This window comes from Agelaius tricolor, unplaced genomic scaffold, assembly GCF_023055355.1.
Source record: "Agelaius tricolor isolate 1412-34295 unplaced genomic scaffold, bAgeTri1.0.p SCAF_15, whole genome shotgun sequence".
In the NCBI taxonomy this organism is placed as follows: domain Eukaryota; kingdom Metazoa; phylum Chordata; class Aves; order Passeriformes; family Icteridae; genus Agelaius; species Agelaius tricolor.
Window position 1 is genome coordinate 7,478,261 of NW_027269275.1, and position 122,575 is coordinate 7,600,835.

Sequence of the window (122,575 nt, forward strand, 5' to 3'; positions counted from 1 at the left end):
CTACAGAGCTCTGTCAGCATTGCAGGGAAATGTGGCTGGAGGTCAGGGCTGGGCTGGGCACAGAGGGATCACGACCAGAGCAGGGCAGGCAGCAGGGGCTGAGCCCAGGAACTGAGCCAGAGCCTCTCCAAGGAGGCTGCTCCTCTTGCCTCATGAAATCCTCCCCCAGGCCTCTGCCAAGGGCTTGTCTACACTGGGAACTCATCAGCAGCTAGAAACAAATTTTACCCCAAAGTTTTTTGTACAGGCTTGGTTGCACTTCAGAATTTTCACAAGTTTTCCAGACTTCAGCACCTTCCCCCAGGACAGCCTCTCCTTCCTGCGTTTTGATTCAAGCCAAGAAGTGTCCACAGTTAATGGGAATCCCAAGCCACAGGATTGAGACTGAACCCTCATTTTAAGGCCATTTGGCAGATTTGAACCCAGGCTGGTGCATTTCCACCCAGGGCCTGGAGCTTTGGTGCACTGCAGGGCAGCGTCTTGCCTTGCTGCAGAGCTGGGGACACCCAGCTTTGGGGCCCAGGAGGAGATGCTGCAGCACCTGGGGACACTGCAGAGGAGCCTCCCAACCCAGATAGAGCAGCTTCTACTCTGTTTCCCTCAATATCTCATTTGCACACTGTACTTGTTGCTCTTTTTAACAAAGAAAGACTTCAGATCTTCAGCCATGGACTTGGAGCTCTTCAAAAAGAAACAATTCAAAGGCTAAAAACCTAATATTAATGAAGAAAAACAGAGCTATGCAAGCCTGAGACAACTAATAACCTATGCAGAGCTATAAACTGATAAAGATTTGCTGGTCTTTAGCAAGAAGCAAAGCACCAAGAGTTTTCAGATAATAGGAAGACTCCTGCATTCAGTCTATGTGAACAAGATGCTTTAGGCTTAGTTTCCTCAAGACTTTTGTGCCATTTATGGACCATTTCTGCATGTAAAACAGGAAATTAGTGCACTAAAAATGACTTACGCACCAAATTAGTCTGTTTTCATACCCACAAAATCCCAAAGCAGCTCTATTTAACTCTGACCCAAGTATTCACCTCAGGGGTGAATTACCTAGAGAAGCTGAAGTCAGATGGAAAAGCACTTGCAGCTTTAGGAAGCTTATTTTACATATTCACCAGTAACTTCATTTTGTGGAAACAAGTGCAGATTTGGTGCATGATGTGCCATGACCCAGCACAGCAGGATCCCTTCCCACAGCACCAGATCCCCACACTGCTGCCCCTTCTGACCATGTCTGCTCTTCTCATGTCTTTCCATTTTAGATGAGCCCTAAAAATACATTCCAAAATAAAAATGAATCCAAGGTACCCAACCCCAATAACATGCACACGTTGCAGTGCCACAATTTCAGCACCCTGCCGGGCTGTGAATCTCACATGGGGAGGGGGACACAGGTCTTTTATTCCCACACAGAATATTCTTTCCATGTCACCCCCTGCCTGACACAGGAGCTGAAGGCACTTGGGAAGGAAAGCTGAACATGTACAACAGCCTCCCAGACTGTGGAACTTGTTCCCACCCGTTTTGGGAGCATTTTCCAGAAATATGGAACTCCTCCCAGGGCAGGAGGCACTGCTCAAAACTTCCCTGTAACTGTTTCTCAGCCTCTGGGTGTGGGTTAGCCTTCAGGAGGTCACAAGCAAGAACTGGAATAGAAATTTGTATCTTTTGCTCCCTTTAACTCCATGCAATCTCCTCTGTTTACATCTGCAAGCTACATCAGCAAAAACATCCTGCACAGATGAACTCTACAAGTACATAATAAATAAATAATAACAATAACAGTTTGTATTAATATAGCACCTCTAATCCAATTATCTGAAAGCTCTTTGCAAATACTAATTAATTAAGTCTTGCAACACCCCTGTGACATAGGTTATTATTATCCCCACTTTATATATGACAAACGGGAGCCACCGGAACTCCGCTTCCCTCGAGCACGTGTTCAGAGCAGCACGGCCAGAGCCTCGGGCTGTGCTCCAGCACCACACAGCACTCTTGCTTTTGGTAAAGACCATCACACTGCAGCAGCAGAAAGGTGGGAAGCTCCCCAGGCATTCCAGGACACAACCAGAGCCAGCCCTCACACACAGCAGAGCACCAGGCTCCTGTCGCTGCCCTCCTGCCCAGAGCCGCACCAAGGGAACATGAGCTCACACCTTACCTCTCCAGCCATCAGCACAGCATGAAGCAATAGTTATTTGCCTTGGGTCTACTCCAAGGCCAGGCTTGCAAAATAAAGAGGTGCTGAGAAAGAGCCCAAAAGGGCTCACAGGACTCTTTCCTGCCTTTAGTCTCCTTCAGGCGCTCTGAATTCCAGCATCCCCTGAAAACTCTGTAATTTATGCCAGGTGGAGCCAATTGTGTTTCATCAGGAAATGGTCCATCCCAAAGCACAGGTGGGTGGAGGTTGGAGGGAGTGGTGCTGCCCAAGGGCTCCTCACCCTCTTGTCTGTGGCAGCCAGGGAGGCTTGGGCTCAGCCCCAGCTACACAGATAATCCACCCTGTTGCCTTTTACATGTCTCAGCAGTTTCAGTGCTCACCTTTTGCATAAACTTTTAGAAGATAGCCTAACATGGAAGCAAATAATTTTTTAGCTTGCATTTTATGAAAAATTAATTGTTTTAAAGAAAGAGTTGCTGCTTGCTCTCTGTGGAAAGCAGGCTGGGTTACTTTATGTATTGGGAACATTGAGACAAAATATCTCTGAAAATTATTCTTTTTTGCTCTCTTCTGACAAGGAAACACATAGGAAGGCCTTCTGATTTGTTAGAACTCTTTTATGCCCACACTCTTTCAATCATCTGCTGTAGTCTGGAAGAGCTTCTGGAGCTCCCTGGACCAACCATCCAAGTCCTCTTTGGTACACCTTTGGCAGCATGTGGTTGGAACCATCCACCACCTCATTTCAGCTTACCCCAGCACAAATGAAATGGTGTGAAAATTGAAATATTTTATATTACAGTTGTACCTTTTCAGGAACATGCTGACCTTTGCCCCAGAAGTGTGTTTCTATCAAACTCATGCCTGCAGTGCACTGAGTCTGCTTGGTAGTAACGGGGGGAACCACCCTTTCATCTGCAGTGAAATCCATCCTCCCCATTTTTAACATCCAAGTAATAAAATTCACAGAGCTAAATGAAAGATGTTGTTAATTATTTTATGGACTCGCTGCCAATTCATTCTCTGCCGTGTTCTGGTGAGGTCAGGTGGTGAGGTGTACAGTGAGGTGCTGCTGGGGGAGCACAAAGCTGCAGCTCCACACGTGCCACGTGGAGAAAAATGGGCAAGAAGGTGTCCTGCTTTAAGTCAAACGAGATAAGGCGTGTTTGCCAGTTGATTACTAAACCTAGGAAAGATCAAACAGCTCCACTGGAGGAGAACTGGGTACAGCAGCTCGTAGCAAGTGCTGTGGCTAATTCCAGACCAAAGGGGAAGCAGGATAAGAGGAAATTTATGAGTAAGCTCTTGAAGTAATGAAACGAAAGTAATGCTGATTGGCCTCATTTGCAGCAGTTCAAAAGCTGATCAGCATCGCTGAAGGAGTGAGGGATCAACTGACAATCATTGCCGTGGTGAGGAGCGGGGCTGACCCGCTGAACGCGGCACGGGGGTCCGGGCGTGGGGGCCACAGCTGCTCCCAGATTCCCTCCCTGCATCACCCGCACATCCCGCTGGTATCCAGGGCAGCTTCCTTGGCAAACGGGGGATGCAGCGCTGTGTGGTGACCAGAGCAGCTCACAGGGCACTGTAAAATGGGACAGAGCTGGAGAGTGCCCGGAGACACCGCCCGGGAGCTGAGCACCGTGCATAGAAAGCACTGCCCCAGAGCAAAGAGGAACCTGTCACCAGGTGGGCTTCACAAGGACAGGACATGGGCTGAGATCCCAGCAAGAGCTCCTGTCCTTGGAGCTGGAGGGGCTGTGGCAGCCCGGGGGGACCATGGCCCCTGCAGCACGTCAACTTCCCTGTTTAGGGTAACAACGGTTTCTGGTGTGCTCACTCAGAAACGGGGCAGGGAGGAAAAGTGGCACATTCGTTACTAATATACCCCTGCTTCAAGACTGAGTCTGACCCGTGTCCAGGTCAGAGCTGTATGGGAATACATTATTTGTGAACATGGAGCCATCTGGAACACATGTGATTCCACTGAATTTGGAAAAAACCATCTGCCTATTGGTTGCAATGAAATGCTGATGGAACATGCAGTTTATGGAAATGTTTGTCTCTTCCTGGCTGATGTGCTGTATTATGACTAATTTTTGAGGGCCACATTGCATTAAGTCAGGATGTGCAGTGGAAACAACATGCCTGATAAAATCTTATGTGATACAATGAATTGTAATATGTACATTTTAAGACTGTAGAGGAAAAAAGGGCCTTTTCCATCTACATATTGATTCAAGTCCCTACGTAAGCACAAAATCACTGACCATAAACAAATACAGCCAAAACCATTGTGTTTCCAGTAGTGTTTCACATACCTGGGAGGGAAAAAAAAATATTAACCCCAAATTAGTAGAGTACTTTTGAGCTTTGTATTTTGACAAGTGAGCTGGTTTAGTTCAGTCACTCTAATGGGGACAATACTAATCCACTCCTGCACCAGCCGTATCACAGGACACAGTGGCTGTGCCTCAGTGAATTTCTTCCCCACCAAACTTTATTCACATGGAAAACAAAATCCTCTAAGGGCCCAAGAGCTCCCGTGTGTCTGTGTGGTGGCCCTGCGTGAGGCTCCCAGGGCCGGGCTGCTCTGACAGAAATTCCCAGCAGGAGAATCTTGTTCTTGTGGGGTGGGAGGGATGGAGCGGCGGGAGGATGGACGGCATTCTGTAGGTGCCGTGGGGGGATGCGGGATGCGGTACCACGGGGAGGATGCGGTATCGAGGGGAGGATGTGGTATCGAGAGGACAATGCGGTAGCGTGGAAGGATGCGGTACCCCGGGAGGGGTATGGTACCGCGGGGAGGATACGGTACCGCGAGAGAGATGCGGTACCACGGGGAGGATGCGGTACCGCGGGAGGGATGCGGTACCGTGGAAGGATGCGGTACCGCGGGGGGATGCGCGGCGGGCGGCTCTGCGGGGCCGTGCGGGGCTCGGCGCGGCGGGGCCGGGCGCGGCGCGGCCCACGAGGTGGCAGCAGACCCTTTGGAATGCGGCGGCGGCGGCGGGCGGGGGCTCCGCCGGGACTGCCCGGCCCCGCCGCGCCGCGGGACCGGCCGCCTCCAGCGGGGTCGGTGTGACGGAGCAGCGGCACCGGCCCGCCCCGGCGGGGCTCTGGCAGCGCTGGGCGGTGCGGGAGCATCCCCAGGCGGTACCTGGGAAGGAGGGACAGCATCCCCAGCCCGAACTGGAACATCCCCAGGCCGTGCCGTGCTGCAGCCCGAGGGGCAGAGGGCTCAGCCCCAAGAAGCGCTGCCCGGGCTCCAGCCCCCTCTGCCCTTCCCGCTGCCGGCACAGCTGCTGCGGGGCTGCCGAGCCCTTTCAAACGTCACGACAGGAGGAAATTGTTCCTGGAATACCTGTGGTTCCCTCGGGGCAGTGGGGCTGCTGAGGACTCGGCAGTGCTGGGGCTCACACGGCCTCTCGCCCACCCCGTGTGTCACAGGCGGAACCAAGTTCCTCTTTTCCTCTTTTTCTGCTTCATCTGCCTGCCGGGGCAAAATTGAGACCAAGCATCCCTGCACTGTCACCCTGCTCCGGAGCCGTGTCCTCAGCACGGCCGCCGTGGGGACGCGGGCTCTGGGGCTTGGACCGGGCTGGGACCGGGCTGGGTTTAACCACAGCTCCACGGCAAACCCAGACACGACACCGTCAAAATCCAGCGGCTGCCAACCGTGTCTGGGGACCTGCGGGGTGATGGCAGATGGCGGGAGGAGTTTCTTTATAAACTGAGAATGCAGACGTGGAATTGCTGTCCGCGCTGATTCCCCCCCCCCAAAAGAGCTCACTCGCTGTTAGAGGCTGCTACACATCTCCGCAATTAAGCAGTCAAGACGTGCTGAATAATAAATGAGCACAGGAAGGCCTGGGCTGCAGCTGGGGCCGGGTCCCCGTTGATGTGACAAGTGCAGCAGGCACACACCGAGCGGAGCCCTCCCAGCACGGCTGGGCCGGGCAAGCTCCCTGTGAGGGGAGCGGCGTTCTCAGCAGCACAGGGCCTTCTCCATGCCCTGTCAGCATGGCTGAGCCGAGGGAGCTCCCTGTGAGGAGAGTGGCGTTCTCAGCAGCACAGGGCCTTCTCCATCCCCTGTCAGCATGGCTGAGCGGGGAAAGCTCCCTGTGAGGAGAGCGGCGTTCTCAGCAGCACAGGGCCTTCTCCATCCCCTGTCAGCACGGCTGGGCCGGGCAAGCTCCCTGTGAGGGGAGCGGCGTTCTCAGCAGCACAGGGCCTTCTCCATCCCCTGTCAGCATGGCTGAGCGGGGAAAGCTCCCTGTGAGGAGAGCGGCGTTCTCAGCAGCACAGGGCCTCCTCCATCCCCTGTCAGCACGGCTGAGCCGGGCAAGCTCCCTGTGAGGAGAGCGGCGTTCTCAGCAGCACAGGGCCTCCTCCATCCCCTGTGCCTCCCCACCCAGCACGGGTCCCACCCCAACCCCGCTGTCGCTGTCCCCACCCGTCCCCTCTGTGCTCACAGGAGGTTCCTGCCTCCTTCGCACCTCTGACACACAGCCCGCTGTAAATGAGCTGCGGAGGCAGTCTGTGTACGCCTGAGATTAAAGGGAAAGGTAATTAAAATACATGACCTACATCAAGCAAGACCATCAAGCGCCTGTTACATTCAATGAGGTGGATGCGTCCTCCATCCTGCCCAGTTTTAGCATTTATTTTTGGGCAAAGCATTAGCACAATGGCATTTTACCTCCCCCTCCATACTTTGGGTGGCAATATACCTTTATTTAAAAGACTGTAAGGAGCAGAGAAGTGAAAGGAATGAATGTAGTTTGAGGTTATTGCTTGAGTGGGCAGAAGAACATGAAAATTCAAAACATCCCAGCAGCCTATAGATGTAGGCAAACTCCTGGCTGTTCAGGCAACTGATTGTTCAATAAATGCAAATGGACAAAGCAAAGCATCACTGAACTTGAGAGATAAAGGTCCCTTAACAATAGAGGCTTTTTACAGCATTGAGGCCAATTTTTTTTTCCTGTTTGTATAAGTAAAACCCAATTTGAGCAACTGAAGCATCAGCTCTTTACAGTGAAAGATAATTTGTCTGGAGCAGCCAATAAGATAGTGTAAGATCCTCTAAAGAAAGCCCAAAATATGTATCCTCATTTCATTAATAAATGGCTTGAATCCAAGCATAAAAATGATGTGACTTTAATGGTTTTTCCAACTGGTAGCCACATTCCTTGTTAGCGAGAGATCCCATGTGGGAACATTAAAGTGAGACAACCCCACACAGGGTGGGAGTGATGAAACATGACCCAGCAGCTTCAGCATGCATCAGAGGATGGAGCTTGGAGATAAAATATTCAGATAAGCAATTCAACCCCAAATGATGCTCACTGTCCAGATTTTGAAACTGGGATTTAAAGAGCTTTATATTTTGAAGTGCCAAGTTGCCATAAGTAAATATGAAACTGAAAGTCAAAAGCTGGTAATTACAACCTGGTTGTGCCTGTATATCTGTCTGGTTAATTCAAACATGTGTTTTGGGTTAGTCCAAGAAAACTATTGAAATCTAGCATCTCTTTGTGAATAAATCTTTGTGAAGTTGGCATGCCACAGGTAGCAGAGGGTTCATGTGATATGGTATGTTCTCATTTTTTGCTTCAGTAGACTCATTTTTTATTGAATAGCAGAGTAAATATTTAAGCAAAACTAGTGTAAACTGCTGGCAGGTATGCCATGCTAAGTAGCAATCATTTACTTTTAAATAATTAAAAGTCAATATACAAGCATAGCATTCTTGTTGCAGTGCAGCACACGGTGCCACTGCTCTGCCTACATGTCACTTCAGAGCCTGGTTTACTAACAAAGCATTTAGTTCAGCTCATTTGGAGGGGAAAAAGAAAAAAAGGAGGTTTTTAATAACCCACCTTCTCTGTTGTGTGTGTTTGCAGGTATTTTGGCTGTGCAGACCCCAAGTATTTCTGAGTAAGGCTGAGTCTGCATTACTTGTGGGGCTGGTAAGGAAAGCCCTGATTTCCTTTGCATTATGCATAGTGGAAGTGTCAGGATGGCTCTGATGGTGTTTAATTAAATATTTGGCAGTGTTTAATTAATAAAATATTTAAACATTAAATACTAAATAGGATGTGATGTCTGCTCAGTGGACATTATGTCTCAATAGCCATTAGTCATTAAATAGGACTCAAATTGGCCCTAGAAGACTCCCCTTAGCTAAGCAAGGTCTTAAGTACATGCACTTTTGGATCTTCATTAATAAGTAATAGAGGCCAATTCAGACTTTGTAGCAACACAGAGATCCCTATTAATGGAAACATTAATGTCTCTGTTTGAGACCAGGCTCTCAGTCTAGACAGCAGAGGAGCTGCTGGGGGCAGAGGGCTGGGATGGGGCAGTGACAGCACACAGACCCCACCGTGGCTGTGGGGTGCCTGCAGCACAGCACCTTCCCTGGCAAGGACAGGGTGCAGCCTGCCCGTGCCTGTGGTCTACCAGCACCACAGTGCCTCTGTGGGACTGGTTTGGGTTAACTTTGGGGGATTTTAAATTCCTTACATGGTTTAGTGTTCGCACACACTTAGGCTCGCTGCAGGAGTGTGAAGCCCTGTGCAGCCACCTCGGGGGAAATGAGAATCAGGCTCCTCACAGCCACCCTTGGCCACATTCCCACGAGTTTGGCCACAGGCTGATCCAGCCAAACATTCCCACGTGCCAGCTCCCCCAGCCTGCACTCCTCCCACAGGAACAGCAGCTCACAGCTGAAAACTGAGCACAGGCAGAAGGGCCTGCTGAAGTGGGGTCTGTAAAAGTAAAGGGGACTGATGTTTTAAAGATTTTTCTGTAATATAATTTCAGCAGGGAAACAACATTTTACAGGCCCATGTGGTTTTCAATTTGCTAATTTATTATTCTCTATTTCCCAGACAACCACTAGTGGCAAACACTTCATACTTTTCACCTCGGTGATATTTTTGGTAAGATTTATTGGTTTTACCATCAGATCCAGGGCTGCACTCTAACACACACTGACACTGCCTTCCAGCACCACACTGCTCAGCAGGGGCTGTGTAGCCCACACCAAGGACTCAGACTCCCTGGGGACAAAAAGCAACCCTGGCACCCACCCTGCCAGTGATCTGGGGCTTTTCAGGGTGTGATAAACTGATTGCAACTTGAAGCAAGTCTGAGATTGTTTTAATTGATGCTAAAGTCAAATTATTATTATCCAGCAGGGGGATCCCTAATTTCCTCAAGGTTTTACTTTAGGGAACTGTGGTAACAAGGCACATGCCATCAGTGGGACCAGGGTAGGCAGCCTCTGCAAGGGGCCCGGTGTGCTCCTAGCCTGGTGCTCCTCTGTGGATTCAGCATCCATAGATCTCCCGTGCCTCCCAGGCTGCAAACACACTGCTAATCAGATTGTGCTTCTGCCTAGTAGTTCTTACTTGAAATATCATTGAGTTAGCTCTTGAGGGATTTGTGTCTGGTGACATATATATTGGTAGTGAAGTCAGAGGTCGCCTATTGCACAGATCATCTTGATAGGATGATTATGAAAAAAGCCATGCTGGTTAGAAGACCCTCTAACTAGATTTGGCCATCTTCTTTCAGCATCACATTAGTGGATCCTGGTTTCTCTCTCAGTTTTAGTGATCCAATCTTTCTTCTCCTGAATTTCTCCCTTGGGAGCTTTCTACACAGACATTTTAATATATCACACTATTCTCTGCAGAAGTCATTTGCTTAATAAAGAGACTGGATATTTTTTAATTGTAATATTAGCAGTGTTCAAGAGCAGCCACAATGCCTGCACCTACGCCTGGCAGGGGCTGGGAAGGGCTGATCCTGGGCCAGAGTCATCCCAGCAGAGAGTCAGTGCTGTCACCTTCACATTTCCACCAGGCACAGCTCCCAGGGCAGCTGGGACTGGCTCTGGAGGGATGGTGTGGCTGCTGGGAGCAGTGCTCTGCACAAGATGTTCCTCCACCATTTTGCTCCACACAGACTCCAGCTGGACCTTTTGTAGTTTTTAAGAACTTGTCAGAGATGGGATAAGCACTCTAAAGCAAGCACCCTATCAAAAATTAAGCAGCACAGTCAGCTGCTGAATTACCAGCTAACTGCCAAATGCAGGGTTCTTTTTCAGTTTTAACACTTCTTGTTGCACAATGTCAAGCTGTCAGAAGACACTGTCTGCAGAACACAAAACAAATATCAGTGCCACGCTGCCTAGCAGCTCAGACAGCCTGCTCAGCATCCTCTGCCCACACCACCTTCCCAGGTGACACGAGGTGAGCCCACAGGAGCTGCAGGTGGGCTGTGCTGCTCCCCACACTCACTGCTCTCCCAGTTATTTCTCCTGGTAGCTTTGCATGCTTGTTGCGTGCTGTTAAAAGGCTTTTCATTTCCTGACAATTTATAAATATGTATTGGGCCTGAAGGATGAGGGTAAAGCAACTGCTGTTTCTTTTTTTAAAGAAAATTAAACATGACAAACTTAGTTATTCATGCAAACCATCCGCCTGTTATCTCTGATTATGCAGGATCCAAATGGTGAAGCTGAGTGAATGAGTGCATTCATCAAAGTAAACTGTCAGAGGCAGGAACACTGGCTTTAACCTACCCCTACCTATTCCCTTTTGTACTTATGTTTCATCATCTTCAACAAGGCAGTGCAGTTGCTTGGTATCAGGAGCACCTATTTCACTACCCCCTCTCTTTAAGGGGGTTAATTAACCTCTTGAAAACAGGAGAGATCCTGTGTGTAGTGCTCCCCTGCTTTAAAACATCACTTCACCACGATATTCAGCCAGATCATGTGGTATTTCAGGGGCAGAGGCTGGAGGCACAGTGCTCCTGTGTCCCTGCACTCACACAGAGTGAAAGGATGTGTAGTGTTTTGTTAAGCCTGGGCACTCGTGCATGTGTACACATGTGTGGGAGAAATACATTGAAATAAACTTCATGCACTGGGAAGGGACAGATTGACTCCCACCCATCCACCAACCTGCCCCACAGCAACAGAGAAAACCTGGGACATGTGAACATGAGAAAACAAGAAAGATTGTACCATAATGTCTGAAATCTGTGGCAAGAGCCACTGTTCACTGGTGTGTTTTAGTGCAGAGAAGCTGCTTCAGATACCAGCTCTTATTCTCAGGAACAGCTTTGATGCATCTTATGAGGAAGATGCCCCTTACCTGGCCTGGGAGGATTGGATGGGGCCAGGTCCCTTCCTGAGGCACCAGAACCACAGAATGAGCTGAGCTGGAAGGGTCCCACAGGGACCATGGAGTGCAGCTCCTGGTCTGCCCAGCACCATCCCAGGAGTTACACCACGTGCCTGGTGCCATGTGTCCAAACGCCTCTCGACCCCTGGCAGGCTTACAAGCCACTCCTTCTTCTCCCCCACAACCATTACGACTGCCCTGAATGGTACCTCCTAACTGGATGATGCCCAGGTGCCCACTGAGGCCCCCTCTCTGTCCTGCACTCCCCTTCACTGTCAATTCTGCTCATTTTGGTGCAAGCCAGGGACAGAATTTTAAGCCCCGTGGTGCTGTGCCATGCCAGGGGGGTTAAACTGTCCGAGGATTTTTTGGGTGGGCTGGAAGGCAAGGAGGACTTCCTGCAGCTTGCAATACCTTCTGTGGTACAACATAATGCTTCAGCCCCAGGCAAAAGCCCCAGCACTCTCCCAGCATGATTTACACTCTGGTTGAGTCTGTGTGACAGCAGGACCACTTAACGCTCCCCTCCGCCCCCACTGTTACAGAGTTATGACTTTAAACGCCAAATATGAATCGAAAATCTCCTCTCCATTCAAGTCCTCCTTCTGCCCTTCTTATCTGACTCATTTCCAGGCTGTCCACTGACCTTCATGCTAATTGATCATCACTAATAGATAAGGGTAATGCAGCTTTTGAACTGTGCTTACTGTGTGCTTTGTGCCTCTTGATTGGCACCAGCGACATTTTTTTGCCTAGACTGAAATTAAATCAGGAGCCAGTGGACGACACCCCTGCACACTGGAGTGAACTGCCATGCTGCTACAGACACAGCCTGAAATGACTGGAAAAGCCCAATTCCACCAGAGGTGGGCATTTGCAGAAAGCTGGGTCTCCTCTGACACTCCCACAGAGCATGTTTAGTGTCACCAAGCCCTCTTACAGCAGCAGGTACCTCCCAGGAAGGTACTGAATTCACAGCACTCACCAGCTGCCCTTTCCTGGGGGCTGAGGTGTTTCACAGGTGTTAGTGAGCTCAGGAAGCCACGCAGCACCCCAGGGATCTGTGGAGCTGAGCCATGTGTGCCTCTGGATCCAGGGCACCAGAGAGGATTTAAGTGACTTGTCAGGAGTTATCGGAGAGCCTGAGGTGCAGCTCAGATCACACGTGCTGCCTGCAGCCCCCTCTGCAGAGATCAGATAAAGCCAGCCCTCTGCACTGCACTAATGCTGGGGAGCATGTTTCATACTCAAATGGATTATTGCTGCAATCCTAGAGATAAAGCCATTCATCTTCTGTGGCCCTTGGGAGTCTGAGAAGCTCACACACACCACAGCAGCAGGACACAGAAAGCATGCAATGCAACACAAAGACACTCTGAGCAGCACCTGCAGGAGTGATGAAAGGGGGACAAGAACCAGAGCAGGAGAGATACACAGATGTACACACAGACTTCACCAAAAATCCCAGATCTTCAAGCACTTTCAGGTGAAGCCTTCAGAAATATCAACATGAGCTGAAAGCTTCAAACTCCTTTTGTTCAGCCACCAATTTTCTTGGCGAGACTGTCAATGATAACAGCAATTACCAGCCTTGTTCTCAGCCTTGCCCATGCATGGGAGCAGTGCAGGTGGAGGCAGGTGCTGGTGGCAGGGGACACCCGGCCTGCCCAGCCCAGGTGTTTGTACATCTGCCCCTTTATCCAACCACGGCGACAAAAGTAAGAGCAGAAATCCCAACGCCCCATTTTCACCAGCTTAAACCCTGGTGATGAGCACTCTAAGAACCCATTTCAGGCAGAATAGAAAATTAATGAGGGAATAAAAGAGGTTGAGTCACACATCTTACATCTCAAATATGCCTCGCACAAATCGGCCGTGATGAATTGTTGTATGAAGTCTGGGCAAGGCTCCTCGCTGGTCAGAATACTGATAAAGCATGTGTGGGGCTTCTCACATGTTAAACAGAGCTCATTAAGGGAAAGATGCTGTTTATCCTTTTAATTCTGACCACATCATTCACTCGTCATCTTATTTAGACCCTATTTTTCCCCAGACTGGCAGGTGATATGATTGCATTGGCCTCAATACAATCCCAGCTCACACTTTGCTTGACAATCCAGCAGCAGTGACCAGAGCTTTTGTGCTGGTGCAGCTGGGAGAGCCGGGTGCCTGCTCATGGACATCCCAGCCCAGCGGCCAGCACGGGAACAAAACCAGGCAACTCTCAGGCCATGAATATACATCTCCTTCAGAGCAAAAAGGAGCCTCTCCAGCAGCAATGCCAAACGTGCAGATTAATGACAATGCTTTGCCTGTGAAAATGGCCTTGCTGAGTCCAAACACGTCCTCCCAAGATGCCAGATTTTGTAAGTTAGCAAAAATGTTGAGCTGTCTGTTTGCTTTAAACAATTATGTCAGCTCTGCAAGTAAAATATGTTCCCTTGCCTGACCTCCCCATGCTGCTAGGTAGGGCAGCATTTGGCTGGCTCTTGCTTTAACACAGACATCAGGGGACAGCTGGAGATTTTCCCTGGGAGGAGAAGGGCACAGCCAGCGAGGGGAGAGGTGGCAGGACCAGCAGCACCAACAGGACCCTGCAGCAATGGGTGTTATCACCTGCTGCAAGCCCTAGCACCCCAACACAGGTAAAAGCCCTGGTCAGGTGTGGGTTTAAGTCTTCAGCAACAAGTAAAAACAGACCTGTTTTCAGAAGGCAACTCCTGAAATAGAGATCTGGTGCCACACTTTATTAAAAATACAGTCCTAAAGCAGACAAGACAGAGGAGCCTGGTGTTGCTGCTCCCACCTCTCTCCCCAAGGGAGAGCTGCTGCAGAAAGAGAGATTTAATGATTTATCCTAGGTCACAGTAGAAGTTAGTGGCAGAACTGGGAATTGCAGAGGTTCCCCTGGGTGCCCACCCAGTACATTATGCACAAACTGAACCCTCCTGTCCTCAGCAGTGGGTGAGAGGCCAGGTCAGGCCCTCCCTGCACTGGGACAGGCTGTCAGAGCCTGGCTCTGGGCTGCTGAGCAGGAAACACCCAGGGCAGAGCAGCAATATTTATACCAGAGCTAATGGAGGCAAACTCCCATCACTTTCCTGTGATTTACACCCAGCGCACCACGGCCAGGCTGAGCCATGGGAGCCCATCCTTCCAGCACCTTCCCAAACCAGCACCCCAACCACTGGGACAGGCTGGGGCAGCCTGCAGGGCATTTCCTCATGGGAGCAAACTCTCACTTGACAAACAAATGAGGCACACAGACACACTTACCCCAGGGCTGGCACTTGATGTGACATCACATGGTGCTCCCAGCCTGGAAAACACTGCTTGGACAAACCTGGGCTAGATGGCAACAGCCTTGAGAGAACTGCAGTGGAAATAAAACTAGAGAGCAACCTAGGGACAGTGCTCAAACACACATCTCAAATATTTCATTACCAATATCTCCAGAGCCCATCTAGGCAGCTTTCTGGTATGCAGAAAATCAGGTTTGGGAGAGCCAAAAAAAAAAAATCCAGAATGGTTCTGGGGGTTGTGCTGGGATGGTTGGTTAGAACATGAGACAGTTCTGAACACACATGGAGGGGAAAAAAAAACCCGAACCCATGGGAAAAAAAACCATATAAAAACCCCACAAGAAAAATAAAGGGGTTGCTCAGTTTTGCAGTGCACTGCAGGGACTGTGGGGTGGCACATCTGGGAGTCCCTGGGCCACAAAGCTCCTGGACACTCAGGTACTTCACTGGTACTGACCTCCTCTGCAGGTCTCTGCTCACACAGAGCTCCCTGGCCTGTACAGGGAACCTCCTGCACCTTTTAGCTACTAATTTATAAAAGTAGCTTCTTGGAATGCAACTGCACAAAAAGCCAATGTTAACCTTGTCTCAAACACAGCAAAGAACTGTGTGAAAACACACAACTGAAGGTGCTTTCCATGCTGTAATCATGTGACAGTTCTTCAGAGAGAGCAGAACTGTGCACAAATCCAAAAGCCATGACACTTCTGACTGTGATGATTTCACTTCCAAGCTAGCAGCAGGTGAGGACAACACAGTTTGCTCTTTGCAATATTCAAAGACAGTTTAGCATCAAAAAATCTTTCAGAGTGATCACAGTCCAGGAGAATACATCTAATTCCCTTTAAAATAATTTGGAGCTTCACTGGGTAGAAAATTGCTATTTCTGCTCCAATGCCAGAGAATTCCATTTTTAATTATAGAAATTTCTGTTATGCACAATTATAATATTCTTTCATATTGTCCCTCACTCTTAGCTCGAACACACTATTAGCTACTTAAACGGCTGCTCTGCATCAGGCAGACCCAGGTCACTCCTGCTGCCCGGGAATGCTGATGGTCCTGCCTCCAGAATCAGCTCAGACCAAGAACAGAGGATGAAGCACCTTTTTTTTGTATATTCCAGGACAAATTACCCTAACAATCAATGACTGTTTGGATGCAACCTTCAGTCAGATGCAATTAGAACATAAAAATATTAAATACCTTCTCCAGAGTGCAGATATATGGACTGATGCCTTGTGGAATGCAAGCTAAGGACCAAATTCAGTGAGCAGAGTGAGAAATGCAACGTGAGAATCCACAGCAGAAGTCAGTGAAGAAGTGCAGCCCCTTGCTACTGCCTGTGCTTGCAGGATCAGGAAATGGAGGGATAAATTCTCATGTCCCAAACCAATAAACACAAAATTATCTTTACACAATAATTAATCATCCTGTAGAATGAATCAGCTGAACCAAAAAATATCAACCTGTTTCTGAGGAGCTGCTAGGGGCAGCAGCTGGAGATGCACAGCTCAAACCTGTCCCAGTCAGATGAAAGGAGAAGACTCCAAGCACACAGGAGTGTGTCCAGACACACATCCCTGGGATTAGTGCTTGCAAAGGTGCAAAGATGATGAATGAGTTGCTTTAGTCTGTGGCTGCATTAAACAGATTGTCTCTGTGCATTTAGTACCTGCTTTTTCAGTTCCAGGGGGAATTTAGTACCTTGGCTGATCAGAATCGATAACTTTAATTGGTAGTTTAGAGCTAGGTGCAAGGTGCATTGACACTAATGAAAATTAGTTGCTTAATTTGCCAGTGACACCAGGGAACATGCTGGGGAAGGCAGGGGGAAAGGCAGGCAAGGCTGCTGCTCTGCATGCCCCATGCCTTGGGATGGCACAGAGGGATGGATGGATGGATGGATGGATGGATGGATGGATGGATGGATGGATGGATGGATGGATGGGAAGGGGATGGCACCAAGGGACAGAGGGGTGGATGGGAAGGGGCTGATGCAGCCAGGCAGCAGGAGGGTGTGCAGGCACTGGCCAAGCTCTCCCAGGAGCCAGACAGGGCCACATGGCTGTGAGGGTGGGCACAGAGCAGTGACTCAGGTGCTCAGGGGGGCTGTGCTGCTGCCCAGGAAGCTCGGGGCACACACCAGGTGCCCCCAGAGCTCAGGAAGGGGGGCTCCCCATGCTACTGGCACAGACAGGCTGCTCTGCAGCCTCGGGGCTTTCTGGGCACCCAGCAGGACCCTGGCTCCTTGAGGAGCAAAGCTCTCCTCATTACCAAGTGAGCCCAGCAGTGCTCTGAGGGCAGCAGGGGAGGCAGGGCTGTGCCTGGGGCAGGGAGCTGTGCCCTGGGCAGGGAGCTGTGCCTGGGGCAGGGGGCTCCTGGTGCCAGCACAGCCACCCCACCTCACCAGGGCCACCTGTGGCCTCTGCTCCAGCCACAGCCTGTGCTCACCAAACCGAAGAGGCACAACCCCTGGGGTGTTCAATGAAGCTGTTTTGGTGAGGATCAGAGTCAAAGCACAGCTACCTTGCAGGCACGTTGGAAGCCCTCCCCAGCCAGCAACTGAAGGGTTCTGGCTGGCCCTGTTCCCTTTGAAGCATGCCTGCTGGCTGTAGGTTTCTCTTGTGCTCCCTCGCAATTACAGCACTTTTCAGCTTCTCTCTCTCCTTTTTTCTTTAATTTAAATAGATTGAGAGGAATTAAAAAACCCTCATCAATCAGATTTATCAAATAAAACTGTTGAGGTAGGGCCAGCTGCAGCTACATATGTCAAACTCAGCTGCAGATATGAAAGGAGAGGCTGTAATTCACAGGGTGCTCAGCTTTTTGAGGGTTTAGCAGCACAGCTAATCCCATTGCTACATTCCTAAGCCTACACAGATGCCTCCAAGCTAGGCAAGGATCAGTCCCTGCATACACAGGTCTGTCTGGACTCTGCTCCAGAGAAAGGGGGTGTCCATGCTGGGCACATTCCTTCACAAGCTGCTGCAATGTCCCCCTCCTCAGGGCTTGGGGAAGGACTCAACAGACCCTTGGCTTCTTACCTTGTCCTTGTACCACATGTGTGGCTGAACAAACTGGGTGCATCATCTGTCTGAGACAGTGTGCACAGGCTACTGCACTTGTAAGAGCTCAGGTGAAAGAGAAGAGTAACAGCAAAACTTCTCATTGATTAATGTGAGTCAGTATTCCCCCAGCCTTTGAAAATTTTGGTTCACAGAGGTCCCCTTTTGTTGAACACTATTAGCTGAGTGACAAAGCAGCCAAAGAAACCCAAAAGCTGGTAACATCCCCAGACACCTGCACAAGGACCTTGAGGTGTGGGTGAGAGCAGTCTCAGGGGGCCCAAGCTGAAAATGATGAGGAACAGAGATCTTGGCAGTGGAGGAAGGCAGAGGTGGAGCAGACTTCCCCCATTCTGTTAAGAACTACTGCTATTGCCATGTAACCCCAAATGCCACTGCTCTGGGACACAAGGATGGCTCTCCTGCAGATCCTGCTGGCCACTGCTTTGTGCAGACACCCTGATCACAACCCTCCTTCTGTCATGGCAAAGTGGCAAGGGGAGCCCTAAGAAACCACAGCATCCTCTCCTCTCCCTCTGCTTTTCCACACTGCTGTGGAATGGCCAGCTCTGTGCAAGGAGCATCCCAGCAAATGCTGACCACAAACAACACCCCAGGACACTCGGGGACAGACACGTGTTCAGGGATGCAGAAGTGTGAGGGGCTTCATGGTTCTCCTCACGGTTCCTTTACAAAATCAGAGTTTAAAAGCTGCTCTCTGCAGAGGTCGCTGCTGCAGCATCCACCACCACCTTTCTCAGCAGAGGTGTCCAGACCTCACCTCACAGGGTAGAACCGAGCTGCTCTCCCAGGCTGCTGCCAGGCCCCGTGTCCTCCAGCAGACTCCATCTGCTGGATTTCCAGACAAGCAGCTCCTGCAAGGACAAAAATCTATCGAGTTAAATAATACACGCTCCATCTTCTGTTCCTCTCAGCAAAACTGAGCAATTTTTGGAGATATTTTGTAAATTCAGATTTATGATGATTATTTTTCATGCTATGGCTACCACAGTGACCATAGAGAATTTATGGAGGTAATAATGTATTTAAATAGCCAATTTTGAAAAAAACTGAGCCATTGCAATGGATTAACACTCAAACCATTAATATTCAAACGTATTAAGTCACTTGAAGGATTTTTTTTTGTGTGTATGCATATTTTGGGGTATATTCTCCTCATAATACGTGGAGAGAAGATATGCTTTACTGTTGACATTTAACACATTTTCTTTATTGCTTTTCATTTCATTGTGAGTAAAAGCGTTATTTGTCCACCCAGCCTTCCTTAGGAGGAATGCCATCATTTCTGTTTGCAGAAGCAACCAAAAATTAAAGGAAATATTTTAGATGTCAACATTAAATGTCAAAAACTGATTTTAAGTAATTAGTAATACCCTGGCACATATGCATTTTATTCAGAAAATTCCTGTTAAAAATATTCATCGGGGGATATTCAAATTTATTATGTAGAACAACATGGCATTAACGTGCTGGCTTCTATTTAATGCTTTGGTTCATAGCAACAAAGATACCAATGGGAAATCATTAAACAAATATGAGATTTTTTGCAGCATAATGGGTCTATGTTTGGTATCACTTGAAAAAAGAAGAAACCCCTCACCGAGCTCAAACTGGCAGAAAAAAAATGCAATGATCAGGCAAAGTACAGCAACATTATAAATGTTAACAGATTCCAGAAAGTGATTTTATGTTAATTCCAATGTTAAGGCTGTCCGGGGCTGCAGAAGGGAGCGTGGGGCTGCGGGAGGAGAGGCACGGCGCCTGCAGGGAGCACAAAGGGCTGCCCTTGCTGGGGGGCGGGGGGACTTTTATTAATTATATTTCCTTTAGAGCCCTAACAATAACATGTCAGTAACGCACACATTCTGTACTTAATTGACGTTAATGATTTGGCGGGCCGGGAGCCTCCCCGCGCCGTGAGAATCGCGGCGGCCCCGCGTTCCTCAGCCCGCGCCGCAGCCCCAATTAACTCGAGGAGCGTGGGGCCGCCGAGCATCCCCCGCCTCCCCCGGCCGCCGAGCATCCCCCGCCATCCCCACGGCTCCCACCTCCCCCGGCCGCCGAGCATCCCCCGCCGTCCCCACGGCTCCCACCTCCCTGCCCTCCCCGGCAGCCCTGCGGGAGCACAGCCCCCGGCACAGCAGCCCTGCACAAAGGGACATTCACGCACCCCAGCAGTGACCGACGGCACACACGGCCACCCTGCCTGGTGGCACAGGCGGGGCTGGGGCAGCTCCTCTGGCTCCCCTCTGGCACCACAGCTTAGGGGAGTCTGGGGTTTCTCTCTCATGCATGTGAGCAGCAGGTCCCAGCCAGCCATCCCAAAAACCCAGCCAAACCAAAGAGCCCAGCCAAACCAAAGAGCCCAGCCATCCCCAAAAACCCCAGCCATCCCCAAAAACCCCAGCCGTCCCCAAAAACCCCAGCCGTCCCCAAAAACCCCAGCCGTCCCCAAAGAGCCCAGCCGTCCCCAAAGAGCCCAGCCACCTGAAAAAACCCAGCCAAACCAAAGAGCCCAACTGTCCCCAAAGAGCCCAGCCGTCCCCAAAGAGCCCAGCCACCCCAAAAAACGTAGCCATCCCCAAAGAGCCCAGCCGTCCCATGTGCCATCCACCCTCAGGCTCTCAGCCAAGTCAGGTACACAGTTCCAGCAGGGAAGTGATGCCTCTCAAAGCAGCCCCTGCCTGGGTTGCTGTAGTAACTTCACCTGTGGTGCCACTCAGCCAGCTCAGAGTGCCCCAGATTCCCCTATTTACATCTCTGGACTCAACTCTTTCTGTGACAGCAGCCCCTGGAAAGGTGATTCGTCTGTAGGCAGGCAGCTGGGGAGAAAGCCCAATGGGCAGCAGCAGGGTCCAAACCCACTGCAGCTGCTGGCACTTCCAGGGTCTTGACAGTGGCAGGCAGTCCTTGGAAATGGCAGGAGAAGCCTGGAGTCCTGCCACAGTCCAGGAGCACATGGAAGTTACAGCAACAGCAGCACCAGGTTGCCCTGGGCAGATGCAGGATGGTCTCCTGCTGTGCTGCACCAGTGCATCCCCTGCATCCTCCCAGCACAATGGCATGCAAGGAAGTCATGCAAATTCCTCCATGAGGGCCAGTAACAGACCTGCTTTTGTGTATGGCATTTCCTCCCTCCTTGGGGCAACTCTTAGGCTCAGCCCACTTCAGTGCCAGATGATCACATCTGCCAGTGCCACAGCCCCAGTTCCTTCTTCCTCTCTTCCCACCTTTGATCCTGCCAGCACAGAGCCTCCACCATCACTCCTCCAGGCTGTGGCCAAGCATAGAGCACGGTGGCTGAGCCTGTGCTGCTCTTTCACAGAGCATCAGTAGCTTGTCTGACTCCTTTTTCTTCTTACCTCCATTAGCAGAAGTCAGATCTTCTTTAAGTTGTCCAATGGAGGAAGCCAAGAGACAGGGAAGTGGGGAGAGGAACCACAAAAAAACCCCATGAGTCAAGATTTGGTAGAAAATCAAGTTAAAAAAAACCAACCAACCCAGTCACTGCAAGCAAATACCACCCCCTATTTAGGGGTTTCTAGAGCAGTGATCCCACAAGCAGCACCTCTCCCACTCCCAGCAGAACAGGGTGGCCCAGGCAGCAAAACATCCAACAAATTGTTCTGTTGCCATTTCTCAGGGGAAAACATTTGCTTAAAACCAGTCAGATGAATTTGGAGTGATCTATAGGGCACTTTGTTATGTTAATGACTGTTACCAACTGTCCTTTATATTAAAGTGTTGACTCATTGTCAGTTGGGGCGAGACAAGACAGCTTGCTTGTGCCTTGCAGTCCTTTTGCACTCACCCAAACTACTCATGTGAAGACACTTTAATATGAAGAGACACTGTCTGTGGCTATTATTAATCTCCTGACTGAAGCCCAGAATACTAATAACACCATGCAGGATCAGCTAACCTTTCCTCAGAGCATTCTTCATTCTGCAAGATTTTGGCCAAAACGAAAACATTTTTCTCTGCTCTCACGAGGCTGACAACCAGACTTCCCAATCAGAGATGGAAAAAGGTTTTCATTTGCCCTCTCCTGTGCTCAAATAACATCCTCATCATCATCATTCTGGCAGAGGTAAGAGGGGTGCCTCCTGCAAGCCCAGAAACATCAGCTTTACCCACATCAGACAGCAGCATTTGGCAGGTCTGGCTGAGGTGAGAAAACAACTTGTTTATTCTCAGACTGATCTTAAACCCAAGTGTAACAACCACACCTCACTGTGAGCTGCACAGTCCAAAAATGACATTGGCATCTGGTAAGAACTGGAAGATGGATTATGGGGTGAAAAGATAAAGGTTATCTTTTAAGTCTTGTAATGGTGAATAACTCTTGACATGTAGAAAAATTGGGCTGAGGTGCAGAGGCTGGTGTCCTGATAGAGTGCCCCCCCTCAAAAAAATCCAAACACCTTGCACAGAACTGCAAAACAAAGCACCATATTACTCTTCTCCATCTGATGCTGCTGCTCTGGGATCCAATCCAAGACAGCTCAAGCCATTTATCCTGGCTGCACACAGAGCACACCATAGGTAAGTTTGTGTAACTGGAGTCTGAACACGATAACCTGAGCAAGTCACAGCTGTCCCTACTTCTCCTTTTGCCTTGGGAGGAGCCCAAACACATTCCTACACAGTTTCATTACATTTTTACTCTCTTCTTTCCAGCCAAGCCACTTATTTTTAGTTGTATGTGAGGCCTCTTCCATCCATATTTAAGAAGAAAGCAACAGTCCTAGACCCAGAGCAGTGTCTGCTCCCTGCTCCCTCTCACCCTGTCACCTTTAGAGGACTTCCCATCCTTGTGTCACCAACAGCTTCTTTCTGGAAACACACATCTGTACATAAGCTACTTTGGGCTCCTGACCCTACTAAAAATAAAAGAATCTGCCCACCAAAGGAAGAAAATAGACCCAGCTCTGCTTTTAGCACCAGGAAAAACAGCCACCCCACATATGTGATAACTGCATGAAAATGTTTAGGCTTGTTGCTTTTCTCTGTCAGGAAAATTGTTTAGCTCTTGATTCAACCCCTTATTTCATTTCCAAGGAATGCTACTGTACACAGTTTGTGAGAGACCCAAACATTTGATGCTTTGTTGTTGCCTTTATAGTATAAAGTATAATATATGTGACCAAAGACTGAGTTTTAAATGAAGAGTGACCAACTGTAGTTTTGCCAGAAAGGCATTAAGAGCATTCAGATTTACAGAAGCATTTCCCCTCTCCAGCCACTGTCTATAAACAAAGTAACTTCTCTTTTTTCAGTAGTCATGGGAATTTAAGAAAGCAACAAAACTCTTACTTCTTTAGCCAAGCCAAGGCAGAAGTTAACATTTGAGACTTATAACAGAGCACAGGCTGATAGAGGAAATCTTTCCCCCTCAAATAAAGACAGTTCTTGTCAGGCACCTGCTCTCCTCCACCCCAGGAGCAGGGCTGGGCACATCTGACAGAGCAGGCACCAGGTGGGAGAAGCTCCATACATAATTTTTCCTCATATCCCAGGCAAACACATATGCTGAGGCAAACATTTAGGATTTCATATTTTTCCTCCTTGAATATTATTGCCATCATGCTGAAAAATAAAAAAATCAGTGCATTATAAAAACATTTGCTTTCTTACTATATGAGTTACACGAGAATATGTTTGGCTTGGTAAAACAAACCCAGTTTTCAAGTAGATTTGCACCTCCAATAGATATTCTGCTTCCCTGCATTGGCAGCATCTGTAGGACCAAAGCCTCTGGGATCAGAAAGGTTTTCCTTCCTTCCTTCCTTGATAGCCATCTCATTTAATTTGCCCTCAAACACACCAGTCTGTGGGGTTTTGAAATCCCTGGTTTTATTCTGCCTACAAAGAATACTTCCTTTCTTTTTCTGATGTGAAACTCACTTTAACAGAAATAAAAAGCTTCATATAGAAACCTACCCTTTCTGCTTAACATAAACTTCTTATTTCAAGAGATTGAAAGGAGATAGCATTGCAATATTCTGCAGTCTTAGTTAAATGTTTGATTATGTATAAGCTGTGGCAACAGTGGACTACTCAAAATTTCAGAGAAACATATTTTGTACTTTTAAGCTGGTTTGCAGATAGTGTGGCTGAAAGAGCACAGGATCATCATCAAATGCTCACTGTTCATTGACCCAAGCCAAGTGGGTGCTCTGCTGTAGTTTTAGCTTCAAAGCAGAGTTTCACAAATTGCTATAACAACAAGAAATGGACATTAAAATCTGCTCTTATTTGTATACACTTCTGCTATCTCAGACACACAAAAAATAAAACAGAACCCCCAAAGCTCTCAGTTTGTCCACCTTGACTGGCCACCCCATGGCTGGGGCGAGGGCAGGACAACCAGAAGGGGAAGAGCCCTGCAGCTTCCTGCCACAGGCAGCACATGACAGAGCTACATCCCCTATTTAAAATGCCAAACCCGAACAGAGACCACACAGTCTGTTCTTAATGCCCAACAAATTCAAGGCTGTACAAAGCCAACCTGTGTTATTTCACAGCACGTGCCCGTGTCACTGTCACTCTTTTTTGATGGTAGAGGTTTGTGGAAGATGGGGTATGAATAATCTGGTGCTTTAAATGTTGATACATACCCAGAGACAGCAGTTCCCTGAATCCCCAGAACAGAAGGTTCATGCCAACAAGCAAGGGGAAGTGGGTACATGCAGTGTCACTGCACACTCACCAGCCCCCTGCTACACTGCACACTGACCCCCAGCTGCTCCACAAGGCTTTACCCTACAGATATTTCTCCAAATAAAGCCTGGAAAAAGCCCATTGGAGGTTATGGCAACTCCCAAGCTGAGGATGAGGTTCCCTGACATTCCTCCCCAGGAGTGGATGCTGCTGTGAGCCTCAGACACGGGCAGTGAGGTCTGAGCTGACAGCCTGGCTGAAGAAGAGTGTCCCACCCTGGCAGCCTCCTGCACTCAGGCTGCTGGGCTGAGCTGTGTGGGCAGCAAACAGCACCCAGGAACAGAGAGAACCCTGAGCCAGGCTGAGGGTTGGCTCTTGCCTCCACCTTGTGCAAGCAGGGATGTAATAAATCCCTCGTGTTGTAATTCCTGAGAACCAAAAGGAGATGCTGACCTGAGACCTAGAAATAGAACCAGAGAAACCACCCTCCTGCTTTAGGGCAGACAAGCTATGCACACCTATTTCTGTGAACTATGTATACCAATAACTATTTCTGTTAGGTACCTACAGCATTTACAAGAGCTGAACATCTGGCTGACTCAGTGGGGACCACCATGCCTCCATCCTTTCTGCTCACCAGCCCTGCTCCCCTCCACCCCAGCTCACTCATTTGGGGCTATTTCCTTCAATACACTCACAGCAACCCCCAACTTCCAATTGCACAGTGGCAGTAATGCAAAATTAGCACTGGATTCATTTCTGTTGTTCAGTTCTCTGGTGCCCCCAGCTTTCAGACCAAGGTGAGGAGGGTTTGATGCATTGTTATGACAAACCTTTCAGGAGGAGAAGATAATCATGCACCACCTGGGTTACTGCAAATTCAATTTACTTTGCAGCACGCTTTATGCTGGTCTGGAGCTATTAAGGAGAGACAGTTTCCAGTTGAGGAGTGTGCAGCACTGTACAGCTAAATTGCTTTCTCAGGACAGCCCAGTGCTGCCCTCCTGCATCACCCTGGGGCTGTTCCCCCCTGGAGGCCTCTCCCCACCTCTTGGAGTAGCACATCTGAGGGCAGAGCCTGCAGAAATACAATATTTGGTATCAGCCTATCTTCTTTGCACAAACATCAGCCCAATCACCTCAAACTTTTTTCTCTTACGTAGCCAGGCAGAGCTTATTTCCCCCCACCAGACTGGGCCAGGATCAAAATTCAGAATAGGATCCACAAGCAAACAAATAGGGAGGAATCTCCCTCTTGGAGGTGGTTCTTTTCTAATAGGGACAACTATTTTCCTTAAAATTACCTGCACTCTTCTCTAAGAATCTTCTTTTCAGCTTGTGGTAATCAATTTTTTTTTTCAAGCCACCCTAGAAAGAGAGCACCAGATAGACAACACAGTATCCATGTGTAGCAATAGAAAACCAGAAACAATTCTTATAAAAGATGAGAAAGTAAGAAAATAGCTCTCAAGGTAGGTCCCCCCCAGCTGGGATGTGACAGCATTCCTACCTGGGGAGCTGCAAAGCCACCATCTCCATGCTCTGAACACACTGCCTTCCATCAGAACAAAGGAGGCTGAAATGGAATTGTAATTTTTCTGTGAAACATCTAAAAGGGACGAAGATCTGAAAACAAACACCAAAAGGCCTAGCACTGAAGCATGGTTGCTGATTTAGGAATTAAGCCCACAGACTACCTTTCAGGAGGATTAGTTTCCCTCATCCACCCCCATTTTGTGTTCTACATTTAAGGACAAAGCACCAAAATACATCTTGGCAAATCCTTCAATAATCAGCAAAAATTACATCCCCTTTGTCTAGGGCATGCAATTCTCTGAGAAATTAAAAGCTCTCTAAACTGGCACCAGCAAACATGTTCAGCTCACATTTGCACTTGTTAACACAGAACTTATAACCATTCATTGCAAGGAAAAAAAGCCAGCAGCACCAAAGAACTTGCTTACCATTAATTACCACAGGCATTTTTATTACATTAAAGCTTTAACATTTATCAGAATACTGGGTGAGGGAAGAGAAAATAGCAGAATAACTTAAAAAAATAATAAAAAGCAGCCTTGCTGGGAACTATTGTTAAAAAAAAAAAAAATCTAACCAACAACAGAATAGGAGCTTCCTGAAATATTAAATGTAGCATTTAAGTTATCTGCAGCAGGACATGAGGAACCCTGGTAGTCTCACAAAGGTTTTCAGTGTTATTGAACAGTCCTTCAAAATAAGCACCAAAAAACACACAAAAAACAAAGAACCATTTATTTCTGTGTTCTCCTCCTCTCCAGAACCATGAGTTTCCAGAAAATGTCCCACTAGGTTCTCTGTGATTCTCAGACATTGCAAAAGTCAAAGACTTTCCTGTAACAAGGCACATACCTCTCCAGAATTAAACTGCACACATGATTGCTTGTCAAATACTGTGCCAAACCCCCAATGTTTAAATGATTTTTAGGAAGAGGTAGACTTGTCCTACTGATCACCTCAGGGTAACAATCTAGACAACCTGATTCAAGAATTCCCCAGTAAGCTGATCATTACAGAGTGTTAATTCCCCATGTACTTGTCATGTCTACTATCCCCTCCCCAGCCTCCTGCACCTGGCTAGAGGAAATCCAAGTAGCCCAACATGACAACTTTACTTTAGTATCCAAATAAAAAGTTTCCATGGATAAGCCAATAGTGGTAAATAAATAAAGCAATAGTTTCTACACTATTCATCCCCAACTCCCACACTTATTAATGGTCACAGTCTGAAAAAACCTTAACTGATCATAGTTAAAAGAAGTATAGAAATATACATAAAACCAGCTGTCTTAGACAGCATTTTTATTAAAAATGAATACACAGAGACATAGCAGCTTTTACAATAAAGAGTTTTTTAAAAGGCATCAAGTTGTAAGCCGACCATTCGAAAAAGAGGCTTTGAAATGTTGTCTTCCACAGCACTTTTTGCCCATTTGTCAGCAAGGGAGAGAAATCTGCAGATTACCCAGAGGACAAACAGGCACAGTAACTAATTTGAACTTCAAGCCCTTTTTCTGAACAGTTGATCAAGCATCACCCTCCGTAGCAGCATCTGGAGCACACTTCAGTGTTCTTTCAAGTGGCTGGTGTACTTGATCCATTTCTTTAAAATATTTTAACATTCAATAAAACTATTTCAAATAGAAAAACTTCTGTCAGATGAAAGTAAGGTTTCCTTTTCAGATTCCGTGAAAGCTTATGAACTTCACTGGCAGCATTTCTGTAATGGACCAGGAGCCAAAACCAGCAGAACAGGCACTTGAGCAAAATTGTCCACCAAAAATTCCTAAAGTCAGATTGATTGCAGTCCAGAAGACAGTTTCTTACTACTTTGTGGTGGTGTAAGGACACCAGTGGGGAAAGGTGAAGTCCTATTTTGCTCAGCCAATATGGCTTGTTTTGCTTGAGCTCTGTCCTGAAAGCACATGAAAAAGAGAGGAAAAGAATTGAAATCTTTACTTTGGTGTGTTTATGCAACAGATCAAGAGAATTCAGTATTTTATAATCTGATAGACTGTTAATCTGGAAATGCATTGCATATCCATATCTAACTCTCCTAACAGTAACTGATAAATCACATAGTACACAGTAGTTACTTGTAGTACAACTCAAAGAGATCAGTATTAGTTTTTGGAATCTGATTATTAGCATTAGGCATTCATAACATACAAGCACTCCTGTACCTTCAAGAGAGCAAAGCAGAGAAACAATTGAGCAGGAAGAACTTTAACTTCTACCTAGAATTCAATAACCTAAAGAGAAAAACTAACCCAAATAGCTTAAACCACAATTCTTTGAACAAGATTTTGACCCTCTGCAAGTTTCTCACATTAATAACCACTCTTGCTCCACTGCTTGTCAGTGACCACTGTCACGTAACAGTCCCACCACATCAGTCTCAAGTGATCAATCTTTGTTTTTCTCCAGATCAGACAAGACTCTATCAGTGGTATTTCCCAGAGAGAAAGGTCTAACACATGGTATTTGAAGTACCCCAAAGGGTAGAGAAATGCTTCTGATTTCTAGGGTAATTATATGCTTTTTGATATGAGAGGCTGAAGGCACATATTTTTAAACAAAATACTAAACAAATCAGTGCCAAGAAAAGTATTTGTCTCAAGAATTTTGTATCTGGACTACAACCTTATACCTTTTATAATCTAAATACCCTCAGTCTCAACCTGCTCATGCTTCTCTTCAGCTGACTGTATGTTCAAACCAAAGAAACAAGACTTCAGAGATTTCAGACAGCTTTTTGGCTTCATTTGCATATACATACCAGCAAATCAAAGCTGTTGATGTGTGTCTGTATATTGTGCAAATCTTCAGGAGCTATCCCGCTAAAGTGTTTGAGTTTGGAGCTTCCTACTTCCCTCAGAGCCATGGCAAATGGGACCATCCATTTCACACAGTCCTCTATCTCACAGAACTCATAACCTGCAACACAAGACACTCATTTATCTGCCTGAATCAAGACATAGTATTTGTCAACACACAAGATTGAAGTTTATAAATGCCAATACCTGAAACTTTCTGCATCAGCTCAGATGAGGAGAAGTGATACAAAGCAGAAGCTGCAAGTATTCCATAGGTATATTCCAAGCAGCCAATATCCAGCACACAGAGATCCAAGAGCTAAAAGACAATAGATGTTGGGTAAGCCTGACAGAAAACCACTTTTCCAGGTGAAACAGCATTTGAAGGAAAGGAGTTACCTCTGTTATTTGTACAAATATCTGCTGTGGATATTGTGGCAGCATTACTTCATAAAGATCATTTAAATATGCAACTTGCAGGTAAATGTTTAGCCACGATACAACTGTCAGTGGATTTAAGTTCCAATTAAGAGCCTGAAAGAACAGACACACACAAGATTTCAGTGCCAATTTATGTTCCTAACTTAAACCATGCAAGATGGTTAAACAATCACAAACTCTAATCCCAGTTGGTTAAGGCATCTTTAAAACATGCAAATCAAATACTCTCTTGTAGCTCTTCCTGCTGATACAGACAGGGAACAAATAATTTTGTTAATACACACATACTGGTGGATGCTTTAGCTCACTTGTTACCTAAAGAAAACACTGCTTTCTAATTAGTAAGAGAAATTGGGCCTGTTAGCAGCACCTAAGATTAACTGAGAAGCTCTGCTTTTAGTCTGATTATGCTATACATTTTTAAAAACTAATTCCACTTGTAAATATTACCTTCATAATGATCAATTCCATACTGATGATTTCATCTTCTGTACAGGCTCCATCTGTAACATAGGCAAACTGGTGCAACTTTGGTGGATAAATTTCCTGAAAGATAGAAGATCAAGTCTTTAATTTGTGGAATAGGTTGCAACTAGTTTCATGTGTTACTTTTACAAAAAGTAAAGAAATAAGCAGAACAACCACTGCTTCAGCCTGCTGAAACAGAAAGGGGAGGGGGGATAGTTCCTTATTCCTCCATTCTAACTCCTGTGTTCTCTGCCTTTAATGGACACAGATTTCTTGCCCACCATAGCCTTCAACTCTCACTTTGGGCAGGTCAGTACAAACCTACATTGTTTGACTACAGCACCACTGTCACTGTATCACAACTGACATCAAGATTATTTTCAAGCATCCTAAAGAAAAGGCCTTTTATCTCTTGCTTAAGAACAGACTGAACATCAGCTCTTTTAAACAACTAAGAGCTTAAAAAGCACTGTGTATTTTAGTAGTTCGAATTGTCCCAGTAAATAATAGCCCAGACTATCATGCAGTAGGTACTCTATTGCAATGAAAGTGCAACAAGTGGTCTCTGTATACAGCAGCCAGCCAAAAATTCATTTAGCAACTGCAACTAAAACTTTACATTTATTCTAAAACTGAATTCTCTAGTGAGAAATCTAGATAACATCACAGTATAATTTTACACACTTCTAAAAAAAACAGGAATGTTTAAAACAAACAAACAAAAAAATCTTTGTTCTGCCTCCCATATGAAAAAAAAGGTAGCAAGTAACTCCATAAAGCTTTCCACAATATGTCCAGCATCCAAGAAGTGTGCTGTGTGTCCATTCACATTTTTATGGCAAGTAAAGCTGGAGACACTTACCTCAAGCTTTGCTGCTATGAACAGAGAAGTGACACCAATAAGCTGTAATAGTGTTTTTACAACATCCTGTTGTGTGGCCATAAAGCGATCAAAGAAATCTTGTGCTAAATAAAAAGTTTCTCTATGAAGTTTGTAGGCTTCACAAACCTGGAGAAACAACACAGATTACAAAGGTCAAGAACAGTGTTAAAGAGTAAAAACTAGATGCTACATATGTATCCAAAAAAAAAAGCATAAGATAGACATAAAATTTATATTAGCATTCTAGTTCACTGCTATTGTGAAGTAACATGTTAACTAACTGCAAGAGTTAAACAGTTTCCTTTGACACAAGATGACTGCCATTACAGTAACTTCCAAGAAAAAAAACAGATCAGAGTGAAAACCCTTCTAGGAAATGCAAGCACATGTTCCAACAATGTGAGAACATCAGTTCCTCATTTTTTGCAAAGATCCATCATTCCAACACCTCAAAAGAGAAAATTCTCACAAGCACTTTAAGAACAGGGACTATGCCATCAGTTCACCCAAACAGTGAAACAGACTCAGACACAAGAGGAGCTGTAGCACATTCTGCATGACAAAAACAGATAAAAAGGCTAGGAGATGGATCTGATCTCAGAGCTGCCCATCCTACCTCTTACAGTGACTTTTGTAATTATTTGTTCAGCCTTTGTCTGCAGTGTGATCTTAAAAGCTTACCCTGTGATAGGAACAAATTGATTATTGCCCACTATCAATCTCAATGAGTAACAGAATGTATTGACAGTCTGCCAATCATCAGCTCAATACATCATATATTCTTTAAGTTTGGTGTCATTCATTGACAAAATTTAAGATGAAGACAAGTATGTGGAGCTAAACATGCTCCTGAAGTGCACTCATGACAGTTATTAGTGCACTTCAACAAAAGCACACTTGAAACACTCAGAAGCACAGAAAAGCTTACCTCCATTAGCCAGTCTAGAAGGATGGTTCTCATCTTGGGCTGCAGCTGGGGGTGCCTTTGCATGTAGAATTTATCCCTCACGTAGGTCTCTTCTTTGTTTATCATGTTTTTCCATACATCATCCTTGTTTGCCCAGCTAAAAGAGATCAACGTTTAGTCTTGGCTCATGAGACAGGAGGAAGGCAGAGCAGCAGCAGCCCAGCACACTCACCCTAGAGCTGGCAGAGGGGTAGCTCTGGTGGGAACAACGCTCAGGTGGATAAAGCGCGAGTAATCGACACGGACGGGATCGTCGTCTTTGTCCGGAGTGGGAATCAGCATGTGGGCATGCTCGTGGATGTTAGTCCAGGACTTCTGTCAAACCAAACACCAGATTTCACACTGTGCTTTTTAAAGGAAGCATTTTAGCTGTAGGTAGATAATACTCATAACTTCTGTCACAATTTCTTGCCAGTGTCTTATCTCTTTGAACTGCACAGAATCACAGAGCGGTAGAGGCTGGAAGGCACCTCCAGGTCTTTTCATCAACCTCCCTGCTCACACAGGGCCACCAAGGGCCAGCTGCCCAGGACCATGGCCAAAAGGCTTGAATGGAGAGTCCAGAACAATTTTGGACAACTTGTGCCATGCTTGGCTGCCCTCACAGTAAAAAGTGTTCCACAATATTCACAGGGAACCTCTTCTGCTTCAGTTTGTGTCCATCTCCTTTTGTCCCCTCACACAAAGAAGAGCTTAGCTTCATCTTCTTTACATCTTCCCTTCAAACAGTTATAAACAATTGACACAAATCACCACAGATATTTTCTCCAGGCTAAACAGCCCCAGCTTCCTCAGCCTTTCCTTATCAGCAAGATGCTCTGGTTCCTGAATTCCCTTAATGGACCTTTCTGGACTCTTTCTTGTATGCTCAAGTCCTTTTTTTACTGGGGAGCCCACAGCTGGACACAACACTACAGATGTGGCCTCGCTTGTGCTGAGTAGAGAGGGTAGAGAAGGTAGAGAAAGTTTGGAACTAAAGCTGAAGAACATCCACCCTGCTCTTTTGAAGGACCCTAAGTGTTTCATGGAAGGATACCCAGGCGGAACCTCCTACTCATGCTGTGTTTTGTTTTTACCAAAAATATATTTGCCCTCAAGTACAGAACAAGCAGATGGAACTCAAAGACCCAAATATGAGGTCAGGATTTCTGGTCAGGAATATGTAGATAATATGCCTGAAGCCATGCTCTCATGCCTGAAGCCATGCTTTCATGCAAAGCATCTCAGATGGTGAACACAGCAAAACAGTTGGTAGGATTTTGTACTCATTCATTTAGCAGAGTTAAGATAAAAGCCCAAAGCACTTATGACCCAATTTTCAGAATACAGCCAAGTACATGTGAAGCAATTGCTACTAAACTATAAAGCTAATAATTTTATATGTTGAATTCTGCCATGGTCTGTAAACATCAGCTATCCAAAACTTCACCTGTCATGTCCTTTCAACTTTTATTTGGACCAGAACTTAAATCTAGGTTTACTCTTCTACCATCTAACTCTTAAATAGGATCTTGTACACTTCACACAGTGCCCCAGGAAAACACTACTTGATTTGCAGTAGAATATGAAGCCAGCACCAAGTCATCATGCCTAAGCAAATTAAAATTTGGCATTTCTGTTTAATACTGAAGTCAGCCATCTTACTGCAAATTGATCAGTTCTGCACCACTAAAAGAACTCCCTAACAGATTTCTAACATGCTAAAAAAAAATAAAAACAAGTTCAGGAGAATCATTAGCTACCATCAAGTAAAACACTATGTGAAACTTTGCCTCTTGCAAAAAAAGCTCCCACAGCTGATTTTTGCCATCTTTCTTACATATGACATCATTTTCCAGCAAAATGGCTCCTTCCTGCACCGGTTTCACAAACAGAAACCACTGACTTGATGAAACCAAAACCACATTTCACAGTTCTCTCACAGCTAAGACTGCTTTGCACTTTAAATTACTGACACATAGAGCAAGTCTTTTTTCTTCTTGGGAGTTCTACATGCAAATACAGTATAGCTACATACACAGCCATGCCAGGATTTAATTTGGGTGGGGAGGAGGCAAAACAAGGGAATAGTATCCTTATCTTAAAAATTACAGACTCCTTACAAACTGAAAGTTCAAATGAAAATATCACATCAGCGTTGCTTTTAAGTTAATTTTTGTCCTCCCTCAAAACTAGACTTTAGTCACACTTTGTTCTCCAAACTGCACAGCAAGCCCAGCTGCCAACAGCCTTTGGAGAAGTGCTGTCTTATCAGTTAATCAGCAAACAGAAAAGCAGTAGATTATACAGTATCTATTTAAAGGTGTCTACTACACCAGCAGCTTCTGAAGGACAAGAGACTTGCTCACAAAGCTCTCAAAGAGACACATCACATGCAACAATACTAAAGATATTTCACCACCCTCAATTTTCTATAAGGAAACAGAAATCAAAGTTCAAGAGCCTCTTAGGTGTTTTGAAAAGAAGGGAAAACAAAGTTTTTGACAACATAATGTCACTTAACAAGACACTGGGGAAAAGATGTGAGCAACACTACAAGTACACAGCTCAGCTAGAGACAAGAATGAAACTAATGTGCAGGGCCTCAAAAGAAAGCAGCCTATGGGGAAGGAGACAGGAATTAATTAGTGTGGGTGAGGGAGCACCATAACTCTGGCACACATTTTGGTGGAGAGAATGAGCATATCAATCAGGCTCTTGAGTCTTTAAAACAGATTTAGCAGGACACTCAATCGAAAGCAAGAAATACTATCAAGAAACTGCATTACCTCACACTGCAACTGAAAGGAAATAGGAGCCACTACTGAAAAAAAGAACAGTTTAAGGTGGGGAGGGTATGAGGAAACCATGAAGAGTTTCCTTTGGGCTTGCACAGAGCCAATCCAAAAGTGAAGCCCTGTCAGAAAGCAACAGATGCTACCCAGAATCTGTGCAGCCTAACAGAGAAAACACTACAGTCCTAAGTTCTGAGACAAACAGGAGCTGAAGCAGCACACAAGCAAAAACATCAGTGGGGAGAACAGCCTCTTCAAATCTGTGTGGAGCCCAGCAAGAAAGCTTGGTGACTCCCAGAGTAATGTTCTAGGTACAGGAGCAACTAATCAGATGCTGATCTGTATCTCAGACCTGAGAACAAAAGACAGACTGGAGGAAAAAAAGCATCTGAGAAGGCTCATTAGGAGGAGAGGTACCAAGAGGGAAGAAGGTGGATGATAAGGCACCCAAGCCCATACAGCTCCAAACAGAGAAAACCCAGGAGTTCAGAGGTGGGGGACTTTATAAAGCTCAAACATTAGCAAGCCCCAGTTTCCTGCAGCATGTCACCATTCACTGATACACCAAATATTCATAGAAAATAATCTTTTTGAACAACTTTCAGGATATGGATCAGACACAAAACTGAGCACTGGGGTTATTGGTTACAGGCCAGGCAGGGCCTTCAGTGCAGAGCACCTAAAAATACAGACTGCTGAAACACTTGTGCACCTCAATGTGAGCTAGGGGCCACCAGAATGAGCTTCCACTGACAAGCAAGGAGTGCAGCAAGAGGAAGAGAATGACACAGAACTGCATTCAAACAGCAGCACCAGAGGTTTTTCAGCATGGAAATCAATGGCAGGGGAACAGGCCTGTTTGTCACCTTTAAAGCAGCACCTTATACCACAGACTGGTGGTATCACTTCCAAGTCCACAGCCTTAGTTTGCCCATCAGAAATATCAAGACCTATAATTCTAGCCACTTTTCACTCATAGGATGCATTACTTTGAAGTACTGAATTTTTCCTTGCCATCAGAAGGGAATTGCAGATTTCACAAACAGGACAGAAAATAGCAACTTACACTATTAAGTTGGTCCAATCCTCTTGGGATAGCATAGGAGCTTCTACTCCTTTGAAATAAGAGTCTAAATGTCCAAATCCAGGTTAGAGCCAAGTCAGTTCTCAACCTGTGTATAGTTTGGACTCCTTTTTTGTAGCCTTTGTTTTGTTTGGTTTTTTTTAACTGAATCTTCAAAAGTTAATCTAGATTAGTAAAAGAATCTTTTTTGAGGCTATTTTCAAAACACTTAGATGGAACTCTTTGACAATGCTAAAATCAGATTCTGAAAAACATCTAGTAAGAAAGTGATCGAAACTCCTTCCTGAGAGTTTGCTCCACCTTTACACATGAAAACATTAGCCAGTTTCATCTAAAGAAACTAACTTACAGATTCCATTCTTCACTTTATATGGAGGTGACCATGCAACTTGCATTACAATTAGACAGATTATTCTAATCTAGTTAGATGAATTTTGTTTTACATGGAGCCTCAGAAGTGTATTCATCCCCACACAGCAGCCAGAATTGCTAGCAGAATTACAGCAGTGCCAGTTCTCCAAAATCAAACACAGAATTTATGCAATATTCTGCTGTCACAGACCTGATGATATAGCCACCCTTTCATCACATAAAGGGTAACGGCATCCTAATTAAGAACTGAGGCCTTATGTTCTACAGAAGAAAACTAATGAATTGACTATGAAGATGTCATAAAGTGGGATGTGACTCTGATATTTTGCCTTGTGGATAAACTAGTGTCAGTAAACAATTTATTTAATGTAGAAGTCATGTGGTATAGGCTGCAGTGGATTTATAGCTGCCTGCATTTTAGAACTGCCGTGTCTCCACAGAATAACTGTCGCCCTGGCTATCATTCCAGCCTGCTACACTGCTGCTGGAACCGTAAACATATTCTCATTAGTGGTCCATGGCAATTTATATCAGAGAATAGCTTGTGTCACACCATAGACTGAAGAGCTGCTGCTGTGCAGCCAAATGTTAGCTTTTTTAACCAGATCTGGAACAATCTGGCTACTTTGTCACAACAAAAATACCTGATCTATGCAGGGAAAGATATATAGGCATGATGTTATTTATTGTTTATAGAATGAAGGGGTCAAATTCCAACAGCATCCTATAATGACCTCGAAAAATTCCCAAGAATGATTTTTGATGCCTATTGCCTAAATTATCTAAGTTTTAGTTTACCTATCCTTCCTGAAGTAACACTGAAAGGCTACCAGGCCAAGAGCACAAACAAGAAGATGAAATTGGAAGTCTTTATCTGCTTTGAAAGTTTAGGTCAACATATACAAAAGGTACCTCAAGTTTCCTTCCACTGTCTTTCTGGAAGACAGTAAAATTGGGTCCCCATTGAGATTTTTTTAAACAAATTCTTCGTTATTATGCAATAAACATGCATGAGAAGGCCATGCTCAGTTTAGACAGAATGAATCTTCTGGTGAAGGAGAAAGCTGCAGTGAAGGACAGACAGCTCTTCCTTGTCAGAAGTGAGAAATTAGTTTAATATACTGTGCAAAAGAAAGACAGAAGGGAAGGAGAGATCCCCTCATTAAATGCTCACCATTTGAGCCCTGCTTAATATGTTGACTGATAACTAGTGTACGCAGTTGCAACAAGCAGAGGCCATTCCAAACAATGATGCCCATCTGTTATGGTAGCACTTCAGTCTTAGAACTTCCAGCTGCCACTTTGGGTTAGATGTGCCACATTATGCACAGCCTGGCCTCCCAAACGAGGACAGGCTGCACACCCTGCCCCTGACTTCTGCACCTTCAGCATCACCCTGGGTGTGCAGTGACAGGGACTGAGCAGGAGTGCACGTGCCAGGGAAAAAAGGGGAATGCACCTATTGCAGAACACAGGCTACTCAAGGTACAGAAGCATCACAATTTTAACATCACACAACACATGGCATTCAACTTTTTAAACTAGTTCATTCTACATGCCTTGCTGAGAAAGTCAGCAATGGTCACTATCAACCTCCACTGCAGGACTGATTTTCACAGGTAGAGTGACTTTACAGAGATATTCCTTTGTTCTACAGAGAAACAAAGCCTGTTTTACCACACCATGAGAATCAAGTATACACTTCAAAGTTCTAACAGGAACCCCTTACTTAGTCTGTCTGATAATTGTCAATGGGAATAGAGCTGATCTAGGAGAAAAGGGGATGCTTTCCTCTTTCCCAGATGACAGAGAAGTAGAGACATGACTTCAAGGAGCACCACCTCAAGAGATGATCCTGTCTGCGTGCTCAAGGAGCACATGTACAAGCATAAGCACATGACTGTACTTTTGCCCCTCTCTAGAGAAGCAAATGCAGAGTAGGTCTAAAGGCTTGACAGGTGCACCCTTCAACTCAAGGACAGCTGAATTCACTTCAGCATTAACATAATGCTTCAGACCAACACAGGCCTTGTATCTAACAAAGGCTTCAAAACTACACATATGAACGGAATTGTTCTGCACACTCCATCATCAACCAGGGCCAACAGTCCCCCTTGCCCACTGCTATGCAGCATGTGGCAGCAGCATACCTGTTTTACCACGCTGCCATAAATAATGATGTACTGCAAAGTAAGTGCAAGGTTACATGAGATTACAATATTTACATATAAAACCAATTCAATTACCTGTTTTTCGCACGGCTTTTTCCTAGTCATCTCCATTTTGGCAATTTCTTCATCAGGATCCTGTAAGAACTACAAAAAGCGACATATGATTTCCGGAGCACAAACCGCGGGCCCAGCAGCTGTTGGCCGCAGTGACACACGCCTGTTCCCGCAGGAGCACAGCCCCGCAGGCCCACCCAGCCCCCGGCCCACCGCGTGGGGCCCGCACCCCAACAAAAGGCGGCGAGGCCGCGGGGGCCCAGCCCGGCGGCGGGGCGGGCGCTGGCCCGCGGGCACCGGGCCGGGCCCGCACTCACCGTGGCCACATCAGCTTTCCTCTTGCGGGCTCGCATGGCGTACTCCGCACCCGCGTCCCCCTTGGCAGGACCCTTGTCGTCCGCGCAGTCGCTGCGGAGAGAGGGGAAGCTGAGCGAGCGCCGGCTGGGGAGGCTGCCGGGGTGCCCGGCCTGCAGGGCCCCAGGCAGGGCGGGCCCGGCGCACTCACCTCTCCCGGCGCATGGCACCCGCCTTGGCCGGCGGGCCGAGCCGAGCGCGGGACGGGGCCGAGCGGGCCCCAGCCGCAGACCCCCCCACAAAGGCCGGCAGAGGCGCGCAACGGGCGGCCCGACCGGCCCCACCGGCTCCCCCCGCCCCGCGGCCGCCCACCGCCCCCTGCCCGCCCGCGCTGCCGCTCACTCACCGCCGCACCGGCCCTCGCCGGCCGGGAGCGGGTGGTCGGCGGGTGCCGGGCCGGTGGGGCAGGGCGGGAGGCGGGCGGGTTCCGCCGGGCGCCTGCTGCCTCACGGCGCGGCAGCTCCCGTCCCTGCGCGCGGCGCGGGCCGCGCCCGGCGGGACATTTAAACGCGCGGCGGCGGCGCGGGGCCGCCTCCCGACCGCGCACGTGGGGCCGCGCGCGGGCCGGGGCGGGGCCGCCGGGGCGCGGGAGCCGCGCGGAGTCCCGCGCGCGGCAGGGGGCGGGGCTAGGGGCGGGGCCTGCGGATCCCGCGCGGAGCGGGGCCGGAGGGGCGGAGTCGGGGCGGGGCCTGGACGCGGAAGCGGCGGGAGCGGCTGTGGCACGTGGGACCGGGGTGAGCCGAGCTGAGCCGAACCGGGCCGAGCGGTGGGGCTGAGGATCCTGTCCCGGACTTGGGCCCAGCCCTGGCTCCCGGCCCGATCCCTGTTCTGGTCCACGGCGGGAGGCGGGGCCGCCACCATGGCCTGCCCGGCCCGGCTCCGCTCACGCCCTCCTTCCCTCCCCGCAGGCCATGCAGCGGCCCGGGCTGTTCGGGCGGCTCAAGGCCGCGGTCGTCGGGATGGTGCACGTGGGAGCGCTGCCAGGTAAGCGGCGGGCGGGCAGTACGGCCGGCGGGACCCGGAGCCGGACCGGGTCTGTGTCGCCGGTGTCAGCCCTTAGCCGGCTGCGGTCCCCTGGAAGGCTGCCCTGTCACCGCCACCACGGGCCCCTCATGAGGCGCCGTCAGTTTGGGCGCGCCCCGTTTCAGAGGAAAAAAAGGCGGGAAAGTTCCGCACAGGGAGCCGGGCTGAGAAAACGAGGATTTGGGCTCACTGAGCTCTGTGTTTCAAGCAGCGAGGGTCAGGGAGTTGCACGGATTGGCGGTGCGGTGGGATGGAGGTGGGATAGGGCTCTCCCATGCCCTTAGACGCAGTGGGAAGCTCGGACAACAGGCGGGATCTGTTCCAGCCCGGCCTCCTGGTCCTTTCCAGGGGCTCAGGGTGGGCAGGGCTGCTCAGGACAGCCCACCTTGCCCTCGACAGGCTGATGCCCGGAACTCCGGGTGCCCCAGAAGCAGCTCCAGGAGGCAGGGCCAGCTCACCCTGAGCTGGGAAATCAAGCCAGCTAACAGAGCTGGCACAGTCCCCACCTCAGACTCCCACTGCCTGACCTTAGGGGCCCAAATGTCAGATGAGACTTTGGTCTTCAGGCAAATTCACTGAACTCAACAAAATCTGTATGTGTGTATTTCAGCTAGGAAGATCAGATCCAATCACCCTTGCAGATTAAGGACAGCTTAAAAAAAAACTGGTTTTAAACTCACTGTTGTTTACCTGTTCTGTGCTGACACAGGTCAGTCTTGCCCCAATACAGTTTGTATTGTCTGGAGCATTATTAATGCAGGATAAATTACAAGTATGTGAATAGCAAGCTAAGAGCAGACCTAGTGCAACAGGGGATTATATATATTATAAATCTAATCCTCAAATTTGGGGGATTAGATTTAGGAGCTGAATGGTTACAGCAGCTCTGCCAAGTTCAGCTAAAGAAAGAGATGTCACAAGGAGATAGGGCAGCCTTTGAACAAATTTGGCCTGAATGTCCCTGTGTGCAATCCCCATGGATGTCCTGGCCAAAGCTGTTACTGTCCATGGGTTTGATTTGTGCATGCTCTGGGGTAAACAGCATTGTTCTTGCTTGCAGGGACACCAAGAAGTTCTCTTCCATTGACCCAGATCATTGATCAAGCTTGTCAAGAGGCAGAAGTTTACAAGGATGCTGGAGTTGTAAGTTTTGGTTTCTTTCTTCCCATGAGGCCATTACACAATACCACTTCTGCATAGCCAGAATTTTAAAGTGAGCCTATAGTTCATCAAAAGCATCTTGAAGCTCATAGATTAGAGATGCTTAAATCCATGTTGTTTATTTCAACAGAGGAAGTAGACCTTCTAGATTGCAAAAAAATACCCCTAAGATAAGTATCACCTGCACCCAAAACAATTGAAAAAACCTAGATTCAAATAGTACAATTCAAGTTGGGTGGGATGAATCAAGTTAAAAAAAAAGTGGCCTGAATTATGGGCTGTTGCTGGCATTCAAGGTCTCTGGCTGTAGAATGCTTCATCAATCTAGTCTGACAAGCTACTGTATTTTTAGCTCTGTGCAAGCCTCTGGTTTCCTGAGGTCGTGGAGGTGTGCCATGTGCACAGCTGATACACTGCATGCACACCTCAGGAACCTGGAGGGTGCAGGATCACCCCACAGCTGTGTTTGTCACAAAACAGCACAGATAATTCAGAATCTAAAAAAAAAGTGGCTCAAGCCCTTTTCTGCCCTCTCTAAGCCTCTCTCCAGGCCCCTGGCAGCAAACATGCCTGCTTTGCACGTCCAGAAGAGCAGGCCCAAAAGGCCATTCTCAGCCAGAGGCAAGAGGAGACTGCTGTCAGAATTGCTGTTGGACCTGAAGTGGTGTAGTAATCTTCATAGGTCAGTAGATTTTAACAGGGTGTATGTCCTTTTGAAAGGTCAGATATGTTTTAAACATTTCATTACACCTTGTCTTGGGGTGTTGATGTGCTTTTTCTTTCACCTGCCCACAGCATTATGAACATTTTCTGGTGGTGTACTAATGTCCAAGGCTTGAAAATGTCTTCAGTGAACAAGCAGTCACTGCTCTGAGCTGCTGTTTTCAGAAAAACTTTATTTACAAGCAGGTTGAAGCATTTTTAATCTATAAATTAGAATGGTACTATACAGACAGAACAAAATTGAATACAAAAGCTTAGTTTAAAGAATAGAAGACCAAGGTCAAAATGCAAGACAAGTCACACAAGGCAGGTTATGGGCAGAGCTCTGGTAAGGCTAAACTAGGAGAGAATGCTGAGAATAGAATCATTGAAAGGATAAACAGCACTGGGGTAAAATGGGTAAATGATGGGGTAAAAAGCCTAGTGGGCTTCAGTACCTGTGAACCAGATGAACATGTGTGAGATGTCCACCCAGTTAGAATAGTCCCTGAATGCAAGTAGAACAGAACAAGGAAGTTTTCTTCCTTTTCATTCCTCCTGAAAGAACAGGTGTGCAATAACTCTGTATTCTGTACTGTGCCTTTATATTTTGTTGTTGCAGTATCACCACGATCTACATCAGCAGAGTGGCAAACGCTAATCTCTGCCTTCCTGTGCCAGAGGAAGTGCTTGCACAGATAATCTGTAACTCACAGAGCTATTGCTCCACACTGCAGTGCCTGTTTGTCCATTTCCTTACATAATAATTGCACATTGAAACCTTCAACAGCAGGGGGAAGACACCAAATACTCCTGAAGGTGAAGGAAGGTACAGAAGCAGTTACTTCCTGCTGGCATGCACAAAGCTGGAGCAGCTTTGAGATAAGCTTTAAAATCAGTACTTACAAAAAGTTTTAGTTTGGCTTTTATCCTTTGTCTTTTCAACAGTAGTACTGAATTCTGCAGTTCCTGCTCTAACTGGTTTACCTTTTCTGCAAGTGCATTGCAGTCTCTGAATATATCTTTAAACCTACCTGTCAGGAGACACGGGAGGTGAATGCAGTCATTTCTCTACACATTTGGACAAATTCAGGGCTTAGAGTTGTAATTAACCCATTTTCCCATAGAAGTCCCAGGAACATCAATATATTTCCACACCAGTCTTCATTCTAAAGGTCTGCACAGTGCTAGAGAATAGAACAGAACAGAGTTAGAGCAATATAAGAAACAAATCTTTATTATTAAGGAGATAAGTCTCAGATATAATCAGGAGAGCCTCCATAAACATCAATAGGATTGCTTAAGACTTTCTGCAATTCAATTCTTTAGTTTTTTTCTACTACTTTAAGAGAAATGCAAGTTTTCATGGGAGATGCTTTCAGGAGCTTCCCAGCTTTTACACAGAGGTCACTACTGCCAAACTATTCTGCAGTGGGAATCTATTTGGGTTTCTTGCTCAGTGTTCCAAAGGAACTGTTAAGCTGTCTATTTTGTTTTTGTGGAAGAAGAGCTAGAGAAAGGGGTTTTTTTCCCATGGATGTTTGTACTGACAGTGTTCCCAAATGCTGCCCACAGTAGCCCTTAAGAAGATACATAACCATTTGTTGCTATTTAGATGTTTACATATTGTCTCAAATTGTTCAAATTGGTGTTAACATTTAAAAATAAAGTATATGGTCTTGCTCATTCCATCTGTGTTGCACTTGGAAGTAAATCCTGGTATATTCAGAGTAAGGTGACTTGTCTGGCACATTCACAGCTTCACATAATAAATATGAAAGATTTGTGATATTAGAGCATAGTAATGAAAACAAGTGAGTGCTCAGTTAGGAAGCCATCTGTGCTCAAAATGTATATGCTTTGTACTTGTGTGTTGCTAAACAATGAAATTCCCTAGACAAGATTTTATAAGCAGCAGGCTATGAGCCATTATAATCCCTCCAATTTGTACCTGCTTTTCTTTAAGGAAGAGGCAAAATGTATCTATTCAGGTTAACTTTTATTCCTTCCATGCAGCCTGGCTGACATTTGTTTTGGAGCTAGAAAATAGAGCACAGGTTCCCACTTGACTGTTACTGTTCCTGACTGTAGCTACTGGAGTAGCTGACATTAAAAACAGTTACTAGTATATGTTTTACATTGATGTTTTTGAAAAATAAAAGAGTGGTAAGCCTATTGCTCTTATAAATACAGTGATAACTGGAATTCACAACACTTAGAATTTAATAACAGTGGAGACAGAATAAAGTAGTATTTCTGCATAGAAACATGTAGGTAGCTTTCACTTTGATTACAGAGTTTAACATTTCAAATCTCAGCTGTATTACAGGAAAATAAAATAGCAGATAGACTGCCCACAGCTACCACCTATGGCATGTGCAGGAGAACATGAGATAGCAGCTTACTTCTCTTAAGGCAGCAATCTGCTCTGGAGGTGAGTTTTTAAAGAAGTTGCTAAGAGCTGTGCTTGCAAACAGCAATTAAATGCTCTGCAAAGGCACCTGATTTCCTCTATGAGGGGTGTGGGGTAATTACTGCTATTGTCTTAGTCCCCACCTGAGCCTGTATAATAACAGGGATGGTGGCAGGCCTGCTCCCTTTCTGGAGGAAGGAGTAGAGGTGATGAGCTTGGAGAGGTTTCTACTGAGGTGCACATGTGTCAGGTAAGATCTTTCTCTGGGGAGAAGCACTGGGGTTGAAGTTGCCTGGGAAAGAGTTGTGTTAGGTATATGCTGAGTTAAAACTTATGCAATTGTTGCCTCAGTTGTGGTTTGTTACTGTTTTGAGGCTTTCCTGCTGTAATATGTGTGAGGCTGAAGTGTTTTAAGAGGTTATTTCTGTAAGCAGAATATAGCTAAGGGATTTTTTTTTTCATATAGTTAGAGAGCTAATTAAAGGACCTATTTTTCAGTAGCTAACTGTGATACAAAGGGCACTTCATGTGTAGCACTTCAGAAGTCTTTCAAAGTAAAAAGGAAATACATTGCTTGAAAATTACTTATAATAAGGCTGTTGCACATAAGCAACACTTAAATTATCTTACTATTGATTGGAAAAGGAGCACAGAAGGCACTTGCAAGAGTTTTATCTCATACTGTCTATGTAAATCCTGCTTTGGAGGATATAATGCAGAAGCTGTTTCCATAGGCTTCTAAACCATAAGCTTAAGTTCTAAGAACTTTAATTTAGCATAACTGTTTTCTTTCCCCCATTTTAATTAGCTGTCTGATAGTACTGAAGTTTGTTTCCTATACATATCAAGTCAGTAAACACAAATCTGTGGTGTTATATTTTTATATAAAATATGAAAGAAAGCTCTGACTTAATGCATCTGTAATTCAGCTTTCTGTATTGCAGAACATATGTTGTTCTCTTTTTAATTAAACAAAGCATAATATGCAAAAGAACAGTCAGATGGTACCAAAAGAATAACACATTATTAAAGTTCTACCAAAAATATTCACTGTAACTGTGGACCTTGAGGCTACAGGAAGAGGCAGTTGCTGAAAAGTGAATATAGTAAATTTAAAGCAGGAGAGAGAACTGTTGCAATCCTCCCATATGCCTGCGTTTTGAGTTAGAATTTAATGAGACGCTTTTTATGTGTAGTACTATGGCTAAGGGTTTTTATAACTTATTAAATTAATTAATTCATTTATGTAGCTAATGGAATAATTTCCTTTATGCAAATCCAGAGCGGTCAAAGTAGTAGCAAGTTGTGAAAAGCTCAGTTTCACTGTGGAATTCTGCCAGCCCATTCTCTTGCTTTTTTTTTGGCTACTAGTGTGGCTCTTCAGGAGCTGAGCATTTTGAAGCCCCATTCCCAGTTGCCTTTCTTCCTGTTGAGATTCATTCTTGACTGCCTGGAAGCCTGGGGATGCTGTTTTGCAGATCCTGGTTCCTGGCCTTTATGATAAGCGTGGAGTTTCCTTAATACCCAGATTTTGCTGAAATCTGCCAAGTAGAGCATTTCTGAGCCAAGGGCTTCCAGGCTTTTTGGCCTCAAGGAATTACCTGGTTTTGATGGCTTGTTGCAGTTTTTGAATTTGCTTTGTTAAAAGTATTTTACTTCTACATTAGTCCTTTTGCCACATGCAACTACTGACAACTTTGCATTCTTGCTGAGACTGACTTAATATATTTATATGTAGTGAGAAAAAGAGCCTACAGGGTTTCTCTTTCTGTTGGTACCACAAGGGATTCAGTAGCTGTGCCTCAGATACCAAGACCATTTGGTCATTTCAGGTTTGTTGGAGCAATCCTAACCTCATTCCACAAAAAATGACTAAAAATGGTGGGGTTTTTTGTGGTTTTCTTAGCACAGGTTGTCATCTTGGTAATATGGTTACTTCCCATCAGAGGTACAGAAGTGTGGATGTTCCGTATTGAACTGGACACACAAACAAAGTCAAGTGCAGATGTTTTGACTGGTTGCCATACCTGCTGCTCTTTTGCCTAATTCAGGTTTTCCTGGGCTGGAATTATGTAATTAAATATGTTGGTGAATGGCATCACAGTGCAAAGGTCTGATGTGGAGTGTCATCATATCAGGTCACCTTTTCCATTAACAGGTCACACCCCATTGCTTTTTAGGTAGCATATCTTTTGTGTATTTAAATACTGAGCTGTGAGTGATTTGGAGAAGGCAGCTGTGCCCTGGTGCATTGAATGTTTGCAGGTTCTGTGCTTGGACTGACCATGTTGCTCCACTGCATTATTTCCTTCTCACTTTTCCCCACCCTCTGTGTTGGGTGTTCATTTATGATGCCTGTGCCATAGCCTGTAATTCAGCCATTAAATGCTGACAGTATTTTATATCCTGTCTTATCTTTTGCTGCCAGAAGGGCTTCCACACTACAACAAAGACTGGAGAAGTGTCACATATAAAATATTATTTAAAAGGAAACTTTTTTTTTGTTTCCCCTTCCTAATTCTCTGTGTTATTAAGAACCAAGCTGCTATGTTTAATCTCTAATTGTATTTTTTCCCAAAAACATTCCTTCTATTCTTGTTCAGTTACTATCTCTGTAAAAGGTAAAGCTCTCATTTTAAAGGATTAAGATGTGTGATAAAACTCCAGAGAGAGCAGAATTTATTTGCTATATATACAATTAGTTTGTCTATTAAACTTTTTGCATTTTTAGAATTAAGCTGGTGAGAAATATCTGGCTTTCTTTTCATCTTCTTACTGCTACTGCAAAATAGCAGGCATGGAACATGTTTCAATGCTCTACTTTTACTCTTGGTATTAATCCTTAACAAAATTATGTATTATCTGCAGTTGTTGCAAACTTTTTGGTATAGCCTATGCAATGATTAGAAATGTGTGTGGCATCAGGTAATGTACAAATTGTATCAGCAGAGTGTTTTATCATTGTCTATTGTTTGCTAGGAGTATGTCCATGTGGATGGAGAGGTATAATAGACAATAAATAGCAATATCTTCTTTCCAGTAGTTCTGATTACAGAATGGGGGAAATATCACTAGTTCATATTATGGCATTTGGCACAATAACAGTCAAACAAAAAATTCCTTTATTTATCCAAAGTAACACTTATTTTCAGACATTAATTGAATTGAAAATTGCCCTGATTATCTCAGAGTCCTCTGTTATCCGAACATACTCAATATCCTGTATTCCCCTTGGATAATTCAAGTTTGACTTTACACTATTTTTAATGAGGTATAAGATTTAACTCATTTGCCTATAGTTCACATTTTAGGATGGATCAAAGGAACCCAAATTGATGAATGTATAATTAAAATCACATTTATTTCTCTTCATGATTTCACTGCAAATACCACGCTGTTGATGAAAGCACTTTTATAAGTGCTTGTGCGCATCAAATGCATCAGCACAACTTGCTGTAGCTAATCCTCCCTCTGAAGGAAAGCCTCTACACTTGTGTGCCTCAGTGCACAGTAAATAATGGTGAACTGGCCACGTTTGTGCAGTGCAGTGATATTTTTTTCTCATTCTTTCCCAGGATGGGTTGATGCTGGAGAACATGCACGATGTGCCATACACGGTGAGCCCAGGCCCGGAGGTCACCGCAGCCATGGCTGTGCTTGGTGCTGCCGTCAGACACAGCTGTCCCCGTGTCCCTCTGGGTGTGCAGGTGCTCTGTGCTGCCAACCAGCAGGCAATAGCCATTGCTCTGGCTGCAGGTAATGCAAAGGGCTCCTCAGGTATTGCTGCTGTTGCTGTGGCGTTCACTCTCCACAAGCTGGCATAGATACCATGGAAAGCTGACTGTGCCCTGAAACAGCAGCAGTTAGATGCCTGAGAATGATGCCTGCTTGATTAGAGTGGTGGTGCTTGTGCACTGCTTCAGTTGGAGGCTGCTGAAGGCTGCCACCACAGCTTTCTAGGTAAAAACTGTCTAAATGTAATCATTAGTTTAAATCTGTTGGTATCTAAAAACCCCCTTTGGTGTAACTCTTACTTATTTCAGTTATATGTTATATATATTCATATGTTATAGATATATATGTATTTCAGTTATATTATATACAATATATATATTATATATTTATAATATATATATAATCAATTTAACCATGGGGGTTAAGCATCCTGTTTCAGCATCTATTTATATGTTGTTGCTGCTACTGTAGTCCATGAAAACTAAGTTTTCGTTGTCTTTTTTAATGAATGAGTAGAATGAAACATTTTATATAATGATAAAAATTGAAGTATAGATAGCTAAAGTACTTAAAATTAAATTGCCTTTGGGGGAATTAAATATAAATTAATCTATCCTTATTGCATGAATCCTAGCCTTAACTAAACTTCCTGCTCTTACTGTTTGCTGAAGCAATTTTAGTTTTTCATTTGTAACCCTCCCCGATGTAAAGGTGTAGGCTGGCTTAATATGGAAAGCCTGTACGTCCTAAATTCACAAAATGAGGGTTAATGCATGTTTTTGCCCAAATTGACTGTCATTATGCTAAGGCTGCACATTTTTGCATGTACAAATTTCACAGAACCAGGTAGAAGATGCTGATGTTAAGTGAAAGCCATACTTCAGGTACAACCATGCAGGCTAACCCATCTGCAGTGGCAGTTTTAATTATGCCTAATATGTTCTAAAAGCTTTAAATTCTTGTTAATAGATGTCTTTTGAACTGGCATTTGTTTTGTGAGCTTTAAAATCAGATGTTGCCATTTTCAAAGTATCTAGCCAGTTGACAAATGGAGAAAACCTAATTTTTATTGCTGCATTGGAACCTATATGAAAACCTCAAATAAAAATGGGAACAGAAACCAGTTTTAGTTTTTAGAGGTTACTGCATGTGGGCCATTTGAGGTACATAGGTATTTGAAAAAATAGCACATACCCTACTTTTAAAAGCAATCCTTTGAGGAGCAAAAAATCATCACTAAATAAGGGATATGGTCTGGGAACAATGTATTTCTCTTCTTTGCAATTATTAATGAAGGAGAGAATTCCTGGAGGGCTTGGGTTTTGCTCAGCTCCACTCCTGTTCTGCACTATTTCCTCTGTAACTGTAGAACACCAACCAGGAAGGGCCTGTGTTTAATGCATTTCATTGCACTTCTCTCAAAATTATTGTCTCAAGTTCACTGAACAGGGACGCAAAAAGAAAATCACTTTAAGCAAAACCATAGTAAAATGGGTGCTATCTTGTAGGTAGCAAATCTTTAAACAGCTTTTCTGTAGCAACTTAGTGGTGGCTTTAATGTCAATACAATTTTGATAGGTAGCTATTAACAAAGCAAATCCTGTGTGCTCTCACTACAAAAATAATTTGTTGAAGGTGTTCTAGCTAAAAACCATATGTAGCATCTTCTGCCTTCTATACAGTAATTTCATTTTCCCTGTGGAGATCCCTGTCTTTTGTGGGAATAACTGTTCTTAAGAGAACTACACAGGGAATTCATAACTGGTCTCTAGGAGAGGGTAATGATTTTATTTGGTAAAGGGTGGAGGGAAATCCACAGGTCTGCAGTGTCACTAGGAGCTCAGTTAGCTTGAGCAAGGCCTGGAGGGTCCTGTGCCTGGGTGAGCCTGGGGCACTCACCATGAATCAGGGCTCAATTTTTGTCTTATCTCATAAATTTAGAAAACAGTGGTTCAGTTGGAAGGGACTTTAAACAGTCATCTGGTCCAATTGCCCTCTGTACCTGAAGCTGCCCTTTTCCCTTTAAGAATCAATGATTGAAATTCCAGTTCTGTATCAGCCTTCATCAATGATGATGACACAGTTGATAGCTGATAAATGAGGAGATATCCCAGATCTCTCCATGTCTTTTGCAAACACAGCTTTGCTGTCTGAGCCCATTCCTTTCCCTCCTGCACCAGCAGAGTGGGAATTCACTTGCTGTCATCCACAACACTGTTTAGGGTTAGACAGAATCAGGCAGAGCTGTGTGCTATGGTTTTTGCTGCCCTTTTTAAGTGCCACCATATTAATGCAGTGGTGAGGGGAGGCAGCTCAGCTGAGAACTGCAGCAGGGAGCACCCAGAGGTGCTGTGAAAGGTAGGGAATGCTGTGGATCCTGCTGGGAGAGCTGCTGGAGCCCCTGCTCCTGTGCCTGCAGCCCATCCTGAGCACAGCAGGAGCTGCTGCAAGACAGTGTCCTGAGAAGTAGTTTTGTAGCACAGACACACTGTGCCTCCAGTGTCAACAGCAGACAAAGTCAGTGCTCCTCTAAGAGTTCTGTTTATTAGTTTTTATTGGATATTCCCTATTCTTGTTTTCCAGTGAAACTACAAAATGTGATGTTCCCATATAAGTCAGAAATGGGACTGCCTGTTAACTATTCAATGGCTATTACTTTTCAACTTGCCAAATGAGAAAGTAAGCAGTAGTATCATTCTCACAATTTTATGTGCATAAAAATGAATTCATTAGCAGAATCTGATTATGGCTTCATAAAACAGAAGGGTAATGATATGGTGCCTGCACCTATTACACTTGGTTAAAAATTGTATTTTCATGGCCTCCAAAAACCCAGACTGAGAGTGCAGCCTTATTAAACTAAGTACAATCCAATGTTTAGCAGAAAGTCTTATATTACTGTACTAAGGAAACACAAACCAAACATCAACAAACAAGGTGGCTTCAAAAAATGAAATTACTCAATGAATAGCTCCTGTCCCAAGTTTAACCTTGATTGCTGTGAAAGTGTCATGTCTCTAGGCTCACCCACAGTTTTATGATTAGAGAAATAATTATTCTTATATAACTCTGAATTGTGCTGTAAGCTTGGGTGATGTAATGAAGCTGTGGCTTTTGTTCCTAGATGTAGAAACCTCAGTTTAGCTATTTGCACTGTGTTTATCACCCAGTGTCTACAAGCACCTGCAGTGGTACTTGTGGCACACTCTTGTCTTGGATCCTGGGAATACTCTGTGCTTTGCACTAATCTCAAGGCACAGGACAGCTTGCATTTGATTTGGCATCCATCTGTGATGTTTCTTCTGAGCTGGAGTCTGTGTTGCTAAGCAATGCAGGCTCTTCTCTAGCAGGCGTAAGCTTCTGTTTCTGCAACTTCAGGGCTTTTGGAATGAAACTGGAATTTTAAAATAAACAGACACCTTGTCATTTGGTAAATAAATTTTCAAGATCAGCTATGTTTATAGTTGGAATGTGCTAAGGTAATGCCTCTGTTGCCTAATCAGTTGTGGGTAGGATTGCATTCTTGATGACTGTTTCCACATGCATTGCTTTCCTTTGAATGATGTCAGCTCTAATTAACTGTGCATCTGACTCCAAAGCTGGAGCAGTAGCAGAGCTTCAGAAGGGCTTGGAAGACACCTCCAAAGCAAACTGGAAGAGCAGCAACACTGCACAAGCTGAGTGCAGAGCTTTTACAAAAATGTGGAAAAGAGGCAGGTTTTAAGTGACAGTTCAAGGCTATGAAAGCCAGGAGAGAAGTGGGGATTGCAATAAGGGAGTCAGAATTAAATCTTGTGCCTCACTGCTGTGGGCTTATTGCTCTGTGGTCCAAGGCTTTAGTCTTACAACAGAGATATTTCAAGGCTGTGGAGGGGAGCCCTGAATGTCAATGGCTGGCCTACATGAAATACAATTCATAATCTTCCTCTTCAGTATCCATCCCACAAAACCTTCCTAGTGACAAAACTTAATGAATATGGTGGAACAAATGCTACTAAGGCATGGCAGAATCGATGGTTGGAGTAGAATGGCAAATGTTTGACTCTTCCTAAGCCTTTGGCACAGCTCTAGAAGCAATTTGTTGATGTGGTGCTGTGTAGGAAACACATGCTATGTTCAGATGGAGTCACATGGGCTGCATATAACATGCTTCAGGCTGTGTTTTCTTGCCTAATTTCCTAAAGAAAGATGACAGTGCTATTCCTCTGTGTCTGTAGCCTGGAAAGGGGGAAGAGATGCAAGTTAGTGACCCTTTTTGGAGAGAAAATGTGTCATTAGAATAATAGAGCTGTGTTTTGACCCACCTACTCCTCTGCATGGCAAATCATGGCAGCAGGCAGGGCAGGGTGTGCAGCTGCCTTTTCTGAGCCACACAGGGACAAACTGAGGGGACAGAAGGGGACCAGGGGCTGGGGGAAAACTGGTGGGGTCAGTGGGAGAGATGGGAGCTGAAAGCAGTGAGATGGGAAGAAGTCAGAGAGAATAGGGGCAAAAATAAAGAATGGAAAATATGTGGGAAAGTGAGGTGGGTTAGTCCTAGAGCACATGAAACAATTTGTGTTGGGATCAAATAGGAAGGGCAGTAAGGTGGATTTTCATTTGTTTTTAGTGTTTTTCTTTTCCAGTTCTCAGTTTCAGGCTAAAATGTTGCTTTTGACTGTTTTCAGGTCTTGATTTTATCCGGGCTGAAGGGTTTGTGTTTTCTCATGTGGCTGATGAAGGGATTATAAATGCCTGTGCAGGTGACCTGCTACGATACAGAAAACACATTGGAGCAGACAACATTCAGATTTTTGCTGATATTAAAAAGAAACATAGGTAAATACAAGCAAAATTTTATGTAAATATGAATGCAATAATGATCTTCTATTTTTCTCCATTTTCTGGGTTTTTCTTAATGCCAATTTTCTTCCAGGAAAATTGACAGGAAAGTTAATTATATAGGGAGAAGTTTATTATTTAAGCACAGACTTGCAGTGCTATAAGGGGATACATTTAAAAATAAATTTGCAGCTGTAAGTTGCTTTATCTGTGATGTTTGTAGTTGTTTAACCTTCAGGTTTTCAGTATGCCAGCTATGAAAGCCTTGCATCTGGTATTGAGACTTTGTATGCATGTGTAAACGTCTATTATGTTTAAAGAAGTTTTGTTTCTGAAAGTTAGGTATCCAAGGTTATTTTTCAGTTATGAAGGCAGTTGCCATATAAAAGCATCCAAGTGATCACAGTTTGGCATTTTAAAAAGCTCTTCTCTTTCTTCTCCTTCCTGCCAATAATACTGATTCCTGCTACTTAAATCAGTGCTGTCTATGTAAGGGTTATGTTCTATGATTATCAAACAGAAGGAACTTTTGACAGATAAATCCAGTTTCTTTTCTGCTTATACTTTATCTTACCTGTCACATGGTACTTTCAGCTATTTAGATGTCACTCTTTGCATTTGTTTTTTTTTTTTCCTCCCAGAAGAACTGCTCAAGTGCTATGTATTATACATGCTAAATAACCTAATTAAAATGTTTGTGTGTAGTATGTGAGCAATCATGAGAATAATCAAGTTTGGAAGGTCTTAGATATGTAATAAGCAGGTAATAAATTTCAAAAGAGAAAGGAAACAATGCAGTGTGGTGGTCAGATGAAGCTTTTCAGGTCCTTTCAGAGCAGTTTCTTTCTGATTATTTTTTACATATGTATATAAATGCAAATACACTGCATTAGACTTTCTGTAAATGAAATTGCATCATGTCATTTTTATTTTTAATCTTGACCATTGAGGAATTGATATTTGGATTTTACTTCCCATTTTTCAAAGAGTTGGCATTTAAAAAAGGCAGAGAAGTTTTTGTTTCAGGCAGAAACATAAACTCAGAAGGAAATGCTGAAGGACTTATTGGTTGAACTTTTTAATGTAGAAAAGTGCAGCTTCCACTGAGAGCTGCTATGCTCCTTTTCTTTAAATGAGGAGAAACTGTTCTTGTGCCATCAGCACTCAGCAGTGCAACATGTTTGCCATAGCTGTAGTTTTCTGTTTAAATACAGAAAATCCAACATTGTTGGGTGTTCAGCCAGCAATGGCTGGAATTCCTTCCAAGTTTGGGACCACATAAATTAATAGTTACTACTGCAATAGGTTTCAGACAAAGTGTGTCACCCATACATCAAAGCCTGCTGTTGAACAGCTGGGATGCAGGTGTAATTGATGTTTGTAATTGCTGTGTAAGATGATTCCTGTGGCTGTATCATAGGTATTAACTATACTTTCTGTTATTGGACTCGTGGAGGTTGTTGATTCTGCCCTAGGCAACAGATCTGTTTTATGAATGAGGGCACATCCACAACTCCCACTTGAAGTCAGAGAGCTCTGTGTGCTCAACACTTCTGAAATACAGGTGCTTGACATGTAAGCAGCTGTCTCAATTGACACTTGGTGGTTCACACTTAGCACTCACTCTCTAGAGCCAGGAGACCCGGAGCAATCACCGATCAATGAAGGAAAAGGTTGGTTTTTCACTCACGCTCGGGTGGCAGTGTCACCTGCTGGCAGTGTCACCTGCCAGTGTGAAGCTGGACACTGCTAAAGCAATCTCTGGGGGTTCTGGCAGCAGGGGTGGGGGCACAGGGCGTGGGTCCCTGGTGTGTGACAGGCTGTGTCCCTGCAGTGCTCACGCCCTGACGGCCGATGTCAGCGTGGCACAGACGGCGAGCGCTGCCCAGCTGTTCCTGGCCGACGGCGTGGTGCTCACGGGCACGGCCACCGGGCACCCCACGGACCCCCAGCAGCTGCAAGGTGAGCTGGGGCACCAGCCTGGGCAGCAGGGACGGGGCAGGAGCCAGGTGAGCCCCAGGGCAGCAGGGAGGAGGCAGCTGCCAGGTGAGCCCCAGGGCAGCAGGGAGGAGGCAGCTGCCAGGTGAGCCAGGGCAGCAGGGAGGGGGGATGCTGGAGATAAGGAACTCTCACTGTGGTATCACCGAAGGGGCATCAGGACAGTCAGAGGTGACACTGAGACTCCATCATCTGAAGGCATGAAAAGGCACTTTATTATTCAAAATCCACAGTTCTTATAGAAACAATGGTGGACCTAAGATTGACCTTTAGGAATCTTCTCTCACCTATTGGTGAAGAAAGGACAATTCCTTCTTGTAAACATCTTTGACAAACAGAGATTGCCTGCCAGGTGCAGAGATTGAGATAATAATTGTTTTAATTCTTTCTCTGAGCTTTCTCACAGCTTCCCAGGAAAATCCTGGGAGAGCTGTGTCTCTCTCTGTTCAGAGGTTATGTGATACCACACTATGGGGTTTGATTTGACCAGGATGATCATATTTGAGTGTTACTCAGATGAGCTGTGGTATGTTTCTATACAACAGTTTGGCAGGGCAAAAATGATAATTATTCCAAGCTTTTATAACACTGAGTGATGCTGAGGCTGAAAGAAAATACTGTTTCATTTGTAAGAAGCCCTAATATAAGAAGAAGACCCTAGAAAACTAGCTATACTAGAACTAGCCATATTAAACTAACTAGCTAACCTTAAATCTTTCCATTGAAGAGTTCAGTGTTTTTATCTTTCACAATGGAAATGAAATTCCTGCAAGAAAAGGGACATTTTGATAAGGCAGCATTCCAAATATTAATACCAGGGAAAGTACTGCTTGGAAGATTTCCAGAAAGAATACAAATTCATTGGTAGACAGGAAGATATTAACATCAAAATAATTTTTAAATAGTGTGGACTTTTGTCAGGGGAGACTCATTTGACCTATGAGTTCTGACCTTTGCAGAAGTGCTCTGATTCTTGATATTTTTATATTAGCATCAGTTTGGGCTGTGTTCATGAAACAGTATTGCTCCCATGCTAGAATTAAAGTTCTATCATGGGGACCTTTAGTTTTCATCACTAGTTTTAATTTAGATCAATGGCTTGAATTTGAATGTCTCACTACATAAAATAGAATGTGTATTTTTTTAGGTTTTGCTTTACCCAACATGTTGTAACTTGGCGTGTTTTGAAGTTCCAGTGCACTGGAAGTTGTATTCAACTTAAGTTAGGAGATCAGCATGAAAAACCTACTTTACCTGTCAGAGATAACCTGGACCTCAACAGGTTGTATTTGTATCTTTTGTGTTGTATTTTTGTATCTTTTGAAACAACATAAAATCATTCAGTGTTTTCAGGGCTTTATGTATATCACACATGCTCAAGAGCATTTAAAATGAATGTTGAACTTGTTAAAATGGTTCTTATTTCATACATATTAAACTTTTTGCTAACAAACCAGATTACAAATTGCTATGCCTCAGTCACCAATCTTCAAAAGAAAGTGATGGCTTGGTGTGAACACTGAGCCTCTTGAATTAGCTGGGTCTTTTGGTACAGCAAATCAGAAATGATATGTGGAACAGGTGATACTGGAAGCTATCTATGCCTGCTTTAGAGACTGCAAAATTTTGTTAATCTGGAGATCCATCCCTGTTTGTACTTAATGTCTCCACCATTATTAATGCATATCAAATCACTTAAAAAATATTTGATATGTCTTTAGGCAAAATCCTAGGTTAAATTCTGCTTTCATGTATGCACGTGCAACCTCCATTGATTTACAGCATCAGAGAGCAAAACCTGACCTGTAGGCCCAGATGCATTTTTGTCACAGGACCCCAACCAGACAGAACCATAGCTTCTGCTTTTCTTTCATGTGAACAAACTTGTCAGTCCCTGTCTCTTTCTCTTTCTGGGTCCAAAGAACAAAATGAATCAGAGTTGGCAGCTGTAATGAAGTACACATTAATTCTGTGTTTGGATTTGTGTTATGAAAGCAGGAGTGTGCAGATCATGGGTTTATTGTACTTAGATCACAGCATTTTGGATGTTAGCAGGCCCTCTCATGAGAAAGATGTCTTAAAACAGGTAAGAGAAGAACTTAAAAATTCCACAGTATAAAAAAATGACAAATTAGGCATATCTATGTCAGGAGAGTCTTAAAAGGGATCAGATCTACAGTCTACAAAGTTGGTGTTGATGTGAGTGAGATTTTGCATTTCAGGAATTTATGCAGCCCTGGCAGTGCTGTATTACAGTGATACAATTGGGCACCTTTCATCACACTGCAAAGCAGCTCTTGAAAGCAAAGCTGAGAGACAGATGAGATTTTTGTCATGTCTCTTTTTCAGCTTTCTTGTGCAGTAATATAGAAGTGGTTTTGTCTTTGTGGAATTGATTGATTTGTGATGGGCTGTGGGAAGTGTTTCCCTGTCAAGGCAGAGGTGTGTGTTCAGTCAGGTTTTGTGTGCAGTTTGTGTTGCTGCCTTCTGGAGGCTGGCAGGCTCTGCTCCAGGGCTGCCTGGGCACTCAGGGCACCAGAGGTTGAGGGAGTATAAGGTCTGAAAAATCAGAATTCATGTTGTTAAGGAGCAAGAACTATAGCTGAGCATTTTGAATTCATTAATAAACCATCTTTTCATCCAAGAGGTTATAGAAGTTCCAGTTTCTGCCTTGTGGAATATTCTTTGGTTGGATGTGTGATGTGTGAACCCATCAGGTTTTTGCTTGGGCTATAACTGCTGAACTACCTGTTTTGCATTCAGTTTGTATTTTGAGTGACCAAAGCTTTGCATAATGACTGCTCAGTTATCTCTTTGAGCAAAACAAAGTGTCTCAGCTGAGTAACCTGTGGAAAACAGGTACATAATGAAACCCAACAGCTGGCTGTGACTGTCACCTCCTTAATTACTGTTCATAAAAGGGGCCTCAAGACTGGCTCACCCCCTCTCATCTTTTGATGGCCAAAATAGAGACTGCTGCCTGTGTGGTACCCTCAGAGACAGAAAAAGTACTGATCACTCACATCTCCAGTTCAAGCCCTAAATTTAATGACAGAGAACAAGTCCTTTGAATTAAAAACCTAAAATGTGTTAAGAGGGGAGCATTACCATAAACATAGTGTTTTGTATGGTACAGTGATCACTGCAATGAGAAAGCTGTTAGAGAAGAGTAGTCAAGCAAGTTCTTGGCACAGTGGTGCTTATTTTTACACCACTCTTTGCCATTGTTTTCAAGCTAGGAGCACTTGGCCTTTATTTCATGAAACTTGTGCATACCACAGTTTAAATGCTTTCATTGTGCTTTGCAACCAAGCACGATTTTATTAAAGACCTGTGTGCAGCTGTGCTGCCACAAGAAAGAGCACAGTGCCCTCTAGTTACAGTCCACTGGAACAGAGAAATCTGTAAACTTCAGCATCTTGTTACTGTAACATCACAAAATTGTCTCCTTTTTCTCACTGTGTCAAAAAAAAAAAAAAAAGAAAAAAAGAATGCCAGGAAAACAGAGATTTGAAGCAGAGCTCTGTGTTTAGAGATATTTTGACAGTGACTGAACATTGCCACACAAAAGCACATCTCACTGCTGTTGCTTTATTTTCTTTTACAGGTTAGAATTTGTATAGCACAGCCAATAGACAAATCACCTTCTACTAATCAACTTTAGGCCCTGATGTGCTTGGAAAGGACTTAAAAGTAGCATCTGTAGCATACTTAATGAGGTAACACATCTCAGTGCACACTGAGCACTGCCTTTGCCATTCTTCACATTGTCATTCTGGATGGATCTGCAGCCCAGGAGATGTGTGTGCAGTCTGTGTGCCACGTGTAGATCACAGCAGCACTTGATACCTTCCCACTTTGGAAGCTTTGGCTTGTTCTGGAGTCTCAGGCTTCACTGGGTTTTTCCCTGTGCCCAGCAGGGTTGAGCTGTTGTCTCAGACCCATATGAACTTGCTCTGTTGAATTATTTGGCTCTTTGTTTTTCCTGCTGATGTGAAATAATTATGAAGCAACTCCCTGCTAATGTGCTTTACGCACTTTTAAGAACAAATATTGACTTGGAGCCTGGTTCCTCTGGGGATTCAGTCAGGTACTGTCACAAATCTGTGGTCAGATGCACCTTAATTGTGTGCTGGTAGTGATGTAAAGCAGATAAGATAAGAGCATATAGATATTATATAAATAAAAATAAAATTTAAAGTAAATAACCTGTTTTTTAGAACAGGATATTTGTAATAATGCTATAAGTAACTAGAAATTAATTATTTTGTTGTTGTAAGCAGAATGACTAAGAATATCAAATATGCATAGAAATATGTTTTATCATATATGTATGAGCCATTTGATTTGTTATATATTTTCAGGAAGGGCTGTGTTGAATGGTATTATTTTTGTGTTAAAATCTTTTTAAGAGGGAGTTATTGTTCCTAGATGGAAAAATGGTAGAGCATGTGACCTAAAAAGAGATTCAAGAACATTTTAATTGATCCCCTTTCTTCCGTGAAGTAGGAAGGTGATAAATAATTAGTCTTCCCTGAAGCATAATTAATAAGTTAGGCTTCTGATGAAACTTCATTTAAACAGTGTTTTGAAGCAGACTTTTATTTGTTGCATGTGTGCTTTCCCAAGTTACCTCAAGCTATAACTACCTTGCCATCAGCTTATCACTAATTAAGCCAATTTATATGTTTTTAAAGGTCAGAAATAATGGCTCACAACATTCCTCTAAGGGATGAAGCATTCAGTCCTATGAGTCAGTCTTTGGATGGTCAGTTTGACATAAAATGATGAGAAGGCTGCTTAAGTAATTCTTGAACTGGGCTTTTTTTTCCTCCTCCCAAAGCCAGTACAGCATTTTGAGCTTTGTTTTTGTCTGCTTCTCCTCTTGAAACCAGGTAAAAGATCAGAAGATGAAGTAACACTGTATATAGGAAAAATAAGAGGCTTTTTTATTCCATTGTCATTCCTCACACTGATAAAAGACCACTTCTCTTTCTGGCTTTTGCTTTCTGGCAAAACTAGCTGAGCTGTCAGTGGCAATTGTATGATCCCTGCTCTCTTTCATACAAGCAAATACAGGAAGTATTCCAGACAACAGAATGTAAAAAGTAAGATTTTTTTTTTTTCTCTTTAGAGCTAGAGGTGTTTTTTCTAGAGAACCCGTTTCATTCTGCAGTAGAAGTAATAAATACCACGATCAGAAATTTCTCGATACATTTGTTTTTCTGTTGAAAAACTAGGCAGATTAGAGTCTTTATGGAGAGAGTTTCAAAGACAGGAATTAACCCTGATTTTGGTTTTCTTCTCCTCAGAGGTTAAGCGTGCTGTGAAGATTCCTGTGCTGGTTGGGTCTGGAGTGACTCTGGAGAATGTGAGGAATTACTTGGATGCAGATGCTCTAATAATTGGTTCCTATTTCAAGAAAGAAGGATATTGGGCAAATGCTGTTGATCCTGACCGAGTCAAGAAATTCATGGAACACATAAGTAAACTGAGGGAATGAGTTTGTCAGCAAACACTGTTTGTTTGTAGAAATGCAGTGTGGTGAGTCCTACAGAATTAAAGCACAAATGTGTGGCTGAATGGCAAATAATACCAAATAAAAATGCACATCATCTCCATAACTAGCTGGGAAGTTGGTGACATACTGCACAATAACCTGCTGCTCTGATGTTTACTTCTAGGCAGCACATTTCTGTGGTGCTCAAACCCACCATCAATGCAAAGCCAACTCTGAAATCTTGTGTGAGATATTCTCTCCTGTAAGGTAAATGCTTATGGAGTTTAAGAGTTTTTAGAAAATGTTCATCACAGGTGAGCCGAGTTCTGCTTTGCCTTTAAGTACAATAGGATGCCCTAAGTTTACAGCTAAAAGTGTTGTACATTGGACAAGTTAATTAGCCTTTCAGTTTCCCCATCTGTAAAATGATGATAATAGCACCTACATCACACAGGGGCCATAAGACATAATGAAGGAAAGAATGTACAGCACTTTCATCTCTCTAAATTAAGGGCTCTTTTAAAGTTCAAGATCATTATTTTTTCATTAGAATTGTGCATTTATACAATTGCTACATTTTTGTAATACCACACAAAAATTTAAGATAATTGGGGTATTGATTTACTTACAATACTTATTAGAGAATAAATGTAAATATTTAATTACGTTTAAATAGATTTGGAATGTAGTCAAAATGCTTTTGCAAAAACTGGAAATTTTAATAAAGGTTTATTATTTTTCAGCAAACACCTGCAGCTTTGTACCTCTCTAGACTAGTAATAGTGATGTAAAAAACTTTCTTGGAATACACAAGGTATAATTACAATAGAAACCTTTCTACCAAAGCCACAGGTAAACACAGATTTTTCTTTTTCATGTAAAATGTAGAGGAAAAATATTACTGTCTCACTGTGTATGTTGTAAGAGAATCCCTTTGAATTTGATCCTTTAGCTCTAAGAAATCTTAAAAGAACCCAAAGAATACCTGTTATGTCATGACTGCACAAAATGTGAGCATTTATTTTCATTCCTTGGGACTGGGAGCTCAGTTTGTCATCTGGGATCTCTGTTTTTCCTTGACGTGTACACATCAGGCTTGTGCTGATGCCAATGAAAGTGAAATTGTGGATATCAAATCAAACATACAAACATGGGTTTTGTGGCAGCTGGCAGAGCACCCATGCTCCTCTGAACAAGATACATCCTCCTTCCAAAGACAAGAAGATTTTCAAGGTACTTAGTTTTGTTAACATAATGGTGATTCCAGAACATCACAGTATGAGACTGTCTTCTCAGGTTTCTTTTTTCTGGACTGGTCTGTTTCCCACATGACTCCCACCAAAAGCAATGGAATCTCTTTGCTGTGTTGCGCTGCTGGACAAGATATTCTTTAGGTCCTGTGGCAACCATGGCTTTTCTTCCTTTTTCTCCTAAATGCAGTGACACAGCTTCAATGCACAGAAATCCTTTCAGGTGCCTGGTTGTTGTGGCTGGCACTGCTTTGTCAAAGTTCACATTTACACAGGCACTTTAAACCTGTGTGATGGTGCTTCCCTCAAACCAACAGTTGTGTCCCAACCCCATCCCTGTGGCCTTACAGGGCTCAGGGTTCTAGCTGGAGCCTAACCCAGCTTGTACCAGCCACACTCAGGGGGTGGGGAAGGGAGAATTGAGGTTATCTCCCTCAGTCCTTGCTTCTGCAGCTCACCAGGCTCTTGGTAGAGGCAGTTAAGGATCATGAAGATGCTTTTTGAATTTTTATTCCACACAGCCACAGCATCTTTGCAGGTAAAGCAATGATCTGGTTTAGTCTTACAATTCCTAGTCTGAGTAATGAATGTTATTTTATGTCCTCTGTATTGTGAAAAATGCCATATTAAATTAAAATGAATTCACTTGGATACTAGTAATATCAATCTGCTTAAATCAGTACATCTGTTTGATCTTTGTGCATTTAGGACTGTTTTGTGTATGTTTCCATACAGCATTGGACAGGAGATGCAGTGAAGGTTGTCCCAACAGGTATGCACTTTGGAAGCTATTTTCAGTAAACCTGTGAGCTTTAAAGGCTGACATGCAAGCAATGAGCACTGGTGCTCTAGGGCCATAAGGGTAAAAATCTTCAGTCAGCTGACAACAACAACAGGTATGCTGATAAGGATTGTTCAGTGGTGATGGTTTTTTTCAAATAAACTGGTGCCTGTTGTCAAAAGTCACATTCACCACTGTGAGTATAAGAATTTCGTGTTTGCCAATGTGTTTCTTGAATTGATTTCTACTTACATCCTAAAAACTCAGAAGTGCCTGAAACTCAAATGGGTTTTCATCTGAATAAAAGGAGGGGGTAAGTGAGAACTTCCTCAGTGCTGTATGCAAGGTCCAAGGGCAGTGATGTTATACTCAGTAGCTGTTTAAGACACAAGTTATACTCAGTAGTTGTTTGAAACAGAAGCCTCAATGAGCTGGTGTGATACTCAGAATAATGCAGTGAATACTGTAGACAGCACTTTCACTGCCAGGATTTCATGTAACACACTGTGTGAGGAACACCAGCACTTGTGGAAGGAACAGGTCATAATTTGGGTCTGTATTGTTACATATGAAGGGTAAGTGCAGAATTTAAGGAACAGAAGTAAAGGAGAGCTGATTTTCAAGCCTGAAAATGTGACTGATTACCAGGTCTATATCATTCTTTGTGCCAAAAGTATTTGTCTAGCAGCATTAAGCATCTGCTTGCCTGTTTCACACAGATGCTGTAAGTAGAGTTTGACCTTTTGTTCAGCAAGTGTTTGAATATTTAACGTGAAAATATTAAGTTATCAGAAAGGCTGACTTTTGGGAAGACTGTTCAATTTTTATACAGCCCAAGTTGTTAAAGTACTTTGGAGCATGAACAACTTCAGAGCAGAACAAAGCAGCCAGTGCTAATGTGTAGAAACTCCAGAAGTAAATAACAGCTGTTCAAGAAGACTTCTATTAAATATGTATTAATTAACTTGAAGTGCATCACTTAAATATGTGAAGAGATTATCTTGTGTTAATTTACATTAAAACACACAGCACTTGTTAGCCTCATTACACCACCCTAAGTATATCCTAAGCTATCACCTCATCCTACACTGAGCGTTTTGTTGGGTGTTGATTGCTTTCGATTTGCCCTTTTAAAATGTCAGATAGTGGCCTCCATTTCTTGTTGGATCTCTTCTTTCTCTCAGGTTTTGCTCTTGCATAGTAACTATTCTTACTTGTGTCTGTTCTGTGCTGAGCAGAAAGAAAAATAACAATAGGTTGTGAAAATACAATAGTAATTGCCCACCCAGATTTCACAGGTGGATCCTGCTGTTAACCTATGAACCAGCAGAGAATGTAAGTGTCCATTTGTATAGGAAGATTGTTTTATTTGAAGATTCAGTATCACCTTTGGACCAAGAAAGATAAATAGTGAAATGGAGTCTCTTTAGTGAATTATAGATAAATAAAAGGCAGTGCTAATAATAGTGGTCTAAATCAATGTGTCAGTCTTCATAAACTCTTATTCCATCCATAAAACAAATATTTAGGTGGACATAAATAAAAACCCATCTTTCTTTCTATTTTGGTGCTGAAAATATATAAACTTACAAGATTTTCTTTAGTGTCATTTTAGCAGCAGATCCAGCTGCTGGGCTGTTCTTTGATCCATTATTTTGACTCTGCAGACTCCCTGATCACAAGTTGGACTCCAGTTCTTGTTTCTCACACCTATCCCAGCACACTCCTCACTAGGGGGAGACTGAGGAATGTGAGAACTGCAGGCAGGCCCTGGCAGAGCCGGAAGGGCAAATGAAACCAAAATATTTGGCTTTACCAGAACCTTAAATCCTGGACAAGTTGCTCCATTGCATGGCTCTCCTCGGAGAAGTGAGTGGGGCTGTTTGCTCTACTTGCAGGTTGTTTGCAGCCTCTTCACTTAAGACTCTGAATTTGCCCCTAGGTTGTGTTTCCAAGATTGTCTTTGCTGTATGTGTGCTTAGGGTGACATTTTTTCCTAAGTGAAAGCTGGTTTGCAAGGTAATTATGGCAATATGGGAAATGAAAAAAAACTGTAGAAATCCAGCCTTGAAATTCACAGCCCTTTGGGTTCAAGAGCAGATTTAGATGTATGTATATTCAAAAAAAAAACCAAACCTTTAAAGATGACTTAAATTAAACCTTCACTGACTTTGCCCTGACATCCAGGCAGTGTTGGCTGTGCTGAGGAAGTTGAGTTTAGGAATAGAACTGACTGTGGCTTTTTTCTTGTGCATTTTCAGTGCTTATCTCTGTGACCTAAAGGATGTATTTTTCAGAAAGGATGGAGAACTGGGCTGAGATACTGCTCTTGTGGGCTGCAATGCCATGGTGTGTAGTAGAACTGACCACCCCTGCAGTGAAGATGTTTTTCCTAATACCCAACCTAAACCTCCCCTGGTGCAGCCAGACTCAAAGGCCAGGTGGTCTCCAATGAAATCTTGAGAGTAGTATATGCTTTTTCTTCCTAATCTTTCAAAGCATGGAAAATTAAAGGTAGGAAAAAGTCTTTCTGCAATGCCATCAGGAAAGCTTTCACATGAGGTGAAAGGGTTGCAATTCACAACATAATCTGATTCTTTGCTTACAGTTAGAAGCTTTAGAAGTAGTAGAGCTAAGGAGAGCCTAAGATGTTTCTTGTTAAACACTTAAGGATAGGAAAAGACGTGTGAGGGTAATTATCTTGATTAAAAAAATTGATCATCTTAAATAGGTATTTTTCAAGGTGCTAAAAAGGGATTTTGCTGATTTGGGCTGAAACTTCTGCTCTCTATCTATGTTTAACTCCTCTCTTTCCTGTCACTCAAATTTTTGTTGTTTCATGAAGTAAATTCAGTGTCAGCCATCAAATTGTTAGTGTTTTATAACTTCTCTTTTAAAAGGATATCACTCCTTTAAAAATGAGTGATGAATGAATGAAGGACATTATGAATGGGACAGAGATGCTGTTTGATGCATGGACTACTGGGTGTTTTGTATATTAAAATGCAATTTCTCCCTCTGTTCTACCACCTGTGCAAAGGGAGATGGAATATTCAGTGTAGAGAGTAGGAGCTGCTGAATTGGTGGGTATTTAGGACCTTTTTATTACTCAGTGAACAACATTAATTATAAAAAAATATATATCTAAATTTGGCAAATCTGATATGAAACCAAGTGTTCAGGATAGTAGTTGAACTCAGAATTGTTTGACTTTGTGCCTGGTCACTGTGTTAGATGTGCTATGTCACATTGCTTCAGAAAGAGGCCACAAAACAGAGATCATTGAAATCATGTTTCATACAAATGTAGGAGGAATCCTAAATTCAGCAGTAAACAAAAATGAAAAGGAAGGCAGCACAATAAGGGCAAGAAAAGATGCTTAAGTTTCCCACAGTTCCTGCCTCATTGTTTATTCCAGCTTCCTGTTTTTTCAGTCTGCTTCTCAAGCCTTTCTTGTGCATATACACAGATTATAGTATGCACAAGAATAAGCTGAAGGCAGAAACTGACTTAATGAAGACATTCTTGTGAGAGAGAAAAGATTTTGTTGTCCACAGATGCGCAAAGAAAAACAGAAAAGCAGCTGCCCTTAGAAATGGAGTAAAAGTAGAGCTGAGTGCCACGTCATGGTGCTTTACTCAAAATCTGGTGTGTTCAGAGCCTTTGAGAGCTTCTGTACTGTTGTGCAGGGGTGTAACCAAGAGGTGGAAGAAGAAGCTTTTGTAAGTCTCGTGTCTTAGATACTGTCCTGAGCAGTGCTGACTCTTTGCCAATTTTCAGATGGCAAATAAGGCTAAAAGGAAATAGCTTTCATAACTCTGGTATGGATGACACTGTTACTATTCAGTTCTGTGTCAAAAACATCTCTTACCTTAAGACCAAGCTATTGAGATAGTCATGTGCTGTCATCCTCTTCTTCAGAGGAGGATTCTGAAGGGCAGAGGGCCTCAGCTCACTACTTCCCATCTCTGTGGGAAATTAGTTTGTCTTTTTTGAAACCTTTGAGGCCAGGGACAGTATAAATGGTGAAAAAAATTGTGTGGCAAGTGGGGTGGGGAGGTGACATGAAGTGGAGCTGAGATACAGCAATTAAATGAAGGCTTCTGGTCACTTGGCCTGCAGAGTTAAGGAGCTAGGGATGTTGGTTAGCAACAATTATTAAATTTAAGGAATATCTGCACTACACCCACAAGGCTGTGAGCACTGGCATCTGGGTGAATTGGGCTGGTTTATTCTACTCCTTGTGTTATTTGTTTATCAGCTGAAGCATTTATGAGAGCAAATGCAGCTGGTGGCATTTGGGTTGTGGAAATTATAGTTTGTAATATTCTTCTAACAGTAATTCGAGGGTTTAAAGAATTCTATAACTAATATTTCAGTCATGCACTGAAAACCTTCAAGTTTTAGGATTTTTTTTTTTTTTTGCACTACCCTTATCAAATAGCCAAAAATTCTATAGGATTCCTCTGAGTCACTAACCATGGCTGCAGCAGCACACCTGGTGAAATAGATCAGTGGTCCAGCCTTCTCTGACAACTCCTGTGTAACCAAATATAGGAGAAAGAGAAGAGAAAATTTGTAGGGCTGGTAGTGGCTTGTATTTTTCAATAATTTATCAAGATTCGAGAGCACAGATTTCCTTTGGGAAATATTAGTTCTAAGGTTTACAAAGTGCCTCAGTTGTAAATACCCATAAAAATGACAATTTGGTAGGTCATATTTATTCTTAAGCGGGTCAAAGGACATTAGCGTATTCCTACTGCATAAATCTGTCAAGTACAGAATTTCTTTATGCTCCCAAATCACAAAAGCACCTCTTACAGTCAAGGAGAAAGCATCACATTATTGCCAATCAAGGACAACAAGCAAGAATATTGATCTCTACCCAATAACTTTTGCCCTGCTCACTAAGTTTTTATTACTGAAACTGGACACATCAAGGGATTGGATTTAATATATACATATAGTGCTGATTTATTACAGGAGGAGAAATATGGTCTGGCCTTACTTCTGGCTCAATATTTTGAGACTTATTTTATTCCTTGCATGGAAGCTTTTTCTAAAGACAAAGTGTAAAATTTCCAGCTAGCCCTGGGTGTGCACAAATCTTCAGCTTGCAGAGGTGCATTGACTTATGGGTGTACAAGCATCCTGCCTTTGGTGGCCTTACAGTCATGAGTCTTGATTTTAGGAGTTTATGTATGTGAAAGTCTGTACAGGGGGATTGTTACTTCAGAGACATCACTAAAGATGACCTTGGGGAGAGAGGAGAGGAGGTTGAAGGGCACAAAAGGTCTGGGTGCTGCTTGCTGAGCCTGGTGTTGGCTTTCTGCTCATCTGTGGAGCCCCCCCTTTGTCCAGGGGCTGTTTAGCAGTATTAGAATGAAGCAGAGGGTCCTGCATCTTGGTCTCCTGTTGGTGAAATACTATTTTTTTGGTCATTTTTAGTTGATCACTGCAGAGGATTTGGCCTGCTCCACAAATACAGCATCTTTGAACTCTGTCCACAGTGATAGCCATGGCTTAAGGCATAGCTAGGATCAATCAGCTGCTATTTAGAAAGGAAGTGCATCTACAAAACTGAAGGGAGAGTTCTTCACCACAGAATTCTGGAACAGTGGACATTGGAAGGAGCACCTAGTCTGACCCACCAGCTCAAAGCACATCCACTGAGTGTTGCTCAGTGAACAGGGTGTTTACTCCACTGAACAGGCTGCTCAGGATCTTGTCAGGTTTTGAATGCAAGGAGGGTGTTTCCACAACCTCTCAGGGTAACCTGTTCAGTATTTTAGTGGTCAAGGATAAGCTACTGAGTTGAAAATACAGGCCATGTGAGTCAGCAGGACCAGATATCTGTTTATTTTGCATCCTAGAGAGCAGCCAACTCCCTGAGTAATTATAAGCCCTGCAGGCTTTTTACCTGTCTAGGCAAAAGATATGAGTTTTGATTGCTCTTTGGCCTTTCAAGAGCTGGTCAGCCCTTTCACAGAATAAATGCATGCAGAAGTAGCTGATGGATTTGCTGCTCATGTTCATAATGCTGTGGAGAGAGCTGGAGAGGCCATACCCCATGCTCCATCATTTCCTGAGAGAGCAGGCAGAGGGACATATGCTGAATTTCCCCAGACATGTCCTTCCCACAGCAGACATTTTGTCAAGAGGTTATGTGCAAGGATTATGTGTTTGTCAGGATTTCCAGATGTCAAGTAATCCCAGCACAGGAGCAAATCCTACCGTGCCTGTGGAGCAAACCTGACACTCCCTGGAAGTGCCCTGCACGTGGTGTGCACACTGCCACTGCATCTGATGTGGCTGGGGGTCCTGTGCCCTCCTGTGGATTTCCACAAGCACAGCAAATTGGATGTGACCCAAACATTTTGGATTAACTCTGCATGTTCAGACCATCTGTGCAGCACATGTACTGCTGGGCTGGTGGTGCTCTGAGGGTTGGACACAGTGCTGCTACCACACAGCTCCTGGGGGTGCATTTCAGTGTAAGAAGAGTTCAGAACAGGATCATAGCACAATCAGAAACCTTGCTTTTTACTGGGAACCTCTAGGAAGAAATCTGCCATAGGAAGAAGCTGATTTTTAGGACTTGTTACAGGTAATTGTGTAGTCAGCCTTTCCCTGCCTTCAGGGTGCTTTCCTATGGCACAGGTTTTAGAAGGATCTCAGAAGGCAGCAGCTTTGATTTTGCATCTATGTGTCTTAACTGGAAAATAATTTCTTCACCAACAGGAATTCCAACCAGAAAGGAAAACAAAAAATGTGGAGTTGAGATGAAAATATGACCCAGGGTATGCATTGTCTACTTTAAGTGTCAGGTGGAAATGCTGAGTTCTGCCAGCTGCCTCTAAAAACACCTCTCAGAATCAAGCCTAGAATGAGAAAGTGACAATGACTTCCATGTCACCTTTTCAGGTAAATACAGAAAGCTGTAGTTGCCAGAGCAGTGATGAATCATGGTTTTCTTCCATCCAAAGAGCCTTGGGCTTTTTCCTCATTCAAACATTTAACTTACTTGCAAGGCTGACAGAAAAGCAGTAGATTTTTTTTCCGAATATCCATTTGCCTTTCCATTTATCTGCTTTGATCTAAAATATAGAACCTGATAGATGCCCTAGGTAAATCAAACATTTTCCGTCTGCCAAAACGGTTTTGCAAATGCTTATTTCATGCCATTACCATTTTTCTGTTTCTAGCAGTAAATCAAAAAGTATCAGCCATTCATCCACTTTAAAAGTAATGCCTTTCCTTAGCATAATTACACATACCCAGTGGAGATCTGTGTGCACAGTAAATCTATTCCTTTAAAAGGTTTCGCCTTAAGTACCACAGTGACATAAATTGGTGAAGCGCAAATTTATTTATTTAAAAGGTTTATTCTTTTAACTGATCGAGTAACTGTTACACATCCATTGTTTGGGTTGGGTGGGGAGGGCTTTTATTAATGTATCAGATTTAATTTTGCAGCAGATGTTTATGTAGAAAGGTCTCACTCCTTACAGGACTTGTAGCAATTGATATGCATGTGTAATTTATTCTCATTACAGGTTTATTCTTAACTGCTGTTCAGGGGGTCTTCACTGTATCTCTAGTAGATCCTTGAGAATTAAATAGTTTAACGAATGTAATGAGCAAGCCTGCAAGAAGTACATGTAAAGCTGAATATGGATTTGGGTATTACCTCTCCAAATTTGCAAATAATGTAAGTACAGTATTAAAAGGGAGTGAGAAATTGCCAAAAATAAAAGTCTTCAAGTAATAAATGCCCAGGATGGTATTTTGGCTAAGCAAAGATTTAAAAAATGGATCTTTTCATCATTCTCATGTAAACTTGCTCATCTTTGTAAGTCATGCTTGTAGTTCTCAGGGGTGTCAAACCTAAAGCAGACAAGCCCAGCTGGTAGAAGCCTGGGAGTGAAATGATGAATTTTTTAGCAGATCTGAGTTTATTTTTAGGCTTTATAGAATTATGTTTCATTTCCCTGTGAGTGAAATTGTAGGAAGTAGCTTAGAAGAAAAACAAATTAAGAAACTGCACCAGAACAGCAAAAAATAGCAAAACACTGGACCCTAACTACAGTTGAGCACAACATATCCTGATTGCATTTGAAATTGTGGCTACAGTTTAGTCCTGCAAATATTTACATACATGTTCAGTTTAATGCATATGAGAATTCTTGAAACAAGCAGTAAGTCTGAAGAGACAGCAGACTGCAGGTTAGGTTATGGCATGGGGAACTGAACGAAATTTCTAGTGGGAATATATTTTCTCTGGATATATTTTCCATGGTGCTGAATGTGGTATTAAAATTCCAGGTGTCTGTATTTTGTTAGGTTATGCAGTAAAAGAAGTGTAGAAACATTTTGGGAGAGAGGAGAGTTTGTAGGAAGGTTCTGGGTCTGGAATTTTGTTTGGTTAGTGAAGATAATTTCATTAACACAATCAACGTATTCAGCCCTATGATTTCACACTATCCATTTTTGCTGGCATTACAGAATTGTCAACTCTTTCCTACAGATAAAAAGAAAAACTGCATTAGTATCCAAGGCAAGTGTGGGAAAATGCCATGGACCTGGGATGAGGAGGTGCATATGATAGTTACAGATCTAGCAAGGGCTGGCTTTTGCAGGAAGTTTATCACATGCAGCTATCCCATGCCCATTAAGGGTCACTCTTTTGAGATCTCATTTTAAGTGAACTTGGCTTTTTGGGGTCTTTTCTAGTACATGGAGAAGATCAGATGTTGCCAACCATCCTTTTTTCTCAGAGTTGATGGTGGTGCTGCCATGGGGTTTTGCCTGTGATAGAAAATGGATTAGTAAGTGACAAAGATGCCTCTTTATATCCCATGTCCTAGAATGTGCTTCTGGGAGTGCTGGGGACTGCAGCCTTCCCCACTGAAACAGCCTCCCCTCTGTTCTGCAGTTGGGAACCAAAGGAGCCACCTTCCAGGGTGAGAGAGTACCTCAGCCTCCAAACTGGCTCAATCTTTGTCTTCCCATGCTGTTTGCATCGATGCTAATCAATGTTAATTATGGTAGTGGGGCTTGTGATGTACTCATTATAAAAGCCATCCTATTTTTCTGTGCTTGTACAGTCTGTCACACAATAGAGCCCTGATTTGGGTTCCCTAGATGCTACAAATAGCAATACAATTTGTTATAATAATGAATATGTGGTTCATGGTGCAAGACTACCAAACTCAGTTCATGGAGCTTGGGAGCATCCCTTGTAATTGTGTTTGCTGTTACCACTAACTATGGCTTTCTGGATAGGTCTTGACAGTGGAGGTCTCAGCAATAAACCAGTTAAGTGTTTGTTACTGTTTTAATAGGTGCTTCTTTTTAAATTTGCATTTGAGCCTGTGGGTTTTGGTGTAAACACATGCTTGAAGTTAGCTGTGCTTCAAAACTCTTCTGATTCAGCCTCCTCACTGTGCTGGGTTCACAGTCCCACCACCCCTCCATGCCTGCACTGGGAGCTGTGGGTGCTGAAGGATGGGGGGCCAGGGTGTTTCTCTCCTAGGCTGAAGGTAAGAGGTGCAAGAGTAGGAAGGTGCCTTGTCCCAGGTGCTGAGCAGCTGCTGGGTGTGTTTGTAACCAGAGTGCCCAGCTCCTGCAGGGGCTGGAAACCCAGAGCTGGGAGCTGATGCTTTCCTTCCTCCCAAAGCTGCAGCCTCCTCCTCTGTTACTAAGAGCTGACACCCAAGAGGTGCAGTCTATGATGAATTTGGTTCAGTCCTACTGTTACACTCACTGGAAATTTCAGCACCATTATTTATATTAATTAATTTGTATAAATAACTGTTAATAATTTTGTATAATTAACTGTAAATTTTTTATGTATTAATTTGTAAACCTAACTCACTCTGCACTACCTTTGTGAGTTTTGGTGATTATATAGACTCTTTTTTCTTTCTTTCCAGAGAATGTTTTCCACAGTGTTATTGCTTGTTACCTGGTTTGTTATGTATATTTGTTCCAGTCTCATTTTTTCAATTCCCACCAGACTGCATGCTTGAATTTTAGTTACTTACATGCAGTTTAGGTGCAGATTATCTGCCTGACTCTAGTTTTGTGCTAGAGTGCTGACCAAGCCTGTGTACAAAAATGTTTTAAATTGTTTTGGATGTTGCATTACCTCTTGAGTGTGTATGTTGTTTTAAGAGGAATTCAAGTCAGTGGAGAGCTGCTTCTGTGTTTGTAATTATTTTAAAATATTTATTATAGCAGCTAGATTTTTTCCCTGCTAATGGTGCTTTACTGAAATTTCATGATCTACAGCACACCCTAGTGATATCTGGAAATCATGAAGTTACACCCAGTCAATTTTATTTCCTTTGTGGTGAAGCACATCTTAGGGCTCCAGTAAGCAAAGTCCAGGGAAGTAAATACCTAAATGCCTTTGTACCCAAAATAGGAAGTTGGTTTATAAAGCAAAAAACTGCCTTAGAAACTGAGACTGCAGGCTAGTCCTCTGTGAAAAGAACATCTGTATAATGAGTTCATCTGTCTTGCAATCTATAATGTTTGACATGTTTAACAACATGGGGAAAAGCAGCCCAAGGTCATGTGAGAAGAGTGAGGAATATCTCTTGGGTTCCCATTTAGACTGGAGAGAGAAACTAGATATAAATAAAAGCATTGTGGAGGAAACCTGCAGGCAGATTTCATAGGTCAGAAGCATGAATGATCATTTACTCTCTTATAGCCAGAACATTAAAAATTATGCTGTGTACTAAATTCCTCCTTTTGCAGGATGTTAGGTCACTTGGTTTTTCAGGTGGTGGTACCTGTATTGAGTTTTGAGTGGCCATCAGGCTCCATATGATCCTGCAGAGTTGTGTGCACCTTCCTAACTTTTTAGGTTATTGTCCACTCGCTTTTCCCTGGATTTCTGTATTTCAGTCATTTATTTTCTTCTGATTTTTCTATACAGAGACTGTAAAGGGTTCTGAATTGGTTACTGTACCCCACCATGGGGTGAAAGGAGAAAGCAGATTTTGAGAAGGAATCTGACAAAGTGTAACTAAGTAGTCAAGAAGGAAGGCAAATATTTATCAGAGGTGAAATCAAATAGGTGACATGTGGATCACACTGAAAGAAAGTGAAAGCAGTGTGAGCTGCAGCTTGGCTCAGCTGGAAGATCTGATCCCATATCTCTGTTTCATGTACAGAGCATTCCTTGTCTGTCAGGCAAAGCTGAATATGGGGTCCTGCTTTCTGGTTCTCTCACACATGAGAAATCTGTAATACTTTAGGGAGAGACAGGTTTTCTCTCAGACCTCTGCATTTCACTCTTGTCAGGTAATCCAGACAATAATGGAAATTAGTATTTTGTTTTATGTAAATAAAAACAAAAAGTTTGCAATAATTTATGGTATTTATTTAAATGACATGCAAATTACTTTGTGAAACTTAGGGGGGAAAGCAGCACAATTGTTTCCGAGAACATTCATTTCAAATCCACATACAATATTTCATTCATGCTTAATTATTTCCCCAATGCTAGTCTAAGCATTACTAGTTTCCTTTGTCTTTTTGCTTTTGCATGCAGCATGATTAGCAAAACTGCTTGTGCTCTACCAACTCCTGCACATATGGGGTTTAGCCTCATTGTTCAAGGGGTGGAGCAACAAGCAGTATGAACACTCATGCTGCCAAATTTGGCACACGTGAGCCCTCCAAAGTATACAGATAGCACCAGTTTCATTTAAATCCCTGTCTATATTTTGCATTGCTACCATAATGGCAGCTCCATTGTCTGCATGTATTATTTGAAGCAGCTTTTCTCCCATTGTTTGTGCACTGTAATCCTGGAGGTTTCTGTAGTCGTCGTGAGCAGCTTAGGTGAAAGTCCTTTAGCTTGCAGTGAACCTGCTGCAAAGGAACAGGCCATGACTAAAGCATGAGACCTGTGATCTTTCTGAAGAAAATCTCTTCAGTAGATTGCATAATTTCTTGTTTTTCTTGTTTTCATGAGACCCTGTTCTCAGGTTTGGACTCAGTATTCCTTTTGTCACCTCTGAGGCATGATGGGAGTATCAGCTGAAAAAAAAGAGCAGTGATGCTGGCTGTGGATGTGGACCCTACCAACATTTTATACACATCTCAAATACTAGCAAAGAGACACAGCTCCTGTTTGTCAGAAATTTAGGACAGTTGTTGATTCTAACTGCAGCAAAGTCTTGGCCTTTTATTCTTCCATGGTATTGATTGAATTGGCACATCCTGCTGTGAGTCTTTCCAACAGACTTTGAAAACTTAATGCTTGTCTGCTTAGAGAAGAATAAAGAATTCCCTGGAACTTATTGTAGAGAAAGAGCTGCCCAGTTCTTTCCCTTTCTAGCATTCAGTCACCTGCCTGGGCAGTGCCCTCTCCTCCACTGGTGCTTGCCTCTCGTGGTTGTGTATGCACACACTGTTGTCCATAAAGCCATTCAGCATTAGCTGTTCTTTACAAATTATGCCCCTTACTGATTTTGCATGCACATAATTTTACAAACATTCATTTGTGACATTTTTAAAGCAGTGGCTCCCAAGATTAGGGCTGAAGAAAGCCAGCAAAAGGTCCCTTTGTAATTTGCAAAGTTTCCAGTTCATTTTGTTTCCAAAGTCTAGCTCATGTTAGAGGACAATATAAATGTTATATAAATAATGCCCTACTCTTCATTTAGCTCAGTTCTTCAGAGAACCCTGCTGCAGCCACATAGGCATTGTGTGATCCCAAAGGGTGACACCTTTGTGCTTGCATGTGACACTGAGGGATGACCCAGGAGACAGCACTGAAATCTGCTGAACTGTGAGTCTGAAAATCCCATTTTATATTTGACCATTAGCAGTGACTTCTGGAAGCTTCAAATCTGGTCCATCATTGTAAAGAGTAATTCAAATTCACATTCTCATCTTTTTGCCTCCAACTTACCATGATAAAAGAAAATCAGGTAATGTAATCTGTACAAGCTGGCCTCTTTCACTCTACTGCCCAGCTGCCTGCAGCTTCCCCTCCTGCCTGCCACATTATCACATTATCAAATCCAGGAATGCTGGAGAGAATGATTCTGTGTTCCTTTGGAAAACTGGGGTTCTCATTCAGCACCTCTGGAGTGGGTGTAAGGTTGGAAATGAAGTCAGCCAAGGACTCTTGGCTCTGCTGGGACTGAAATCAGCTTCTTTGGGCTTACAGCATGTGTCCAAAGTAATGTGTGTTGGGGGCCAGAACTACACACATTACTGTTCTCAGACTCCAGAAGCACCAGTGCACATCTCTCACACCACTGAATAGTACCAAGCATGGAAATATATTGCTGATGTTATTCCAGACACCTTCAAATGTCATCCATCCTTGATACTCAAGTGTTTTGTTCCTTAACTGAATGTACAATAGGCATTTTAGATCTGATTTTGATGTTTGTCTACTTTATGTAAGTCCTTTAATTAGAGTTTTGACAAAAGCTCAGGTGCACTACTTTAGACACACTCTGCAAAAGAGTGGATGTGGGAGATGGGGATTTTTTTCTAGCTCCTCTCTGGTATTTTGTGTAGCTATTTTTTAACCAGGTTTTTATTTCCACATCAGTGTTCGTCCATGCTATAACCTATAAACATGTAAGCTAATTTCAGGACACTGACTTTTACATTCAGATTGCTGTAGCTTTTTTCTGAAAAGGTCACAAAATGACTATACCAGTAAACACAATTAGTGAATTAGGTTGCTGAGGAAGTAAAAACCAGCATAAATGACTACTGTAAAAGAGGCTAAAAGAGCAGGAGATAGGTTATTCCATTTGCAGGTAAGAGCCTAAAGTGCCTTTAACAGCTTGCTTAGATAATGCTTGCTAGCAATGTGTGCTCTGTTCTGAAGCACCAGCCTGTATTTTTGGATCATCTTTCAAGACTGAGATGATATAAGGCAATTAATAGTGTTTTGTGACCTTCTGCACCAGTAGTCCATCTTTTTGGCATTGAAACTGATTTTGCCCAACTTGTCATTTTATCACCTAGGAGTACATGGGGAGATCAAAGAGACACCTTTTACAGCAGCAGTGGAATGATTTAGTTCTGTCACACTGTTCTTCAAATTCACCATTTCTTACAAGCTGATGAGGCAAACCTTCTTTGCTTAGTATCACATAAGGTACATTGAAAGGCTGTGAAGAGGCAGATGTTCTATAGCTTCACGTCATATGCAAAAACCTGTTATTCTTTATTTGCATTCAATTAGAAGTCAGACCCCAATGAATATCTAGTGTAGGAAATGGGGAAAAGATTTGCCATCAAGCATATGTTTTGCTTGTAGTGGATCTCAGTAACCTGCTATTGTGTCCTCCTGCAATGATTTGGTCATTTCTACTGTATTATTTACACCTTCCAGCTCAGGGGTAAAGACTGTTAATAGGTGACAACTGGAGTTATGTTCCTCCTTTTAGAAATGTTGCCTTTTCTCAATCTTTTTAAAAAGCCATCCTGTGGTTACAAATTTCCCTTAGTAAGTAGCTCTGTTTAAGGATTTAAATGCTGTAGCATTACTTCCACATTCATTTTCTTTTTTGATAGTTGTGCCTTGTTTGATCCTGTGAAGGCTCACTGTTCTCCTGGCAATCCTGACTATAATATGAGGAGCTCAGAAGTGTTATGTTATGTTATAAAAGTGTTGCATTGTCAAGAAGGGAAGGTTCAAATGTTTGCTGTAATATGAAGCAGAAGTGGCAGACTCTTCCAGAACAGCTGCTGTGATTTTGCTGTGCCCCTGTAAGAGCACACATACCAGGGTATTACAGTAGCTAGGGAGAGATGGAAATTTTCTGGAGCCTGAGACAGCAGAGTCAGGGATAAGCAAAGCAGCTTTTCATCACTGCAGCACAGGGTTTCCCAGCCTTTGGGGGGAAACAACAGGAATCTCAGACCCTCCCAAACTGGGATGTGATTAGAAACTTGCTTTGCTACATCCTCCATCCCCTTCTCTTCACATGTGGTGGCCCACTCCCACCACATGTTCTGGAGAACGCACAATATTTCTTCCTTTTTCTTCTTTTCTCTTTGCTTTGATCGAACATTAAATTAAACCATCCTCACCCATATCCAAGCAATGCATTGACACTAAAGGAAAACTTGGAGAGTATTTTTAGGTGCTTTGCAAACTTAGACAAACAGATCAATATTACTTCATGCATGCCTCAAGTTTGGAATGGTTCTTTGTCCTGCTGTTGTGATGATAAAAAATTCCAAGGTTTTAAGGAAAAAAAAAACCAGTGCAACTAGATGAAATGATGAAACTAATTTTGTCACATACAGTTGCCTAATCCTCATGTTTTCTCTGGGATTCTCTAGCATAGAATTAAATGCAGAGAAACAACCTTTTTTCTGTGCAACAAGATTAAGTGTCTCATCTTCGGAAAAAAATATGTCAGGGTTTCCTGTGAAGGTAATAGGTGTTTCAGATAATTGGATCAGGTGTCTCTGGACAGTTTCTCCAGACTGAGCCTGCTTCCTATGAGCATTTTCCCAAGATGTACTAAAGGACAGGCTGCAAGCCAGAATGAATCATTGTTTTGGTAGCAACAGACCCTCTGCAGCTGAAACCATTTGTGGTGCCCCTTGGCCTATCTCTTAGTATGTCAAAAGCTGTGCAAACGTGAGGCTGAGGACACAATGAAGGGCTTGCAGTCATTTTGGGTTCTGCTGCATGTTAGGGAAGCCCTTGACAGAAATCTGCCAGGAGGCTCTTCAAACCAGAATGCCAGTGCACCACTGCTGCGGTTGATTTCTGATGCCTGCTTTTGACACATAATGAGGATTTTTGGGGGTAAAAGGGTGGCTTTTATCTTGATTTTTAAAAGCATGGAGATCCTAGTAACCTGAAGAGGGAAAAGATATAAAACATCCTGATACAGGAAATGAAAGAGTGAATCAATGCTGATAAAAGGGATGGGGGAAAAGCAATGACATCTAGTATTTATTAAGAGCCCAGCTCACTGCAGTGAATCACAGAATGGGTCAGGTTGGAAGGGAACACAGTGGCCCACTCCCTGCTCCAGCAGGGCCATCCCAGAGCACATGGCCCAGGATTGTGTCCAGGATTGTTGTGGAATGTCCCCAGTGAGGGAGACCCACACTCTCTGTGGGCAGCCTGTTCAGTGCTCTGTCACTGCACGGGAAAGTTCTTCCTCATCAGTTCCTGTTTCTCTTTTTCCATTGCTGAGAGCCTGGTCCGTGCTCTGACACCTCCCTTCGGTCACTGACAGGGATGAGGTCACTTCTCTGGACTGAGCAGGCCCGATTCCCTCAGCCTTTCTTCCTAAGAGAGATGTTCCAGTCCCTAAATAGACAGAGAATACAGTGAGATTATTGACAGGATCGGATGTGCAGCAGGACTGCCTTGAGCTGCTTTCACTCCGCCAGCTCCCAAAATTAAAAAGCACACGGAGCAAAGCTGTCCCTGCGTGTGCTCAGGAGGCCCTTCCCGAGGGGCAGGCGCGGAGCTGCGGCTTCCCCGGCTCCGTGAGAGGAGCTGCGGGCTCCGCCGAGCTGCGGCTGCCGCCAGATGGAGCCGCCGGGCAGCGGGACCCGGGCGCGGAAAAGCGAACCAGCGCCGGGATCCAGCCCGAGCCCACCGAGTGAGAGCTGGGCTGACACACGGGCATGGGTGAGTGCTCAGCCAGGGGAGGAACAGGCTGACTCCATCAGATCCTGGCTGGGAACCGCGGACACAATCGTATCTTAACCCAGAGCATGCAAGAACCAGACTCCCGTTAACCAGATGCCTGTAAAGAACCAGATTCCCATTAGTCAGATTCCCTTAAAGAATCAGGTTCCCTCAAAGAAGCAGATTCCCGTTAACCAGATTCCTTTAACGAACCAGATTCCCATTTACCAGATTCCCTCAAAGAAGCAGATTCCCGTTAGTCAGATTCCCTTAAAGAACCAGATTCCCTCAAAGAACCAGATTCCCTCAAATAATCAGATTGCAGGGTCCCAGTTGCTGGCAGCTTTAGTTCTGAAGAACCAGGTTCCCTCAAAGAACCAGATTCCCTTAAAGAACCAGGTTCCCTCAAAGAACCAGATTCCCTCAAATAATCAGATTGCAGGGTCCCAGTTGCTGGCAGCTTTAGTTCTGAAGAAATCCAGCAAAGTTTGCAAATTTCTCACCTGGCACTCCACTGTCTACAGGGCAGGTAGCCGCAAACAGAGGCAATTTTCCATGGGAAAAAGAAGTCTTTTCTTCAGGGTCTGGGTATCAGCACAGATGTGGTGTTTGGGGCTCTAAGGACGTGCAGGGTCCTACTTGCTGGCAGCTTTAGTTTTGGAGAAATCCAGCAAAGAAATTGGAGAAATCCAAGCAAATTTCTCGCTTGGCACCACACAGTCTGCCAGTGCAAGTGGCTGCAAACAGAGGCAATTTTCCATGGGAAAAAGAAGTCATTTCCCCAGGGCTAACCAGCTTCCTGCTAACCAGATTCCCATAAAGAACCAGATTCCTGTAAGGACCAGATTCTCGCTGAGTCAGCGATTGCATAAGGCTGTACTGCAATTGCAGCAGTATAAGATATATACTACAAAGTTATCTTACATCTTGATTTTAGTAATTTCCACCATACTAAAAACCAGACCTAGTAAATACCCACTGATGTAGCCCTAATAACCCATGTGTGTTTTTACCTGGAGTAGTAAGGTAATGATTCAGTTTGGCATAGTGATAAAAATTCCGTCCTTTGAGGGTTGACAGACTTCATTGCTTTTAATTTTGCCCCTTGGAAAGCTGCTTGCAGCTGGATTTTGGGGTGTAACTTTTTAAAATGTACATGGCATTTAGGTTCTTTGCTCATTTTAGGAATTACATTTGTGTTTTACATCCAAATCATAAAAATCAAGAGCATCAGTAGACCTGTAACATTTTGAGTTGTTACACAGAGAGTTATTTTATGTGATCATATAAAGCATGGGGAGGTTAAGAAGTCCCCAGTGCAGCTGCAAGAAAGGGACAAAAATTGTGAGTTATATTTCTCCTTCATTTTCTCATCCTGCATTTTTGATTTCTGAATAAGGAACTGAGGGGAGATGGTTTATCTTAAATCAGAAATGAAACAATAATGAAGGCTTAGTTTACAAAGCCAAAAACCTCTGTTATTAAACCATTCTTGAGGAAATGGCAGCATTTTTAACATTTGGCAGTAACTTTTCCAAGACTGTACTGGTGTTAGGAGCCAGTGTGATATTTCAGGAGTCATATGTGACACAGCTGTTTTAATGCTCATTTGATTGCTCCTGGTGCTCTATCAGACTAGCACACTGCATTTTACTGAGCTGGTGGCTGAGATAAACCTGGATGACAAGCATGCAAAAATATTCTGAGACTACATTCTCAGAGTAGGGCCAGGCACCATTCTGTGGCAGGCAGCCCCTTTCCTCCTTTATCCCAGCTCAGATGGGACTGGGATGTTGTGTTCCACAAGCATGTTCCTACAATCATAGCATCATAGAATGGTTTGGCTTAAAAGGAGACCTTGAGGAACATCTTGTTCCACCCCCCTGCCAGGGCAGGAACACCTTCCACACTCCCAGACTGCTCCAACCCCATCCAGGCTGGCCTTGGACACTTCCAGGATGGGGCAACCACAATGCCTGTCCTTCCCTATTCCAATGCCTCACCACAATCCAACATTTTTTCCTAATGAAAGCAATGAGAAGGAGGTGTCTTTACAAACAAACTGTGGGCCTGCTGGTAGATTAAGCCAGATATTGACTGGTGAAAGAAGCAAGGGGGGGAACCAAGAATTCCAGAAGAATTCCACTAATTGACACAGACTGCTGCTCACCCAAGGCTGTGCTAAATTCCTGGACTTACAGAAAGAGCAGGATACACATTAGAAGAGGTTCTGTATTAGGTGATTTGGGAAGTCTGTACCTCTCAAGTACTTCAGCCAGTGGGGACAGAGAGGGGGAAATGCAGTTGGGAAATCAGGATAAAAAGGAGGCTACACCCTCTAGCAATTTCAGAGACCCCATGGGAAATGCCTCGTGGCCTCTCCCTTTATTCAAAAAAAGCTACAGAGCTTTACTTACTCCTCTGTCTCCTTTTTGGACATAAGCCTTTAGCACCATGAATTAATTTCCTGGCACTAATCTATAATCTAAACCGACTCTCCGTCAATGTGAACCCATTCCCCCTTGTCCTGTCACTACATGCTCTACTAAACAGCCTTGCCGCATCTTTCCTCCAGGTTCCCTTCAGGCACTGGAAGGCCGCAGTGCGGTCACCCCAAAGCTCCTCTTCCCCAGGCTGAAGAACTCCATCTCTCCCAGCCTTCCCTCGCTTTGACCGCCCTGCTGCCTGCTCCGGGCCCGGCACAGCGTGCGGTGCCCCGCACACAGCCCGCGTCCGGCCGGGCCGTTCCGGGCCGTGCTCCCAGCCCGGGGGCGGCACTCGGCGGCGGAGCAGGCGGGGAGGGCCCGAGGCCGCGGCGGAGAGCGCGGGCCCCGCCGCCCAGGCGCTCCGCGGCCGGCAGAGCTGAGGGCAGGGCCGGACCCCGCGCTCCGCGGCCGGCAGAGCTGAAGGCAGAGCGGGCGCTCCGCGGCCGCAGAGCTGAGGGCGGGCCAGGCCGGGCCGGGCGCTCCGCGGGGCCCCTCCTCCGGCGCCACTGCTGTTTCGTACCCGGCCGGCGGAGAGCCGGGCGCTGCCGGCGCAGGTAGGCGGGGGAGAGAGGGGCGGAGGGAGAGAAGGAAGGAAGGAAGGAATGGTGTGGCGTGGCGGAGCGCGGCTCTGGCGCTGTCCGTGAGGGCCCGTGCCCGGCAGCGCTATCGGCCCACGGGGTTCGCGGGTGCGGCCGCCGGGGCCGCGCTGCCCGGAGCGGGAGCGCCGGGGGAGCCGCCCCAGTGCCTGCGGCCGGGCCCGGAGCTCGACCTGGACTTGGACCTGGGGCCGTGGTTCGGTGCGGCGCTGATGCCCCTAAAGACCTTCAGGCCGCACTGAAATCCCCTTGCGCTGCACGGAATCCCCGAGTCATTGTGGTGGGAAGGGAGCTCTGAGATCACCCTGCCCAAGCAGGGCCACCCCGAGCAGGTGACACAGAAACGCGCCTAGGTGGGTTTTCAATGAACATCTCGTTCCTCATTTCTCCAAGTCACATTGCAGCTGGAGCAATGTTTCAGCAGCAGTAAACCTGAAATTGACAGGAAAATAAATAAAGAAATAGCTATAGTGTAATTAAATTTCGGCTATTTCAAAGGATTTATAATTACATTTTCTGCTCAGCCTATTTTAGTCATAACATTTTTAATAAATTTTAAAGCATTCAGAACATGTCGATTAATTTTAATGAGATGAAGTTCTGTGTTTTTGCAATGAGTCAGGGAAAACATCTTTAATTTTCAGGTTTAGTTCAGATTTTGAAGATATCACTGCTGTGTGCTATGCTAAGTACCTCTACAGTGGAACAGCTCTGTTACTTGTGTTTCTGAGTGTCAGCTCTTTCCTCTTTCTTAACTGAAAGTCACATTATTGGCTTCAGTATCAGCTAGCTGATGAAAGCAACCTGTAACTTTTTTGAATACAGCCTTCAAAATGGAGAAACTGACTAGGAAATGTGGGGAAAGAATCACTCTTAGTTTATTAATTAGAAGGACAATGAATGAGGTCTATAAAAATTCAAGGGCAAAAGGAGTTATGGCCATTCTTTCACAGATGCTTTGTAATTTAGCAGACCAGGTAAGCTGGATATCCTAAGTGCCTAGAGAGGTTAGGTGCCAAATTTCCTTTTATCTCAGGGGAATGAGATCATTCCCACTGAATATTTAGCTGCATTTTTAGGCATCTAAGAACCTTGTAAAATCAGCTTCTAGGTCCCTACAAGTAGTTTGCTCATCTAATGAGTGAATTTGTTACCTCTTGTGTTAAATAAACCTATTAAGTGCTTTGATTATATTACATGCTTTGATAAATACACAGAAGAAAAGCAATGCTCTTAAGGCCTCAGTACTTACAGAACTATATTAAAATCCTCTTTTGTGCATTTCAGTTGAATTCAGGTTGTCTAGCAAATACAAGAGTTTCTTACCATCTCCTCATATAACTGAAACTGAAAGAACTCTGAGTAAATATATAGTCAGTAACATATTATTACAGTAAATATTTGTAGATATAGTGAATCCTTATGGTTGGGAAAGAAGAGCACCAAATGCTGAGGTGAGAATGGCAGTAAGCATATTTTAACTGTTATGCCACCAAGCAGGAGTAAACCCTTTCTTAGCAAAATAAATGAAAATTGTAAATGCAGAGCAGGTTCAAAACTGGTAGGTTTACTGGCTGCTCATGACAGTCAGTCATGATTTATATCAGACAGGCCCCTGCTTTGCAGGTTCCCAGTGCTAGACCAGGCTGTAAAGGTGTGATTTTCTGACAGTGATGATTTAGGAGCTGGGTGTTGCTCGTGCTCACAGGATGTGTAGGCACCAGTGATGAGAGAGTCCTCCTTTGCAGATGGACTCAGTATCTTGAGTCCTGTCTGTCCACCAGCTGTTACTGAGATTATTGATGGACTTCTGGCCTGTTCAGTCAATCAGGTGATGTTGTCCTGCACCCTGTTGTTTGTGAAGTTGTGTTCCTTAGTCTGTCTCAGTGTCTGAGTACCTTGTGTTTGGATTTTCTCCAGTGCTGTTTTCATATTTCTTAAAAAAGGTTGCAGTTCATAGAGAGCTGTTGCTGTACAGTTGAGAGAGAAGAAATTGTAACCTCACATTCTTGTTCATCACCATCTGGTGTCCACCATGATACGGACAGGCACAGGTAAGAACACTTATCTCTGTATCTTCCCAGGGGGTCTGGAATGTGCTGTGTGGGTGGGGTTTTGTGCTGTGTATGTGCACGTGGCAGAGATGTTCCCTCAGTTCCCTCCATGAGAAGCTGCAAGGAGCAGTGGGGGCAGCTCCATGGTGGGGCAGGCTGCTGGGTGCTGCTGGCAATGTCTGCTGTGTGGCATTGGGGAACAGGCTCATTTTTCTCTCAGGGGGATAGTGAGTGCAGGGCTAGAAGGGCTTTTGCTTGTCTGAAGTCATCATTTGGTGAAGGGGGAAGTAGGCTGATGAGATGGGAATGTTAGCCTGGGAACAGCTGAAATGAGGTTCACACCACTGAGTTTACTGGAAACCCTCTTCAATTCTTTGTATTAGCAGGACTTTCAGTGAGTTGGGGATGATGTTGTTGTTTCAATTCTTTCTATGGCATTTTTCTTCTTAAGAAAACCTGCTGGCTGTAGGCTCAAAGTTGAGATGTTGGAACATGATCTCTTTGGATAGGGAGAGCAGGAGCATTGCTCACTTTGTTCTCCTTGGGCTGAAAGTGAGCAAGGGAGCATCAACTGAAGTACAGAATCTAAAACTGGGGATGAGTATTTGGGGACCACAAAGACACAAGGAAAGCAGCCATCAAACTGCAGTAGAACAAAAACATTGCACAACAGAGCTTGGTTTCTCAGCAACTTCATGTTCTGTAACTCTTGGGTTTGTTTTTTTCTTCAGGTGCTGAAGATTCTCAGTACCACGTGAAGTCAGTAGGAGCTGTGGGGACTTAGCGCCTTTGAAAGCTGCACACAGTTTTATGGATGTTGACATTTCTATCCCTTCATTAGACCAGATCCAGTTGTTTACAATCTTGGTGTTTCCTAATGTCTGGGTGAATTCAGTAGGGAACAATTGGTTGCTAGAAACAAATTGCACATTAAGTTACTTGTCAGTTACACCATCAGAGTTTGTAAATGTTTTTGGCTATCATGTGATTGTACCTCTAACACACAAAGTTTACAGCTCCTTCTGTGCTGTTCTGGGGTAGGATCCTTGTTCCTTTGTAGCACCACTGGCATTCTGCAACATGCCTATCTTCCTCTTCTGCTTGGTTGTGATTCTGATCAGTAGGTTGATGTCAGATGCAACTTTGTGCTCCAAAGGTGGCTTCTCACAGACGTCACCACTGTGTCAGGTGTTAGAGGTTTGGAGCTGCAGAGCTTTATGAGCCTTTTGTTTGATTTCCTGACCGAGCTGGCTGGCTGCTGACAGTTATTGAAATTGGTTTTTTTGGTAGGGGCTGCTTATCCTAATAGCAGTTAAACACTTTTGTGGTGCCTCTGTGATGCAAATTGTTAGTGTATTGTCAAAATATCCTTTAATGGCCTGGGGTGTGTGGTTGAATAAATATGTGCTCACTGAAAATTGCCTGATTGATCATCTTGATTCTTAATTGAATTCATAATTCTGTGTGCCAAATGTAGGAAACTGGGATGTTAGGACATGGTTTATGTTTCAGTGGCTCCCACTAGTGCTTTGTATGTACAGTTTAAAAAAAGGCCAACCTTGCATGTGCTGTGCCTCAGGTACTGTGTTCACTAATATTCTCTGCTGCACTTAAATTATAGTAAATATGACAAGAGATCATAGAAATACCTGTAAGTGTTTAGAGAAAATGAGTGCTCCTTGTGAAGTCTTTGAGAATTTTGAGTGTGATGCTCACATCCAGATTTAAGCTGGACCCATTCTGCTGTGCCAAGAACCTTGTTCAGTCAAGCCAAAAGAGCCCAAATAAATGTTAATTTTGCGAGTGCAAATTTCCTTTGGGGGAGTTGTGACGGGAGTGAAATGATCAGTAATTTAGTATGAAAAAACTAGTTTCAGTTTCTGGAGTCCCAGCAAGTTTCTGTTTTATATTGAGGGTGGTTGATGAGTTCCAAATTTGCCTTGCTACAAATTTGTACCCCACCAGGCAGCAGTGTGATGACCACTTACTTTATGGCCTGGCTATTTTTTAACTGTAGGTCAACTGCTCTTTAAGGTAGTTATTAAGGAGTGTTTTGTTCATCCAGAGAAAGCAAAGGTAGCTGGTCACCTTTGCCATGTCACTGTGAGGACACCTTGCAGTATTGGCCCTGTGGAGGATGGCAGTGCAGGTGACTTTGGGCAGCCAGCTTCAACCCAGTGCTGCAACCTGGTGCTTCAGCTGTGGGCATGTCTGCTCACAAAGCATCATTGGTACATCATCTGGTACAACTGGATTGCTTTAGGGAATTGTAGCACTTCCTCAGTTTGAGGGGGCAAAGCTGATTATCTTACCATCAGGGAGAGCCCTGGGTTGTCAGCTCTCCAAGGTGTGTTGTCCCACCTGTGCTGCAGAGCCTTCATCCTGGAGGGCTTTGTGTGAGACATGGACTGAATTTAGCCCAGACAGGAGATGCAAATTGTTTTCAGCACTTTGGGTTAGTCTGGGACGTGGCACAGAGGTGAAGCACAAGCACAAATCAGTGTCTGAGAGGAGGGAGTGAATCCTGCAGCATTTCAGCCTGCTGGGGGCTGCTGTGAATGGCACTCTGAGTGGAAAGCAGCTCACCTTTGGTTAGAAAGGTGAAAACAAACACTTAATTGTCTCTTTTTCCAGGCCTGGCAATGGCAGCTGTAACAGTAGTATATTTTGGGGCTTTTCCCCACTGCTCTAGGACAGGCAGAGCAGCCATTTGTTCATGACTTGGAGCTTGAGCCCTATGGAATGAGATAATCTGTGACTCTGGGAGCAGAGGGTGTGGCTCTGCTGTCACTGACCAGCACACTCTGCCGCTCTGAGCCACTGCTGGGTCAGCAGCCTGCCAAGAACCCAAAAGCAGCAGTGGTAAAATGATGAACTTGGATGTTTCCTTGAGACTGGCACAAAGATGAATGAAGTAGTGAGAGAAATCAACTACTTGATGAATTTCCTGCTGTGCCTCTTTGCAACTATGGAGCATATGTGGTCCCTTCCCAAAAGACAGACCTTTCTTGAGGGTCAGCAGTGCTTGGATCCTGCAGTGCCATGGATGATTTGCAGTCAGCCATTTTAGTGCAGAAGAAAGCTTTCTCTGTTGCAGTAGTTATTTTTTAATATGAAAAATAATATGATACCACTGCACATTAACTTTGCACTGAGGAGATGTGTTCAGGAAAGACTCTGAAACAGCTTGGCCTGGGCTGAGAAAGTACTGCACACACACTGGGATAAGAGGTTTTCTAGGCTCTGAAAGAATCCCAAATGTTCATCAGTTCTATATTGCTGACATTACATGTACAACGAGAAATCTGCAGCTTGTGTAGATGTGCTTTTATTTTTAATCCCATTGAATACTTCTTGGTTTGTTTTTAATTATCCCTGGAAGCCCTTTCCTCAGCTGGTGTGCAGAGTGGGAAGAATTTATGTAGTGAGCAGCAGCAGCTGTGAGTGAGCAGCAAGTGACTGAGGTGGAGAAGTTTTGAGCTCAGAGTGCTTGTTCTCAGGGACAGGTCTCTGTTCCTTGCTGAGGACATGGGACAGCATTTCACAAGCTGGGGTCCTGTGTCTCTGCTTGCTCCTTTGTGAGACTCTGCTGGCATCTGTGCTCTGAGTCCTGACTGCCTTATCCATCCAGCCCTACCTTTCTGCTGGCCTGGCTCCAGAGCAGCTGAGCACTAAATGTCCCAGTACCAGGTCTCTCCTCCAGCACTTCTCAGGCACTTCTTGGTTTCAACAGACAGCCTCCTGCCTTCAGAAATCAGCATGCAAGTGTTTAAACATGTAACCAAACAGGCAGAATAACTGATACGTGAAAATAATCGACAGATTTGTGGTAAAAATTAGGACAATGAGAAGATACCTGGCAATTAGTCAGTTATAATCTGCTAGTTGTGGTAGAGTGAAGCTCTGGCTTTTTCCCAGAGCTATGTGTGATGCTGCACACACATGGGAATTGCTCTGGCCAACAGCAATGTACTGAAGAATTTGATTCTGTAGAATCTCTCAATTTGTTATAAACACATTTTTTTTCTGGTCTAACGTGAGATCTCATTGGCATTTTCAGTAACCTTCAGCATGTGCTGCACGGAGTGGTTTTCTGGGAATCAAAAGAGAAAGCAGTTAGCATTTCCTGTGTTTGTCTTTGACCACTAGGCTTATCTTCCCCCAGGTTCATTTAGCACTTAGGTTTAGTCTCAGCTGCAGTGACCAAAAGACAACACAAACATCTCTTGCAGGATTTGGGGACGCCGGGATGCCGCTGCGTGTCGATGATGTGATGGCGCTGCTCAGCCACGTTGCCAAGGTGAAGGGCATGAAAGCTGCTGTTGCCAATTCTGGCCGGGGAGCCATGCTCACAGGGGCATCTGCCTTTGTGGGGGGCATGCTGGGAGGCCCTCCTGGAATTGCTGTAGGTGAGTGTGCTTTTGTTAGCAACAAGAGGGTGGTTAAATCTTAGACATCAATGCTTCTAGCGGCTTTTGCATTAAGTGCCCCTAAATCAGTTATTGATGTTCTCATAAAACTCCCTTGAAGATGAATTCAGCCATCAGAGGCTTTCAAGTATTTCTGTGCTATCATGGGGAAAAATTGCTAACTGAGTTAAAGCTGCAAACTGCATCCCTGTGAGTGCCTAGATGACTTTTTAGGAGCAGTCTCTGGGGGTGGCAGTTTTGGTGGCAGGGTCAGTTCTGCCACCTCTCCATTAGGAGGGTTCTCTCTCTCTCTGTCCTTCCTGCCTTCATTCCATCTGTCTGTCCATCCCAGGCCGTGTGTGCTGGGCTGCTTTCTCAGCAGCCACAGGCACATCAGCTGGAGATGATCCATCCCTCTGCTGTTATCCTGATAGCCTGGGACCTTCCACTTAGCCCAGCATGTCTTGTCCACATGGTAGATGAGAGGCTGGATGTGTCTGATGGGCTTGGTCTCTGAGCACCTGCAGGGGTGGGTTTCAGGTGTGTTGGACACTGCAGTGTGTGACTCTTAAAGGACTGAAAGCTCTGACTACTCTGGGAGTATCTAGTAAGAGACTATGACACTGCTGGGGCAGTTGTTGGTCTGGTGTTTTCCTTGGGCAAGGTTTTACTGTGCAGTAGAGCTTACCCTAGGAGAGTGTCCCAGGGACTGTTTTGCTTCTGGTTTCTAAGCTTGAAGGTATCAGTGTTGATTGTATAAACGGTTTCTTTATGGTTGCTGTGGATGTAAAGAGCTTTTAAAATCCTTTTTGATGCTTTGAAAACTGTATAAACCTGGTTAAAGCAGACACAGATAACAACTCTATCTTGATTTCTAATCACAATGGGAACATTGTTGGTGAAGGCTGAGGAGGGAATTCCAGGCTTTCACATTAACTGAAAAAGACTGATGATTCACTGTGTTTACCAGGAGGAGCACTGGGTGGATTGCTTGGATGGATGACTTCTGGACAGTTCAAGTCAGTCCCTCAGGTTTTAATGGAATTACCTGCTGCTGAGAAGCAGAAGCTCTGTGCTGAAGCCATGGCTGTTGTCAAGAACTTAGACTGGACTGATGCTGCTCAGCTGATTGCTCTTGTAATGTCAAATTCTGCTCTTACGGAAAAGGTATTAGGAGTGCTGACCACTTACCTCACCAATGAGTTAAAAGCACAACTAACATATGGAGAATAATCCCCTCCAGAGCAGGATTTTTGTGCTGGAATGCATTTTACTCCCATAGTTGTGAATCTTCAACAATTGCTAGTTATCAGTACTTATTATAAATATATGCTGATCTGAGTTTGGGATGTTAGGTTTTGGTGTTTGGAGGTTTTTAAATTTTTATCATTATTGTTATAATTTTTGATTTGTGTGGATTTGTAAGGATAGTATTAGATTACTGCATTATCCTGACACAGACTTGCTATGAAATTTTGGATTGCTCTACACTAGGACTAATTCAAATTGCTGAAGGGAATCATGCTGCTCTTAGGCTAATGTGTCACTTGTGAAAATTTTCAAAGTCATTTTGTTTTATTTATGAGACTTAATTCTATTTGTTTAAGTGCTTTAATTTTTTTCCCTGTGAATGACAGGTAAGGTGCCAAAGTAGCTGGGGCACTTTGAAGAATTTTACCCGTTGTTTGTTTCAGCCCTGCAAAGGAAAGTTTTATAAGGGAGTACATTACTGTGAACTCAAAAGATTCAATCTGTACTTTGTCACTTTTTTATTATAATTCTTGAGTTATCTTTTTATGTAAGAGGGGAAGCAAATTCTTAAACAAGATTTCAAGTAACAGGAAAACAATCTGTGAACACTTTCAATTCAGTTTTCACCAGGCTCCTGTGCCCTGGAATGGGAGGGTGGGACATTAAAAATGGGGAGCTGAATCTGCCAGTTGTATATGAGTCCCAGGTTGTCCTTTGAGCATTGGTTTCTGGACTGAGTCTGTACAGCTTGTCCTCTGTTTTCATTAAAATCTTAATAAGAAACCTCCTAGTGATGTGTGTGTTGCTTTAAATGACAGGAACACGTTAGGAGCTCAGGCAGGCCTGCAGTGGGCAGCCAGCAGTGCTGCTGGGCTGGGCTGATGTGCCAGCTGCATTGTTACTGTAAGCACCAAGTGCTGTGGGTGCTGAGTGTGCCAGCCAGTTGCTCACATTGGGTTTCAAGGCACTCACAAGGCAAGTTTGTAGGCAGGGAAATGTGCAGGTGTGCCTTCTTCTTCTGTAAAGACACAATTGAAACTGTTCTGCCAAGTTCATTTTTTTGCCTAAAATAAAGATCTAGCTGTGTGTGTGTGATGAGGTTTTTATAAGTTAAGGTTTAAATGGTGAAGCTTTAAACTCAAAGCTGCTGTTGTATGTATTTGGTGAATTTACTTGAGCAGGTACCATTTCCCTTTGATAAATTCAGTGCCATGCAGGGCAGTTATTGTTCTCAGCATTTGATAACACTTTTTCAGTGATATGAGAAGGATGTGAAAAAGAATGGTAAGTGGGCACTCCTAACCTTATCAGAGTTTCATAATGCCACACCTGAAATCAGTGGGGTTTCAATTTCATTGGCAGATTACACACACTGCAACTTTTAAAAGATTTTACAAACTATATCCATTTAAAAATACTATTTCTTTATGAATCCAGTTACTTTTATTTGCAATTTTCTGGTTATTTCACAAATTAAATTCGGTCTTGAAAATAACACACTGCTAGCAGTGGCAGATGATTGAATGATCCAGTGAGATGGAGTTGGCATCCTATGCTCAGCTGTTCAAACCCAGAATGAACAGAGCTGACAATTGATTGTGAAGCAGGCCATAGGAAAAATGGGGGTCTGAGTTCATCCCTAATAGTATTTAGAATTTAAACAGACCTTTACAAATTTTAGTGGTTTAAGACATCAATATCATGACCCTCATTTTACAGGGATTCATAAATTTGGGCCCCTGTGTAGGTAGTGATTTTGTTTTTATCACTTGTATCAGTGTAATAGACATGAATGGAGTTTAGATCATTTTACTCTGGTCCTCTGCTCTCCTGTGATACTCTAAGAGTATTCTTTGCAATGCTTTCTATAATACCCTTAGAAATTGTAAACCAATTAGAACCCCACTCTTAGCCTTCACTGTGGTATGAAAGAGGCATGTGTTAGATGGATGCCAACAGAACTCAGGCCCCAGTAGTTCAGAGTTCTGTACAGAGCAGTCCTAGCTCATGTCAAACCCCACTGCTGCTCAGCTCCTCAGAAGCTTTATGCCACAGAGGAGCATGCTCTTAGTCATTACAATAAATTTAACTTCTAGAGGTTTTCAGATGACTGAAGTAGAAACAGAAGAAAGGAATTTAATTCTGTTTGTTGTCTGTATCTTTATTTAACAGCTTGTTCTCTGTATCTTTATTTAACAGATGCTCTTGGAGCTCCTTGGAAGGTGGCAGGTTTTCAAAGTGGTAGCAGTCAGTTTGCAGACTGGTCTGAAACACATTCCACTGCTGGCAATGGAAGAACAGGAATGAGCTCAGTGCTCGTCTCATGTGAGTTTGGATTTGAGAGAATGAGTAAATGACCACTCCTGTTGGACACTCTGATACTTAATTATTGAGGGAAAATGAGCATGGCAGCCACAAAGATTTTGTTGTTTGTGAAATTTCAGTGGTTTCTAACAGTTTATATTGCTGAATGCTACAGGAAGAGCCTTGTACCTTTAGTGCTCTGACTGCAGCCCCATTGCCATCATATTGAGGTCACCATGATATTGGTCTGTAGCCTTGAGTGGGAATTTGGGCAAGTTAAAAGCATCCTTCAGCAGATTTGATCATCTGAGGGAGCAGAGCAGCTGCACAAGAGTGTTTTAATATCCATCTGTTGCTGCTCTTTGGTAGAGACGTGGCTGTCCACCACTGCAGCCCTTGCTGGTGCTGGAAACAGCCACAGGCAGGGGATGGCAGCTTCTGAAATCCATTCCAGCTGCATCATGTCCAGGCTGAGTGTGAGGCACAGCCATTGCCTGGGAAACGAGGCAGCACAGTGCCAGCAGCTTTGGGAAGCAGCTGAAAGAGTCACTATGGGGAGATGTACATATTTATATCAAGAAACCATCTGTGATGCTGCTTATTAACCTGGTTTGGTTGTAGATGTGACAGAATCAAGCTAGGTTTTCACTGGCAGATGGTGTATTTTTTAGTTATAAGTTCTTCTTTTTTAATTTGGGTTTTTTTTAAGCTTTCTGATTTTGAAACAGAAAGCAACACAAAGTGTTCTGTTAGCAAGGACAGGGAATATATATGCTTTTTTAAAAGGCAGTCCTACATTCAGATACAGACAAGTAAATGAGATGTGCCATCTAGTGGCAATTAGATTAATTCTTAAGCTCAGCCTCTCAAGGCTGCCTCAGTGTCTGGATAACACAGTTAGTTAGTTACCTTTTTCTATGGAAAGGAAGGTTGCATTCTTTTTTTGCTCTTGCTCTGTCAAATATCTAGTTTTAGTGAATTTGTATTAGACTAAAAATATCAACCTGGCTACAGCCTAGACTAAAATTTATATGCATTTCCTGCAGAAGTTGGCTCTTTGGTGATTATCATGTGTAAGCTGTGACAGCACAAATATTTACTGCAGCTGCATGTCACATTTAATTATAGTGAGAAAATACAGAATCAGGCAGACGAGGGCAGTTTACTTCTTGATTACTGAGGGACAAGTGGATTTTGTGAGCTGAGCAGCAGCTGGTTTGCAAAGGCAGATTGTCCACAGTGGAACTGGCAGCCAGTGAGGAGTTTGTTACCTGCAGGGCTGCGTTTCTTTGTGCCCCACAGAGGAGGGTGGTTCTTGGCTCAGCCTGTTCACATCGTATTTGTCACACCATCTCCCACCTCTTAGGCAGTATGAAAAGTAACAGGGACTGGCATTCTGTGGGCAGGTTTTCCAAGTCAGCCTCTCTCCTTGCAGGGCTGCACACCTGTGTGGTGGTGTTCACAGGGCTCCCAGGATGAGGGAAGAGATGAGAGTCTTGATTCCATGTTTCAGAAGGCTGATTTATTATTTTATGGTATATATTGCATTAAAACTACTAAAAGAATAGAAGAAAGGATTTCATCATAAGGCTAGCAAGGAATAGAAAGAATGGAATGATAATAAAATCTTGTGACTGACCAGAGAGTCCAAGACAGCTGGACTGTGATTGGCCTTTAATTAGAAACAACCACATGAGACCAGTCAAAGATGCACCTGTTGCATTCCACAGCAGCAGATAATCATTGTTTTTCTGTTCCTCTGAGGCCTCTCAGCTTCTCAGGAGAAAAAATCCTAGCAAAAGGATTTTTCACAAAATATGTCTGTGACACACCCTCACCTGCAGAGGGCTTTGGGCAGAGCATTCCCAGAGGAGCTGCTCCATAGGGCTGCTGCCAGGAGGCTGCTGTGCTGCCCCCATATTGGAATAATTACCAATATTACCAGGTGGGATGTGCCTGAGCTTGTCTGGGCCTTGGTGCTGAACCAAATAGCAGCAACTGTGGTGTTTCACCCCAGAGACACTTTTGGCTGCCTGGGTGTGTGGTGTTTCACCCCACAGACACTTTTGGCTGGCTGGGTGCTGCAGCTGGGTGCTTGGAGGCAAGTCCAGGCCTGCAGGAGCTCTGGTGGTGGTGGGATGGAGCTTTCCCCTGTAACAGGGTCTGTTCCTCAGGTTTTACCTCTGGTGGAGAAGCTTTAAGGCGATGGTAAAGGAAAGGAGTCAGTTCTGATGGAGGGTTTGGATCCAGAGCTTTACTCTGCCCACAGGCCTCTGAATCCAGCAACTCCTCCAACAGAACTCCCCAGTCCTGTGGTTGCTGTTCCTTTGAACCCCGGGGAGAGGGCAGGGAAGGGATAGGGAGCCACCCAGGTACCAGAGGGGAGATCTCAAGGGACAAAGGACACCTGGATGGCCCAATGCCCCCCAGGGGTAGAGGGCATCCTGTGACTCTGCCAATCACTCAATACCCTTCTGGAATGCCAGGACTGACAGACAGTGCTGGGAGGGGAAAGGAGAGGTGACTGTCACACCTGGCAGGGAATTATCAGGGGAGGGATCCGAGGTTCTGTGGTAAACCCTGAAATCACAACACCCCCATGCAGGGCACTCAGGCGTGTCCCTGTCCCTCCTGCCCTGGGCTGGGCTCCCCTGGGGCTGCTCTGCCCTGCCTGAGCAGGCTGGGGAGCAGCTCTGTGCCTGAGCACTGTGTGAGGAGGCTGAAGATTCTCCTGCAGCAGTGGTTTGCTGATGGGGACACTCACCCAGCTTCCCCATCAGCTGCTGGGGTGTGAGGGGGTGAGGGCAGCCCCCAGCTGGTGGTGGGTGCTGTGTGAGCTGTGTGACAGTGGGGTGTGATATTCCAGCACATGTCAGTGTTTGATTGTTTCTCAGCATAATCTCAGGTGCTTCCAGCAGGGTGGGGTGTGCTACTCTGTTCTTGCAGGCTGCTGTGTCCTGGCAGAGCTCTTGCCCCTCTCATAGGTCACAATTTACAGCTCCTGCCAAATGTGCTCCAGCACATGGGCACAGGTGGGGTGGGATGGCTGCCATCCCCTGCTGCCACTAACACTCATCTCTTTAAGGAGGAAACCAGAGGGCTGGGTGGGCCAGGACAGCTGCTCTTTTGAGGCACAGCTCATGGCATAAAACTATTGAGACCCAGAGTGTGTGTCCACATTTCTCTCAGATGACACCCTCCAATGATTGCAGCCCAGTGGAGATGAGCATACTTTTTCTCACTTTGGTTGGTTTGTGGGAAATTAGGGCTACAAAACTCACTGAAAGATTATTGGAAGGGGTTGTAATATTCAAAGTCATTAAGCAATTTGATTTTATACAGCCATACTCTCATGGCATACCTGCTCAGAGGGTCTGGCCAGGTTTGCTCATCCACATGGAGGATTAGTCAAATCCTCACTTCATCTCCTGGTTCTTCTTGATTGTCAATGATTAGCTAACTTTTTGGACAAATCTTTTCTTTCCTTTAGGGTATCTTTCATATCCTACTGCTGCTGCCTTCCTGTGAGCCCCTTGTTGGGCTGCCAGGAGGACTGGTATTTGTGGTTTGCTGAGACTGCTGTGCCTGTCCTGCTGTCAGTGCAGGGTCTTGTTGAGGAGCTGCCTGTGCTGTGTTCTCCCCAGTGTGGGGCCCTCTGGGGCTGGACAGCAGGAGTGAATCCTCCATTTGATGGCATGGCATCCCTCACTATCCAGAGAGGCCTCTCTGTTAATTGTTCTGGTGCTTTCACATATACACACTTCCAATCACTTATTCCAAAATTAATACTCCTGTTAAGAACTGCAGATTCATGTGGGATGAGATTTTTTCTGATTTTTCCCTCGCAGAGCAGCAGCAGCTCCAGCAGAGCTCACTGGGGACTCGGGCAGGCTCAGGGTTGGATCCTGTGTAGCTGCAGTGGTAGGACCTGCTGAGCTCAGTCTTCATCAGCAGTTTGGCAGTGCTGGTGCAGCCAGAGGATGTAAAAGCAATGCATTTTCCCCCCAACTAAAAGCTCTTACAGAGAAAGCAGTAGCTTAGGCTGTCACTGCTTGATCAGCTGATGTATAACTCCAGACTAATTGAGTAGCAGCCTTTCAGCTGGGTTGGAAAGCTTTTAAAAAACCAAAGACCTTTGCATTGAAGTGAACTAAAGCTATTAGCCCCTAATTAAAACATGAGGTTTCATCTTTACCTTTCTAGAGATCACAGAAATCTATGTATTTTTCAGGCTGTATGCCAGAAATCAAACATTCATCATGTAATTGCAGTAAGTGTGGGCTAATACTTCTCATTAAGTGTGATTTATGAATTCCAGAAGAGCCTACGAGGTAAATATATAAAATTATTCTGAAGTCTGCAAAAATGAAGGTATTAATTTATTTGGATGACTGTTCAGCAGGAAGAATTGAATGTGAACATTACAGCTTTCTTCACTCAGTACAGACCCTGCATTTGGACACCTGTACCTTTGCAGTTCCTCCGAGGCACTGCTCATCTTTCACCCCAGCTCTGCCTTCAGCTGGCAGCAGGGAAAGCAGCGTGGCTTTGAGGCAAGCCCATTCTGCTGGGCCTCAGATCTGTCACCTTCTCTGGCTCTTCTGCTTGTTTGCTGGGTGACCTTGAGTAACTTCCCATCTAGATCCTGAATGTGCTTTTTGTTAAACACTTTGTAATCTATCAGTGGGAAATGATGTGTTACAGAAATGTGATAGCACTGTTCTGCAGCTAACCAATCTCTGCTCCTGCAGTCAGGACATGAGCATCAAAGAAGGAATGTAATAAATGTTAGCAGAGTTTCACAGCAATCAGGACAAGGAAGAAACTGCTAAGTTTTGAAATGTAGCTACTTTCTTTGTGGCAGGGGAGTGAAAGATTTACACTGATGTTTGACCTTAACTAATTAGCCCCTGTACAGGAGTGTCTAGTAGGATGCAAATGTTTTGTGTTCCTTATTCCCTGCTCAGCTTCAGTAGGCAGGAGTGAATTAGGGTGAAATTAAATCTGTCCTGTGCTCTGACATGCTGCTTTGGAGTAGAGCACTCTCAGATTACTTTGTACATGTAATCTGAGGACAGAATGAAGGGTTTGTTATTTCGGGATCAGTCAGTGAGATATGATGAATAATCTTGGTAATTTTGGTTCATTCTACAAACTTTGAAGCTTTTATTTTTGCCTGGCCCTGCTGCAGCTCCTTGAGCAGCTCCTTGTGCTGAAATCTTAAGGCAAAATAATTGGAGAATCAGAATCAGCTCCTGAGCATTTACAGAGACCTGAGTGTTGGCAGTGGGAGAGACCATGGAGCCAGTGCCAGGTGTGTGTTTAGCCTCACCGGTACCTCCCCAGGTGCTGGCAGTCCCTCACAGCTGGAGGAGATCTGCCTCTCTTTATGAAGTGAGTAAAGCCTGTCCTGGGTGTAGGTAAACTCATTCTTCTGATATTGGTGTAGATTCCCAAAATTAGTTTTTGTTCTCACCCAGCTAACTGTCCAATGGATGTTTCCTCTCCATTTCTGCCCTCTTCCTGGCAGACAATTCTGCTCAATACTGATGGAAATTTTCTGCAAGAAAGGAGCCCAGGGCAGCTCTGATTTTTGACTGCTGTCTGCATTTACCCAAACTTCTCTGGCTCTACAAATCCTCCTCTTTGGGGAAAAAAATGAGAGGGCCATCTCACTTTTCTACCTTGCTCTTCCAGGTAAATTTTAAGCCCTACATAACCAGTTTTTCAAAATCCTAGGTTAAAAACTTGCTCCCTTTAGAGCAGTGAAGGATACAAAAGACACAGAAGCTGAATGTAATATTCAGGCTTGAGAGAGACGGGTGCAAGAACAAATGCTTGGTTACTCAACAAAGCAGGGGATAGGGCAAAATGGTCCAGAAAATAGCAGATTGAAGCAGAATCCTTGCTGAAGTATCAGCAGGAATCAGCTGCCTGCTCTGTGCCTGTCTGTGAGCCACAGTTCCTGCAGCAGACTTTGACCAAACTGCAGTTTATTAATGGCTTCTGCAGAAACAAAGTCAGTAATAAAAGGCTAACTAGGGTGCTGGTGAGGAAGGCTCCTGGATCTGATTTTGCTGGCTTCCATAAAAGGGGCTGGCATGCTTTTTCCTAGCCATTCTCTCCAGGAATCTGTGTATAAAAACATTTGTTCCACAGCAAACCACAGCGAACAGCCTGGCAGCCGCCTGCATGCTTGAGGCTTTCTGCTGTCTGAAGTTTAATTCTGCAGGAGCCTGATGCTGAGTCTAATCCTAATTTCAGACTTCCATGTCCTCAACCCGGCCCCGTGGGACTGGGGCTGCTGGCAATGGCAGCATCACATCCCTGGAGAGTACGGGGTGAGGATCAGCCTTCACACCGTGCCAATAATGATAAGTGCCAGTGAGGATAATAAGGAGCACTCTTGTAGTGCTTTGCATCTTCCAAGTGCTCTGCTCTTGCTAACTAATTAAGCTGCCTTGTGACAAAGGTGTGTGTTTGTGTTGTGCCTCAAGTATCTGTGCTGTATTGTTATGCAATAGACCGAAATTGGATGGTGTCTGCAGATAGCACTCAGGAAATCAATTAACCAACTACTGGCTGCTCACACCCCATCAACAGAGCCAGCTTCAGAGCTGCCCCACGTCCTGTCCTCTGGTTAGCCTTGGCTTGTCTTTGGGACACTCGGATATTCATGGAAAGCTGCACGTGCGGAGTGTTTGACCATGTGGTTGCAGTGTTTTGCAGCAGCTCCATTTCCAGGCACACCATCTCCCGACCTGCCCAGAGGATGCAGTCCCAGTGCTCCTGAGTTAAACCCAGGCACTGCTGGGCTTAGCTCAAGAGCCCAGCTCTGTGCTGCAGCTGCTGTGTTCTAAGAACAGGATTGTCCTGGTGTGGAGTGTCACAAAGGAAAACAAGGTCACGCTGTGCTGTGCTGCCATGGGGAGGAAGAGAGGGGATGCTCTGCTTTATCTGCAAGATTTCAAAACCTTACTGGGCAGCAAAGGCACCTTCCACAGCACCCCAGTGCCTGCCAGGAGGTGCAGACATTGCCACGAGCCTGCAGTCAGCAGAACCCTGCTGTTGGTAAGTGCCACCAGGAGGGTAACCCTGACCACACAGGGCTGACCTGATTTCTCTCAGGAAGGGGCTTGAGGTCACTGGACAGATTTCTGATAGTGCTCAGCAGTGAGTCAGAAGGCAACAAGAAAGGTAGGACAGATGGGAAAGGAAACCAAGAAGTAAATGTAGTTAGGTCACTGAACAAACCCAGGTAGCTGCCATATCTTGGATAATCTATGCAGTCTGCTTGGAATGCTGGTGTTTGTCCTTTGGGAGCCACAGAGGGCATGGCAGGGCTGGGAGGGATACAGAGAAGGATAACTCTGTATGGGAGGGCACCTGTGTAAAGAGATGGTCTGGTTTAAACTGTTCCACCTGGAAAAGGCACTAATGGGGGGAGATTTTGTCACAGCTGTGACTGACACAGCTGAACTGGAGAACAGTACTGTGCTGTAGAAGGCAGGGTGCACCTCCTGAACTGGCAGAGGTGAGGGAAGTGCTTGTTCACACAGTGGGACAGGGAATTGTGGAGCTCATTGGCACAGGATGCTCCAAGTGCCAAAACAAAAATGTGTTCAGCAAGTGATTAAGCAGATTGAGAGTGAGGACTGGTCACACCAGCCAGTGCCTCCACAAGTTTCTCAGCAGGCTGACAGGAGACTAAAGCAGCAGAAGTATTGCTCTGTAGGTGCCTCTTCAATGCTGTCCCTCATGATTTTGGGATAGATGAACTCTGGCTCTGGGTTAGTCAGGCTGCTCTGATGTTCTCCCAATTCCTGCAGTGCTGTGCCAACACATGTGCTGCTGTGAGTAAAACACAACGTAGGGACTGCCAAAGCAATCACACTCTGAAAAAAAGTGTGCCATTTTCTGTGTTGTACAAAAGGGGTTTCCTGTGCTAGGGAAGACCTGCCCATTTGCCTTTGTGTCTTTTATTCTGCTCAGGAGTGGAGCCTTCCTCTCTCACTGCTTTCCCATGTACAAACAAGTGATTAAGCAGAGGACCTGACCTCTCCAGGTCCATCAGTTGCAATCAGTTACTTCGTGACCTCAAAATTGCAACATCAACCTGAAATTAAATCAAATGCCTTTATTAATTGCACTATAGAGGAAATGTCTTCAAGCTACCAGAACCAACCAGGGGAATTTTAAAGAGGGAAATCTTTATTCACACCCTTTCAAAGTGGAAGTTGTATTAAGATATGATCATGCTATTGCTTTGTTTTGCAGAATAATCTCTGTTTATATATATATAATTTCTATTTCTATATGTTAAACAAGCTCCTTCTCTTCCCCTGTCTTGCTGTCACTACTAAACGTACAGCCAGGAACTCTCCAGCTCACAGAGGTGTCTGTTGTGCAGGGCTGGTACAGCTGGGAGGGAGGCCCTGCTTGCTGCAGCCTTGTCCCAGTGTAGCTGGATGAGCTGGCCCCAGGAAAATCCAGCCTCCAGAGGCAAATTCTGGTGGGGAGGATGAGCAGGAGGAGAAAGTTCCAGTGCTCTGAGTGGGAGGCAGAGCTGGCCAGGAGGTGCTGAGCCCCTAGAGAGCTGTTAAAGCCACATCTGTTCTGGAGCAGCCTGTCACAGTCTGTGTCCAGGGTGCTTGGGCAATGCCAGCTTCCAGCACAGGACTCTGACCCCACTTCCCAAGGGGAGCAGCATTTCTGCCCAGATGGTTCTCCTGAAGGGTCAGGGTGCTGAAATGGGGGGAAGCTCTGTGGAGCTCTGACTTGTAAGGTCTCAAGCAACAAACACATCATTTTGGATCCCTGCTGTGCCACAGCCATGGCTCTGGCTGTTGGGTGTCCCTAGGAGAGGGAGGCTGCAGCTGGTGGGAGGGGTGCTTGCTCGCTGCTGCTCCAGAGGGCTGTCCTTGGGCTCCAGGCTGTGCTGAAAGAGCTGCTCTGCTTCAGGGCTACACCAGCTGCATTCCATGTCCTGTTTTTCTGGAGCTAACACCTCTCCAAATGTGGTATTACAGGGAGCAGCAGCAGGACTGTTAAGTCCTGAAGCAGCCAAGTGTGACAGTCTCCATTTGTCACTGTCCCCAGCTGAACAGCTCTCTGCCAGTGGATTCTGCAGAGCCTCTCATCATTAGAGCTGTTTCCTTGCACACAGATGGCTGCAGTGTGACATCCCCAGTGCCTGTGGGACCAGCACAGCCAGAGGGGCTTGCTCAGCCTGCAGGGGCTGTGTCTGCCTCCAGCCTGGTGCTGTGAGTGAACAAATGCAGCCTCACGCCCTGCAGGATGGATGTGCTGACACCAGGCACCTCTGCTGAGGTCTGGGGGGAGGCAATGCCCTGTCTGAGCCCCAGCAGGAAGCTGTGCTGCAGAGGGACCCTTGCAGCAGGGTCAGTGCACAGCAGCACTGCTGCCTCTGCTCCCCTGCACACAGCTGTGCTTGGCAGTGTGTCAGGAGAGCAGCTGGATGCTGCCCAGCCAGAGGAGCCAGCCCTGCAGTGCTGGCAGCTCCCAGGAGCTGGGCAGGGCAGGCTGCTGGCACTGGGGAGCAGGGCTGCTCCCAGGCTGTGCATGTGAGACACTTCTGGACTGTGAACAGCACCTGCCTCTCAGGAGCTGCTCAAACAGGAGCCAGGTGTGCTCAGGACATTTTGGGCAGGATCTAGAGACTCAGGTCAGTTTGTCTGGAACTTGCTGCTGAGCACTCATCAAGTCAGAGGCTCTGACACAAGCCAGGAAGCTGTGACCTGGGTGCTGGTGGCTGTGGGTTGTGGGTTGGTTCTGACTCTCACCCTGCTTTTGGAGCTGTTTGAGCCATCTGAGGATGCCTCTGAGGGGCACTCCTGAAAGCACTCAGGAAATCCTTTCTATATTAAGCCACTAAGGCTCTCATTTTACTTTATGTAATAACTCTTCCTTTAAAAAACATGTGAATTTTTTTTTTGTTGCTGTTAGAGGGAAGAGACCTGCCTGGCCTTGAGTTAATACTTTTTCCTTCTCAAATCCATTTTTTTCCATAGGCTGTCACCAAAACACATTGTGTTTATGATTTTAAAAGAGGAGAGGTTGGCCTTGCTGCCTGGGGCAGCCTGGGCAGCAGGATCACAGGGAGCAGGGTGGCTGCCAGCAGCAGATGCTCTGCCCCAGGTGTGTGCAACAGAAGGTGCTGCACGATGGAGCTTTGCTGAAGTAAAACCCTTTCTCTAGCTGCCCTCCTCCTGTTTCTCTCCCCTCTCTACAGGAACAGACTGGGAGGTTGTGTAGCTCACCCTGGGCAGTGAACCTCAAGGTTTACAGAAAACCTGCTCCTTGCTTCTTTACATTTCTGGCCCTCACTGGAAGTGAAGTGAAATGCCAGCTTTGGTGTTTCTGGGAGTTCACCAGCACTTCACAGCACCTCCTCTCCTGCACCTGCAGCACAGGACCCCAGCAGTGGCTGTTTGGAGGTTTTATGAAGCAGGTCACAGGCAGGAGGCTCCTCCCAAACGCCTGCATGGCACTGGGGTTGTTGTGCCTGTGACAGGTACCATAAAGCAGAGCTGGCTGGGTGCTGCCCTGCAGTGCTGTACCCCTGGTGTGCAGCCTGTGCTCCTGTCCTGGGGCCCTGGACACCATCTCCAGCACACAGGCCTTGGGCAAGGGTTTCGTGCAGCTGTTTTGTGTCCACCATAGATGGGACAGCAGTGCAACATCTCCTTCCTGCCAGCACCATCCTAAAGGTCCATGGCCTGCAGCAGAAAGGGTGAGAAACAGAAGCCTGTGCTTTTCATTGGAGACACCACTTTACAGCTCAGGAGCAGCTGGGACCGTGTGTCCTCCTCAGTTCCTCCTCCTAATCAAAAACCCAGGCAGAGTGAGGAACATGAGAAACCGCCTTGCAGCAGCAGTGAGTTGGAAGAGGCTGTGAGCTGTGGCAGAGCCAGAAATCCAGCCTGGATAGAAACTGAGCGTTTGAGTAACTGGGAGCAAGACTTGGAGCAGCTGGCTCACTTCTCCCTCCTGAGTGCTGGTGAATGCTGAGTCAGCGTGTGCTGGGAGCTGGGGTGTGCCTGAGCTGTGCCTTGGGACAGCAGAACACACAGCTTTCCTGGAACCTTTCTGATCCTTTCAGTTTATTTGCAGAGCAAAGCTCCCCATTACCTTCTCTTAAGCTTTCATGACTGGCTGCTGCACCAGTGCCATCCTCTTCCTCCCCTTGTAACCAACTCTGGAGAGCAGAAGAGCATGGTATGCAATGGGGACACCCTCACCCTGCTGTGCCCTTTGGGCTGTGGCACCTTCAGGCAGGGGTTGAGCAAGGAACCTCTTCTGGCACATGACCCCACAGCTGTTGTCTGGGAGCCCTTCAGGAGGAGCCTGTGACCCCACAAACCCTCCAGCCTGCAGATGTTCCCCAAGGTGAGCACTGCTGCTCTTCCTGACCACGTGGGGCTGCAAACTGGAATGGATCTCTGCTAAAGGCTTTATTTAGCTAAAATAGAGAGAGCACAAGCTGTCAGGAAATGCCCTATTAATGCACTGGAGATAGAATCAGGCTGGAAAACTCCAGGCTGGACTGTAACAGCACACAGCCTGTGATTTAAAATCCATGTGTTCAGCAGGCCAGAAGCCAGGAGCCCCAGGCTCTAATCCCAGTGCTGAGTTCCATAACAGAACTTCAGGAAGTGGGGGAGAGGCTTTGTTTGAATTTCCCCATGTTTTCCTGGCCAGGATCCTTTTACCATAGACATTAAAAGTTTAAGAATTGCTTGGTTTCTTGGGGCTTGCAGTTGGTGGAAGATGTGTCCATTTCCCCAGAAGCCATCAGCAGCATGCACCAGAAAAAGGGGCTGGGTTGGTTTTGGTGGTTTGTTCTGATATTTTTTCCCCTGCTGTGACTAAGAAAAGCTTTTGCTCACCAAGAAGGCATTCTTTAGAGGAGTGCCTGTCCCTCATTAGAGCATAAAAGCAGTTCATAGGTCTTTTGGGGCTGGCAGTAGTAAGACCTTCGAACACACTAAGCAAGCTGATCTCTAACTGAACTAAGGATTAGGTTTCAAACTGCACTACATTTCTGATTGGATGCAGACTCAGCAGCTGGGCTATTTTTGGCTCGTGAACCACTCTAATGGCTGTTTATTTTTAAGGTCATTTTCTGTTTGCATAGCATGTACACTCTTCTGGTGGGTGGGAGGCATTGTAAAAACAATCACTGCTGTGCAGAGTTAGGAACTAAGTCTGGAGAGGGATGGAAAAAACAGAACTCAGTGTACTTACTGCTTTAAAGCCCAAAAACATCTGCTTAGGTCATAAGGTTTGCTGGCCCACTCTGAGCTGTGTCCCCACCGGAAAAAGACTGTTCCAGTTAATACAGACTACTGCAGGGATTGCAGGAGACTTGGGGAAAGCCTGTCAGACAACAACAGGGTATAAATAGAAAGGAAGCACCAGATTTGATACCCTTACCTTCAAGGAGTAAATAGAAACCAGAACAGTCTCCTCACAGCTGAGGAGTGTGCTGGGCTGGCCAGGCCTGGATCCCAGCTCTTGTTAAGACCCTTGTTCAATAATAACATCCTTTATTGTCCTCTTTTCCTGGCTCCTTCCTGTTGGCAGTATCTTTATTCACACACAGTCAAGTGATACAAATTCACTGGAACAGTAGCAGTTTATAACAGAGAGTAAGAATAATTATCTTGAACTGAAATTAAAAAAAAACACATGGCCACCACCTGTCAAGCAATGCTCTGCTTGTGACAGGTCATGGTAAGGAAACATTTGACAACATTGGCAGCCATGTTGCTTTTCCAGACCACAAAATACACAATTCAAAAATATACTAAAAGTAATAATGGAGTTTGTAGAAATGCCTGCTGCAAAACAATTGCTGTTGTCTGATTTCCTCTATATTTACTCCCTTGCTATATTATGATAGAATACTTGAATAAACACAGTTTATTTCTAACTGAATTTGAACTTTAAAGTTGATCTCAAGTAAACTGTAAAGTCTTTGGCTCCCATCCTTGAAGTACATAAAGGACCTTAACTTTGGACTTGTGAGACTGATAAGGCAGGAGGTGAGCCCACAAGTGAGAATCTGATGCCTTGGGCAGCAGCCCAGGAGGGAAGGGGAAGTTGAAGTGCTGTACTTCACAGGATCTTAATTTGGGGCTTTTCCCTGGATTTTTACAGACTTTTAACAAGTCTTCCCTGGGCTCTCCTTTTACCTGATAGGCTTGAGATTTCAAGTTTCTAGTAATCTGGTATAACTGCCTGTGTTTGAGATCTGGGCTCTGCACTCAGTTGAGTGAACTGCAGTCCCTCTCTCCCTCCATATTTCACTGCTCAGGGTCATTTTCCTGTCCCTTTCCCCTCCCCTCCCTCCTCCTGGCCCGGTACCACTGGCATGGCCTCTTTCCATGTGAGAGAGCTGGATGCTCCATGCTTTGCTGAGGCTCACACTGAGCCCCACACAAGCTCCCTGCATTCCAAGTACCATTCTCTGAGTGCTTCCAACCTTGAGAAGACAGGGAATCCAGTGCTGGCTGTACTGTGCAGGGATGAGCAGCTATTCCCTCGGGCTGGCATGCTTGCAGTGAGAATCTCAGAATGCTCATGGAAAGGGACATCCAGAGTGGCCCTTACTGTGACAGAGGAACACACAGTGAGTAGGCCAATGTGTTCAACTCTGGGATTTCATGCTCCTTTTCCTCCCAAGAGCCAATCTCAAAGCATTTCAAACAAGAGATGTTTTAGCAGAGAGGAAGAATAAGGCACTGAAGGTGAGCTCATTTGGCCAAGACTGATCCACAGGGTGCTGCCCCAGTCCTCAGTGCTCTTCACTGAGCTGTTCTCTCTGTGCTCACATCATATGAGACGTTCTCAGAGGGGAAACCTTGTCTCAGCTCTGACAGCACACACAGGGGCGAAGACCCACCTTCCCAGGCACGGCCTTCAGAGAAACCATTGAGAAGGACACGCACGGGAGGCCAGAAGTTGGCTTCCCAGTGTATAAACATCACCAGCTCCCAGGGAGGTCAGCTGTGGAAAGATGACCAGGACACCTGTGAGGTATAAAACTCCGTGTCAGCTGGCCACTGCTCAGCTTTCTCATCGTCAGACTTGTCGCTGTCATCGCCGCTGGAGGGCTCGTAGCCCTGCATGGCAGAGGGGATGGGCTCCGTCTGCCTCCGATCCGCCTCTGCCTCCTTCTTCTTCTCTGCCAGCAGCTGCCTGTAGCACAGGTTGCAGACCCTCAGGGGCTTGGGGGACAGCCTGGGCATCAGGAACCTCTGCCTGGAGCAGTCGGCGCACACCACGAAGCCGCACTTGCGGCAGTGGTGCCTGCGGGTGAGCGTGGAGAACTTGGTGTGCGTGCAGCGCATGCAGATGTCCGTGGCCTTGTCTGGGATCCAGGGCGCCGCGGGCTCCCTGCAGGGCTGCCGGCCCGTCTTGCTCAGCAGGTGCTTGATGCACTCCTCCAGGTGGCTGATCCACTCCTTCCTCTCCGTCAGGGAGGCCGCAGAAACCACAAAGGACTTCTTGGAGGTTTTGATCATCCAGCGGTTCTTCATCTGCAGGGTGTCTGGCAGCGTCTCCAAAGTGACATCTTCAAGGGGGATGATGTGCTGGGAGTTGTACTTCCTTTTGTTGATGATGATGCTGCCGTAGACCAGGATGTCGTTGAAAAGGAAAAAGATTCGAGGCTTTGGCTTCTTGCGGCATTCCTTGGTTAAAATCCCTTCTCCCAGGAGCACCCTGCCCGGCAAGGCCAAGGGCTGCCCGGAAGCCCCAAAGCAGCTCTCCACAGCAGCGATGCGCTGGCTGTTGATCTCCGTGTTTGCAAGGTGGTCCATCATGTCCAGCTCCCTCTGCAGAGAGGAAAACAGAGAGGGAAGAGGTGAAACTGCAGACATCTGCACCAGGGTGGGGGTGAGTAGCCAGTGGATGCACAGGTGAGATGCTCCTGATGCAATCTGAGGCTACAGGTGATCTCCTGAGCATTCCTGGCTTTAGAATGTTACCTTTCTAAATAAAATCTTCAAACTTTCTGACCTCATTTTGCAACAGCCCAGGCTGTACTGGGATGGTTCAATTTGCAGCAGTGGAAGCCACTGAAGGCAGAGCCAGGTCTTCCTGGTTGTGCTTTTTACCAGTCTCCCAGTGTGCCCTTAGAAAAGAAAGCTGCTTGATCTGAAACTGATGTTATGCAGATCTATGGATCTGCATAAAAGGGTCTTGAGAGCAAGGCTCCTGTTTCTGACTGCACACCTGCTTTCTCAAGGATTGCTTACAGACACACACCCCCCACAGCTCCATTTTGGGCCAGAGCTGAGGCAAGAGCAAAAGAAAACTCTGTAGTATCACCTCTTCCATGCATGATAAAAAGGGTAAAAAAAAGAAATTTAAAAAGCCCTCATGATGTGAATAAACTCACACAAGCTAAGCCTTTCCTCTCTTATCCCAGGACTGACAGTGCTTCCAAATGTGAGACACATCATTCTGAAAACAGTCAGCTCTGCTGAAGGGGAAGTGGAATGCAGCACACTCATCTGTCCCACACCTCTGCACCCTCCTTCTCACACAGTCTGGGGTTTGACATTGTGCTGTGCTTTGTTTTAGCAGGAAACCCAGGTAAGGGTAACCCTGAAGTGAAAGCAGCTGCTGGCTCTTGGCAGGCTGCAGTAAGGGAGGTGCCCCCTGTCAGTGGATTTTCTCCTTGCCCCTTGCAGGCTGGAGGGTGCTGCCCAAGGCCAGCTGGCCATGGCAATGTGAGTCATTTCCTCCTGCACAGAGGTAGCTCAGCCATCACAAGGCACAGCACAGGGCCATGTGCTGCTACCCTGGTTGTGCTGCTGGTTGATGGAAGCACTCATGCAGAGCTGCTCTCCACTGCTATCCCTGTGCTCCTTGCCCAGAGTCCCTGCTGCCAAGGAGGCTGGAGGGAAGAGGAGGATGACAACATGCCTGGTCCTATGTGTGTGGGACATTCTACCCTTGCTCCTCACCCCCAGCCACCCCTTTGCTGTGCTGGAAGGGAAACCACAGAGCTGCTGCACACCATGCACCTCTCAGCTGATCCATCTGGCAGACAGACTGGGCAATTCCTCTGAGTTCCCAGAATTTCCTGCTCTAGGGTAAAAAGGCACAAGGTTTAGCCATGGTCACTCAATGGAGTGACCCAGCTTGCAGGAACAGCTTTCACTGAGTGGCACTGAGTGCTCCTGAAGAGCTGCTGCCTGCCTCGGGATCCCCCTCAAGCTGGAGGGGGGATGTGAATCCTCAGGGTCTCAAAGCCCTGGAGTGCACTGGATGGGGCTGGGCCCATCCACCCGTGGGTGGGCACTTCACATTCACTGAGGGCTCTGGCCAGGCTGCAGCCAGAGGGGGCATCCAGGGGCTGCCTGCAGCAGCAGGGGCTGCCAGCACTCCCCAGCCAGCCTGCCATGGCAAACGTGCAGCAGCTGGGCCAAGGCTCTGTGCCTTGTCATCAGAGAGGAGAGAGCCTCCATTCCCAGCGTGGCTCCATCAGCCTGAGTGCATCTGTCAGGGAGAGCAGATGTCCTGCTGCAGTAAGCACCAGGTGTTTTTACCCTCTCCCTCTCAAATACACAAATGAGCTGAAGAGCACACAGGCAGGGCAAACTGTTGTCCACAAACTCTCTGACTAGGGTTACCCAACTCCCACCTATCCTGGGATCCACAGATCCCTGGATGAGGAGTTTCTGTGTGAAGGAGCAAGATGAGCACACAAATAATAAAGGAAAATCTCAAATTACAGCTTGGGATCCTTGGTGTGCAAAGACTGTGAATGCAATAATATACTGTCAAGAGCTTTGGGCACCAGCCACACCAAATGGGATAAACCAAAGCAGTCCCACCAGTTTCCTTCCCTTGTGCTCCTGGGTTATGGAGCTCTTAGCCTACCTCTTTCATTTTATGTAGTTTAGAAGCATAGCCCAACCTCTCAAGAACTTACGGTACTTGACATGACTGCTTCTAGGGATCTCTGCACACCAGATTCCAGTGGAAACTAAAATATTTTGTCAGATATAGAGACCTTGTCTGCACAGAGCCAGGAAACCCGAGCCCCTTTCCAAAGAGGAGTGTAAGCCCTGCTGCTGTGAAAGCTTTAGCTGATGCACTGACCTGGTCCCTGCACAGAAAGCTCTTGGACTTACTGCATGGAGCAAAAGGAGAAGGGGCTGGACACAATCCTGTAGTGTGAAAAAACCAGAGGTGAGCTCTCATTACACATCAGACTTCTACCTGCAGGTATGTCCTTACTCCTCCACCCTCTGGTTTGCTCCCTAGTTAAAATACCACAAGTTAACCTAAGAAAAGACAACTCTGTTGTGGGAAAATCTTCTCTGCTAAGACTAAAATTGTTGGCTGCTCTAGCCCAGGGTATTTCTTGAAGGAGTTTTTGTGGGATGCAAAAGCAGAATGTTTTCCTCCCATCTGTCTCCCCCCTCAGGCAGAAGTGACTGGAGAACAGCACATACACATAATAAAAAGTAAAAAAAATTAAAAATTGTAGGAGTGGGACTTACAGTGCCTACCTTTAGGCTTGGACAACTCACTCTGTGTTATCCCTGTTCAGGTAGGGGGGCAGAAACAGCCATCTGGGGTCTGACTCATCACATCCCACCACAAGCCAGATCCATCCTGCCCCGAGTTCCACACAGTGCTCGGCTTGACCAACCACATAAAACCCAATTTCATGTTAACACTGTGACTCACTGCAAATAATCCACAGTTTGGCTTTGGAATGCAAGCACTTTGTGAATCTGGTAAATAAAGATAGCTGCTGAGTGTTACTATGGTCTCCTTTCCTGGGAGATGAGAGCCTCTCTCTTTGGAACAAAGAGAGGGTATGAAGTCTAATCTATTTTATTCATTTTGGTAAATGTTTCTTTTTCCTGTTTGCTAAAGTTTGCTGTATCAGGTCAGCATGGTCACAGTGCTTATTAGCAAAGGCTACATGTGCCCATGTACCACATGCAGCAGCAGCAGCTTACCCAGCTGAAATTAGGGTGGCAAGATGTGTTTGTCTGACATGCTGCTTTTCACAGAAGTTTCTGTGAAAATTCTGGGGTTGTTTTTTTCATCAAGATCTGCTGGGTCTGCATGTGATCAAATACTATGCAGTGAATATGACTGATGTTCAAAGGGAAAAAACCAGCTTGGCACTCCCCTCCAGAAGTAAGCACGCCACAACACTTAACAATGCGGGCTTGTTCACTTGTGATTATAAACAGCCATGTTGATGCCTGCCAGGCACAGCCTTTCAGCTTCAGCTCACGGGTCAGCAAGTCTGGGGTATGTTTTTCAAGTCTGTATGTACCTAAGGCTTAGGTGTACTGATGCAGAGAGCTGTTCCACCTGATCCTTCCATTCCTGCCATCAGGCAGAACTGACAGCCCTGGTATCCACTGCATACCTCATGCATACCACACATGGGATGGTCCATGACACCCAGATATCACTGCTGAGGGCTGCCAGCAGAAAATGCCCCGAGCCTCATCTCTCTGCAGCTTTCCTGACTCCCTCTTTCTGCTTTGCTCTGAGAAATCTCTCCTGGAGTTAGGGCTGGCATAAGCTCTTGCTCACCAAGGACAGCAAGTAGGATGCAGCTGCCCAAGCAGGCATTTAGAGCAAGAAGAACAAAGTTCCTCTCCTTTTCCTGCCTGAGGGCATTTCAGCTTGCTTCTCCCACTTTCCCGGCACGCTGTAACTGCTGGGGTAAGGAGGGCAGGCTCTGGTAAGCTCCCTCCTGCCATGCTTATGTGGAACCCAATCCAGCACATGCACATTTTGGGGCTGGCTGTCACAGGGGGCCTTTAGGAATGTGACAGTCCCGGTGGCACAGGGACTGACTGAGCTGCCAAGCTTCTCGCCACTGCTGCTCAGCGCAGGGCCAGAGCAAGGGGACGGCCGGGCAGGGCTTGAGGAGCTCAGGCTGATGCTGCCGAACCCCGCTGTTGGCAGCCTGAGCTCAGCTGCGGCTCTTGCAAGTGCCAGCCAGGCTCAGAGGCGCCCAAGCAGCGGAAGAAGGGAAGGAAGGGAGGGAGGAAGGGGGAAAACCACGAAACTCAAGGCAGAGCCTTACCCCGTCCGTGCCCCCGTCCCCGTCCCCGCACTCATCCCGAGGCTCTCCGGCCGCACCTCCCGCTCTCCGGACTCGGGACCAAGGACACACACGGGCTGGCTGCCGAGGGACCGCCAGGGGAGCGACAACTGCCCCTCGCTGTCCCTCGCACGCCCGGGAGCTCAGGGCCCCTCAGGGACAGCCGCAGGGCCCAAGCGGGGTCCCGCTTACAGTAAGCTCCGCAGCGGGACAGCGTCCAGGTTTGGGTACACGGGCAAAGTTCGGACTTAAAGAGTCCTTCTAAAACCCCAGCACACCCGCTCCTCTAAAATCCCAGCACGCCCTCCCTTCTAGAAACCCCAACTCGCTCTCCCTTCTAAAAACCTCAGCACACCCTCCCTTCTAAAAACCCCAACACACCCGCCCCTCTGGAGCGGCGTTCGGACCGCAGGTTCCGCACACGCGTGACGGGACCCCCGGGACGGGCAGGACCCACCGCGGGACCCCGGGCTGAACCCGGCAGCCCGCACGGCCCCCTCACCCCGCCGCCCTGTCCCACGGCGGGCGGAGCGGAGCCGCCAGACCGCTCCTGTCCCCCGCTCCGGCCCGGCAGCGGAAAAGCCCTGGCTCTCCCCTCCGTCCCGCACCGAGCCCCCGGCTCTCCCCGCCGCCCCGCGCCGCCCCGAACCGAACCGAACCCCGCTCGGCCCGTACCTGCCGGCCGGCCCCGGCAGCGCTCCCGCGGGCCGCGCGGGCGGCTCCGCTCCGCTCCAGGGCCGGGCCCCGCTGCCGCTCCCCGCCCACCGCCACCGCCGCCAATGGGCACCCCGGGGCCGGGCGGGGCTGGGACTGCCCCACAGGGCCGTGAGGGAGACTGCCTGTGCCCCGTGGCCGTGTGTGTGTGCCCCACGGCCGTCTGTGCCCCACGGGTGCGTGAGTGGGACTGCCTGTGCCCCACAGCTGTGTGTGCCCCATGGCTGCCTGTGTGTCCCATGCCTGTGTGCCCTGCTGCTATCCAGCACCCTCCTGCACACTCTCCTCTCGGCCCCACAAGCACAACTCAGTGTATTTAGTTTGCTGGCAGTTTTAAGTTTCCAGTTTCATCACCCCTAATCACAGTATATTCCATCCAGCAGAAAGGTACGCATGGATAGCATTGTATAAAGATTGTTTCAGTGATAAAGTACCCCCGGTGTTTTACAGTTAAGAAGAGGGATATAAATAGAACTACACATTACACTGGTCCAAAACAGAAACCAGACCTGCTCCCAGGCCTTGGATCACAGCTTTTGTGGTTAGAGCTACAGACGTTTGTATAGAGAGCAAGCTATTAACACCGAAATTGGCGTTGCAGGGAATCCTTTTGCATTCCTGTCTCCCCACATGACAGTGCCAGCAGGGTGGTGGGCAGAGGCTGTGGGTGCCCCTCAGCACTGCTGAAAGTGCCCAGGGCACCCGAGCTCTGGCCCTTGCCCGGTGCAGTCGCACAACCCCAGGCCTGTGCTGATCTATAATTCAGGTGCTTGCTCACTTTCTGTAATAGCTTTTCTATTTTTAATGGGAAGTGATGGACCTGTCAAGGTATTAGAAATATTTTTTTTCCCAGGTTTTCATTTTCTTTGGTAATAATAACATGGGCTGGGAAGCTCACGGTGCACTTTAGAGCTAAAGTGCTTGGCAATCGTGGGAGTTTCCACAAGACCTTATTTCTTTACACTTGGTGTTTGTGTCAGACGAGCAGATAAATGAGGACACAGACTAAGTTCAGTGGCTAGCAGTGTATGAGGGGGGATTGCAGAGAGACCCATCAGGTCACTGACAAACCCCTGAAAACCTGGGAGAAAGCTCAGCACAGAGGGTAGGCTGCTGGGCTGCACAGATTCAGGTTATCACTACATATATAGTGAGATATATATATACACATATATACATATATATATATATACACACAGAGCTATAGCTCAGGGCTTTACTGTGGGACTTTTCAGTCCCCCTCCCTTTTCTGTGGGACTGAATGGTCTGTCAGTGCAAGGAGCATGGTCTGCCTTTGCAGACTGGTTCTCACACCTGGGAGCTGGTTTATGTGGAGCTGCTAACGCTGAGGAGATCTGCCCAGCTGAAAAATTAATTCTTTACAGAATGCTGGGGGTTTTTAAACAAGGTCTAACTGTAAATATCTGTAAACTATAAATAGACAAAGCACTGAACTAAATATGCCAGAGTTTGTCTTAGCTGTCAGACTAATTCAGATCTAACCAGCCACAGATTATTACTCTGAAACTTGTTTTTTCCCTCCTGTATGCTAAAATTATTCAGAATTTGCTCTCATGCTAATCATAGTCTTTATTACTGAGATGTAATACTTTAATTTATTTTTCTTGTTGTTTCCCAGTATGCTCACCTGGACAACACATCAGCCAAACACAGCATTGGGCTGGCCAAACCACCTGGGATTTGAAGGTTTTTTTTGTTCCTCTTCAGTCAGAAGTGGAGGTGTGCTCAGGCAAGTGTTGCACGAGGCAAGGGAAGCCCCAAGATCCACTTTGTGCTTACAGTCAGTGTTAAGCAGTTGCAATTGAGAGCTGACTTTCTGTTGGTATTTTGTTTGTTTGTTTTGGAAGCTCTTACACACTTGCTTGAATTCCTTACTGATACAAACTGGGAGTTTCACCAGTAATCTTAAGAGTTATTTGAGAGGCAGGCTCAGGAGCTCTGTTGTTCCTGGCTGTAAACCCAAACATTTGTGGGAGTACTTGAAAAAGCTGCAGCCCAAATTACCAGCTTTTAAAGCAACTAGAGCAAGGTGAAGAGACTTTATCTGATTGCCTCTGGCATTTTCTCCAAAGCCACTTGTTTCTCAGTAGCTGAAATATCTTGCCCAATTGGGATGCAATAATTTCAAAGCAAGTAAAGGAAACTACAGCTGCTCAGCTGAGTCAGCCAAAGGTAAGCTCTGCAGGGGAGAAAATGTTTTTTTATTATCTTCTAGTGGCAAAATTACTACAACAGCCTGCAGGAAAAGATTAGATTATAATAGTAACAAAAACATCTGTTAAATTCTCAGCTCAGTGTATGTTTAGTGCATGTTTGGAAAAGAAGGAAAAACAACCCAGGCATTTGATAAAATTCTTTTGAATAAAACTCAATATTTAGATTCAGTTTGGGATGTTAGGAACCCACTGTGATCATAGAATAGACAGTGATTTTAAGTAATTGACTACATGGGGCATTTAATCAGTGGACAAGACAGCCTTTAGCAATGGAGATTTTACTGAATTGAGCTTGGCATACTGTGACCTAATGAAGGAGTAAGACAACTTGTGTTCATCACCCAGGTTACCTGTAGGGATGAGTGACCTCTGTCCTGAGTGAGAGTGTGGGGGATGAATGTTTGTCTGATCTGGCTCCTGGGGGTTCAGCTAATCAGCCTCTTCAGAAATGTGTGACTTGCCATGATTGATTTGTGTCTCTGAAGCCCTACCAGCTTCATCTGCCTGCTTCAGAAATGCCTGCTTCCAAGTCTGGCAGTGCAGAAGTCACATCCGTGCTCAGCTCTGTCAGTACAGGCTGGAATTCAGGTGCCGGTTCCCAAATTCTCCCTGGTCCTCAGGCCTTGAGGCTGCTGCCCAGCAAACCTGTTTGAGAGGCTGCTTGTGCCTCAGGGCATCTCTCAACCCTGGTGCAGGAAATTACCCATTTCTTGAGAGACTCTGGGAGCCTGACTGCAAAATCATTGCCCAAGTGATGAAAGTATTCCTGAAAGCAACCTTTGCTTGCTGCTCTGCCCTTTGCATAAAGCAATGCTCAATCAAAGTGCTTTTGTTTTTTACAGAGGCATTGCTCTGCCTTGCGTGTGTGCAGCACTTTATCCTCAGGATCTTGAAGGGCAGCATAAATTCTAATAACTGTGAGGGTTTGTACCCTCCTCACAGGGAGTTCCACTCTTGGAGAGTTTCATTTGGTCACAGGGTGCTTGGTCACTGACACAGAGCAGTGGGTGATTTGCTGTTGCCTTCAGCAGCAGCAGGCTCTGGCTCAGAGTGAATCACCCAGGGACTGAGGAACATCCCCCAGAGCTCCTGACTCACGCCCCGTGTGCCTCACCACAGGCCATGTCCCAGCTCACCAATCCCAGTGACCCACACAAAAGTTCTTTGTGCAAGGACGACAAAACCTCTCACATTTACAGATTCTAAAGTTACAAGTTTGTCTTGGTGCTTGCTGCACCCTTCCCTGCTCAGACCTCAGCCCTGCTCCCTACTCCATGACTGCAGTGCTGTAGAGTTGGAACTTCAATAATGATCAGTAATTTCTGAATGGATCAAGTGGGTTGGTCATGAGTCTCCAGGCTGCACCCAAAAACTGCCCAGTGCAGGGACTCACAAGAGGAGAAGCTCAGAAGTCTGAGCTCTCCTGAGGAGCAGGAGGGGTGAGCACACACTAAGGAACAAGCAGGAGCCCTGACATGCTGCAGCCCCTGCTCTGAGCAGTGTTCCCCATAGTGGGAACAGACTGGAGTTGAAGTACAAAAGGTGAAGGTGAGGAAGAGCTGAGGTAAGGGAATATAAAATGTCAGGACTGTGAGAAGGTGCAGGTAATTCAGTGCAGAGAGGGATGTAATATTAGGACAAAATGCATGAAATTAATGTGGGAAAAAAGAGGTGTGTCCAGAAAAGTTCCTGAATGCATTTTTCAGCATGCTGTGAGAGAGTGTTGCACCTTCTGAGCCCAGCCTTCCTTCCAGAAGGGACCATTCTGGGCATGTTCTTCTGAGCCCTTTTCCTACTGCTGCTGTTCTGTCTGAACAGTGATCTCATATTCAGTGTGCCTTTATTGCACAAGATAAATCATGGTGAACAAATAACTGGTGAACAAGTGTTTCAAAGACTAAACTGAGGTAGATTAGCCATTTCAAATATTGAAATAGGGAAAAAGCATGGGGAACAGAGTGTGATAATCACTGGTTAATGCAAAAAGATGTAAATGACTGATTGACTGATTAGTGAAAGACAAATAAAAGAGTGACATTCCTGAACCCTGCTTTGCCTAAGGATATAGCTTCTATTTATGTGAAGAACATGCTTTGCTCTCTTTCCTTTGTAACTGCTACCCAGGCTGAATGTGTGCATTGCTCAGGAAGGGAAAAACTTCTCTCTGTAAGGGACCTTGCCCCACATCAGTGTCTTTTGTGCAGGAAGGCATCTGCTGCCATTGCCTGGGGAAGGTTCATGCACTGAGTGCATGTGCAGAGAGCTCTGTGAAGGGGGAATGAAAAGGGAAATCTTTGTTTCCTTTGTTATCTTCAAATACAAGAGAACACAGCCATGTGGTGTGGTTTTTTTCCAAGGTGTTTTGCTGACATCCTGGAAACCAAGAGAGCAAACCTCAGCTTGGCTGAGATCCCCATCCATTGACATGCTGGATCTTTAGGTGCAGAGGTGCTGATCTGAACGAGGAATTGGGGATTTCTCCTCAGGTAGAAGAGGTTTATTGGCTTTTAGAGATTGTGCTGCTGCCTGGGCGGTGCAGGATGTATGAGATGTGATACAGAGGATGTATGAAGGATCACACCTTAATTTGTGAAGTGTAAAAATTGGTGTCTGGTTGAGAAACTAGAGGGATGTTGTATAATAGGAGGTTTGTGGTTGCTCTTGGGGGGCATCTGAAGGAGGAGCTGAGAATTCTGCTCTGTACTTCAGCTCCAGCTCTGCAAAAATTGTCCATGTCCAGGTGGTACCATTCTGCATTTTTGGGAGAATTTTGTAAGAGTTAATATTTTCGTGAGATTTCTCTCTTACTGGTGTACTGAAATGCAGGAGGCTTTGGTTTTGTTTTTTTTTTTTTTTTAATTTTTTTTTTTTTTTTTTTTTTTTTTTTTTTTTTGGTTTTGCTTTTGTTTTATCTGTTCCCAGAATGGCATATTTCATCTCTAACCTCACCCCTGAAGAGCAGCTGGGGGAAGGCACTGCAGGTTGGCTCTGTACCATTTGGGCTGTTTGATTTCATCAGCTTGGGAGCCCTCACAAATGCCTCAGGCCATGCACCTCCTCGTGGACCCAACTTGGGAGAATCTCTTGTGCTGCTGCATGCATTAGCCTTCATTAATACAATTAGCATAATAGCAATTAGGATTCATTATTCCCAGCAAAAAGATAAAGCTGGTAATACATATCTGTGAATCGAATTCCTCAGCACCTTGTCTTGGGATTGCTTCGTTTTGGAGTTGTTTGCTGTTTATATCCTTCCATCTTCTAGAAAAAAAAAGAAAGCCAGTAATGGTAAAACTGTGTGGGTCAGAGAAATGCCCTGAGATGATCTTTCAGGCATGCTAAATAGGTGAGGTGATCTATGGGACCCTCACAGCTCACACAGCCACTCAACAGCACAAACTGCAAACTTCATCTTCTTCAAGCACAAAAGCTACTTAGTTTCCCCATGTTGAAGACTTTTTATAATAGCAATAAGACAACTCTAGAGAGAGCCATCTAATATTAACTCCAGGGAGTAATCATCTAATCACAATCTGGGGGTGATTTGAAGCACTCATCTGGACCAAATGCCTCACAACACCCCAGGAGTGGTTTTATTGCATGATAGCAGTACCCCATTGAGCCTTATTGCTTAATTAAAAACAAATTCCCAAGTAATTTTTTTGCCTTTCCATAAAAACACAGTAGTACATAGCATGTATAAAACATCCATTAAATGATGGTAGATGCAAATTTACATTGTGAGATACAATCCGTTTCTTTACCACTTGGGGTTGAAGTTAAATGTGAAACCATTTCCTATAATCTGTGCACTGCTGTGTTTAGAGAGGAATAAATATGGGAAAGAGAGGTTCATTGTAGGATGCCTTGTTTTTATTAAGTGATATGTTTGGTCCCTTACAAAGGAATTCAAATTCTCATCCATCTTGCAGACACAGCAGTCAGTCATCATTGTGGCCTCTTCTGCTTCTTCCTGGAGATTTCCTCAGCTTGCACCGTTCCAGGGCAGCTTCAGGGAATGCTGTCCTTGTGTGGGATTGCCATGGCTCTCAGAGCAGAGAGAGCAGTGCTGCTGCTGTGTTTGGGGTCACACAGCACCCTGAACAGGGGGTGCCCTCGTGTCTTTGTGAGTTCTGCAGTCTGACAGGGATTAAGCCTGGTTGGTGCATGGTTTATCCCCTTTGGGGTGATAAACCCTGGTTTATCCACCAGGTTTATCCCCTTTGGTGGTGCTGGCCTCAGGCTGCCCTGGCTGTGGCTGTCTCCCAGTCCTGCAGTTTCCCTGGGGAAACTTCCACAGCTGTGCAAGGGCCCCTGCTCTGCTAGGGACCCAGAGGGTGCTTGGGAAGGGTGTGAAAGTCCTTCCAGTGTCTGGAGAGGAATGCCTGGGCTCCCTGACACCTCTGCAGAGTGTTTTCATAGCCCCAAGGACTCTGAGTGTTGTTTACATGGGAAAAGAATAAGATGAATGTGTCCTTACAAACAGAGCATGAGAATCTGCTTGTAGATAGGGCCAGGGACTTACAGATAGGGAGGAGGGAGGGAAGAAACCATCAGTTCTAAAAATGTTACTAATTGACACAGACTGCTGCTCATCCAAGGCCGTGACAAATTCCTGAACTTACAGAACAAAGGCTTAATACAGTTATGAATAGTGTTTTGTTATAAAGGAAAAATAAAGGGGGGGTGTGTATTACAGGGGGCATGGAGTAGAAGATTCAGGGACTCTGTACCTTCAGAGTACCTCAGCCAGTGGGGAGAGGAAGAGGACGAGTGGCCAGGAACTTAGGATAAAGAGGGGCCTGCATCCCCCAACAATTTGAGAGACCCCACGAGAAATGCCCCATGGCCTCCCTCTTTATTCAGATAAAGTTACAGGGCTCCTCTGCCTCCTTTTTGGACATAAACCTCTGGTGTTGTGGGTTTTTCTGCACCCATGTTACAGGCAGAGGAAGCAAAGCCAAGTTTTTAAATGTTTATTGAAAATCATAGAGGGAGTGATGGAGCCACTGCTCAGAAGTCCTGGCAGCCAAAGCTGTAATTGGACTTTTGGCCACAGCACTGAAATAAATGGGGGAAAAAGATTCCTCAGATTTGTTTCTTGGGTTGCCTTTAACTGAATGGAGACAATCTTGCAAGTACAAATTTTTAAATAAAAGCTGAGAATTAATAGTAACTATTGCTCTGGTTGTTCCAGGTGCTGCAGCCTTCTCGTGGTATCTACAAGCTCAGGACAGAGGATGACATTTGTCAGTCTCTCCCACTGTGGGACCCACTCTGTGTTGTGCACATCCTTCTGGTGTTCCATGTCCCATGGTGGCTCCCCAAGGAGCAATGTGTGAGTATCTGCTGCTGCATTTGGGGTTATGGAGGCAGTGTGCTGTGTCCTGTATTTAGATTTTGTAAAAAATAACGTTGAGGGTTGTTTTTTGTGAACACTTTGATAGAATGCTTGGCTGACTTCATTTTTAATGTTCCATTAGAGAGGTGTTAAATGTTGTGATGGAGGATTTGTTATAAAGAGGTTGCAGCATTGTAGTGAGAAAATGGATGAGAGTAAACTATTGCCTGCTTCTGCTGCCTGAGAGCAGTCTGAAAGAGCAGCTAAAAGAATAATTAAACCTGTGTATTTCCAACAGTTCTGTACTAACCAGGGGCATTGCCAGGTCAGAAAAAGACATAAAAGGATCTGAGAGTGTTCTTGAACAAGAAGCATTTTTACCTGAAAGATCTCTGCTGGCATTATTAGGGCTGCCATTATCTTGCTTTGATCTGACTCTCTAGGAGTGGCTGCTCACACAGCTGACCCAGAGCAAGCAGCCAACAAAGGAGAGCCCTAATGGACTTTAATACCTTCAGTGAAGGGTTTCTCTTCCCATCAGATCTGTGTCACTTTACAAAGGCCCCTTTCATCTCAATGTGCCTGCTGGAGCTGGCTGCCAGCAGTGGGACCAGCACAGCCCCGGCTAAGGCCGGGGTTGGCAGTGTCACTGCTCCAGCCCTGTGTCCCCTGAGCAGCTCAGGGTGGAGCTGAGGGGTCAGCAGTGCTCCCTGGCTGCCACTGCTGCTGGATCATGGGCAGGGGTGGTTCTGCTGCAAAACCTCCTGCAAAAAACCCCAAACACACTGTGGGAGATGCCCTACCATGGCTGGTTTTTAGCTGGTTTGGTTTGGTTTGTTGTTGTTGTGTTTTTTTTTTTTCTTATTTTGGTGGGGGGTTTTGTTTGTTTGGGTTTTTGTTTGTTTGTTTAGGTTTTTTGTTTGTTTGTTTTGGAAGTGGGCTTTGAAGCAGAACCAGGGGTTTGTTGGGGTGGGCAAAGGCACACCCTGCTCATGTGAAATACCTGCCTCACTCTGACTGCAGCAGAGCACAGACCTAGCCTGTTCTGTCACCTGAGCACACCTAAGCTTTAGGGCACAGAATAAAAATTATATCTTCCTTTATTTGGCCTTTTAAGATGAGGAGTCAGGAATCTTGTATTGATGGTTCTGGGATATTTATGACTCCTTTTAAGAGTATATCCTTCCACTGAGGAAATGAAGAGTGGGGTATTTTAGCTGTTGGAAATACCTGGCTTAGTTTGGCTCTGTTTCCCGATTTCATTTTGCCGTGGTAGGCAATTCAGAAAATATATTTGCAGCAAGGAAAATGGAGTTGTTATGGAAACATCTGAGCGAGGCAGCTGACAGGGGTAGGGCAGGCAGCAGATTCGCTGTGCACACAGACACTCTGAAACAGCGAGTTCATGTAAGGTAAGGGAGCAGTTTCGAGGCACTGTCTGCTTCCTGGGTGGGTTTTATGGCACAAGAGGGGAAAAAACCACTTTAAAACTGTGAGCATGTGGCTCCATCTTCTGGTACCAAAGCAAAGTGTGCTGCTCTGGATATAGACAGAGGTAAAATTTCTGTATCGTTTTTATGCTAGCTTCTACGAAAGCAACAACAAACCCAGCAGCAGCAATAATAATAATAAATTAAAATACCTGTGCCCTAGAGCCCAGCTAAGAATAGATTTCCTGAAGCTACAAACCATTCTGCTGGGAGAAAACTGCTTTTTGAAACATTCCCTTAGATGTTTAGCCCCCGGTGGAAGTGGTGTTTGCTCAGCGTGGGCTCTCCCAGGGCAGCCTGGTGCCCCTGCAGGTGCTGCTCTCCTGCTCTCGGCTGCAGGATGCATTTCTTTGTTCCCCTCTGCAACAACATCTTTGGCACAGCAGCTCGAATTCCTGATGCATCCTCGTGGAAATGCTCGCTGGGTAGAAGCAGGAATGAGTGGCTCTTGGAGGCAGACTGCCAGAAGTCAAAAGAAAATAAAGCTGTTTTATGACTTCAGCAAAGAGTGAATGTTGTTACAGCGCATATTGCGCATGCTTAATTGAGCTTGGTTACTCAATCTGTTCACCTTAGCAACTCATTTTGCTTTAATCAGAGTAAGGCATTGTTCAAAACCAGGAGGTGTTATCATTTGCTGGGTAAACCTCGGGTTTTCTAAATAATCCTAAAGAATTGCCCCAACTTTGCTGCTTTAGAACAGCACCCAGCACAACGAATCCGAACAAAAGGTAATTATCCTGTTGAGCTGCTGTCCTAAAGCTATTGTTTGCAAGTCATTGCAAACAGGAGGCACTGCTCTGTGAATACAAAATTAAAACTATGGACCATGTGTTTTACTTGGTTTATTCTGTGTACATATGTCAGTATGTTCTTTTTCCTCCCTGGATAGTGAGGCTGGGATAAAAGGACCCCAGATTCTTTGTACAAAGCACTAGTTTTCAGTCCAAACTACTTCATGGCTGAACTGTGGCAGTGAGGGTGAGGGAATAGAAATGTAATGGCCCTGTGCTTGTGCCATCTAAGATCACTCCATGAGTGATAAGTTACCTGCATGCAGCATTGATCCATGGGGAGGGTTGTGAGGAGACCTGCTTGGAAAGAGTGCACTCCGGTAAGGCAGGGAATCCTAGCACCCAAATCAGACCTAAAGTAAGCACTAGCCAGGGCTTCCCATCACAGCCTCAGCAGCAAGGCTGTGGATCAAAACTAGAGGTGAAAACAGCCTTTACTCTTCTCTGTGGTGCTTTTAAGGCCCCATAGAGAGGGAAGCATTTTACATGGCCACAGGCTGTGCTGATAAAATACAATTGCAACATCTATAGCTGGTATTTAGTGTTTCTAACCTGTCCCTGAGGCTGGGGTACATTGGATTTCCCCTTGGCCTTTCCTGAGGTTTTCTCGTGGAGCTGCCTCCAGTTCCTGCAATCTTTTTCCCCCTCTCCCTATATTTAATCTTCAGTTTCATCCTATTTAATTGGTGAAACCAAGCTGTAATTTCTAGAGTCTGTGTCTCTCTCCATATCCTGTGGATTATTCAAAGGGATCTGCTCACCTTTCTGAAAGATGTCACAAGGGTAGCACCTTTCACTGACACTGCCATTAATAAATACCACAGACCTCTTTTATTAGGAAGTACAAATCCTACCCGGAGTGTGTTTGATAAATCAGATCTTTTGCAGACATCTGGAGATTGTATTTGCAAATCCCCAGCCAGCTTGTTTTGTAGTCATTGTTACCATAATTCAGGTTAATGTTGTTGCCACTTTTTACTTGCTAAAACACATGTGGTTCTTTATTGGTTAAAGAAAAAAAAAAGAAAAGTGGCTGCCTTGGAACAGAAGTTCTTTTAAAACCCTTCCTGAAAGTTTGCTGTTTGGAGAAACAAATGTCAAATCAATTGTCCTGTCTTTGAATTGCCATTCTGAAAATGCAAGCTGTGAAAAGAGATTACTTGGGCTCTGCAGTGGGGAGAGTGTAGGAGTCTAGATTGAGAATTATGTACCAATGGAGACCTAAAATAACAAGTGGAACAAGTAAACTTTTAGCTTTTCTGTAAAGATTTACTTAAAAAGTATTAGATCCCAAGTGAAGGTGCTCATGCCAAGTTTTAAATCTGATTTGAATTTTTATAGCTGTTATAATCTCTGATATATCACCCTGTAAATAGGGGCTCGTAACAGAA

The 122,575-nt window shown here is 45.2% G+C and overlaps 4 protein-coding genes across 7 annotated transcripts; 2 read left to right on the forward strand and 2 right to left on the reverse strand.

The window, feature by feature from the left end:
- Positions 1–26,386: 26,386 nt before the first annotated feature.
- Positions 26,387–38,944, reverse strand: CCNE1 (cyclin E1). Of its 2 annotated transcripts, none has more exons than XM_071440297.1 (11): positions 38,697–38,944; positions 38,314–38,404; positions 38,018–38,086; positions 31,714–31,856; positions 31,503–31,638; positions 30,554–30,700; positions 29,674–29,769; positions 29,182–29,316; positions 28,990–29,101; positions 28,746–28,903; positions 26,387–27,881 (listed from the first exon to the last, which is right to left on the reverse strand). In XM_071440297.1, the coding sequence occupies exons 2-11, from the start codon at positions 38,347–38,349 to the stop codon at positions 27,759–27,761; spliced, it is 1,155 nt and encodes a 384-aa protein (XP_071296398.1). In that variant the 5' UTR covers positions 38,350–38,404; positions 38,697–38,944; the 3' UTR covers positions 26,387–27,758. The 2 variants fall into 2 exon arrangements, with proteins under 2 accessions (XP_071296398.1, XP_071296397.1); XM_071440296.1 differs by lacking the exon at positions 38,697–38,944 and adding an exon at positions 38,502–38,647.
- Positions 38,945–39,034: 90 nt separating this feature from the next.
- Positions 39,035–60,450, forward strand: LOC139596229 (uncharacterized protein F13E9.13, mitochondrial-like). Its single transcript, XM_071440298.1, has 7 exons — positions 39,035–39,084; positions 39,259–39,334; positions 40,434–40,516; positions 47,225–47,405; positions 52,052–52,202; positions 54,040–54,167; positions 59,516–60,450. The coding sequence occupies exons 2-7, from the start codon at positions 39,262–39,264 to the stop codon at positions 59,704–59,706; spliced, it is 807 nt and encodes a 268-aa protein (XP_071296399.1). The 5' UTR covers positions 39,035–39,084; positions 39,259–39,261; the 3' UTR covers positions 59,707–60,450.
- A 20,702-nt stretch (positions 60,451–81,152) lies between these two features.
- Positions 81,153–89,967, forward strand: CUNH19orf12 (chromosome unknown C19orf12 homolog). Of its 3 annotated transcripts, none has more exons than XM_071440301.1 (4): positions 81,153–81,428; positions 83,391–83,524; positions 87,757–87,933; positions 88,904–89,967. In XM_071440301.1, exons 2-4 carry the CDS (start codon positions 83,506–83,508, stop codon positions 89,164–89,166), a joined length of 459 nt encoding a protein of 152 aa, XP_071296402.1. In that variant the 5' UTR covers positions 81,153–81,428; positions 83,391–83,505; the 3' UTR covers positions 89,167–89,967. The 3 variants fall into 3 exon arrangements, with proteins under 3 accessions (XP_071296402.1, XP_071296400.1, XP_071296401.1); XM_071440299.1 differs by having other exon boundaries at positions 81,154–81,428; positions 83,417–83,524; XM_071440300.1 differs by lacking the exon at positions 81,153–81,428 and adding an exon at positions 81,439–81,823 and having other exon boundaries at positions 83,417–83,524.
- A 13,369-nt stretch (positions 89,968–103,336) lies between these two features.
- PLEKHF1 (pleckstrin homology and FYVE domain containing 1) lies at positions 103,337–111,349 on the reverse strand. The gene is made up of 2 exons (XM_071440302.1): positions 111,284–111,349; positions 103,337–106,349 (listed from the first exon to the last, which is right to left on the reverse strand). The coding sequence occupies exon 2, from the start codon at positions 106,335–106,337 to the stop codon at positions 105,516–105,518; it is 822 nt and encodes a 273-aa protein (XP_071296403.1). The 5' UTR covers positions 106,338–106,349; positions 111,284–111,349; the 3' UTR covers positions 103,337–105,515.
- Between the last annotated feature and the right edge of the window lie 11,226 nt (positions 111,350–122,575).

Coding starts and splice junctions, on each gene's coding strand:
- CCNE1 (XM_071440296.1), bottom strand. Junction 31,639..31,713: donor ACCCCTCTGCCAGCTCTAGG/GTGAGTGTGCTG, acceptor GATCTCTTTTAG/CTGGGCAAACAAGGATGATG. Junction 28,904..28,989: donor GCTGATGCAGAAAGTTTCAG/GTATTGGCATTT, acceptor CTTGTGTTGCAG/GTTATGAGTTCTGTGAGATA.
- LOC139596229 (XM_071440298.1), top strand. CDS start 39,262: ATGCAGCGGCCCGGGCTGTTCGGGCGGCTCAAGGCCGCGGTCGTCGGG. Junction 47,406..52,051: donor AGCCATTGCTCTGGCTGCAG/GTAATGCAAAGG, acceptor GACTGTTTTCAG/GTCTTGATTTTATCCGGGCT. Junction 54,168..59,515: donor GGACCCCCAGCAGCTGCAAG/GTGAGCTGGGGC, acceptor TCTTCTCCTCAG/AGGTTAAGCGTGCTGTGAAG.
- CUNH19orf12 (XM_071440301.1), top strand. Junction 87,934..88,903: donor CCCTCCTGGAATTGCTGTAG/GTGAGTGTGCTT, acceptor TGTGTTTACCAG/GAGGAGCACTGGGTGGATTG.
- PLEKHF1 (XM_071440302.1), bottom strand. CDS start 106,337: ATGATGGACCACCTTGCAAACACGGAGATCAACAGCCAGCGCATCGCT.